The 119076-nt window shown below is 40.9% G+C and overlaps 4 protein-coding genes across 19 annotated transcripts; 1 reads left to right on the forward strand and 3 right to left on the reverse strand.

Moving 5' to 3' along the window:
* Positions 1-16699: 16699 nt before the first annotated feature.
* On the reverse strand, positions 16700-36995 carry RAB8B (RAB8B, member RAS oncogene family). Its single transcript, XM_072147758.1, has 8 exons — positions 36682-36995; positions 29411-29471; positions 24863-24923; positions 24069-24146; positions 23266-23355; positions 23078-23143; positions 22927-22977; positions 16700-20900 (listed from the first exon to the last, which is right to left on the reverse strand). Exons 1-8 carry the CDS (start codon positions 36803-36805, stop codon positions 20808-20810), a joined length of 624 nt encoding a protein of 207 aa, XP_072003859.1. The 5' UTR covers positions 36806-36995; the 3' UTR covers positions 16700-20807.
* A 17278-nt stretch (positions 36996-54273) lies between these two features.
* On the forward strand, positions 54274-62679 carry RPS27L (ribosomal protein S27 like). 2 transcript variants are annotated; one of them, XM_072147761.1, is made up of 4 exons: positions 54274-54417; positions 58470-58578; positions 61610-61720; positions 62430-62679. In XM_072147761.1, exons 1-4 carry the CDS (start codon positions 54412-54414, stop codon positions 62456-62458), a joined length of 255 nt encoding a protein of 84 aa, XP_072003862.1. In that variant the 5' UTR covers positions 54274-54411; the 3' UTR covers positions 62459-62679. The 2 variants fall into 2 exon arrangements, with proteins under 2 accessions (XP_072003862.1, XP_072003861.1); XM_072147760.1 differs by lacking the exon at positions 54274-54417 and adding an exon at positions 58156-58388.
* LACTB (lactamase beta) lies at positions 62171-81330 on the reverse strand. The gene is made up of 6 exons (XM_072147759.1): positions 81042-81330; positions 75796-75862; positions 74784-74974; positions 72348-72663; positions 70756-70921; positions 62171-63915 (listed from the first exon to the last, which is right to left on the reverse strand). Exons 1-6 carry the CDS (start codon positions 81225-81227, stop codon positions 63408-63410), a joined length of 1434 nt encoding a protein of 477 aa, XP_072003860.1. The 5' UTR covers positions 81228-81330; the 3' UTR covers positions 62171-63407.
* A 7243-nt stretch (positions 81331-88573) lies between these two features.
* On the reverse strand, positions 88574-115770 carry TPM1 (tropomyosin 1). Of its 15 annotated transcripts, none has more exons than XM_072147775.1 (10): positions 115520-115768; positions 114832-114957; positions 114529-114654; positions 102920-103053; positions 101831-101948; positions 101374-101444; positions 99925-100000; positions 99140-99202; positions 98978-99047; positions 88574-89149 (listed from the first exon to the last, which is right to left on the reverse strand). In XM_072147775.1, exons 1-10 carry the CDS (start codon positions 115631-115633, stop codon positions 89067-89069), a joined length of 981 nt encoding a protein of 326 aa, XP_072003876.1. In that variant the 5' UTR covers positions 115634-115768; the 3' UTR covers positions 88574-89066. The 15 variants fall into 15 exon arrangements, with proteins under 15 accessions (XP_072003876.1, XP_072003871.1, XP_072003868.1 ...); XM_072147769.1 differs by lacking the exons at positions 88574-89149; positions 99925-100000; positions 114529-114654 and adding exons at positions 92499-92679; positions 98426-98504; positions 100497-100572 and having other exon boundaries at positions 115520-115769; XM_072147765.1 differs by lacking the exons at positions 88574-89149; positions 99925-100000; positions 114832-114957 and adding exons at positions 92499-92679; positions 98426-98504; positions 100497-100572 and having other exon boundaries at positions 115520-115767.
* Between the last annotated feature and the right edge of the window lie 3306 nt (positions 115771-119076).

Consider the following 119076-nt stretch of genomic DNA (forward strand, 5'->3'; position numbering starts at 1 on the left):
CCATCCATACATTTAAATACATACACACATATGTATATACTTACTGTCTGGCAGATATTTTTTATCCCAGGTTGCTGACCATGTTGGGGGAAGTAAAGATGGAGGATCCCTAGTCCTGGGAACATTTTATTGATGTGGGGAGAGTACTGAAGATTTTATTGATGAGGGAAGACTACTGGACATTTTATTAGAGAGTAGCCGCTGTTTAGGCTTATACTTGAGTCAATATGTTTTCCCATTTTTTGTGGTAAATTAGGTACCTCAGATTATTCTCGGGTTAGCTTTTACTTGAGTATATACAGTAATTAGAATGTCCTACAAATAGTAAAAAAAAAAAAAAGATGCAGCGATGAAAAAAAAAGTTCTGGTAAATAAGAATATTCCTGGGCATTATAAAGTAGCACAATACACATGGAACAGCAAAGAAATAGTAAGAAGATGGTTGGACAGAAGGCTCAAATATCTTCCACCAGGACACCACAGTAGAGTGAGTTAAATAAACCCTTACTTGGAGGGAGCTTCAACCCCACACACATGGTAACATTTGTCTATGGCGCTTTTCCACCTGTTATTTGGATTAATAAGCTAGAAGGACATATTTACACCAAGGTGGACACTTTTCTTGTTCTCCATTAAATAAATATGGGAATAGTACTGGAAGCAAGTCTCCATGTTTATATTTTATATAATATTAATATATAAGAGGGGACTGTGGTCAGAAAGGTTGGTTGGCGCAAGAGACAAGACATCCACCCAGGTCCCCTAAATACAGCATGCTGTATGGCTCAGGTATCTAGTATGTGCGCCCAATGCCTGCATGGTGACTTTTTGGTCTAACTTGAGCAACAATATTGAGCCTTATTGCAGTTTCATGCAACTTATTCGGGAACAACTTGTCAGGGCAAAACAATATTGATGACCTACCTTTAGCATAGGTCATGGCAGCGCAATGAAGAAACAAGAGGAAAAGGAAATGCTGCAGGCCAGGAAACTAAAATCCAGGTCAGACAGCATATGCAAGTTAGCTTAGATAAACCAAAATCACTTGCAGAGAAATCCAGCCCCAAGGATCGTTTCAAGTAAACTATTTAAGGTTTTAACTCTCGCCTACTACTCAGATCTATGAGTAAGGCCCCTTCCACACTTGCGTTGCAGATCACGTCAGAGTTTGATCAGAGTGCGATCAGGGTTTGGTCAGTGAAAAACGCACATTTTGCATCAGAGTGCAATCAGTTTTCAGTCAGAGTTTGTTCAGTGTCTCAGTTTTTCACACGCGTTTTCAATGCAATTTCAATGCAATTTCAATGCGTTTTTCACGTGCAGAAAATGCACGTGAAATGGACTCAGGACTGAGCTCTATCTTTTCTATGGCAATTGATGCGTGAAAAACGCATTGCACTTGCAAGTGTCTCAGAGTGCAATGCGTTTTTGATGCGTCTCCATAGACTTGTATGGTGCGTTTTTCACGCGCGTGACTTGCAAAAGTAGGGCATGTCGAGATTTAAACGTGCATAAAAAAAAAGGCGTGTGTGTGCGTGAAAAAAAATGCAAGTCTGAAAAGACCCATTGGTTACAATGGGTCAGAGTGCAATGCAAGTTCTGCGCGTCAAAAGCACGCGTGAAAAACGCAAGTGTGAAAGGGGCCTTAGTGTCTGTGTTTTAACATTTTGGATTTTGATGGTAGAGTTTCTTCAATTATCCATGCTTTTATCGTTTGCTACTTTGAAATTGAATTAGTATTTTCCAAGACCAATGAACTATTGAGCTGAAGATAGTCAGGATCATAGGTTTTCCATAATCCAGCAGATGACCAGACTTCATCTCCAATGCTTATTATAGAATTCAGCCAGCTAGAATTATAAAACCACTGAGGCTTGGGAAAATCACTTAGATTACAGTCAAAGAGAGATTATTATAGCAGGTGAGACGTGACTTACCCACCCAATCTGCTTGTAGAAACATCATACAGCCACATAATTCTTAGTTTACTTTTAGATCTGTTTTAGTTCATTTTATATATAGCATGTCTTTGTCTATGCAATGTTAATGAAACTGAGTCTTTTATATGTATATTTAAATATATTATATATATATAATTACAGTTTAGAAAAAAAGAAAGCAACATTATATGCATAGAAGTTTTGTACTTGAGTGATAGAGTTCATCCAGCAAACAGTAATGAAAAAGAGTCAGAACTCCAAATTAAGAATAAAAAAGTTAAGATACTTTTATCCCTTATTGTCCACTGCAATAAGGAGAATCTCTTCATTCAAATGAATCTAAAATTATGTTTCCAGGTGCCATTGATCCAGAGATATTCAGGTTTAAAGTGAGACTATCAGGTGCCATTTTTATATATAAAAATCACTCCCGACAGCAATTTAACAGTTAATATCTCTGTTTTCCTGACACTTAGAAACACAGATTTAGGTTCATATAAAAGAGGAGAAAAGAAAAGTGATGTTCTATGTGTCACAGAGCCAGAGATATAGCCTCCTGAAGTGTACCCCCCTCCAGATTCTTAGCCATCAGTCTACAGGAAATATTCACTTTATAAGTTACTACATTTTGATAAGGGATAATATCAACTAATATTCATGTTTTAACCCTCTCCTATCCACAACTATCTAAGAACACAGTTTCTCTATTATTGCCTTTTATTCCATGAGGGTTTTTTTTTTTTTGCGAAAATTGAATGATACGATGAACATTCAATCTTCTTCGCTTCTGTGGCTACATATTAACTCCGCAACCCATTATTTACACCTACATTATGACATTCTTAGGCCCCTTTCACACTTGCGTTGCAGATCACGTCAGAGTTTGATCAGGGTGCGATCAGGGTTTGGTCAGTGAAAAACGCACATTTTGCATCAGAGTGCAATGAGTTTTCAGTCAGAGTTTGCTCAGTGTCTCAGTTTTTCACACGCGTTTTCAATGCAATTTCAATGCAATTTCAATGCGTTTTTCACGTGCAGAAAAAGTGTGAAAGGGGCCTTACTCAAATTCTTATGAAGCATAGAGCGTTCTGTTATTGTGCAGCTGACACAATGGCGCACATCTAATAGTGATTTTTGCTATCTCATTAGCTTAGTTTGGATATATAGATATTATTTGGGTTACCATTGTCTGAGTAAGCAATGTTAGATCGGTGTGAAGCTCAGTGCAATTTTCTGCAAAAATTGTTTGGTGTCCCCTGTGGATTTAACGTTCTCTTAGGAAAGTATGTTTTCTTTATATAAGTATTTTGGATTTGTACACATTTTAGAGGAAATTTAGAATTTTCATGCAATTTTTGTATTTTATTGCTGCAAAGTTGCATGAAGGTTGTAGTGTGTATGAATTTAAGTTATTCTTGTTTACATGGTGATTACTGGAAAAAATTGATTTTGACAGAATAGGAGCTTTTTATTTTGTGTGTGATATATTTTTAAACACATTTGTGGATAGCAACCAAATATGTTACAGTTTTTGTTTTAGCATTTTTGGGAGTGCATAAACCTCCACTTTGATGTGAGTTTTATGTAAAAACGTACTTTTTCAATGCACTTTTTATTGAACAATTTGTGTTTGTCACAAAGTTACATGAGGGTGGTCAAATGTTAATTGCCAAATGCATCGCCTGGTTGTCTTTCATATAGGTTTTACAGGTACCTTTACTTTTTAATCTGTTTTATTGATGTATTTTGCAAGTTGTGACTGTCTTAAAATTTCTAGCTGATATTAATTTAAAAGCAGATATTTAGTTATTTCAGTTTTCATGATATTATGATGATTTATTTATGTGAACATATCAATATGAGACATTTGTGAACTCTACACATGTCCATCTATTACATTTAGGAGATGTGAAGGTAAATATTTTCTGTTTGAAGCACATTTTTTGCCATCAAAGTAAAATTTTAAGTATTTTTATAAAATGATTCAGTTTGAATCAAAATTGCATGAAGGCGCCTATGTCTATAAACTCTTTAATGTAATTTTAAAAATGGCGCAAGTGCCTGCTTTCAGAAAATATGTGGTTTGTTGTGGTTTACTTTAATTCTTTTTGCTGTAATTTTGATTTTATTTATAAAAATTGCTCTGGCAAAATATACAGAAATGCCTGGCAGTGAAAGGGTTAATACCCCTTGGTTGTATATCCGGGTGAAGATGCTTATCATGTATCAACTATCTATATATCTATCTGTCTAATTAGGCTACATTCACACCGACGTATGAAAACGTCCGTATCTGTACCGTACCGTTTTTTTTACGGGTTACATACGGCCACATTCATTTCAATGGACAATACGTCCAACCATTTACATTGCCGTTTTTGACACTGTAGCGTACCGTATACTGGCCGTATAAAAATATAGAGCATGTCCTATTTTCTCCTGTATTTCAGTTCTGTATGCCCTAGAAGTCTATGGGGATGTATAAAATACGGGTTACATACGTGCTGCATACGGATGAAAAACGTCACGTATATACGGCCCGTAAATACGGGACTGGAGAAATCATACGGTCGTGTGAATGTAGCCTAAGTATCTATCTCCTATAATCTGACCATTTATATATTTAGCTTTTTCTCTATTTTTCAATCAATCTTCTATTTCTCTTCTACTGTATTTATCTCTCATATCCATCTACTGTATATAATCTACTTTATAGTTCTGCATCTAGAAATCTCTATTATCTTTCATATTTATCTATCATAATAATTATAATTAATAATTCCTTTGTTTATACAGCGCACACAGATTACACAGAACTGCACAGAGCTTGCCAAATCAGTCCTGTCCCCGATGGGGCTCACAATCTATTCAACCTACCAGTTAGTTTTTGGAGTGTGGGAGGAAACTGAAGGACCCGGAGGAAACCCACATAAACACAGAGAGAACATACAAACTCTCTGCAGATATTGACCAGCACTGCACGGCGGTAGTGCTAACCACTAAGCCACTGTGCTGCCCATGAATCTCCCTATCATCTATCTTCATAAAATTCTCCCATATTACAGATTGTTTTACCATACTAAAGGGAGCCTCTTACTGAAAAATAGTTTGATTTTGGGGCCCCATTTTTAGTTTTGCTCAGGGCCCCACTTTGTCTAGAACCGGCCCTGACTACACTGTTTGCTCTCAGTCTATGTTATTCGCTGCACCTGATACCAATAAACAGGTAACTCTCCAGGCACATGCACCATAGACATGTAGATGGGTAACAGATCATGGGCTCTCGTGGCTGGCTCAAGTACCATTATTATTGTATGTGTTTTATGCCTTGTAAAGAGTAGCTGGACCATCGAACAAGCACTGTCCCCCCCCAATGTCACCCCTTCATCCTTATAGATTTCTAGGTTACTTATTTCTGTTGTTTCATTTGACATTGCTGTTACATTGTAAAGCTCTGTAGAATATGATGCTGCTACAGAAATAATACAGAAATAAAACGCCACATGTGACACCACCCTTAGACTTCTTTTGCTTTCCTTAATCCACATCAATGAAAATCAATAAACATGTTTCAAAACTGGTTATAAATTGACCACTGAAAACAGAAGTGTGAAAAAAAGGCATTGTAAAGAATGGTTGAGTAAGGCAGGAGACATGCGTGGTATTTTTGTTGCGTTTTTGTATTTTGTTTTTCGCATCCTTGAAAAACACATACAATTTGCATATTGGCTTTTTCAAATGGTTTTAAGTTAAAGTGTCTTAACTTGGCATTTTCTCCCCTGCATTTTTTTTTGTCTGCGTTTTGAGATGCGTTTTCATTGCACTTTTCAAAGTGGTTGCGTTTTTGAAAACGCATGCGTTTGTGGTCTGCTTTTTGAAATGCATATGATTACTTGCACAAACAGCAGGGAGATCACTGCGTTTTTACAAATTTCAAGAGACACCGCTGCATGCAATTAACGCACATCAAGCATTGCGTTCAAACAATTGAAAAACGCATGTGCAAAAAAAAAAACGCATCCATTTCCAATGGATTTAAAATCGCAACCAAAACGCCACATGTGTCACCGGCCTAAGGTGAAAAATCACTGAAGCAAGGAAGAGAAAACCATTTGGAAATGGATTGTATATATATATATATATATATATATATATATATATATATATATATATATATGCTTTTTCCTGATTTTGTAATTTCTATACATATATTGGATTATATGCTCTATTATTGTGTTCATTCTCCATCTATATCTATTGGGGTTGTTCTCTTGGTGGTGTGAGTGTCTGTTGTGTGCACATGGGCCCATGTGTATGTGTGTATAGTATTGTATGTGGGTATGTATGATTAAGCACTGTCACTTTATTTATTTATTATTAACTTATCCATGAAATGTTTTCTATTCATATATTTTTATGTTGTGGGGGCGTTTGTCTCATTGCTCTCAAGTGTACGATACATGATAATCTCTAAAGAACATATATATCTTTTATATTTGAGTATTAATATTCTATACTATTGTCTATATGTGTGTAGCACTACTGTGATTCCTGGATCTTTCAGGATTCCATTTCTTTGGCTGTAAGAAGAGAAAATCAAGCTTTTAACTAAAAACTTCCTCACTTAAAATTATACCAAAAATTAAAACATATCTAGAAAAAGCTGTAGTGAGAAACAGAGGTAGCGTCTAATTCTCAAAAATATTATAAAGACTGGTCATCTAGTTCCATCTTGTGGGCACCATACAAATTAGCAACCTGTTGTGCAAAATGATTAAGTCCTGACATGTGAACATTCCCTAAATGAGAAAAATCAACATAAATCAACCTCAACCTTGATAATGCAACATTTTTCCCCTATACGCCATACAGCATTGTAAATCTTGAGTTGATTATGGATGATTCTTTATGGTAAATCCCACTGTTCATGGGAGAGGAGGCAGCTAGAAATGTTAAATAATTGTCCTTTTCATGGAAACATCTGCAATATGTTCTTCACATGCTATTTTGTTCGCACCATTCCACGCGTATCTCCGGACAAGTAAGCAGATGTGCCGAACATCTGCAATCTATTCTTCACTGTGTTTTTCACTTAAATGATCCTGTGTTCACCGTGTTCACTGTTTTTATTCTATTCTTCACTGTTCTTCACATCTGCTAACTTGTCGGGAGATAATATACGCGCGGAACAGTGAAGAATAGATTGCAGATGTTTGCATACATGTGCTAACTTATCAGAAGACATTCTTTTTCAATTAAATAACACATTTTATTCCCAAATCATGGTCCCTTCGAAAAATGCTCGAGTCTCCCATTGACTTAAAAAACGCGCGTGAAAAACGCACCGAAAACACAAGAAAAACGTGAACACCACATGCGTGAAAAACGCAAAAACGCTAATGACTCCAAGGAAGAATGGAACAAAAACGCAGCCAAAAACGCCAGTTTTTCACGCATTGCACCCGAACGTGAAATGCAACGCTAGTGTGGAAGGGGCCTTAACCCCTTAGCGCTCTGCGCCGTAGCTGTACTGCGCTGAGTCCCGCGAATAGCGCTCAGCGCAGTACAGCTACTGCGCAGAGACGATGCCGGTTCAGCTCTGTATAGCAGCCGAACCGGCATCGTTAGCCGCGGGATTTCAACGGTAATCTACCGCTGACATCCCCGGCTAATACCCGCGGTCGGAGTGGGCTCCGATCGCGGGTGTTTAACCCGTTAAATGGCGCGGTCAACGCGACCGCAGCATTTAACATGCCTTCTGGGGGTCTTTACCCCACGATCGGCCCCCCCGCACCGTTTTCGGGGGGGGGGCGATCGCTGTTTTGGCACCTCTGGGGTCCGATCGGGACCCCAGAGAAGCCTGGAGGGTTTACCTTTAAGATGGCGTCTGTGACGTCATCTTAAAGGCAAAGTGTCAGCCTATGCATCTGCATAGGCTGGCACTGATAATACCCTGCAATACATTAGTATTGCAGAGTATTATCAAGAACAAGCAATCAGATGATTGCTTGTTCATATCCCATGGTGGATCATGTAAAAAAAATGTAAAAAAAAATGTTTTTCAATAAAAAATTACTTTATAAATCACTAAAAATAGTGAAGAGACATATAACACTCAAAAAAGTCTAAATTATAACACAAACCCCACATATATAGTATCACCGTGTCCGTAACAATCCATAGAATAAAACTAAATATCTATTGAACCCATATGATGAACGCCGTAAAAAAAAAACGTTAAAAACCCGCCAAAAATTATGATTTTTACCTATTATATCCCACTAAAAATGCAATAAAAAGTGATCAACAAAACATATGTACTCCAGAATGATATTGTTGCAAAGAACAACATGTCCCGCAAAAAACAAGCCATCAACCAGCTCTGTAGCCAAAAACGTAACAATGTTATGCCACTTGGAAGACAGCGATGCAAAAATGATAGATTTTTCCCCACATTAGGGTTTTATTTGGCAAATTTAGTAAAACATAAGAAAAAATATTCATGTCTGGTATCCCCGTAATCGTATCAACCCATAGAATAAAGATAACAGGATTATTAGGTTATACGGTGAACACAAAAAAAAAAAAAGTAAAAAATCCAGTGCAGAATTGATGCTTTTCTACTCATGACCTCAAAAAAAGTTCCAAAATTTTCAACAATAGGTGATACTAACCCCAAAATGGTAACACTGGAAAAAGCATCTCGTCCTGCAAAAAAAATGCCGTCACATGGCCCAAATAACGGAAAAGCGAAAATGTTATAGCCTTCAAAAGGGGGCAACCAGAAAACTAAAATCCTGGCAGCTGCAGGGTGCTCCTACCCTTCTGCGCCTTGCTGTGCCCCCATAACACAAGTAATGTCCACATGTGGGGGGTCTCTGTACTCAGGAGAAATTGTAGAACAAATTTTATGGTGAGTTTTCTCTTTTTATCTTTTGGAAATGTGTAAATTTTAGGGCTAAATGAACGTATAACCGACAAAATTTGACCATTCTAAATTTCACCGCCATATTGATTCAATTACTATGAAGATCTCAAGGGGTTAACAATCTTTGTAAATGCTGTTTCTGATAGTTTGAGGGGTGCAGATTTGAAAATGGGTTGGTTATATAGGGGGTTTTGTTGCTAAATATGTAAAATTTGATTTCAAACAGTATTTATCCCCAAAATAGTCAATTCCGAAAATACAGAAAATCGCTATTCGATTTGTAGGCCGCGTGACGTCAAAATAAATTATCCAAACATTTCAAAAATTATGAAAATGTAAAGTAGACAAATGGGAAATGTTATTCTGCAAGTTATTTAGGTGGTAAATCTATCTGCCTGAAAACGCGGTGATTTTGAATTTCGAAAATGGCAAATTTTTCTAAAAATTCATAATTTTTTACTTTTTTTTGTAAATAAACGCAAAACTTATCTGCCAAAATTTACCACTAAAATGAAGTACAACATGTGGGGAAAAAACTATCTCAGAATCGCTTTGATAAGTAACAGTGTTCAAAAGTTATAACCATATAAAGAGACGCAGGTCAAATTTCAAAAAAAAGTTGCCAGCCTTAACCTGCAAACAGGCTGCGTCCTTAAGGGGTTAAAGTGTCCAGTGGTGTGATTCTTACTTAATCATGACAGATTGATCTCCAGCCCTGTCCTCATCAACACCCACGCCTGTGTTACTGGAGCAATCACTGAAACGATGTTAGCTGCTCCTTTTAAGGCAGGCCTGCAATGAAGTTGAAATGTGTTTTGGGGAAAAAGGTCATTTTCTAGGCAAATATTGACTTTGCAATTAATTGCACTCTTTCTGGAGTATAAGCAAATTGCCATTATAAAACCTGATGCAGTAGACTTTGTACAAATTAACATCTGTATCATTCTCAAAACCTTTGGCCATGACTGTGTATAGGGGCTGCTACACAGATTCAGGGCACTTCGAATTTTCTTTCTAGCCCCCCAGGATGTGGTGGAACGGGAGATTCACATCATGGATGTGCAGCCGACAAATCTGCTGCAACTGTGTGATGCCATCATGTCAATATGGACCAAAATCTCTGAGGAATGCTTCCAGCACCTTGTTGAATCTATGCCACGAAGAATTGAGGCAGTTCTGAAGGCAAAAGGGGGTCCAACCTGTTACTAGCATGGTGTACCTAATAAAGTGGCCGGTGAGTGTATGTGCAAGTTTGTGATAAATATTTATGCAGAAATCTGACATGGCTAATTAGCAAAAAAAAAAAAAAAAAAATTGCTTGTGCTGAACACGCATGTGCCTGTTTTTGATTATGTGTACATAAACTGACACGCTTTCCGTGAGCATGTAAGTGCTGGTTTGTGATCATGGATGCAGAAAGCAGACACTGCTACTTTGCAAAACAAAACAAAAAAAACAACATAGCTGCAGTGAACAAGGTGCTGCATGATGCTTTTGCAAGAGTGTGGTCATTTCTGTAGATGATGATGCAGTAGTAAGTTTCTCTCATTTTCACACTTCCCAGAAACTGGAAAGTATTTATTTCTGTCCCTCACAGCTCTCTATGTGCCCTGAAAAGGGCAATTCCGAAATTCTGGACACACTATTCTTTCCCTTTCAGTGCAGCCTTTCCCTCTGTATTAGCGATAAGCAAATATTGTGAGCGGGCTACTCTCTGATAGCCGAGCCGATGAGCAGTAGGCTTCAGATTATAATAAAGGGGGGCCCAGTTAAGCAGGAGGACATGGCATGTGATTTATAATTTGGTCTCTTCTCATCCCTCTCTCTTTTTCTTATACAATTACCCTACAATAGGCAACTCCGGGCAGGAAGCCGATAACAGATTTACCCCTGCCCCTTTATGACTGACTCCGCCCAGAATAGCCGTTTTTTTTTTAAATTGAGCCAAGCCTAAGCCAGCTCACCAAAAAGATCCGGATTGGCCATCACTACTGTCTCCTCTCTGTAATGGTGCTGGGGCACGTGACAATCACAGCGGTGCCCATATAACTTATCAGGGGCTAAATGCTGCTTGATTGGCTGCTCACTCCTCCTGTAGTCCTGGCAGCCAAGGAAGTCCTGGGATGTCTGGCACCCATGCCATAGCTTCACCACCACTGCCAACTTATTTAAACTCTCCACACCATTTCCTAGACCCGATATAAATATAAACAGTAAAAGATCATAAACATGTTCAGGTAATAACGGTTATTCCCGGCGTAACGGAAAATACCACCAAAAAGGAAAAAAAGTGATCAAAAGGCCTTAGAGTCCTCAAAATGGTAGCATTGAAAACCCAAGCATAAATAAGTTATGAGCGCTAGAAGATGGCAAAATAAAGATTTTTTTTTTGGACAGGAGGTTTTCAGGTTAATGTATGAAATATATATATATATATTTAAAAAAAAAAACCCTATCTAAATTGACCCAAAGTATAAAGACGACATGACATTTGGGGTGCACAGTGAAAGCTGTAAAATCCAAACCCAAGCCCTCACACAGCTCTTTAAATGGAAAAAGAAAAAATGGTTATAGATTTTTGAAGGTGGGGAGTGAAAAATGGAAATGAAAAAACAAAAATCTAACATCAAAATCCATCATGATATACCAGGGACACTTACTCATAGTTAAAGGCACAGTGACGGATCATCATCTTATATTTGTTATTCATGGCTTGCTTCCGTTTAAAATCAACTTTTAAAATTATGTTTAAGAGCCCAAAGATCTGGCCTCAGCTTGACAGACTGTTACACGGTCTTAGCACTGAGAATACAGAAGTTCAAATTTAGAACCGCTCTTTTTTGTTCACTGACAAAATTGGATCAATGAAAAAAATATATGAAGTATGAAAAATCCCATTGAAAAGAAGGGTTCAATAAGGCATCAGTTAGAAATCACTGAAGACAGAAAGAGAAAACCAAATGGGTCTATAAGCCAAAATGTCACAGCTTTTCCAGAACGAGGCATCTTAGGCCCCTTCCACACTGGCGTTTTTCACGCGCGAGTTCTGCGCGTGCATTTGACGCGCAGAACTTGCATTGCACTCTGTCCCATTGTATTCAATGGGTCTTTCTTCATTAGCGTTGGTTTTCACGCGTGTGCTTGCGTTCGTTTTCACGCGCGTCAAAATTGCAGCATGCTCTACTTTTGCGTGTCACGCGCGTTTTTCCCGCCCCATTCAAGTCTATGGAGATGCATCAAGAATGCATTGCACTCGCAATCATTGCAAGTGCAATGCGAGTGCAATGCGTTTTAAACATAAGGGTTGCTAGGTGACCAGAATAACAGTATTTCCCCTGCTCGCGAACGATCATTTAATTAAAAAAACACAATGAAGAACAGTGAAGAATAGAATAAAAACAGTGAACACAGTGACCACAGGATCATTTAAGAGAAAAACACAGTGCAGAACACAGTGCAGAATAGATTACAGATGTTCGGCACATCTGCTTACTTGTCGGGAGATACGCGCGGAACTGTGCGCCCAAAATAGCATGTGAAGAACAATATATATGTGTGAAGAACACATTGCAGATGTATTTAAACATCAGCAATTTGTTCTTCACACACATATATATTGTTCTTCACATGCTATTTTGGGCGCACCGTTCCGCGCGTATCTCCCGACAAGTAAGCAGATGTGCCGAACATCTGTACAGGCGGTCCCCTACTTAAGGACACCCGACTTACAGACAACCCATAGTTACAGACGGACCCCTCTGCCCACTGTGACCTCTGGTGAAACTCTCTGGATGCTTTAAAATAGTCCCAGATTGCAATAATCAGCTTAAAATTGTCTGCAATGAAGCTTTATTAATAATTCTTGGTCCTATTACAGCAAAAAAATTAGAAACTCCAATTGTCACTGGGGCAAAAAAAAAAAATTGTCGGGAACTACAATGATAAAATATACAGTTTCGACTTACATACAAATTCAACTTAAGAACAAACCTACAGTCCCTATCTTGTATGTAACCCGGGGACTGTCTGTAATCTATTCTGCACTGTGTTCTGCACTGTGTTTTTCTCTTAAATGATCCTGTGTTCACTGTTTTTATTCTATTCTTCACTGTTCTTCACATCTGCTAACTTGTCGGGAGATAATATACACGGGGAACAGTGAAGAATAGATCGCAGATGTTTGCAACTTATCAGAAGACATTATTTTTCAATTAAATAACACATTTTAATCCCAAACCATGGTCCCTTTGAAAAATGCTCGAGTCTCCCATTGACTCGCGCGTGAAAAATGCGCCGAAAATGCAAAAAAAACGCTAACAACACGCGCGTGAAAAACGCAAAAACGCTAATTACTCCAAGGAAAAATGGAACAAAAAACGCAGCCAAAAACGTCAGTTTTTCACGCATTGCACTCTGACATGAAATGCAACGCTAGTGTGGAAGGGGCCTTAGTCTATGTGGACTAAATTACAAATCTACAAGGCTGCGGTCACACGTGGCGTTAACGCATGCGTTTTCAAATGCATCATAACAGCCGAGAACAGCAGATTTGCCCAATTACATTGCTGTCATCATTGCGTTAACAAAATTTTGCCACATGTGAACACATCCGAATCCTGGAACTTGCAAATGAGTGAGATGTCGCCCCTGAACATTACACACTAGGTCCTGGCTGGTAACAACTTTGGCACAATTTGTGCCATGTTCTCAATCTTATATTAAAATTAATGGCGATTCAACGACATATGCAACAGATTTAGTAAATTATGGTAGATCAAAAGACAAGAGAAGTGGTAAAAGAGGCCCAAAAAAAAGGAAAATCCCAGAATATTTATTAAGTTTGCAGAAATAAAACATTACCTCACAAATGAAGAACATAATAGTATACATTCAGTCAGTAAATGTAATGGGAAGGGACACACCACCCAAGGCTATAAGGAGGTGATTATATCTTCTAGTCAGTCACTCATCCCATCGCTTCCGGGGCTTGTAATACACATAGTATAAAATACATAAAGCTGCTTTTACCAAATTGAACAAACATAATAAAAGCACATTCTGCCACAGCCAGTAAAATGAAAAGAAATAGAAAAGCAGTAACATCACTGCTGCACGCAGCCTCCAGTTACAATGTCATTTTTTTCAAGAGCAAAATACAAAATGAAAACTGCAACATGATTGGTTGTGGTGGGCAGCCATGACAGATTGTATACATTTGATGAACTAGTCTATGTTTCCATGCACATTTATCATATACAGTGCAAAGAGTCAATACTGTCCCCAGCGGCAATAAAAAAAGCACTTCCACCCATATAAAATACATCATAGGGCACAATGTAAACCTGTTCAGTGCATATTCATTAGATTATCTTCCACACATACAAGACTACAAGGAACAGGGACAGGGACAGGATCTAAATCCTAAGGGGAATTTGTATACACCATTTGCATGTCATCTATAAAATAACATTTTTTAATAGTACTTAAGTCTTCCAATGCCAATTAGATACAGTCAAATATGGCAGAAATAGGCAGCATATTGCTCGTCAAAAGGAAGTGCGCTTACGTGGGACACCGCAGCAAGACCATATCAAGCACCGTACTTACAGTATAGTACTACAGGCATGTAAGTCTGACTATGGAGAAGTAGTGGTTAGGCGGTCGGCAGACACCACGGGTGCCACTTTATGTCAAAAAAGAGTAAACAAACTATTGTGTTAAATAAGTTATCAGGCACCATTTATCTGATACACTCATATGGCCAACTTCAGGAACTCAGGAGAAAGTGTGACTAAGGGTGATGCCATACATGGCGTTTTGAACCCGTTTTTGGTCCATTTTTAAGGAGTCCATCAAAAAAACGCATGCGTTTTTGACCAGTTTTAATTAAGATAATTGATAAAACCTGTCAAAAGCGCATGCGTTTTTAAACGGACTGCTTAAAAACAGACAAAAAAAAAGGCTTCAAAAGGGCCATGTGTGGCATCACCGTAAGGCTACTTGCCCAGCAAAGTGGAAGGGTCCACATATTTTACTTAACATTTTAAACAAAGGGGTTGTCCTGGAATAACGTAAATACAGGCGGTCCCTGGGTTACGTACAAGATAGGTTCTGTAGGTTTATTCTTGAATTTGTATGCAAGTCGGAACTGTAATATATATATATATATATATATATATATATATATATATATATATATATATTTTATTTGTAACCCCAGCCAAAATTTTTTTTTGGTCTCTATGACTACTGGATTTTAAAAGTTTTGTGTTGTTATAAGAACCAAGATTAACAATAAAGCTTCATTGCAGACACCTTTGATAACTGTTATAGATGTTTATTGCAGCCTAGGGCTAAAGTACAGTAAATTACCAATTACCAGAGGTCCGTTTGTAACTAGGGGTGGTCTGTAAGTTTGGTGTTCTTAAGTAGGGGGACCACCTGCATATTAAATAGCTGGGGAAGCTGTAAAAATAATAAAACACTTATGCTCACCTCTCTCCATGCTCCCATCAGCAGTGGCGCTGTCCGTCAATGCCAGCCTCTGTTTGTATACAGAGGCCAGTGGTGCTGTCCTGGGCACTGCCGCACGCAAACTCCAGCTCTGGCATGCATGCGCCTGTCTTTGGGGTCTCAGTATACAAAGAGACCCAGTAGTGACGGGTAGAGAATTAAAAAAAAATATAAATAAAAATGTATATAGCTGATGGGGGGGGGGTTTAACATTTCCCACCAGCCATATAGAATAAAATAGTGGGTCTAGTTTACACATCTAGCAAGCATTAGCTCCATGATGTATTCATTTACATAACAATCACTTGTGTGTTATGGTTACTTCCAGGTTCTCAATAGCAACATTTAGACCAATCCCACGCCAGCTTACATTACATGTAAGTAGGATTGTCGCTGTGGAAGATGCTGCAATTTTGTTAATATATGTTTTAATATATACCTACCCATGCTTTAGTGGCCTTACTAACATGGTAGAAATATTTCCAATAATTAGTGAAGGCTCTAAAAGGTAACCTGTCATGTTACACAGAAAATCTAATCTGCAGGGAGCATGTTACAGAGCAAAATATTCAGTGTGAAAAGATGCAGCATTTCTTGTATGTCACTGATGTACATCAGTAGTGCTTATGAGACCAGTGAATTATCATACTCAGTGACTGATTACCAGCTAAAACCTCTCTCTCTGGACTTCAAAGCTCAAATGTTGTTACAATTTATATGGGATATAGAATTTTATAGAATTATATAACATTATAGAATTTTTTCCAGAAAACTGTGTACTCTATCTCCTGCTGTATGTTGTTTACTTGCGTTTTAAGTCCAACAATGTCACAGAAATAAATTTTACTTTTGTTAGAATCTAGAAACAAACTTTTTTACTACTGAATACTGTAGAAATCAATGTCTTAGATTAAGCCCCCCCCCCCCCGATTCCTTCCCAGCTATACTCATCATTCCCAAGGTGCCGAGAGATCATTACTTTAAAGCACTTGGGCACTTTACCTGAGGCTTTTTGTAATGTGTGTGCGTAAATTAGTGTGGGGTAGGATATTAGGTAATTTACCAATATACATGGCGCAGCGGTCCGGGGGGTGGGGGAGGCTTGTGTATGAAGCCCATGAGTCCTCTTCATACACAGGTGGGGTTTGTTGCATACTGCAGCAAACCCCCACCGCTAATAACCGTGGTTGGGGCTTGCACCGATTGCGGCTATTAACTCTTCAGATGCTGCCGGCAGCATTTAAAAGTTCAAATCACCCCCCTTTCCCTACAACTAATATAAAACGAAATAAACAGTAAAAATCACAGACACAATAGGTATCGCCAGGTCCCAAAATGCCCGATCAAAATATAAAAACGTTTATTGCCGGCAGTGACCCGCATAGTGGAAAATTGTGCCCAAATGTCCAAAACGCAACTTATGGACATTCCTGTCCATAAAATTGCCGCAGCAGGAGGGTTGTGTGATCTCTAACTGGCGATTGCTGGTGGACAGTTAGAGATCACATGACCCTCCATCTGTGGCCATTTTCTGATCAGGAATGTCTGTCTGATGAGGTTAAATACAGGAGACTTCACTTCACATATCAAGAAAGCAGAGCAGAACTATTAGTAGATGTCTATTGGTAAATTGCCTAATATCCTGTCCCCACACATTACATTACAAAAAACATGAGGTAAAGTGTTCAACCCCTTTAACCACCAAATCTGCGAAATTTCTCCCCACCGCAGTACATGTAACAGTCCTCCTTCTGCTCTGCATTTAGAAAGACAAGTCAACGTCTGATTCATACAATCATGAAACAAAAACTAAATTAATTAGAAGAGGTCCCTTATCTATTAATAGTAGTAAAAGCTTATCACAAACAACTAATGGCACTTTAATAGGATGTGCTCCGATTCACATCTTGGGAGAAATAAGACATGTATTCCATTAAAGAAAAGCAATGAACGATAAACTGTGCAGCAATTTCACAAAGTTGATAATTTAAGAAATCCATTTTAAATATTTAAAAATGCACAAAATAGAAATAGCAGAGAAAATGCAAAGTCTGCAGTCAGACTCTGGAGCACAGGCAAACTAGTAAATTAATACTTTCAAGCTAAACAATGTGCAAAATAAAATTTAAGACATAAAAATCAGCAGCTTGAGGAGTTACAACAGACACCAATATCATCCAGGGCATTGGTGCTGACAAGTACAGTCCTAGAAATGGCAGTATAGAAGCTTGTTCATGTGGTAGGTGTGGGATGTGCCAATTAGAGATGAGCAGACCCAAACTTTAGGTGCGGGATCCATTCAGTCCCCCGATAAATTGGCGTCCAATCCAGTAAATAGACGCCCCTAGCACACTAGCTATGGCTGTGATTGGTCAGGGGGATTCCTCTAGGCAATCACAGCCATGGCTAGTTGACCAGGGGAGTCAATTTGCCGGATTGGCAATTCGGCCACCAACCCAGCAATATGTTCAGGTCTGCTCATCTCTAGTGCAAATACAAATCATATCCTTCTTACATACAATACAGAAGTGACACCGATTACCAATGTGCCTTCCACAGAGCACACAATTTCTTTTAATTTCATACAATCACATTGTCACTTTCATAAGTCACTTCTGATAGAATATGATAATGGTTAGAGAGTACTGAAATACAGAATGGTTTCACCTGGCCTTGTCCCAAGTCCCTTAAGGGTGCAGTAACGCATGGGTTTAGACAAATCTCTCTTCAGCTGGTGGAATGCGTTTTTAATTAAACAACTGTTAACATTTGCTTTAACAAAACACAACCACTAGTTTGTTTTTTGTTTATGCTTGTTAACATGTGTTAATATTTGTGTTTTGTAAACACAAGTGTTAACAGCTGTTTATTTAGGCAAATCTCTTCAGCTGTTGCAAGACGTGTAACTGCATCCTAAATCAGTGCATATGTCCTAATTGGAACATGAGTCGATCGATCATGGAGACTGCTAAACACTGGGTAAATCTATGTATTGACCAAATCCCCCCCCCCCTCCTCCCACACACATACCTTCAAAACCCACTATTGGGCTTTCCAATGTGAATTTTGATTGACAAGCCCGATGTTTTAACGTGGATGCTGACTATAAATGCGAAAACAATTTTGGCAAAGATTTCCCAGATGGAAAATCTGTGACAAAATCCTTTAAGTGAACGAGCTCTAACATGAAGCTACAAACTGCATTTTATATACACATGTAAAATATAAATGAGGAATATCAAGAACTAGCTTTAGTTACTCTAACTACATACATTGGGACCTCTATACAGAGTTTTCCTCAATGTTCTTCTATATAACGAGTTATTCTCCCTTTTCTTAATAAAACAACTTTGCTTCAGTGAAAAAGGCCACATTGTCCAATGACATGTGGAAATCTAATCTTGACTCATAGCTTAGAGGGAACCGGTCATCAGAAAGGACCTAATAAACCACTACCAGTATCTTGTCAAGCAGCTATACACCCTTCAGATCAAGATTTCCAGTGGCATCATCCTGAAAATCAACCTGGAAATGAGATGTAAATTGGTTGCATAAAGTCAAGGAGGCAGAGAGTTTAACACTGAAGTCCAGCTCTCCCTTCCTCAGAAAGCTCTTTCACTGTAACGGATGGTCCTGCATCCTTAGACATCACTGATCAGATCTCCTGAAGTCAGATGCATGATGTCAGCCACAGAGGAGAAGGCGCTTAGAGCCCCTCACCCTGACTTCAGTGTTAACCTCTCCTCCTCCTCGACTTTATACAAACAATTTACATCTTACTTCGAAGATGATTTTCTGTAGGATGCCACCACACTGAGCCAGGAAAGAAACAAAAACTAGAAGGTGTTACGTTTTTCACAATATACTGGTAGTGTTTTATTAGACCAGTTACTGATGACAGGTTCCCTTTAAGATACAATGGAGCAAAGATAACAATAAAATAGATTTTAAGGATCCACAAACATTAAAAATTAATCAGGGAATTTCCGTGACTACTACAAATAGCCACATGACCCGATGATATTTGTTTAGCTATATCCCTTAAAAAGACATAATTATAACATATAGGGTCAGGATTAGGGGAGTGTTCACACAGAGGATACAATATCATGGCAGATAACCTGCTGTGTATGTGGATCTCCAGCTGGTTATATAGTGGTAACAAAAGACTTACACAGCATGTAATCTTAGTGCGGTAGAGTTAATGGACACGTGGTAGGAAGTTTTATCCTGCAGTAGATCAATTTTCATTGATATACTGCTCATCCATTATAAAGTAAAAAAGGGGACATCTGCCAGAAGTATTGCCTTACAACAAAATCGCCTGCTTTGGGTATATGTTTTTTTTTTTTCATGTAACTCTGGCAGTGTGTAATTCATGTGTGAACATACCCTTATGAAAGGGTCAAAAAGAAACACAGCCTATGCTGTAAATAGCAACCAAGCATTGCAGCTATACCGTGACCGGATGCTATGGACAGCAAAGGCAGTTTTCCATAAATCTGCTCTGAGTTTTAAAAACAATGTAAAATAAAGGAATAGAACTAAATATGGAATATCTACTGGCTCACAGGCAAAATACAGCAAGGAGAAAGCACCTGCTTAGAAGCAGACAAAAACACTTACTGCAACAGAATTCACATTAAAGCAGGACCACATAATGGACCACAAGTAAAATTCTAGCATCTGGGAAGGTAGTTTGCAAGTGTCTTCATGGAGTGGAATTATGGGATAAGTGAGGACGCAAAAATGCAGGGGTCACATCTGAAAAATTGCCATAAATGTATAAGTAACCCCTAGTAACAGAGTGTAGGATGGGGTATCCACAATCATACCAAATATACATTTCTTATCTGTGTTACTATTCATGTGCATCATATGTACGATTCAATATGGCTAAATATCAGACATGTAACAGCTCAAAGCAAATCTCACTGCTGCTGTGTGAGATTTGCCAGTCGCCCTCGATCATAGTTGTGTTTTTTTGCTCCACAAGTCACTTTCAACATTTGGTTTTGATATATTACAGTCCACAGGCAGCGAACAGTAGATGTAGGATGGTTACATAAGAAGAGCCACCATGCTTCTTCCAGTGAACATCTGTAATGTCATATCCTTAACCCAAGACTACGGGATAGGGAACAGAAGAGGGGAAAGACAATAGGGAAAGAAAAAAAAAATAGAAATGGGGGATGGTGATTTATAGAGATCAGTCTGTTTGTTCCTTCCAAACGCAAGAAAAGGCTCCTCGCTGTAATCTTCCACTCCAGAAATCCATGTCAGTAACTGTCTGGCATCGGGCGCTTTCAGCAAACAGCAGGTTTATTTTTCCCCAGAAACCTTTGCAGCACCTGCGGGTGGCGAAATGCCATTCAATCAGGTGTGCCACAGTCCATCTCTTTCTCCCTTTGGGCTGCCGCGCTTTATCAAAGTAACACACAACGAAAGAAACTGCTTTTCTTTGCCGACTTCTCTGTAATTTTTACTGGACCTCCTCCGCCTGGAGAGCTGCTTTCATTCTGAGAAAAGAATACAAGGGTTCATAAAATGGGATATATCCCGTCCTTCTGACTCTGGTTGTATCAGGTTGACATTACAAAAATGCTGAGCAAATATACAAAAGTCACTTCTAACTTTACTATAAGGGAGTCTAAAATGCTTCCTACACTAATAATGGATTTATGTAGGGGTTTTTTCATTGGAGCCTTGTGGCCAGAAACCAAAAAGTAATGCAAATATTAAATCGGTTTCTACGTATTGTAAGGCTACATCAGGGCAGCATCTGCCATGACGCGGCATGAAGTCACCACCTCAGGCAGCAGATTGCGGACCCTTTTGCGGGTGGCAGATTGCCAAAAGCTGGCAAGGTCATACTATCTGAAAAATCAATTACATTGGCGCCTTTAAAGGACACCAGTCATCAGGTCTCTGCCACTAGTCCTGTCACTACTACCTGTTGGAGCAGCTCACAAGGATCCCATCACAGCCTTTATCTAGTTATTTCATACATTAATCATTGTAAAATCATCTATTCTTTATAATGTAAATGAGGCTGGTCACATGGTCAGAGGCAGTGATGTCACCCCTGTTCCCCCTCCCCCTGCTCATGTCTGTGTGTAATGTATAGTAAAGCATGGCTAGTGTGAGTGCTGCATCTGCTGACATGCTGCATCCTCCTAATATACAGGTGGGAGACACAGACAGCAGCTACACATGAATCTGACATGTTCTGCTGTAACATGGCTGCCTGGAGCTGCTGTATCTCTCCTAAACACACACACACATGCACACACAGGCTGCAGGGGGTGTGGCCACCAGCACCAGGAAGCACATCATTATACAGGCTGTCAGTCTTGCACTGGGGGTGTGGCTGTGCCTCCCACTCATGAATAGAGTGGGCAGCTTGAATATGCTAATGCTTCATTGGACATTTCACAGGTCATTTGCATACAGCTTTAGGACCTCATTGCTTAGGTTTACAGGCATGTAGAGGGACAATAAAGGGATAGAGGCAATGCTCTCTAATGGCAGTTTATGAAAATATATTTAGTTTAGGGGGGTTATTTTGCATGACGGGTTCTCTTTAAGGGTCACTATATACAAGTCAGCTGTCGGCCGGAGGGAAACGCTGGGGCTAGGGCAAGTACAAGCTTTGTTATTTTTATGGGTGTCAACAGTCAACAGTTTATACTACTATTGGGGGGGGGTGTAATACTGGGGTGGGTGGGCTGTGTGGTTCTGGGGTTGGCATAGCTCTATATACTTTCTATGGGAGATCTGTATATAGGGGATGGATTTTAACTGGATGGTCTTATATGGAGTACTGCGTGTCATTTATTTTGGGAGTTTGTATATGGGGGCGGTTATAAATACGGTAAATTAGGGGAACTGTATATAAACCAGATATGTATATAAATTAGCTGGGTGCTGTAGTTCAGGGGCCCGGGTATGTATAATAAGTTGTGGGAGCTTTAGATACTATAAATTTACTTGCCTCCTTTGCCGGACTTTTTGCATATACAGAAAAGCTTGATTGATATGGACTAAAAGATAGGTTTCTGTTCCAATTATAGGCAATAACCTCTTTATAACTCTAGTGGGCAGTAAAATCACTGCAGTTTCTACTGCACAGATCAGGAAGCGTCTCCGGCTGTCAGAGACCACTGGAGACCCTAGGGAGAATTTACTATCACTTCTTCCCCCTCCTTTCTTTTTACAAAATGCTGAATGATGATGATGTTTAGCTAATAGAGGCAGCAACAGTATCTATGGACACAGCAGTAATGGAGTCTTTTAGATGTCCCATTTACAATGAAGAACCTATAAAATAATCCCAAATTAAACTAAAAATGAAAAGCCTTTAATAAAAGTAATTTTTAACTAACCCTATGTGTCCCAAAACAAACGCTAGACATTGTGCACCAAAAAATAAAGTTTCAGCCTTTAAACCAATATGTTTTCCTCCTGAATGGAATTATGGATTAAAAGCATAAAATGGAGCAAATTGAAATCCCATCAACGGTCCTACTACAAGTTCACACATACCATTTTTCTGTTGAGTTTTGTCATTATGTCACGACCAAGCGTAAAAAATGCCTGAAACAAATAAAAAAAAGTAAATACATTGATTAGGTCACCAGACTTTCTTTGCGCCATCCCAGCAGGTCCGGAGGAATTACAAATAATCACTTCTTACCTCCTCCACGTTGATGCTGGATTTTGCACTTGTTTCAAGAAACTTTACTCCATAATCAATGGCAAGCTGAGTTTAGAAAAAAAAAATAAAAAAAAAACACACACATCAAAATTTAGTAATATAACATACAGCCCAGGATACAGGAGAGACTAGAATGCCTTTACTGGGAAGGATGAAGAACTCCCTACCTTTTCTCCCCTCTCCCGGGATACTTGTCTCTTGTCATTCATGTCACATTTATTCCCCAGGATCATTCGCTCCACATCGGATGAGGCATGCTGGGAAGGAATTAAGATAGCCCTTATATATTGGGGTACAAATACTAAGGTGCTTGTGCAAGTTTTCACATTCTTTTAGGTACAAACTGCTTGCAGATGTTTTTAAGAAGTGTCTGGACAGAATTGTCTCGCATGCCCTTTCTAAGGTCCACCAAAAAAAAGTTGGTGCACTCAGGCGGAGCAGTGCAGAGAGTGCCAGATTCATGAAAAACTGGCGACATAATTAATGTATCTGGCGCCCCCTGCACACTACACAGGCAAACTGCACTTTAGTAAATGTGCCCCATTGTGTCTTTAATCTGCATCTGCTGTAGTCACGAGCATCGTTCACAGTATTATATGCATCCTTTTCTGTGGGACTTTAAAAGAAAAAAAAAGGACACACTGGACTTTCTCATTACTTAAACCTGGAGCGATCATCTGGTAATTCAGTAGTTTTTCTTTTACCCTATACGGTTGCAGATTGCGATGTCACTATTCCTACTCTGCATTACGGCATGGGACTCTCTAGCATCTGGATAAAGGCAGAAGCAGCACTTCCACATTCAGAAGATGTGCATAATAGGGATCAGGTTGCATCAGGGTGACAGTACACATTGACACTTTTAGTGAAAGGTTACTTTGTCGGATGATTCTCCTTATTTATCTGGTTTGCTGCTTCAAAACAAGTAGCATTTGTTAGTACATAGTGGCATAGATGAAAAATTACTCACTTCTTCAATATTTCTTATCCAGTTTTTTATATTGTCAAATGACTTTTCATTGGTGATATCGTACACCAACATAATGCCCTGGTAGAAAGACAAAGAAGCCAATGAATCATATATCATACAAGTCTGGGTATAAAAACAAGGTGAATCCTACATCTAGACCACATCCATCGCTGAGTTGTGGACATGAAAGTAGTTGGTCACTCTTTTACATAAATTGCTTATGTGCATTGACATTAATCCCTGAATGGTCACCAATCGATTCATCTTCCTTTATGCTTCATTTAGTGCTGTGTGCAGACTCTATGCAAGATGTATTGACATGAAAACAAAGATCCAAAATGAAATAGGGGATGCTTCAGCAGGAGATCCTGACTCATCCTGCTGCTCCCATCATCCCCTCTCCCAGTGTCCATCACTGAGACGAACGGAGGGAAAAAAAAAAAAAAAAAAAAAAAGTGGCACACTGAAGGCTGCCATTAGGATGAACTGAGAGCTGAGGAGTGAGAAACAGGAAGGTATGTAGAGATTGAGTGCAGCATGTGGATAACATTAAAAGACTGAAGCAAAGACATGTCTAATGGAACACTTTCACTAATATTGATCAACCCACATAAAGAAAAGAATTTACAATTTACATATTTCCAGTTTTAGGAGCCACCAAGTAATATACGTTATATAAAACAATAAGATAAACCGTTGTCAGGGGTGAATGGGCTTCTAGGATATGTCCAAAGGATGTAGATATGTGAGGTTTGTAAAGTAGAGGGAAAGATTTATAGGAAGTGTAGACTTACCATGGCTCCTCTGTAGTACGCTGTAGTAATAGTGCGGAATCTCTCTTGTCCTGCTGTGTCCCTGGAAATACAAGGCAGCATCATGGGACACAGGGATATCACTATAAACACCATTTCATTTTAGGTCCTGAATCCTAGATTAGTTCACTTCATGTTGTTGTTGGGTCAGAATTTCTGTATGTGTGTATTACACTGCTGAAAACCATCTCTGTATCAGATCTCTGCATACAAGGTGTGAACTGCAGAAAACAGACACTCACATACCTACTATTCTATTTTGTAATATCCACTAGGGTTAGTAAAGGTGTCTGATCACAGATAACAGACCGTAATACTACCAAATTGCAGTTTTTTTGCGTCCAGCATTGTCCATTAGAGAGTTTTCTATGACAGACATGGAGTGTCAGAGGCAGATTAATGCCACCCATTACCTCCTGGAAGTCATGACAATCTCATACAGTGATGTGCAATGATAACCTTGCAGGCACAGACTTAAAGGGGTATTCTGGGAATATGAATGTCTGATGCTATAAATAAATGAATGTAACAAAACTCATTGTCAGTTACAAAATGGAGCTTAAATAGTTAGATTTTATGGCCTTTCTAAAGATACAGTTATCAACAAGATGGCTGCCACTGGAAACTACAAGTCCCATGATCCTTTAGTTCTCAGTAACTCCTCATCTCTCTTATGCTCTGCTCTCAGTGATGATGTAACAGGTTGTCTTGCTCTATTACCATAGTAATTATGTGTTACTGCCATCCCTGTACAACACTGGCCATACTGGATGCACTGCAACCAACCCACTACAGCCAAACAAAGTGGTGATCACATGACCTGCCCAGGCAGGTGCAGGACATGTGATGTGGACATGTGACTGGCTTATCTTCTGTCCTGTGTCTTCTCTGCGCGGAGGAAATTAACGGACTGATTAAAGGGCCAGGAGCATTTTAATTCTCCATTACAGTGCATGTCCACAGCATTTTTCTGCTATGTGGAGCAAAATTTTAACTAATTACATATTAGCTTACATTTTAATGACCCATTTGTATATGAATTATTCTGATTCCTGGAATACCCCTTTAATATTGTTGTGCATACTACTACAGGGTTAAAACAAGTTTAAAACGGGTATACCATGGTCGGCTACGGGAAGAGCATAGTTGGATCTCGTTTATCAAAGCTGTCCAACACCAAATCCCTGAAAAAGGATAATTAATTTCACCTACATATAATTCAGAATTCATTTGACTATGATTCTCTCTCTTTTGGAAGAGATGAACAGTTAATTCAGAAAGGGGAGGGGTTTTCCTGGTCGCAAGCTTTCAGTTTGAAAATACATGTGATTGGGGCAAACCCTTCCTCCATTCTGAATGAATTGCTTTTCAAAAAGCGTGAATGCAGCTTCACTGGTTTGGCTGCAATCTTATGTCATGTCAAAAGGCTTCGGTATGACATTCATATATAGGGCGCTTCTTTACATTATGGAGGCTCCTGTATGACATTCATATATAGGGTGCTTCCTTACAGTACCAATGTAGACTTTGTTTCCCTGTCCTCCCATTCAGGAAAACTTATTTGCATCTTTCTTAAAAGTATTAAAAGTATTTCAAGCTGCTTCCATTATTCCAAGGCAGTTTAAAAAAAAAATTGAGACGCGCTCTAAGGGTGCTTTGTATAAAAAACATAAGCCTCTATGCATTTTACATTAAAATACCTACATGCTTCAGCAAGTAGCCGTCACATGTGGCTCTTGTACCACATGTGACCACGCCCTTATTCATGGAGACCACAAAGGAGTCCAAGCTGAACTTGTTACAGGGGACCCAGGCGAAAATATATCCTTTCTGCATCCACTTATATTCCAATCTAAGCTCAGCAATATGTGTTGTTATAGACAACCAAGAGGGTTTTTCAATAAGACTGTTTTTTATAAATAAGGTCCAATTGTGTTTTCCTGACCAAAACAACTATCTGCATAGCTGAGGTTTGTTCAGTCATACAAGAGGAACATACAAGAAAACCCCCTTCTGCTTTATGCCAGGAAAATAAAATTACAAAGCACTAGAATTTATAGTTGCGTCTCCTTCAGTGGTTTAATAATAACCTCTAGCATGCAGGAGATTAAAGAAAGCAAGGTTACGGCTTTGATGTGCAAGTCAATGTGCAATTATCAGTGCAGGATGTGGAGCAGTAACTCCTTATACACCACAGATCTTATCACAGCATCGACAATGGGGCCTCCAACAAACCAAACAGAAATGACACATAACAATGCTGCTTACCAGCGGTGTAATAAAACTCAAGTGCATACGACAGTCTTCAAGGAGTGTGAGTGTGGGTATATACCTTTCAAAGCTTAACAATGGAAATTTATAGAAAGAAAAATAACTCAAAAAGGCAAATATTTTATTTTCCTAACACTTGTGTCAAAGGATGGGGGGGGGGGGGTACACATTAGGTGTATAGGGGCTGAACCCATCAATTCCAGAGACAAGCCAGATGTTGTTCTCACGGAGTCAGGTCACCTACTTTCTCCATTCAGAACACAGGCCATTACCTATATTGTAATGCATGTTTTCCAAAATGTGTCGTTTTGTTTTGAGGTCAAAATGCATTCATCTGACAGCTGTATGAAATGCTTAAAGGGTCACTAACTTTTCATAAATCAGCAGGGGACACTCAAAAATTCATTACAAACAGAGTGAACTTTTTCAAGTGTTTATTTCTTTCAAGTGTTTATTTCTGTTAATGTTGAGGATTATGGCTAGAGCTTATTATTTAATAAAATATTGAATAAAAATATTGAAAATGTTGGCCAAATGAAAAGTATGTTAGCAAATGCACTCAATACTTGGCCAGGGCTCCTCTTACATGAATGACCGCATCAATGCGCATCAAGCAGCCTGGATTGTGCCTCTCCACTCTTTCTCCACGTGCTTTCCAAATGCAAAATTTACTCGCCCGGAGTCTGCAGCGACACCTTTAGACGCCAGGCTGCAGTTTTCTACTGCTCCCGCACTAATCGCAGGAGCAGGTCCGGGTCTCCGAATGTCAGAGACACCCGGAGGCCCTAGGGAGAAGGGAGATGCACTTTATTACCGCTTCTCCCTTCTTCACATGCATAGAGGAGCAAAGCCGCCGGGTCTAAAGGGGTTAACCAGAGCTGCTGGGTCTACTCAGACCCAGTACAGCTCTGATCAGCATCACCAGTCACACACAGGTGATGGTTTCCCTCTGTAACTGGGGATCTTATAGAAGCCCCAGTTAGGGTGATGTCTCACGTTAGCACTTTTATTCCGTTTTGTAATGGAATGAAAGCGCACTGGGGCGACCTGCGGCTGATGGCATATGCATTTCTATGGGTCTGGGTCTTAAGTGAAAATTTCCCCCAGGGGTCTTTTATGACCTCATGGGGGGGGAGGGGCATACAAAGACAGCAAAGACCACCTCTGTATAACAAGGGCTCCCCCTTGATCCCTCTTCATACAATGTTAGAAAAGGTTAATCATCAACATTAACTTAAAAAAAAAAAAAAACACTTGAAAAAGTTCACGGTTTGTAATCACTCTATGCATCCATTTCATCAGTTTGAATTGAATTACTCAAAAAAAAAAAAAAATTCTAATTTATTGAGAAGAACATATCGTATAATTTTTCATGTACACATGCTGGACTACCCGAAGATCGATAAAAAGTAACTACACTTAAAGGAGCCAACAGGTCTTCATAGTTTCAGACCACCAACTAATCCAGTATAGAATAATACTGCAGTCTATTCACAACTGTGACATTCATTTGCATACATTGATTATTTTAGTAACAACCACTCTTTATATGTATGACCCCCAAAGATATAATTATTAGCACCATACTGTAGGCTCATACATATGCACACTTGGCTTGTGTACTGAATAAGGAGAGAGGAGAAAGCTGGTGACCAGCAATCAGTTGAATACCATCTTTATGTAAGCTGAACCTGGCGCAGGGGTAAGGGTACATTCAGAAGAACGTGTGCTGGAGAGGAGGGGGGGAAGCGCAGGGCCGACGCTAAAACATGGTGAAATATAGGACACACCCTGAAGAGGGGGAGGGGTGTTCTATCTTTTTCCCATTGTACAGAGTGGTACTGTACTGCCGCTGGGAGCCAATTACCATCTATGGGGACATATATACATCCCCACAACAGTTGTGAATATGCACTCTTAAAGGGGTTTTCCCACAAAGGCAAGTTAGGCCTTATCCACAGGCAATAGAGATTAATGGAGCAGAACGGTCATGCGCAGCCGTCCGCTACATTACTCTGAGGAGCGGCGAGGGGGTTGGCCAGGCCCCTTGTTCTCGCGATCTGTGGGGTTGTCAGCACTGAGACCCCCACTGATCAACAATTTAGGCCCTTTCCCGTGGATAGGGCCTAACTTGCCTTCATGGGAAAACCCCTTTAATATCATGTTTTCCTATTATTGCTAACATCCATTTTTAAATTTCACTTGCATGACTTATTGTATGAAAAGCAAATGGGAAATAAACAAAATAATTTCACTTACCATATCTGAAGTTTGATCTTTTTTCCATCTAATTCTATTGTGCGAATCTTAAAATCAATGCCTGCAAGGAAAAATAAGAAAAAAAGAGGAACATAACCATTTTATCGTGTGATCACATTTTGAGGGTTTATGACAAAGCAAGCAGCATGTGAGGGGCACGTCATCTCACGTGAGTATTACCACAATATACTATGCACCATATAATGCAAGGGACATACACCCTTTGATGTGAGCTGACATTGTAAGAATTCAGTGTTTGGGATCACACAGTGCTCAGTTTCAGGCATACAGGCCTTGTGGAGAATAATATAGCCCTGCCTTGAGGGTGCGTTCACAAGATGCAGCTAAAACCGAATCTCCACTGCATTGTACTCAGTTATCAGGTGGTTTAGGTGCAGTGTATATGTATATGTTTGCAAAGAAGGTTCCATTTTATTCTAACAAACCCTTGGTGCACTTTGTGCCTATATATACACACCTCTATCTACATCTATGTATGACACATAGGTATAAGTCCTGCACACACGCCTGCTCCTTACTTGAGGCAGGAAGTGGCCTACGTGCGTCATGGTTTGTACAGAAAGTCAAGAGACCACTTCCTGCAGTTCCTGCATAGCTCGGCCGCAGTCCATTCCAACTCCCACAAGGTTAGGTTTTTATCACAAAACTGAAAGTGCATGAATGAGCAATACAAAAGCCCTTCTACTGCCAAAGCTCTGTCTTTTCCACTTGGATTGTAAAAGCAAAGATACACAAGTCCAGAATGCACAAACAATGTAAATCAGGAACCGGGGGGGGGGGGGGGGGTTTGCTCTTCATGGTCCTTACAGCTGGTAGATTCCAGATACACAATGGGGATGGTTTCACTAAAAGGAGACAATGACCATTCATATTTGAAGGGTTTTTAGGTATTGGCCCTGTAGATCTGTGCAAGATACCTTTATGGGCGTTAGTAGCAGCAGGACTGTGAAAAATCCATTGTTACTAGACTAAGATAATTGTGGGAGTGTCCTTAGACTGCTGTGCTGCAAGATCTCTGCATTGTATTGCTCCACAGCCACATTTAGCATATTTTGCTCTATAATAGAGGATTAACATGGCGTAGATATGAGCTCGGGCCTTATGTGCGGCTTGTGCTAGTGCAGACAGCAGAGCACTGGTCCTGACAAATACCCTTAGATGACTTGAGGAACTGGTGGAACACATGTACCCGTCACTTATTAACTGCAGAGTGAAAACAACCTTTTCCAGTATAATTCCTGTACTACCATTGTGGATTCCAGTGCAGTGGATTGGCCTGACATGTTCCATTATAAAAGGTGAAATCCACAAGTCAATTTCCACAAAGATTCTGTTGTGATTATTTCTGCAGCATGTCAATGGGATAAGTCACCCACTTTACTACTGTAAAATACTAAGGATTCATTAATTGGGATTCCACTGGGAACCATAGAATTTTTCAGTTTAGGGTGTAGCCAAACGTTCAGTTTTTCAGATGTAGTTTTTAATGCCAAAAGCAGCCCTAGATCATTAACGGTGAGGACTTATTAAGTGGCGCTCCTCCTCTATTTTCACTCCACACCTGGTTTAGGCATCAAAAACTGCATCTGAAAGACTGAATGTGTGGATGCACCCTCAGGAGACCAGATTCATTGGGTTTCTTTTAATTTTTGGGGGGACTGGAATACAAAATTTGGGATTATTCAGTTTAGAAAAAAGAAGACTGAGGGGAGACCTCATTACAATGTACAAATACCTGAGGATCTCTCCAGGAGATCTGTGACCAGGACAAGGGGGCATCCTCTACGCCTAGAGGAGAGGCGATTTTACCATCACCATAGACAAAGGTTCTTTACTGTAAGAGCAGTGAGACTATGGAACTCTCTGCCGCAGGAGGTTGTTATGGCCGACTCTATGTACATGTTCAAGAGAGGCCTGGATGCCTTTCTGGAAAGCAAAAATATCACGGGTTATGGATTTGGGGACAAAAAAACATTTTGTTTAATTTTTAAAGCACTTAATGGACTCATGATTTTTCCCAGGCTTTTATACTATGATACTATGGAATTGTTACAGAATTCTGCTTTAATTAGACCTTGCATATGTAGAATGTGTAAACTATTTTGTGATGGGAGAGCTAACAAGCTTTTCACTATATGACATATGTTTGAACTGACGCTGGTATTTGGCATAGTTATAAGGTTATGGACCCATATGGACCATTTACACTATTTGTAACCGGACTGAAGTGCAACATCCACATGAACTACCAAGGAATAGTAATCGGAGAGAAGTTAACTACTGCTAACAAGAACAGAAGGGCTCTATTCATGCATGGAATGGATAATAGAAAATAGTATCGCCACTGTTCACATATCTGACGGAGGTGGTATACTTTGGGAACATTTTGTTTGTAGCGGATGTCTAATGTAGGTTAAAGGGACACCCTTCAAAAGCAGAAACTATGGATAGATTTGACTTGTTTGCCAGGAGCATCACAAAGAGGTCTCTGACAATGTGCATTGTTAGAAGGTATGCAGATCCTTATTTAGGGAGGGACTGAACAGCTCAGGAATAGATTATCAGTGACTACTGGCCATTGATCATTATACAGATGATGTCAGAATGACAAATGGATATTTGCTGAAGGTCTGTATATGAATTTCAATTTTCTTTGCGATGAATGCATCACATCATAAAGTCAAAGTCCAGTAACTTTGGACTCCAACACGAGAAGGTTGATACAGATAACAGATGATGCATCTTATCGCTAGCCCTTGGAGTAACACTATGTGAGCGAGGCCAGTGCAGAATACTGTAATGTTCCTCCAGCAGGAAGTTTCATATAAATATTCACAAGAAATCCTGTAGATCTCAAGTGCTTCTAGAGGTGGAGTTGAGGGTGAGAGGAAGGTGATAGTGCCGGAGCGGAAGATAATGTGGTCATCTATGGAAATCCCCCTAAATATAATGCTGTGCTGAGAAACTCAAGTTACTACATAGAAATGAAAGCAATGTATAACACACTGTCACATCAATCAGCATAAAATACTAGGGTAAAGGCTACACATTGAGCAATGCCATCCGAGGGACATGTGACAGCTGGCACCCCTTTCATAAATCCCTCAGAATATAACATTTAGAAATCCTGCTATGTCTAGGGTTAGGATCTGAGTAGTAGATGGCTAGCTCAGGAGAGCAGCTTGGCAGCTCCTGGTGTACTGCATAGGAGTGGGTGTATATGCAGTGTTACCATGGAGGAAGAGCGAGCATCCAGCCACCGTGAGTCATCACAGCTTTCTGACATCCATGTACCAATATCAATCGCTTAACACATGCAAATCACATCAAAGCTTTAAGAAGCCATTAAACGGTTGGCAGAACACTGTAAGCTTTACAACTATGCTCAATGGAGCACATTTATTAACCAATGGCTTGCATGCAGTTTTCTAGATGCAAAATTTAGCAGTTTTACATAAACAGGTAATAGGCACAAGTGCCACCTGTTGATGCAACCATTGATGGTATAAATACTAACATAACTAACTGTCCTATAATAGAATGAGTACGAGGCAGAAGAGCACCTACATCTGACATAACAGGATCCATGGGTGCTGCATACACAATATGAAAACACCTTAAAAGGGATATTCCCACTTCGGCAAATGAATGCTATTGTTTGTATGATAAAGATTAAAAAAAAAAAAAATAAAAAAAAAAAAACAGTATTATTCTGACTATAAATAGTCCATCAATAAAAATGCCTGCTAATACATATAGGTTCATATATAAGGCGCACCGGATAAGGCGCACCTGATTATAAGGATGAATGACCAGCAGGTGGCAGACCTGTGCACAGTTCAAGGCAGGTTCATATATAAGGTGCATTGGACTATAAGGCGCACCTTTGATTTCTGAGAAAATCAAAGAATTTTTTGTGCTCCGCATAGTCCGAATAATACGGTAATACAATTTTCCTATATAATTTCTGTATCAATTCTTTGCAGTTTTCTAGATCTCGGCTTGCTGTCCAGCTATAGAAAGCTTCTATATTTACTTCCAGTGGACACAAATCTGACCATTGTCACACAGGAGATAACTGTCTGTGATACTAACAAGCCGTGCACCTGTGTGACCATTGTCAGATTTCTGTCCACTGGTAGTAAACAATGTAGCTTTCTACAGAATGACAGCAAGCAGAGATTTAGAAAATGCTGAGGAATTGATACAGAAAGCATTTTGGACATTTGTGTAACTTTTAATTATGCAAACGATATAAAATTACTTGATATAATTGTTAATAGCTAGGAGTTTTGTTTTTGTCAGATTAGGGGTTACTCCTCTTAATCTTCATATTTCAAAAATCACAGCATATTATATTTGTATTACTTCTATCTTTCTTATATGAAAAGGAATGTCCATATAAAAAGCCCAATACCTTGTTTCACAATCAACAAGATGCTTGAGAGCCCCAAAACATAGCCTCAAATGTTTTACATGCTAGGTCAGTGATGGCAAACCTTTTTATCGCAAAGTGCCAACACAGAAATTTAATTTGTGATTTATACTCCCTCCTCTGTCACAGCTTTCATTCATATCATCCTCCTGAGGACACCAACAAAGCAGAAAATAGAAGAAATTTGGATGATCATTGTAGCTTCCCTCCAGGGTTCCATAACAGGAAGAATTGTCAGGGCCAGAGCAGGAGCTACAATGATAATCCAGATCTGCCCCCCCCCCCCCTCCACTCCTCCAGTAGTCCCAGGTACAGCTGCCACGTTAAAATAGCTCTGTGTACAGCAAGTCCTGGGTTGTCTGGGACTGCAGGAAAAGTCCTCTCTGGTGATAGCTTGGGTGCCCACAGAAAGGGCTCAGAGTGCCACCTCTGGCACCCGTGCCATAGGTTCGCCACCACTGTGCTAGGTCCTCTTCCATAAAGCTGCATTGTGTGATCCCCTTGGGTTGTTGCTGCTACAAGATATTGGGCCTTCTTTTTATATAAGAAAGCTTGAGGTAATACAAATAGAATATGTAGTGTTACTAAGAAATGCTGACTACAAATATAAGCAAGACTAATGAATAAGTGTATACAGGCAGTCCTCAGGTTATGTACAGGATAAGTTCCAGAGGTTTGTTCTTAAGTTGAATTTGTACGCAAGTCATATAACATATATGATATGTCACACACATATGTTAAGGCCGGCTGCACACACCCATGGTCAGTCTGTGATAAAAGGGACCATGCAGTTGCGGGATCTCATGTACTGACCACACAGCAGAGGATAGGATACAGCCAGAAACTGATACCCTTGAGGATAGCACATACTCATAATAATCAAGAAGTTATAAAAGTAGTGGAAGGGAAAATTGGAGGAACTATCAATGACAACCAATATCAACATTTATTCTGAAAAACTCAAATGTTAGACTCTGACCTCGCTATGGCCCACAGCTTAATTTTATTGCTTCGTCTTTACTGCAAAATCTCCCTGGTGTCACTTGAAATCCACAAAGTATACAAACTTTGTCAGTCCTACAGGTTCCCTCTACATGTGGTCTTATAAGTCCCCTTTATATCAGATGCAAACATTCGGATGCGTAACAAGGCTATGCAATGGGGCTATTTAAGATGGCCGTCAGCTCTCCTGGCAAGTCTGTCTCAGAAAATATTAAACATTTCTGGATAATCTGCTTTAAAAACTCTTTGTTGCCAGTTCCTCCATTATTCTTCCTGTCCAATGCTACCCATGGCTAGTTGCGTGAGGTGTCAATTTGTCCAATGAACAATAGATTGCTTAAAAGGAACCTGTCATCAGCAATTGGCCTATTAAATGACTACCAGTATATTATCAAGCACTGTGACACATTTTAGCTTTTGCTTCTTTCATGGACTTTGGTGATGGCATCATCCAGAAAATCAACTATAAAGTGAGATGTAAACTTGTTGTATAAAGTCAGGGAGGTTGAGATTTAAACACTAAAGTCAAGGTAGACAACTCTGAACATCATGCATCGTACTTCAGAATATCTGATTAGTGAAGTCTCCGGATGCAGGTCCATATACAGTGAATGTAACTGCATTAATGAATAGTGGTGATAAGAATAGCAAACTATGTAATATACTTTATGACAGAAATCTGTTCCTGTGTCCGTCTTTTCCCCTGCCTTTCTCCCTCATTTATGCATTTTGTGTAAATCAGCTTTCTGTCCTGTATCCACTGAATCTGATAACATCCGTAATGACTTTGTTCTTTACAAACAGCCCCTGTATAGTCTAATGCCCTTACAGAGCTGAATCATTCAAGGGAAATATTATATAGCTATGTAAAGAGTTAATCTTTAGACCTCTGCCCGGAAGGCTTTCAGATACACTGCTCACAACAGGAGAAAGGAAAGAAACAAGTCACATAAAAGTTGTTTTTCTTATAGGAATTGAATTACAGTATATGACAAAAGTTTACGGTTATCGCCTGATCTAATCATTTTTTGAAATAAAACATTGAAAAGGTTTAGTTACACTTCTAACCTTACCATGTGACCGGCCTACAAGTCATGTGCTACAGAATTTGCTCTTCACACAGATACTTAATGTATAATTAATAGGTGGCCGAAGTCCTAAATAAAATTGAAATATTATCAACCTATTAGTAATTAATGGAAAGCAAAGCATCCAATGAATATTTTACAGTGTGGGTGAGGTTAGTAGTTTATGTGCTGCCAGTGGCGGCATGTGCCTGGCACCCATCTCTCCAGCCTAGTGTACAGCGCAGACATGGAAAGTGCTATATAAATACATAGTAGACAAGGCACAAGGAGGTGATGGCACTAATAGAGAAGTCTGCATAACTGGTACAGGCGGCTGGGCATAGAAATGGGCATAATAGTGTGCCCCATGACTTTCCAAGAGGGTTACCATCCTTATCCTAGAAGTCAGCATTATGGGAGGTCAGTGGGGGCTGCTGTGCCCACCTCCCCGGTTATACCAGCTGTGAGGAGCAGTGCCAGGGAAGTTTTACCCTCATTGGACCCAGAGAAGAGCAGGGAGAGCGCTCCTACAGCCTGGCCGGTACCACAGCTACAGCTGGCAGCTATGACACATGAGGGTGGCACGGGGTGTATATATAGTCACACACAGGCCTGGTGCCTGCTAGCAGGTTAGTGTGGCACAGGCGATATACAAGAGCCATGCCAGGGGCTGCCTTCTAATGGCTGAGCCGCACAGGGATGGAAGCCGGGGGAGGAAGTGAGCGGTGGGTGTGGCGAGCACTAACCGATGGTGGAGATAAACGTGGTATTAAACGCGTCCTCGCTGAATCTGAAGAGCAGACACGTCTTCCCGACCCCGCTGTCCCCGATCAGCAGCAGTTTGAACAGGTAGTCGTACGTCTTCGCCATCTTCACACTTTCCTCCCAGAGAACAGGAGCCACGGGCGGCCCGCCGGGACTGCTCGCACCAATAGAATGCGCGGAGTGGGCACCCTGCCGGTGACGTCACCTTTCCTTCCACCTAGGAGCCAATTGCAGGCAAAAGGCGGGACTCCACCAGCCTTGTCACCCCGGAGACGGGTGACGCGCCCATGCTATCCTCGCCTCTCTGCCTAATTCGTTCACAAAGCATCACGGGAAGTGTAGTGGATGGACGTACTGAGGCACAGCCACGCCCCTGGAAAAAAAATGCCCGAAGAGGATCATGGGACATGTAGTTTTAAAAGCCAAAGGCGGCTCTGACTACATTTGCTGTTTTTGTAGGTACAAACGTACAGAATCCTTTATAGAAGGTATCCTTTATACGGACGAAGGGGTGAATATTTATGGACTTTGTTCTTAGTTCAAGTTTGGGATATTCTTCATATTGAGCTTCAGAGCATCTCATAAATGTTGTATACATACCTCCCAACTTTTCACAAATAGAAAGAGGGACATTAACCACGCCCTTGGCCACACCCCCTAGCCACACCCCCTTCTCGCTGTTCAGTGATTGTTTTCTTTCAAAGCTGAATTTTAAAAAGGTGATCACATAATTTTTGAAAGCCTCAGAGTGCGGTTACATGTACCACTAGCGCTACATTTACAAATGCAACGCTAGTGTATTGGGCGCGTCTTGGCTCAATCGCATTTGCGTTTCCAATGAAAGCATGTGATCGCTAAGCAATCACATGGAAATGCAAATGAGATGGGGCCGAGGCATGCGCTCATGCGCTAGTGTTACGTGTGTAAACACTACCCTAGTGGTGCGTGTGACCGCACCTCAATGTGTATACATGCAATATGCAATAGTGTCCTTAAGAATGCCCACACGTGCCCATCTGCTTCTTGGCACCATCTGAATGGTGAGCAATAAGCTACATTCACACGATGTATGCCCGCTGTAACGTAGTATGGCGGGCATACACCGGCGCTGGGGAGAGGAGCAGGGCATGAGCACAGCTCACCCCCGCCGCTCTCCATAGGGATTTACAGCGCCCGGCGCCGTATCACATAGAAAGATAGGACATGTCCCAACTTTCTATGGGCTACGGAACAGTATGGTGCCGCACGTGTGCTGTACCGTAATGCTCCCGTACAGGGCCGTGAGCCCATAGAAGTGTATGGGGGACGTATATTGGCCGTATATATGTCCCCCATACGTTCATGTGAATGCAGCCTCAGTCTGGTGTGGAGTTAGAGACATTAGTTTAATCCTGCATCATTAATGGCCCGTTTAATTTTTGCATTTTTCAATCCTGAGCTTTTTATATTTCTCCATGTACAGAGCTGTGTGATGGGATACCAAATTTGTAGGTTTTATAATGTTTTCATACATTTACAAAAATGAATCTTCTGGCGCTAAGAACTTTTTCATACTTCAGTGCACGTGGTTGTGGTTGGGGGTCATTTTTTGCGAGATGAGATGCCATTTTCAATGCTACCATTTTTAGGACTGTAAGACCTTTTGATCACTTTTTATTACATCTTTAATATTTTGCAAAATGGCAAAAAAGTGGCATTTTTTGACTTGGACGCTATTTTCCGTTACGGAGTTAAACTCTGGGAATAACTGTTATTATATTTTGATAGATTGGACATTTTCGGACGCGGCAATACCTAATGTGTTCATGATTTTTACTGTTTATTTATATTTATATCAGTTCTAGGCAAAGAGGTGATTTGAATATTTATGGGCTTTGTTTATTTTATTTTTTTTACAATTTTTCAGATCATCAAGGGTACTTTAACCCTAGGTTGTCTGATTAATCCTACCATATACTGCTATACTACAGTATACTACATTATGGCAGTATATGGGGATTTTCCACATCATCTATTACTATGTGTAAATCGCACATTGTAATAGATCGGTTACAATCAGACAGGTGTGGAAATGCTTAGTAACCTGTGAACTTTCTGTCATGAAAGTTCACAGGTTATAGCGAGGGCGCAGGCGCCGCTGTCTGCATCTCCCTTATGCCCTCTTGGCATGGAGAAGGTGTGAGGAGCAAAATAATCGCAATGTCTGGCGATTTGCAAGGCGTTGCGATTATTTCAGGGCTTGTACGTCACAAAACTGACACACAAGCCCTGATAAATGTCTTCTATCATACAGTCACTGACCTTACTCACTGATGGGAGTAGTTGTCCTCCCTGGTCCCTGCAGTGGAGATGGTCAGTGTAGAGGTGGCAGCGATGTGGTCTCTGTCTGTGCTGCCTCCCTCCCCCTCCACAGCTGGTTTCTCCTATGGCCGGGTCACCTCTCCTGCTGTGTCCCGTGATGACTGGAGACACAGGAAAAGCTCACACCTCTTATATGGTGGCCTCCAGGAGGCGAGACAACCCACGGCAGTTTGGGGTTAGCCCGAGACATTCAGAGATCATTTTGAGATGGAAAGGGTTCCACACCTGGCACCCTGGTGGATCAAGACTACACATTACAGACCAGTGACATCAGGTAAATGCGTCACAAGGCGTGTGTACAGCTCTGTCCCATTTAAGATAATAGGAATGAGCTGCAACTGTACTATATGTGTCGCTGTGTTTGGCGAGTAGTGAAGAGACTGCAGTGTTTGTCCCAAGCAACCCTTTCAATGTGAAATGGAAAGATATGTAGTATTTCTGAGTTTTTAGCTCATGAACACTAATGCAAAACACGGACGTGTTTTAGGCCTTTTGGAGAGAACTGGAAGGATATGCAATATGGTCAGGTATCTCCTCCTCAAATCTATTACTTCAATCTGTGGAGAAAGCCTAATTATCATACTGAGTACTGAGACGGGTGGCCCGCACTAGCACCCGGGCAAGCGCCGGGGCCCCCGAGCTCCCAGAGGGCCCACCAGCCTCAACGATCAAAAAATCTCAATAACATTGGCGACAGCATCCTTGTGTCACCGATGTAATTGAGAGAAACCATCTCTCTTGCGGCACCGCAAGTGGATCCTAGGAATAGGAGAAGTTGGCCTGGACAAAGTTTCTTCGGCGTCGTATGCGTCAGAGCTCTCACTATATACAGGATGCTAGCCGGCCCGCTGCCTGGTGTGATGACTACACGGCACATGCGTCCATGCTGCGCTGAAGACTACAAGTGGAGAGCATGGCAGAGCCGCTGGACCTGCGTTCTAGAGGGAAGTTAGAGTAATTTTTTTTTTTTACTGGCCAAGGTGCCTAATGCATAGTATTTTAATATACATATTTAATCCTCCCCTCCTCATATTGCTATAGCCTCCTCCATGAATTAATATGAGGAGAGGAGGCAAGGCTGCAGGCTTTACAAAATATTAATTAATGCCTCCTCTTATAAATTTATGGAGGAGGCTGCAGCCTGGCCTCCTCTTCTCATATTAATTAATGGAGCATGTTTTTTAATGCCGCCACAGGAGTTCACTGTTAAGGGGCCCACTGAGGCTCTGTCGCCCAGGGGCCTACTGAAACCCGTAGCCAGCCCTGCCTGGAGCAAATGGCCTTGGTCCACCCATCTGATAGTAGAGGTAAAATAATATGCTGGTGAGCAAAGGGTAACAATTAGAGATGAATAGACCCTATCATTGGGTCTGTTCATCTCTAGTAACAATCAGCCGCTTTGAATCATCATTTTATCATCTTGGTCCTCTCATACATATATGTGACTTGCAACTATTTGGTATTAACTTTGTTGTGCAGACTCATGTCATAATAAATAATAATAATTACTTTATTTATACAGTCATGGCCATAAGTTTTGAGAATGATACAAATGTTAATTTTTACAAAGTCTACTGCATCATGTTTTATAATGGCAATTTGCATATACTCCAGAATGTTATAAAGAGTGATCAGCTTAACAGCAATTAATTGCAAAGTCAATATTTGCCTAGAAAATTAACTTTTTTCCCCAAAACAAATTTCAACTTCATTGCAGGCTGGCTTTAAAAGGAGCAGCTAACATCGTTTCAGTGATTGCTCCATTAACACAGGTGTGGGTGTTGATGAGGACAGGGCTGGAGATCAATCTGTCACACCACTGGACACTTTAAAAGGAGGCTGGTGCTTGGCATCATTGTTTCTCTTCTGCTAACCATGGTTATCTCTAAAGAAACACGTGCAGTCATCATTGCACTGCACAATACAGGCCTTATAGGGAAGAGTATCGCAGCTAGAAAGATTGCAACTCAGTCAACAATCCATCGCATCATCAAGGAATTCAAGGAGAGAGGTTCCATTATTGCCAAAAAGGCTCAAGGGCGGCCAAGAAGGACCAGCATGTGCCAGGACTGTCTCTTAAAAGTGTTTCAGCTTCGGGATCGGGCTATCAGCAGCACAGAGCTTGCTCAGGAATGGCAGCAGGCAGGTGTGAGTGCATCTGCACGCACTGTGAGGCGGAAACTCTTGGAGCAAGACCTGGTGTCAAGGAGGGAAGCAAATAAGCCACTTCTCTCCAGAAAAAAACATCAGGGACAGACTGATATTCTGCAAAATGTATAGGGAGTGGACTGCTGAGGACTGGGGTAAAGTCATTTTTTCAGATGAATCCCCTTTCCGATTGTTTGGAACATCTGGAAAACAGCTTGTTCGGAGAAGACAAGGTGAGCGATACCACCAGTCCTGTCTCATGCCAACTGTAAAGCATCCTGCAACCATTCATGTGTGGGGTTGCTTCTCAGCCAGGGGAATCGGCTCTCTCACAGTCTTGCCTAAAAACACATCCATGAATAAAGAATGGTACCAGAATGTCCTCCAAGAGCAACTTCTCCCACACGTCCAAGAGCAGTTTGGTGATCAGCAATGCCTTTTCCAGCATGATGGAGCACCTTTGGATCAGTCACAAAGAAGATTTCCCAGGAAAAGATATAAAGCATCATCCGGCTCTTCAATAATAATCTCTCAGCTAAGAATCATGCCAAACTGCATCGTGTGAGCACCATGACAGTTGGATTAATATGAAATTAAGTCCATTCGTTCATCCATTCATCACAAAGCCAAGAGGTTAATGTCTAAGCAAAATATTGGAGTAAAAACAAAGATACCTGCGCTGGCTATAAAGTTAGGACAACTAGGTTCGGATAAACGCTATACCACTAATGAATCTACAATGATTTAAACATCAGTGTGCACGATGCACTAACCTGTTTGTGGCACCCCTCCTGTGTGGGAAGTTCGATTCTTTCCGTTTAGTGAGGTTTTGTCCCGTAGGTCTCGTAAATCTCATGTAGAGCAATAATCTTTTCGTGAGATGTATTTCACTTCGGATAGCGTTTCCAAGCCAAGTGGTTATCCACAAAATGCAGATCAGCACGCGAGCCCCGGCCGGTGGCTTCGCTGGATCTGACTAACAAGGTACCGGTGACGTCACCCTAGGTACAGTCCGTCTGTACACAGGAGTCCGTCCACACAGGAGGGGTGCCACATACAGGTTAGTGCATCGTGCACACTGATGTTTAAATCATTGTAGATTCATTAGTGGTATAGCGTTTATCCGAACCTAGTGGTCCTAACTTTATAGCCAGCGCAGGTATCTTTGTTTTTACTTAAGTAGTGTTTGTAGCAGTGGAGAGGCACACTGTCCTTACCAGCGAAGGTTTCCTCCCTTTTCTTTTCTTGCTTTTTTAAGCATTTTTGTCTAACCCATCCACATCTTTGCGCCAGTGTAAACCATAAATACCCCCCTTTCTTAACCCCAAAATATTGGAGTCAACCTATTGGCTCATCACATTGGTCTATCAGTTCAGGCTCAACAAACAAGACAGTGGAGGTGGCAAGTATGCTTTGCGATTGTGAGATCAGAGATGTCCATGCTAGCTCCATGTAATGTGCATGTCTGGAATGGTGATCGAAAAAAAGGTGAAGACACCTCAACTTCATTATCATCATGTGAAGCGTCAGCTCAAGTTTGCAAAAAAGTACAGAAAGTGGACAATAGAAGATTGGATATATGTGATTTGAAGCAATGAGACAAAACTCGATAGACTGGTGTGACAACATAGTGTTCCAGCAGGAACATGACCCAGCATACATTGAGATTGTTGAAGAAGAAGTTCCATGGTAATGAAGTAGAGTTCCAGTATTGCCCCCTCACAATTCCAAGACCTAAACACAATCGAACAACCCAGATGAAGCACAACGAGCTGTCATTTTCCTTGTGTTTTTGTGAGGTCCTGTCATCCTTCCCTCCCCAGCATAAGTTTGTATTTTTTACAATGTTTGTGAGTATACATCAATAAATGAAGTAAGAAGCAACTGGTTGAGTGCCGTTCTACTTTTTTGCTTTTTTTGAACTATATGTATGCTCTCACATGAAACCAGAGCACTGCCTTATGCTTTTGTTGATACAATACTGATTTTGGTGGTTTCCTGTAAATGTTGGTAGGAATGATCTTAAAAGGGTATTCCCATGAAGACAAGTTTCTTATATATATCCAGGATAACAAAATAACACATTCTTTAATTCACTGTTATTAACAAAAATACAGCATTTCACAGATATAAGTCCAACCTGTCTCTATCAGTCCTGCTGTACACAATTTCGGTTGCCCCTAGACACGACCCTGTAACTTCTGACTTAGGGTCGGGGGGCGCCATCTTGGATTTCTGTGTGATGCAGGGATGCTGAGAGTCTCTCTCTGGTCTGTGCCTGTAGCCCGCCCCCCTGCAGTATGGCAGAATGGAGTTCACAGACACTGATCCACTTCCTGACAGCATATTGTGATAAAAGAGAAGCTGCAAACTACAAACTCCAGACAGATAAGTTATCAGGGGGAAGGGGGAGGCAGGCACATATCTGTGAGAACAGCTATGTAGCAGGGCTGACAGTGTAAAAGTCTGTCAGCCTCTATGTAATAGGCATATCATGCATCTCATCATCTGTCTCATCTCTCTTTCTATGTACTCTCGGAAGCCAGTACTCTCTTTCATCTGTCTCATCTCTCTTTCTACATGGTTGATCCTGCCAGTAGTATATGCTTGTTTTAAAGATTAAGCCATGCATGTCTAAGTACTGACTATTCTTTACGGTGAAACTTCTAATGGCTCATTAAATCAGTTATGGTTCAGTACTGTCAGAAGCCAGATGAAAGTGTATATACACATGTACCCTGATAATATAACCACATTGTCACCGCACAAAACTAGATGGATCATGAAGTGTCTGCTTATAGAGTCCCTAGCCATACTCTGGAATTTCGCACTGACCAGCCTAAGGAGTGAGAGGAGCTAAAACAGCAATAACACTGAGTAAAATTGTAAAGTAAGGGGTTAAAATGATCTTTATTGTGTAAACATCACTAGGGAATAGAGATTTGAGGGAAACCCCCTTTAAGCCCTAATATACAGAGTAGTGCCACACTGTCGCCTTTTTTTGTTTTCTTTAGAATCTGTAAACAAATGCATGGCACCGTTGGTGAACAGGAGCACTAGAGAAGATCAGCATAAAAGCTCATCCCCCCCTAAGCCATATATAGCTTTTTACATATTCCGGACAACCACTTTGATTCCCTGTATCTCAAATTCTGTATTTTCAATTCTCATGTCTTCTTAAAGATAAGATCCTTATTTTTAGTATATGAAACATAGTTCGAGGTACTATAGAACCAAAGATAGGGTCATCTAAAGCGACAGACAGACTCTTTAGCAGACTACAATAGATTTTTTTCCAGAATGGTCCTATATTTCGCCCCATCCATCTTCCCATCAATTTTAACTATCTTCCCTGTCCCCGCTGAAGAAATCAGGCCCAAACCATGATGCTGCCACCACCATGTGTGACAGTGGGGATGATGTGTTCAGATTGATGAGCTGTGTTACTTTTACACCAAACATAGCGTTTGGCATTGTGGCCAAAAAGTTAGATTTTGGTTTCATCTCAACAGAGCACCGTCTTTCACAATGAGACTTTTTATGGATATCTTTGAGAAATTACTTTCTTCTTGCCATTCTTCCATAAAGGCCAGATTTGTGCAGTTTTGTTGTCCTATGAAAGTTTTGAAGGACGGCCGGGTCTTGGTAGATTTGCAATGCACTGATACTCCTTCCATTTCAATACGATCACATGCACAGTTATGAACTGGATGTTTAAAGTTTGTAAAAATCTTTTTGTATCCAAATCCGGCTTTAAACTTCTCCACAACATTATCACGGAGCTGCCTGGTGTGTTCCTTGGTCTTCATGATGCAGAACCCTGAGACTATCACAGAGCAGGTGTATACACTCACCGGCCACTTTATTAGGTACACCATGCTAGTAACGGGTTGAACCCCCTTTTGCCTTCAGAACTGCCTCAATTCTTCGTGGCATAGATTCAACAAGGTGCTGGAAGCATTCCTCAGAGATTTTGGTCCATATTGACATGATGGCATCACACAGTTGCCGCAGATTTGTCGGCTGCACATCCATGATGCGAATCTCCCGTTCCACCACATCCCAAAGATGCTCTATTGGATTGAGACTGTGGAGGCCATTTGAGTCCAGTGACCTCATTGTCATGTTCAAGAAACCAGTCTGAGATGATTCCAGCTTTATGACATGGCGCATATCAGATGTTGGGTACATTGTGCTCATAAAGGGATGGACATGGTCAGCAACAATACTCAGGTAGGCTGTGGCGTTGCAACGATGCTCAATTGGTACAAAGGGGCCCAAAGAGTGCCAAGAAAATATTCCCCACACCATGACACCACCACCACCAGCCTGAACCATTGATACAAGGCAGGATGGATCCAAGCTTTCATGTTGTTGACGCCAAATTCTGACCCTACCATCCGAATGTCGCAGCAGAAATCGAGACTCATCAGACCAGGCAACGTTTTGATGAACTGAAAGTAAAGGGGCCAAATAATATTGCAAACCCCAGTTTTCACCTTATTATTTTTTACAAAAGTTTTAACTATCCAATTAATTTTGTTCCACTTCACAATTGTGCCCCACTTGTTGATTCTTCACCAAAAAAATTACAATGTTATATCTTTATGTTTGAAGGCTGAAATTTGGCAAAAAGTAGAAAAGTTCAATGGGGCCGAATGCTTTCGCAAGGCACTATATAAAGCTGAGTGTATGTATGTGTATGTAGGTCCTCTAAAGAAATCTGCACCATTGCGTTTACAATCACCAAATTTTGCACAGCCTTTCTCTGTGACTCAGGGAATGTCATAGACTAGGATTTGAGTCGTAATTTTAACCCTGCACTTTCCAAAATGCACTTATTAACCACCATATATAGAAGCCACTGTCTAATGGCTACTGAGCCATGATTGGTTGCTATTTTGCCACAGGTCATTACTATAGGAAATGAGTATAAGACAGCTTGTGAGTGAGGTAATATGGATAGAGACAGACGGACAGCAGGAGAGACAGACAGAGAGTGAGGCAAACAGAGACACAGGGAGAGATACAGAGGGAGAGAGACCGGGAGAGATACAGAGAGACAGACAGAGACAGGCAAAAAAAGAGAGAGACAGAGAGAATGAGAGAGACAGCAAGACAAACAGAGAAAGACATAGAGAGAGGCAGATAACACAGACAGACAGAGAGAAAAACTGATAGAGACAAAGACAAGAAAAAGGAAACAAAACGTCAAGGTAGTGGGTTGCCAGGTAAGTATTGAGAGGTGCTCACCTGGTGGCCATTTATAAGGTTGCAGAATGAAAATCAAATACGGGGATGTCTTACACCCTTTTTGATGACTTCTCCTTAAGGTTACCTCAGCAGCTCCCAAGTGCTCCAGTGACCGGTATCCGACGGAACCGTAAGCATGTAACCAAGAGTAAACCACCAAAACACGGTTTGGTATAAAGCTGGTTTGTATTTATTATAAACGCATAAAATTCGGGTTCATTGGTAACGCATGTCGGGATAACCCTTCCTCAGACCAAAACTACAAGACATGATAACAAAAGACATATATATATATATATATATATATATATATATATATATATACAGATTAGCAAGGTATAGAGTATATTAAAATGTTACAAGAGGAAATTGATGCAGTAAAGTTATATAGTAGTATCGCAATACAAATGGAGAAAGTGTTTAATTCAGAGTGTATAAACAAATAAATAAATAAATAAAGGTGACCATGATTATGAATAGCAAGAATTGTAATGAACATGGAAGCTAAATGGTGAAGAGATCGATGTAAAACCTAATTGGTACAAAGAGAAAGAATGAGGAGTCGGTATGGTATTAAGAAATATGAATATTTGTGGGGATAAAGGAAGGTGAGTGTAATTGGGGATACTTACATGTAGCAGCCGGAAAAGACAGAGAGAGATATTGATAAATATATATTAAGATAAAATATTTTTTGGTAACCCATTCTATTTTGTTATAGCTGAGAGAAGTTATACTACAATATATATATATATATATATATATATATATATGTGTGTGTGTGTGAAATGTAATGCTTTAACCCCTTAATGACCGCCCTATCGGGTTTTTACGGCGGTCATTAAGGGTACTTCTTCTGATGCGACGCCTTTCTACGGCGGCGCATCAGAAGAAGTTTTCGGGACACCGGGTCTCGCTGGTGCCGGTGTCGGGCTGTGATATCACAGCCCAGACCCGGCACTAACACCCGGGATCGGAAAAACTCAGATCCCGGGTGTTTAACCCCTTGCACGCCGCGGTCATGCTTGACCGGTCATGCAAGTGTGTCTCCCGTGGATCGGACCCCCCGGTGTGCTTACCGGGGGATCCGATCCCTCCTGCCGCTGCCCCGGGTTCCGACGAGTGACCCGGGGCTGTCGGCTCCTCTTCTCAGGCTGTAAGGACCCGGCTGTAAGTAACTGAGCATGCGCAGCATGCTCAGTTACTTTCACTATACACTGCAATACAAGTGTATTGCAGTGTAAAGGCTTGAATAAGCGATCGGATGATCGCTTATTCAAGCCAAGAAGTAGAAAATGTAAAAAAGTTAAAAAAAAAATTAAATCTTTTTATAATATAATTAAATAAATAAATAAAATAAAAGTCCCATAATCTCCCCAGTAACACATAAAATGCAAATAAAGTAAATAAAACACAAAAACACGTACATATTTGGTATCACCGCGTCCGTATTAATCTGTACAATAAATCTAAATCAATATTGAACCCGCTCGGTGAACTACGTAAAAAAAAACTCGAAAAACTTCCCATAATATACAATTTTTCATCAAACACCATCACAAAAAATGTTCTAAAAAGTGATCAAAAAAAGTTACGGTACCTAATATGATACGACTGAAAAGAACAACTGTTTTCGCAAAAATAAGCCCTCAACCAGATCTGACAACAGAAAAATACAGAAGTTATGGCCCTGAAAAGTTGTCAATAGTAAAAACAATGCGATTTTCTCCAATATTGGTTTTGCTCAGGAAAATTGAGCAAAAATAAGAAAAACCTATATAAATGAGGTATCACCGCAATCGTAGTGAACCAGAGAATAAAGATGAAATATTATTTTTACGTTACGGTGAGCGGGGGGAAAAAAATGCTAACAATCCAAAATAAAAATTGATGATTTTGTTTGTGTCCCCCTTGAAATAGTTAATAAAATCTCATGAATAAGCTTTAGACTCCCAAAATAAATTATTTATACATTGTATCTCATCCCGTACATAATAAGCCCTCATATGTTTGTATTACCAAAAAAAATAAAAATTTATAGGTCGTACAATAAGACAATACAAATCTGCAGTGAATGGCGCCTCCATTCATTCTATACTTGGCCGTGCGCCCATACAGAAGTTTACCACCACATATGGGGTATCAGTACACTCGGGAGGAATTGGGCATCAAACATTGCAGTGCGTTTCATCATTTAATTTATTCTGAAAATGTCAGTTTTGGCCTAAATGAATGTATTTCCAAAAAAATTCTAGTTTCTAAATCGCAGGTCCATATTTTTTAACCCATGTGAAACACTTAAAGGGTTAATAGACTTAATAGAAGTTGTTTTACATATGTTGAGGGGTGAACTTTCTATAGTGGGGTAAATTATGGGGTTTTACTATTATTTAGGCCTCTCAAAGTCACTTGAAAGCTGAGTTGTCCCTCAAAATGTGAGTTTTGGCAATTTTCATGAAAATAACATCCTAGAAAAATGACCGGAAGCATAAAATATCATCCCAACATAAAGCAGATATTCCGTAAATGTTAATTATCAAACTTTTTGGGTAGTTTTACTTCCTGTCTGGAAACCAGAACATTTCAAACTTGGAAAATGAAGAATTTTTACAAACTTTTGCCAAATTTTCACTTTTTTTCAGAACGAAACGCAAAACTTATCACTTAAATTTTATAACTAACATGAAGTACAATGTGTCACGAGAAAACATTCTCAAAATCACCAGGATATGTTAAAGCGTTCCGAAGTTATAACCAATTATCGTGAGACATGTCAGATTTGAAAAATCGAGTCTGGTCATTGAGCTGAAAACTAGTGTCGGTGATAAGGGGTTAAAGAAATTCAAGAAGCAGTGCCAGCCATGGTTGTTGACTCCGAGACTGCTAAATCTTCTGAGAGATTTGACCATTGAGTTGAGGAGATGACTTTCTTCTCCTGCCTTTGTGTTCTTCATTTTTCACCACTTCTCCTCCTCAGTAAATGACTTACTGGGGCACATTTACTTACCCAGTCCAGCAGAGTTCACAGAAAGTGCATTGTCTGACGATCATGCACTGTGCCACAATTCACTAAGATTGTGCGCTCGATATAGTGCATGTGTCGCTCCCCCTTGTCAGGTCCGACGGAGTTCACCTTCTTCTTCCCAGTGTATGTAAGTGCTTGTTAAATACCTGTCACAGCAATGCAAATCTCAAAAACGTCGGAAAAAGGGACCAAAGTGAGTCTGCAGACCCTTAGTAAATAAGCCCCACTATCTTGGTTTCTCTTCCCATCCTTTCTGTAGGGTACATGTTTGAATCCGCTTACAGGTTTATCTTTGACAACGTTCCCCATGGATTATGGGTTGTTAATATTTGAATTAAAAAATAGGCTGTCAGGATGAATTTTAACCCTTGGACAGTAGGTATTACAGTGTCCCCAGCATATTCATCACATAATACTGACTAGAGATGCAGAGATCATACTGTGCCTTAAATGATGTTTAGCATTTATATCCTACTGTTCATACATGGGTAATTTTTTTTGTATCACAGGCTGGCAGAGCCTTTGGTTTAGAGGTTAATTTTGTGACCTCTACAAAACTGTTTGTGAAATAAACCATTGTTCACAGAACATTCCTGGAAATCCAGTAGGGGACAAATTAAATTACACAGCATACATTGTCATTTATCCTCTTCATCATTGCTAGATGGTGAGCTTGAGGAAAGTAGATGAAACAATTTGCTAAGACAGACTGAGCAACATTTATAGTTGGTACAAGTTCTGTAGCTTTTAAAAAGCTGCAATTCATAAACTCTCATGAGATGTTACATGATTCGTAATGAATTTTCTTGATGTCAGATTGTTGGGAGGTGTCTGGGTGTTTCTCCAATCAATCCTTAAAACACAGGAGCACAATTACTAAGAACATTGCAGTCTGTACTATATGCAGTTTGTCTTTGTATAGTGCAGTGTGCGCCAGATTCAGGATTTGTGGCGCCTGTTCTTCATGAATCTGGTGCTCCCTGCACCTATTTGTGCACCACTTTTTTTTGGTTCACCTTTTCCACCTTTAACATGGGGTGTGCAACACAATGCTGTAGGATTTTGCATGTTAAAACTTGTGGACAGCCCGACTGAGCACCGAAATGGCTGTGTGTAATACATATGTGGCGCAGACCCTTCTTAAATACCTGTGCAAGCAGTTTTCAGTAGAAAGTATGTGTCAGACAGAAAGTGGCACACAGAGCTTAAATGTGCCCCAAAGAGTCAGAAGTGCAAAAAATGCATTTGACAAGTGGACCCTTATTTGTACTTTGGATACTCCTCCTGCTTGCTGCAGGGGACATCTCTCCTAACCCAGGCTCCAAATTGTGCTTATTTTAACATTTCACACAGAAACTCTGCTAACCTTATCAACATTTAGTGTATCCACTCTTCTCCTCCACCCATAACCTCTTTTAAATGTGCCCTATGGAATCCCTGCTCTGTGTGCAATAAACTAGAATCTGTTCATGACTGCTTTCTAAGTTTTTGACCTGCTGGCCATCCCTGAAACAGGGATCCAGCAGGAAGACTCTGCCTCCCTTGCAACTTTGTCTTATGACGGCTTACACTTTTCTCATTGCTTCAGACCTGAGAATAGGCAGGAGGAGGGGTAAACATACTACTCTCTCCACGTTGCACCTTCTGTACCCTCTCTCATTTTCCCATCTTTTGAGGTCCACACTCTCAGACTTTTCTGCCCATTCTCTCTTCGTGTGGCTGTAGTATACCGTTCCCCTGGCTCACCCTACCAGTTCCTTGACCACTTTGCCTCTTTGCTACCTCACTTTCTATCCTGAAAGATTCCAACCATCATCATGGGAGACTTTAATATCCCTATTAACACTCCCATTTCCCTTCCTGTCTCTCAGCTCTTATCACTAACTACTTTCACATCTCTCTGATTCCCCCACTTATAATGAGGGAAACATCCTGGACTTGGTCTTTTTCCAAATTTCTTCAATATCTACCTTTACCAAGTTTTCCTTTCCACTTTGAGACCATAACCTTCTTTCTACTTCTTTTAATAATCCTTCACCTTCTCAGAATCCTTCCACCCAGCATTCATACCGGAACCCACATGCCATTGATACTCACCAACTCACAGAAACCTTGCAGTCTTCACTGTCCCCCATCCCCATCTTTCACCTGTCCAAACCTGGCTACTAACGATTATAATCATACTGTCAGAAGCGCCCTAGATGAGATGGCATTACTCTTTTTACGAAATTTTCAACACAAACACTGGCAACCTTCGCACACAGTTTCCTTCGGCAGTGCTCCAGAAGAGCCAAACGTCTATGCAGAAAATCTTGCACATCTGCAGACCTTTTACACTTTCACCTTGCTAAACAGGTCAATTTTACTAATCTAATATCCTCTCTCTCTAACAACCCCAAAAGGCTCTTTGGCCACTTACTTACTAAAGATAAAATTGATACCATTCACCATGAAATAATTTCACAATCCACTCACTCCATTGATCCCCTTCCCTCTAGTACCTTACTCTGTTTGCTGTTTTCCTTTGAGCCAGTCACAAAGGAAGAAGTGTCCAGGCTCCTTTCCTCTGCTAGACCCACTACCTGTATCAGTGAATCCATCTCCTCACATCTCATACAGTCTCTCTCCACTGACCTGGATTTGGAGTCACCCACAAAATTAAGGTGTAAAAACACACTACAGGCCGATCCAACTTTGATCTAATGTCCTTAACCCCTTCCCGAAGCGTGCCGTAATAGTACAGCGCGTATCGGGTGCTGGTGCATGGAGAGGGCTCACGGGCTAAACCTATTTCCATAGCCAGTAAGTCTTTGCTGCATATTGCAGCAAACACTTACTGGTTCTTGCGGGTGTTATTCCGTCCATCGCCGCCAACAAAGCTGCCAGCCGCTTCAAAAAGATGGCAGCGCCCATCTTGGCGATTGGTTGCCATGAAAGTCCCTTTAACTAGAAGTCATATGAATGTAAATAAACAGTAAAAATCATAAACACATTAGGTATTGCCCCATCTGAAAATGCCTGATCTATCAAAATGTAATAGCAGTTTTTCACTGTGTTTAACCCCGTAACAGAAAATAGCGCCCAAAGTTGAAAATGGCCCCTTTTGCCATTTTGAAAAATATTAAAAAATTCACTAAAAAGTGATCAAAAGGTCGTACAGTGCTAAAAAATGGTAGCATTGAAAACATAAAAACATAAAAATGACACCACCACAGCTCTGTAAAACAAAGAAGGTCAGAAGATAACAAAATAAAATAAAATAAATTTTGTACAGGAGGTTTAAATTTTTGTAAGAAAACATTATAAACCTATACAAATTTGTTATCCCCGTGATTGCACCAACCCAAAGAATAAAGCAGACATGTCATTTGGGGCGCACAGTGAAAGCTGTAAAATCCAAGCCCAAAGCAGGTGGCGCAAATGCGTTTTTTCACCAATTTCACTGCATTTGGAATTTTTTTCCTGCTTCCCAGTACACGGCATGGAATACTAAATACCGTCACTAAGAAGAGCAATTTGTTTCGCAGCCATCACACAGCCCTGTACATGGAAAAATAAAAAAGTTATAGATTTTTGAAGGTGGGGAGTGAAAAACGGAAATGAAAAAACAAAAAAGGGCCAAGTCGTTAAGGTGTTAAACAAGTCAAAATGAAGCTCAGTACTATGTGTGACCTCCACATGCCTGTATGACCTCCCTCCTATGGCCGCCTCCACATCTCCCGGTGTACTGGCCTGCCTCCTGGTAGTGCCTCCAGCCTCTGGACACTACGCTATTAGGGCAAATTCACACAAAGTTGGGGGATGTATATATGGCTGCCGTATATACGTCCCCCATAGGCCGGCAATGGGTGCACGGTGTAGTACGGTGCCACTACTGTTCCGTACCCGGGAAAAGGTAGGACATCTCCTATCTTTTCCCGTATTACGGTGCCGTGCGCCATATATTTCTATGGAGAGAGGCGGGAGCGAACACATGTTCGTGTGAATTTGTCCTTAGACACAGCATACCTTCTTGCCACAGTCCACACTGATGTGTCATCCTGAACTTTCTAAGCCACTTGTGTGGGTTGTAGAGATCATCCCATGCTACCACGAGTGTGAAAGCACCACAAACAGTCAAAAGTGACCAAAACATCAGCCACAAAACATTAGTACTGAGAAGTGGGCTGTGGTCCCCACCTGCAGAACCACTCATTTATTGACTGTGTCTTGCTAATTGTCTGTGAAATAAATTGATTGATTGTTGCTTCCTAAATATTTTTTGAGTTTGTGAATATAAAACAAACAGGGGCATAGCTCCGACAGACCACGGCATGGGACGAGATGAGTACACATTTATTTTTTTTTTAAAAAGCCCTCCCCAGCCCAGCTCCTCGGACAACCCCTTTAAACCACTACAATGCTGAAATTACAGTAGTAGTATTTTGAGTAGTAAGAAAAGAAATTATTATGCATAAAACCAGCATATAATCTTTAAAAGCTTGTGATTTTGTACATTTTAAGGATAGTTACTGGCTTTAAGGATTCAGGGTGCGGTCATTGTGATCAATGGGGCAAAAGCTAATGGCAGAATATGGCCAAGCTTCAGAGACATTTTCGCCATTTTTACTCTCTTGTAAACTTGTATGTCCCCTACTACACGTTCATGGTGGTGTATAACAATAGCAGTAGATGTGGCTGCAGGAACCTGTATTAACAGAAAATTGATAATAAATGATACAGCAAGTAAACCCCCCAATTATAAGAGGAGGCAGCTCTTGTCACAACTGCTAAAAGACAGGGACATTCTCCCTTATACTTGCCCAAAACCAATATGGCCGCCGGCCCTCGTACTAAACTGCCCCCTGCTACTCCCACGCCTCCTTGCCCGGAACTAGAAGCTGGACTGCGTGGAGGGTGTTATTGATGTGCACACGGGACAGTCATGCCTGTAAGTGATTTAGGGACCGGTGCGACGGCTGCCGCTAGCACTACAGCGCATGGGGGACATAACACAAGTAGACGTCTCCAACACCGCGAGATGTGTGATGTGCGCTGCTGCCGGGGCAGCTGTTCACATGGTGCGGTTACATATACCGCCCGGTTATCTGACATGTGTTGACATGATGCTAAGCCTCTCCAATTTGACAGCGCCATGGCTATAGGACATATAGGCGGCTCTGAGACAAGCCAGCGCTTGCCATATGCTGCCATGATGTCAGCCGTCCATTACACGCCGAGCACATGGCGCGGCTCAGTGCTAGGCATAGATTGTGACGTGTATGTGTAGTGCTGCCATGGCTCTCTGTATAACAAGTTCTCTAAGGCAAAGTTCACACAAGTTCCATTACACATCGTGTTATTGATGGCACCAGTGTAGCCGTTACTTATTTTCAATTATTAATAATGGAAATTCCATTCAAGTCTATGGGGAATGAAAGGTAAAGGTAGTTTTTGAGGTTTTAAGAAAAGGGCGAGCAATTGAGCCTCCCTCCCTCCCTTTGCGCTAGCATTGCGTTGAAAAAAGCAGCAACCGCTGAATGAGAGAACGCATCCTGATTAATATGTGAGTCCTGGGCACTTGTCAGCTGTTGGCTCTGTTGTTCCTACACAGGATAATAGGGAGAATGCTGTCAATCAGCGGCTGGTGAGATGTTTCCCTGCAGCCTATGAACAGATGATACAATGATACAATTCTCTGTGTCAGAATACAGCTGGCAATCTACTTTCTTTCAGGGTGACTTTGGGAATTTTGAAGTACTACTGTAAAGTATAAAAACTCTGCACTAAACAAAACTAAGCAGTTCTCTAATTTATTATAATCCGCAGCTGATTAGCAGCTTGCAGAGGTTTTACCTTAAAACTGTATAATACAGCAAGAGACACCAGGAGGCTTGTTGAGAGGCGCTGTAGGACCTTCATCCATGTCACACGTGACTCATCACATTGTTTGTTTCTTTTAAGGTATGGCAAACAGTGGCATTAAATGCAATATTTAAAGGGGTATTCCATGAATAAGCATAATTCCTATTCAAATGGGTTATTAAAATATAAAATAATATGTAATTGGTTGTTTAAAATTTAGCTCCCCTTGGCAGAAAAATGTTGTGGCCATACACTATAATGAAGAATTAAAATGCTACTGGCCCTTTTTTGTTTTTGCCTTTTCATTTTTCACTCCCCACCTTCAAAAAATCTAACTTTTTTAAATTTTTCCTTGTAAAGAGCTGTGTTTGGGCTTATTTTCTGTGTAACAAATTGCACTTCATAACGATGGTATTTATTATTCAATGCCGTGTACTGGGAAGTGGCAAACAAATTCTGAATGCCTTGCAAATGATGGAAAAAAAGCATTTGCGCCATATTCTTGTGGGCCTGGATTTTACAAATTTCACTGAGCACCCCAAATTACATGTACAGGCAGTCCCCTGGTTACGTACAAGACAGGGTCTGGGGGTTTGTTCTTAAGTTGAATTTGTATATAAGTCGAAACTGTATATTTCATAATTGTAGATCCAGACAAAAAAAATTTTTGGCCCCAGTGACAATTGGAGTTTAAACATTTTTTTGCTGTAATGGGACCAAGGATTATCAATAAAGCTTCATTACAGACAGCTTACAGCTGATTATTGCAGCCTGGGCTATAGTAAAGCATCCAGAGAGCTTCACCAGAGGTCAGAGGGGTCTGTCTGTAACCATGGGTTGTCTGTAAGTCGGGTGTCCTTAAGTAGGGGCCCGCCTGTATTCTTTATTTTTTGGTTCCATACGATCACAAGGATACCAAATTTGTATAGGTTTTATAATGTTTTAATACATTAAATAAAAATTAAAACCTTCTGTACAAAAAAAAGATTCATTTTACCATGTTCTGGCACTAATAACTTTTTCATATTTCAATGCACTGAGCTGTGGGTGGTAATTTTTTGTGACTTTTGATGACATTTTTAATGCGGACTGGTACAGCCTTTTGATCACGTTTTATAGAATTTTTTAATATTTTTCAAAATGGCAAAAAAGTGTCACTTTCAACTTTGGGCGCTATTTTCTGTTACAGGGTTAAACGGCGGGAAAAATGGTTATTATATTTTTAAGGTCGGACATTTTGGGACGCGGTGATACCAAACATGTTTATGATTCTAACTGTTTATTTGCTTTTATATGTGATCTAGGGAAAGGTGGGTGATTTAAACTTTACTATTTTTTTCATATTATATAATATATATACCGTATATACTCGAGTATAAGCCGAGGCCCCTAACTTTTCCACAAAAACCTGGTAAAACCTATATATTTTTTTACTCGATTATAAGCCGAGTTTGGGTTTTCAGCACATTTTTTTGTGCGCTGAAAAACTAGGCTTATACGCGAGGTAAATATATATTTTTTTTACCATTATTTCAGATCCTCCAGGGTAATTTAACCATGCAGGGTCCGATTGTTAATACTATATACTGCAATACTACTGTATTGCAGTATATAGCAATGTTACAATGATTTCTAATAGCCTGCCATCTGCTGGCTATTAAAGAGCATTGCACATGGCAAGCCTACGAGTCTCAATGAGACTGTAGGCTGCCATGCCAATCGATCGCCACCCTCTGATGACGGCGCCTATGTAAAGGTAAGTTGGGTGCTGTGATCGGTGCCAGCACCGACCGCGGCAGTAACAGGCGGGCGTCAGCTGTATTATACAGCTGACACCCGCTGTGTATAGAGAGAGCTCCGCTCGTGAGCTCCACCCTTCGCAGCATGAAGACGATATAGTTTGTCCTCAGTCACGAAGGAGTTAATCAGTGCATTGATTTTTGTCTCCGTGTAGTAGACACAGGACAGAAGATGGCTGCTGGTCACATGTCCACATCACATGTCCTGCAGATGCCCTGGGTGGTCATGTGATCATCACTATATTTGGCTATAGTCATATTTTCCCAGAATCCCCTAGTGGAGCATCTGTGGCTATAAGACTCCATACACCTACACGGTAGCTTTAATTGGCTGCCTCCATATGAAGGATTCTTCTGGAACTTTTCAGACAGTAAATGACTACTGGCTGTTTTGTAAGGTAAGGCAGTAAGTGTCCTCCATATGGCGAGTTTTCCAGTTAAAGCCACCTTATAGGCTTGTAGAGACCTGTATCCATTGATACTCTACCAGAGCATTCTGGGAAATATGCAAATACGTTTTCCAAGGTGGGAAATGGAGAGCAATGACTACTTTTGCTAACTTGAAAGCCAGCCCCCTTAACACCAAGCATGACTTACAAGAAGCCTAGTAAGGGTGATGTTACACATGACGTTTTGAACCGTTTTTGGTCCGTCTTTAAGCAGTCTGTTAAAAACCGCATCCTTTTTTTTTTTTTAAACTCATCCATTTTTGACCAGTTTTAATTAAGATCATTGGTAAATCCTGTCAAACTGATGCTTTTTTAAAAAACGCGTGCATTTTTAAAAAAACGGATGCGTTAAAAAAACGGACTGCTTAAAAATAGACCAAAAACGGTTTCAAAACCCATGTGTGACATTGCCCGAACATAATGTGGCTGTTTATTTGTATACTGGACTTGCGTTGTCTTGTACAACCTGATAAACTCTGTAGTCTCGTGGGACAATCTAGAGGTTACCTGACGTCACACAAGACATTTTTTGTATGATTGTTATTATTGCTATTGGCACAAATCCCAAAATAGTAAAAATAAAATCCTTATGTAAAGTGTAGACCTTTTATGGCTGCCCTCCAGCAACATCTCTACATGACTCACTCTATTAGCAGCAATATAAAACAAAGGTTAGTTACAGTGCTGAATACATGCCCGTACATGTCTGGTCTCTATCTAGACCAGGAACAATTAGATGCACTTGTATTATAACCCGAGCAGTGAGTGGTATAGCGGGCACACGAGCTGGTAATCCAGCAGGCAGCATGGTAAGACTTTACATTCTCTATCCTATTACTTTCCACCAATGAAACATTAAATTCATTCATTGAAATGTGAATTTCTTTCAGTTGGCTAAAGATTTGCTTCATCCCTCTGCTGAGGAGGAAAGGACTTGCCATAAGAAGAAGAGGTTAGTCCAGAGCCCAAATTCCTACTTCATGGATGTGAAATGCCCAGGTAAGTTAGTGATTTCTTCTTAATAAAGGGGTATTGTCATTTACTGAATTTATTATTATTAATTTATGGAATATATGCCAGGACTCGTATCTATGAAACATCAGGGCTAGTGTGACAGGAGGGAGGGCTGTGCATGTTAACTCTGAGCTTGGGAACCCAGTTCTGAAGATAGATGTGCTATAAATAGCTGATTGGAATACACCTTTAGGGTACACTCACACATCCGTACCTGGTGGGCTTACTGCTGTGCGCTGGAAAGGAGGAGGTGACCCATCCATAGAGAAAAGCACAGACACGGCCACACACACACACACACACACGGGGAAAGATAGAGCATGCTCTATCGTTTCCCTGTGTACGGCGTTACACGTGTGGCACCATACCGCCACCGGGCCGCCATTAAATGACAAAAAACTCCACAAAGTTTGATACCCAATTTCTCCTGAGTATGAGGATGCCCCATGTGTTGTGGTAAACTGCTGTACAGGCACATGGCCGGGCATAGAACGGAAGGAGGGGTAATTAAGAGCAGATCTGCATTGTCACATTTTACAGACTATAAAATGTTCCCTTTTTTGTAATTTGGACATATGGGGATTATTATTTCATAGTTTGTACGGTTGAAAAAAGACACTTGTCCATCAAGTTCAACCAAGGAAGGGTAGGGATTGGATGAGGAAGAGAATTAGGGGAAACAATTCTATATAGCAGGGGTCAGGAACCTTTTTGGCTGAGAGAGCCATGAACGCCACATATTTTAAAATGTTATTCTGTAAGAGCCGTACCATATGCACATACCCCAAGTAGATAGGTAGTTCGAGTGTCACGGGTGCCCCTGTGATCTACGCCTCGGATCGCAGGCACACTTGAGCCGATCTCCATGGCGGCTCCCCTTTCCGAGCTCACTCAACTCGCCACTTTCCGGCTCCCATCCTGCACTCACTAGCAATTTAAAAGGGCCAGTGCGCCACTGATTGGCGCTTCCCACTTCCCGGGTTCCTCTAAAGACCAACAGCTCCCAGCATTACCTGCCGGATCTTAGTGCTTCATGCCTATGAGGAAGCTTTCCACAATGTTTCCTTCCCAAGTGTTGACCTCCCGTTTTGACCCCAGACCTGCTCCTTCGCTGCCAGCCCTGATCTCTTGTTCCATCCCCGACCTTGCGTCATTGCCGCCTGCCTTGACCGTCTGCCTGTTCTTGACCACGAGACTGCCTAGTGATCCTGTACCTCGACCTTGGCTGCCATCGTGGACAAGTTGCGCCTGTGAAACGACCTAGTGGTACCATACTGCAGCAAGACCATCCTGCTTTGCGGCGGGCTTCGGTGAAGACCGGGTGCCACTTAGATTCTGGTCCCAGGTGTTTGCTTACAACATTGTCCGCGGTGGTCCAGGGGGTTCACTACTCCACATCCTGACTCCCTCCACATGCATCCCAGTAGATATTTAGTCTCAGCATAAAAAAAAGAATATTCACTTACCAGTGCTCCCTGCAGGCAGCTCCTCATCGCTCCGATGGTCTTCTCTTTAACCCAGGCTTAGACAATGGTGGTGATGGCGCTTGGGTTGTACAAAGGACGTAGTCAGCGGTAACATCGCTGCCTGTGTCCAGTGATCAGTCTAAGAGACACACAGCAGCCATCACTATTTATTAGAGATCTGTCTGAGAGCCAGATGCAGCCAACAAAAGAGCCATATCTGGCTCCCGAGCCATAGGTTCCCTACCCCTGCTATATAGCATAACAATCAATGTTATTTAGGTGTAAAAAGGCATCTAGACCCTTCTTGAAGCTAAAGAGAATTAGGGGAAATTATTATTATTATTTTTTGTGGATGAGATCCAATTTACAGGTACATCATTACAGGGGTTCAATGGTCAATAATCAGATCTTATTAACTCTTTCTTGGTGATGGTTAAAAAAAAATCATTTAATTTTTGTTTATGGTTTTTAGCATTTTTTTTTCCCCGTATGTTCACCGTACCATAGAAATAATGTGTATTATATTTATATAGCTTTTTTATGGTTAACTTGATTTGCAGAAAATAGAACTTTGCTTGTTTTTGCATTGCAATGTAACAAGCTGTACTTTTTCTTGGTATTATGCCTGGTAAATGTTACTTTTTGATCACTTTTTATGTGCCTTTTATGAGGTCAGATGTGCGTTTAATGGCGTTTACCCTACGGGTTCAGTGACCATTTTATTTTATTATAGGCGTTGTTATGGACATTGTGGTACCGAATATGTTGTGGGGGTTTTTTGGGTGATTTTTCACTTTTTTTTAAAAAAAAAATTGATTATTTCATGGGGACTTCAGGTGACTTTTTTATTCTTTTTGTAAACTTTTTTTAAACTGTTTTATATTGTCCCAGGGAGGGACATGAACAAGTGATCATGTGATCTCTTGTTCATTGTAATATACTGCAATACTAATGTATTGCAGCATATCACATAGTCAGCCCATGCATTCTGTATAGGCTGTCATTAGCACCTTTAGGATCATGCACTCAGGCTGGTCCTGAAGGCAGCCCTGGAATCGTTATCGGACCACAGGATTGCCATGGCAACGATCAGCACCTCTGACCTGCACAGAGGGTGCCGATCGTCGCGGCAATGCACTATAGTTGCTGCGGTCACTATGACCCAGTGTCTATAGGGTTAAACAGGCGGCCATCGTGATCCCGCCTGTTACTTCGGGATCCTGCAGTGATCGCACAAGCTCAGCTTCTGCGGGAACTACCCGCAACCTATGACTTATGTCAGGGTGCGGGAAGGGGTTAATACCCTTAAAAAAATTAAACTTTCTGGAATTTATTTTCTTACTTATGGAGCTAAGGTGTTGCTGTGCAAAATCACGCTTGCCTATACAATCTTGGGAATTGTACAGCAAAAAATACTACTAGGAAACAGTGGGCTAACATGTTCATGGTTTAATTTTATTGCATTCTACAAAAAGTAGGCAGTTTTAGTCTATACACTGTATGACCAATAAAACTGTGTAGCGTATTTCATCTTTTGCTTTTCTTTCTAGGCTGCTATAAGATAACTACAGTTTTCAGCCATGCACAAACAGTCGTCCTTTGTGTAGGATGTTCTACTGTTCTGTGCCAGCCCACAGGTGGCAAAGCAAGGCTCACAGAAGGTAAAGTATGGGTTATTGGGGTGATGGTTATTAAAGGTGGCAATTTTTATTTTTTTTTCTAACAATGTTACATTTGAACATCAATACCATTCAGTCCACCACATAACTAAGCCCACAGAAGGCTATGTTGTGCTGAACTTGGAGAACCTGTCATTTAAATTAACCCACCCAAAAAACTGAGTCCAGTGATATTAATAGAGCCTTGCATATTGAATGTTACTTGCATTGCCCGGCATCCTTGTTCTTGATTGACAGGTCTCACTGCTAGGATATAGAAGCGGCCTATCTTGAATAGTCCCTATAACAGTATGTTCACTTGTGCAGAGATTTGTGAAAGTCAATTTCCTTTATTTTATGCTGGCTGTTGCCACAATAACCATACTGAAATGAATAGAACTTGCTATCAGTTGCAGAAATTTTGCAACTGCGTGCGTTCATGTGTGCAAATAGTTTTTGCTTTTTTTTTTTGTCTTGCAACAACTAATTTGCTGTGAGCGTTTGAGTGCCCATAATGTAGAGAGTTTGGGATGTGGTGCAGTGTAGTCTGTGAGGGATGAGTGTTTTCTGATGCATACCTAGGTACCATGAGGTGGCTGGCCATATCCTCCAATAGGTTTTAAAATTTCAGCTTAAGTCGCCTATTTTGTATGAAGATGATGCTGATGTTGCATTTTGTAAGATTTAACATTGCAACTCTCTTTATTCACAGGTTGTTCTTTCAGACGGAAGCAACACTGAACTCTTTCTTCATAGAAGGAAAGGATTGTGTCTCGCCTTGTAACTTAACCCACAGGATGATTTGCCTTATGTCTGGTCTTATGCACCACTTTCCTTGCTGTGGAAGAAGTTCACAATGTTCACATTGGCTTTTGTAACTCAAGGAGATTTTTTTTTTTTTTTTTTGCAGTTGGACTTGACTATGTAAACCATTTCCTAAATAAATGCAAAATTAAAAATAAGAGTATTGTTAATTTCATTGGGAGGTTGGTATTGAAATCAAAGTCCCTGTTAATAGCATGTAGCTGGCTAATAAGCACATAAAAGGGACCCATTATGGATACTGTGGTAGTGGTATGCCACACAACTCTGCTTACATCAAGGCAGACCTGCGCTTAGACCTTCATCATTTTTCCAATCACTAAAACCATAACGATGGACACATTAAAAAGGTCCAAATGCTGTTGTGAATCTGGCCTAAAGAGTAAATACTTTTACTGTGCCAGATCCATCAAAACATGTTAGAATTCTAGCACATTTTATTGAGGTATATTGCCCTATATTTGTCAAAATTAAAAAAGTATTTTGTCATGAAGCACGTAACTGCAATTTGTGGGTAGATCCAATAAAGGAACTGCGAATAATCCTGATGGGAGTTGTAGTCATTCAAAGGTTTGGTGGGCCCTGGATGTAGACCTCTGAAGTACATTATTCAGCTGCCTATGCATGGTAATGGTAAGGCATTGAAGGATGAAGGTCGTGCAGAAAACCACATACTGTCCAGACTAGAGCATTGGAGGTTAAAATCAGGGGATGTAGAAACAAAACATGAAGTCAATATACAGTATGAAACCTGAAAATGTGATTTAATGTAAAAAGTGTTCTTAAAAATAACAACTTTTTTCATCCCATGATGGATATTTATTATAAAAACCTTTCCATTTAAAATATGTCTTTGTGAAACTGCAGCTTATAACTGGGCTGACTTGGCTTTCTCAAATTCCAGTGCAATTTTTAAGGCGGTGCTGTTCAGCCCTGTACCCTGCATATTGGCTATTATAGTCACCACAACTCCATTTGGAGGGATCATAGTCTGATTCTCATCGTCTGGCAGGATCAGAAGGACACTGCTAGCCCCGACGGCCCCTCCTGTGTGTGATACATAGTGCTTCTGGTGCTTGCATTGTCCAAAATCCTGCTTTGCGTCTACAGTCCCCCATCCCATGGCATACTTTCCATCTCGATCCCAAGACATTTCCGTATTGGGGACCTGACGCCACATTGTAGAAACTGTATCAGGTTTTAGATATCCTGACAGCATTGTGGATTTTTCTTTGGCTTGGTAGCTATACAGGAGGACATTTCCGAATCTCAGAAGGTCATTCACAGTAGAGAGGAATCCTCCACCGGCCCATTTACAGGAGTTGTCAACAAATGGACTATTTATTAGTCGCTTCTTGTCATTGAAACTGTAAAACCTGTGGGTAATGGACAAAATCAGAAGTGAAAATCTCAAAGACAATACATTTCGGGCATAAAGATAATCTTTTGTGAGAATTAAAGAGATGTGGGGGAGCCCATAGACAAATTAAGTTCTATCAGGTAAAATTAAAAGACAAAAACTTTGAGCAGGGAGCCTTGGGCTACATTCCCATCACATTTTAAGGATACATGCATCATATATACCAGGAAAGCTCCAGGCCTGTCACTGGAACCTATCCATAGACATGTACTGTCCGTCTGCCCAGTATAGGTCCCTATCAGCCACAAAAAAGGATGGAAAAACAAAGCGGGCTATGTCTTTATATCCTGATGAGCGGCTCGGCATGGTGTCCCCATTGTAAAGGTATGTTGGGAATCTGTTTAAGGCTACATTCACACAATGGGTGCAGCACCGTACCGTTCTGTAGCCGGGAGAAAAATAGGACATGTCCTATCTTTTGCTGGAATACGGCGCAGTGCGCCTTATATTACGATGGAAAGGGACGGAGGGTGAGCAACGCATATGCGTTTGTATGCAAAGGCATGCAATCAGTGCCCGGTGTCTTGTGTAAATGTGAGTCACCCGTATTTTTACGATGAAGGTTAAAAGTAGATATGACTGTTTCCTCCAGACTCCCGCTACTGGCCGTACTAGTAACTAGATACTAGGGAATTGTAGGGTGCCAGTGGTAATCGACATCCCAGGGTAACACCCGCAAACTCCGATCGCTGGTGTTGGCAGCAGGGAGCTTCCCTGCTCGATCAGCACCCAACTACCCCACCACCTGGTGGTTTTGGGAGTTTGCCGATCCCAAGGTTTCCCATAGTAAATGCCTATAAGGTTCTGTTACGTACGGGACCTTACAGGCAGTGTCAGCCTATGCATCATTCGAACGATTGCTTTTTCATATCCTATATTTGGACAATTAAAAATAAAAAAAAATTGCCCCATTCCACAATACATTTACATAAATTGAAAATCACAATGTCTGTAATGACCCATACATTAAAACAAAATCATTATATCTGCACGATTAACACTGTAAAAATGTTTTTTTTTTAGAAAACCCACCAAAAATTATGATTTTTTTTTTTTAACCTAAAATTCAATAAAAAGTGACCAACAAACCGTATCAATACACAAGTGGTACTGTTGTAAAGCAGAACATGTCCTACAAAAAAGTTTTCCTCCAGCTATATAAACCAAAAATTAAGTTATGCTCCTTGGAAACTGACCGTACTGACTCATTGAATAAATCTAACATATTACTGCCGGTACATAGTGAACACAAAAGTGAAAAATCAATTACAGAATTGATGACACACATACACAATTCTGGTGGTAGATGTCCTTTAAGCTATAAACTGGCTACATCCTGAACTATGTTACATTCTGTTGATTGTTGAGGGAAAAAGTTTTTTTTTAAAAGGGGAACACTACTGCATGGGTAGAGGAAGTATTTTATAGAAGAGAAAGCATTTTATTGTGAATAAATTATAATTATTCCATTATTTTGCAAAAAAGTGCACAGAGAAGCCACCAGAGGGCAATAACTTCAAAGAGAAATTGTAAGGCTGGAAGGACAAAAACTTTGTAAAAAAAAAAAAAAAACCTGAAGCAACAAAATGTAAATCAGGAAGTTATTTCTTTAGCTAAATGGAACATATTTAGGAATTCCAGTAAATAGAACTCTATATAATCTGTGGTAAAGGGTTTGCATATTCTCCAGCGCTCTGCTGTTATACCAGCGCTGTTAGGGCATTACTAGAATTTCAGTAACTCGGCCACATCATACATACGTTTTCAGTGAATCACATGCGATTGTTAACCAGCCCCCAGTGTCCTGCATTTAAACAAAAATCGCATGCATTTTTCTGGAAACGCAGGAGCGAGCACCAACGTTGATTTATGGATGCTATCGGCATCGGTGAGTTTTCACTGATCCATGTGGAGGCTGCAGAAAACTCGGAGCAGCTCCTAATCCTGTCCATGTTTGTGACTTGAGCCTTCCCATGTACAAAATACTGATGCCCATTTTTGCAGATCTGTTGCTTCTTTACAAAATCAGGTGATCTTTCGAGGGATTGGGACAAACTAGTGACATAATCTGCCAGCCTTCCAATTTTTGGTGTATTCACAATAATTGATGACATACAGCTGACAATAGGACTGTTTTTGTGGACATATGGCTCAGGTACTCATTACAAACTGGTGACATGTGGACTGCAAGACTGACCACGGATCCAGAGAATGGCACAGATGCGTGTGCTGCTTGCTCATTAACAAGTTCAGTGCAAGAAAAAACATCTATTCGCTGGAGGGATTTCATGGACCAAACCTTGTATCTCTAGACTGAACTCCTACGTGGGCAAGTTGCCTTAAACTCAGGCTGCGTTCACACGTTGCATTTTTAGATGTGTTGCATGGAAAACCCAATGAGGTGGGGCTTTGCCAGAAGACATGCATTTCAGTGGAAACACATATAATTATAACTCTTTTTTTAAAAAAGCGCACAGATTATGCAGCGCTACACAGAGCTTGCCAAATCAGTCCCTGTTCCCATGGGCTTACAATCTAATCAACCTACCAGTATGTTTTGGAGTGTGGGAGGAAACCAGAGGAAACCCACACAAACACGGAGAGAGCATACAAACTCTTTGCAGATGCAAAGGCTGTAGTGCTAACCACTGAGCCCCCATGTTGCCCTTACATATGCATTCTGACAAAGTTCCCCCACGTCATGTTTTCCAATGTAGTCAAAACATCCTAAAAACTGCAATGTGTGAATGAGGCCTCATGTTGCTACTTTCAATTTTCAAGAATGTTGCTGCTTCTACAATGAGGACAGAGGATCACTAAGAAATGTAGTGTCAGAACAGTAACTCCAGTATGAGCAGTAAGCAGTCTTTGTTAGGAGGGTCACTTTAGGACACTCACTTATTGTGCAGACTTGCTGGAAATTGTTCATCATTGTGGTGTCTCTGTGGTTGTTTGACCACTGCTCCCAGCATTCCTCATGCTGAATACAGCTTTGCCTTGGGTTTGAGCAGAATTATTAAAAAGCTGCAGAAATAGTTTTGCCTTAGAGCAGTAAAGAAGCTTGTGATAGCCATAGAAAGTGAATAAACAATACAAATGGGAACATTCTGAATACAACAAATACAGCTATGAGGAACTACAGCAAAATCACACAGGAAACAACATTTGAGATGTTGTGATTCTCACCACTAAATTTCTGCTTGCACAGGTGCTCATACTGAGCCAGGATGGATTATCCACCTGATCAGAGGGGGGCGCTAAACAACCTGAAAACCCAAGATACAGGCCATATAAGAATATGGAAGAAGAGGTTCATCAAGCAGTGTCCCCTTCATAGAATTGAAAAGCCAACATAGCTCTGGAGCATTGCAGTGATCAAAAGATCAAATGGGAAAAATGAAAAGATAATCTAACCTTCATATTTCATGTCTGTAGGTCCTCTTCTTGCTTTGGACCTAAAGAGGCACAGGAGCATCGGAAGCAAGAAGACGACCTACAGGGAGCATTGGGCAGCGTCAGAAAGGTGAGTACAGTGTTAATTTTTTTATAGACAGAAGTATAAGCTGAGTTAGGGTTTTTCAGCACACATTTTGTGCTGAAAAACTCTGCTTACACTTGAGTATGTATGGTATATAAAAATCACATTCCCAACTCTATCCTAACAGTGGATATCTCTGGTTCTGTTCTGGTTCAATCCTAATATAATGCTAAAGGAAACTGTATATTGGAGTTTGAAGTGGTTCACAAGATTGCTTTAGGGGTGTTATTTTCATGTGTGACATGAGCGAGAAGACTACTTGACTACTACTTTTTATCCCCTTAAAGGCGTATTCCCACGAAGACAAGATTCTTAAATATACTCAGGATTTCGGTTGCCCTGGGATCCGACCGTAAATCAGAAGTCTAGGGTCGGGCATGGCAGATTCTCCTGTCTGACATTGCAATGAGCTCCTCTCTGCATTGACCCCTCCCCTTGCATTCCAACACACACACACACACAGACCTCCTGCTGGCAAGTGTGAGGAGACTTAGTCAACAAGCTGCTGGCAAGATAATGGGGCAGCCCCCCTTCTTCCCCGGATAAAGACATTGGGGCAGATTTATCAAGCTGTGATAAATCAAGAGTAAGAATGTGCTTAGTTGCCCATGGCAACCAATTACAGCTCACCTTCAAAATATTCACGAGCACTGGTAAAATAAAAGTTGAGCTGTAATTGGTTGCCATGGGCAACTAAGCAGAATCTTACTCTTAGGCAGCTTGATAAATCTGCCCCAATGTCTTTATCCGGGGCGGGGGGGAGCTGGGGCATCAGCAAGTGTCAGGATAGAGAGTGCCTGTACACACTATGGAATTTTACACAGACTTGCCTAGAGAGTGATAGTACCAAAAACAGCAATAAAACTGAGTAAAATTGTAAAGTAAGGGGTTAAAAATTATCTTTATTGTGTAGACTAGACAAGACTATTGTCTAAACACTAGAGAATTGAAATTTGAGAACTTTCTTTCATGGGCAAACCCCTTTACTGACCGCTGCATCCTCTTTTACAATCCCAATGTTAGTGGTGGGACTGGGTTGTGATAACACAGACTGACACCAGCACTTGCAGGAACTGATGTCTAACAACATTCTTCTAACACAGAGCCATAGAAAGGTGTGTTTAACCCTTTAGATACTGCGGTGTCTAAGCTTGCTCCCTCTGCAACCCATCGGCACCTAGCGGCTGTAATCACCGGGTGCCAATGGTGTCTGTGATAACGTACTGTATATACTGGAGTATCAGCCGAGGCCCCTAATTTCTCCACTAAAAACTGAAAACCTATTGACTCGAGTGTAAGCCGAGGGTGGGAAATGCATTGGTCACAGCCCCCCAGTATATAGCCAGCCCCCAGTTTGTCCAGCACATAAAAAAAAAAATCTATACATACTCACCTTCCGGCAATCCCAATGCTCCTGTCACCGCGGCTCCTCTTCTTTTGCGCACACTATGACGTCATCAGCGGCGACACTGCCGGCTGTTACAACAAAGAGAAGACAGAAGAGGAGCAGCGGGGAGCCGCCTCAAGCATCGGGGGTGCCGGAAGTTGAGTATGTAAGTTTACACGTGTATAAGCCAAGGTGAGGTTTTTCAGCACATATATATACGGTATCTATTAGGCTGGGTTGGAGGCCTGGACTAATAGATGCCTGCAAGTAAAGAAATAATGCACTGCACTATATAAGTAGTTTAGTGCATTATAGAACAGATCAAATGTTCTCTTGTTAGTGTTAAAAAAAAAAATCTAATAATAATAAACTGGGTGCATATAACATTTTTATTAGAGAAAACAATTTGTGTGTTTTTTGTTTTAATATACTGCACTAAAAAGGTATGAGGGGGTGGCCAGTTTCAGTAAATAATTGATATTATTAATGAAATGCTATCCGATTTTTCAATATACTTTCTGTATCAATTCCTTGTGGATTTCTAGTTCTCTGCTTCGGTCCTGCTATAGAAAGGTTCTATGATTACTTCCAGTGGATAGAAATCTGCCCATTTCTATCTGTGATGTCACACAGGTGCATGAAGCATTATTAATCATTAATAATAAAAGCCGTGTGATAATAACGGCTCCTGGATCTGTGTGAAATCACATGTCCATGGTCAGATTTTTTTATGGAAGAAAATATAGAAGCTTTCTATAACAGGACAGCAAGCACAGATCTAGAGAACTCTGAGGAATTGATACAGAAAATGTATTGGAGCCTTTGCCTGCATTCCTGCCATCAATTACAAAAAAAAAAAAGTATAGTGGAAAATTATATAACTTTTCCTTACTCAAACTATCAATTATATGCTGAAAGTGGACACATTTTGCTAATAAAAACTATATTTCGCCCCAATAAAATCAAGACCCCATAAGACTATAGTGACAGAAAAGTATACAAAGTTATAGCTTGTGGAAGGAATTGCTGAAAATGACCTGGGCATGAACATGGAAAACCGGTGCAGAGATAAGGGGTTAAAAAGAACATACATTGTTTATTTTTATTATCAATCCAGATACTGTCTCCATTCTGTTCTATACGAGTATGTACAGAGGTTTGCTCTTGTGTTGTGTGCATTGACACTTCCAGTAGAGAAAAATGTACAGTTCCCTGTTCTCTTTCAACATCTCCATCAGAAATAGAGATCTTACAGTTGATTTGTGTTATTGCTCTTTAAATTTCAGACCTCCTATGCATCCAACAGCTAAATCAGCAAAAGTAGGAATTTGGCAGAGGGTATTGAAGTACAGAATTAGATATGAAAATAAATAATGTGCACTGAGATTTCCATCCACACAGCTACCATACTACCATATACAGAGAGTGCTTCTAAGGGGAAATTATACTGTGTACAATGGCCATACACTACACTGCAAGCCTATGAATAACAGTCTGGTAATCATTAAAACAATCCAGACCCTTTTCCTCGGACACACCACCTAGTAATCTTCTTTTTGGCTTGGTTTCCTATTGGATGTGTCTGCATTTTGTAACAGCTGCAGACCAGCTATTTCCAAATGTCTTACCCGGCATGTGTTTAACTGCAACTTATTTCAGCCACTGTATTGTACACTACTACCTCTATATGAAATACATGACATTATTACACAAGCTTAGGATTATTTCCGGTTAAAAAGTAATGTAAAGGAAAAATAAAAAAAATTGTGCTTGGCATATATATATATATATATATATATATATATATATATATATATATATATATATATATATGTGTGTGTGTGTATTATGATTCAGTCAGTTGCACATACCTTGCTCTGTTATATATGATTGGCTCATGTTCCTCAGGAATAGTGTTTTTCATGCCCATATCCTTAAACATCTGCTGCATGTAATCCAGAAACCTTCGTCCTGAGGCACGCTCTACCACAGCACTTAGTAATGTCCATGCATGGGTGGAATATAGGAACTGCGACCCTGAGAGGAAAAGAAATGATCAGCAACCAAATAAACAACAGAGAAAACCGTTACACTGCTGAAATGATTGCATTTTGTTTTGAAAAATTGTGGTGTACTGTCAATTACAGGCAGTTCCCGGGTTACGTACAAGATAGGTTCCATAGATTTGTTATTAAGTTTAATTTGTATGTAAGTCGAAACTGTGCATTTTATAACTATAGCTCCAGACACATTTATTTTTGCCCCAGTGACAATTGGAATTTCAAATTTTTTTTTGCTGTAATAGACCAAGGGTTATCAATAAAACTTCATTAAAGACAATTTACAGCTGACCATTGCAATCTGGCACTATGTTAAAGAATCCAGGGAGCTTTTCCAGAGGTCACAGTGGGCAGAGGGGTCGTCTGTAAGTCGGGTGTCCTTAAGTAGGGGACCGCCTGTATATTGTTGAAAACTCCATCAAATGCTTGTAGCCATCTTCCCGATCATGCATGGATTGTAAGTGATTTCAAAGCTCCCAGCGTAAACACTTAACGTATTCATAGACTTATACTGGCAGACAGAGGCATCCATCTGTACAGTATATGTTGCATCCAGGGTGAAATTCGGGATGGAAAAATGCAGCATGCAAAGTACAGGCTCAGCGGAGGCCATAATTGCCAATGAGGGATGGATGCAACCATCATCCATTAACGACTTCCACAAAGGATACCCTGTGGAAGGTCCCCAGTAATCTAACTGTCCATATTCCAGCTTTTAAGGTGAAAGGAACTGGATGATGTATCCCACTGTATGAGGGATACATCGGGAATCCACCTGACATGTCCTTACAATGGAGGGCTTAAAATTACATATGAATGTAAGCAAATGCTGAATTAAAAGCATCAGTATTAGCTGATTCGCCTCTCCTGATGGCTGAGGTGAGTGATATAACCGGATGAATGCATTGGGTCATAAATTAGGAGCATTGCCCTGCCGGCAAAGGGACCATCAGGACCAGAGTCCTAAACACCAGTTTGATAAATGTCTCCCTCTCTGTAATGTAAAAAGAAAGTGCTTCAAGTCTGTCTCACATTTGGAAAAAGCTGTCACCATTCCAAAAATTATTTATAGCCCCAGTGCATTGAAAATTAAACATGACACTACTTTGCAGACAATCTCTTGCCATCTTATATCTAGCTGCTGTGTACGCACAAACCATGTGGCCGGATCACGCAGACATATAAGCTATTCTCTGCTTCTTACAAACAGATAATAGGAAGTACAACTGCAAGATCATGCTCTACAGGGTTTGTTTTACATGCAATAGGTTCTGCAGTTGATGTGGTTTACCATCCCATTTATGGTCTATATTAGAAGGAAGCACAGGAGAGCAAACCAATAAATCAATATTCAACTATATCCATGACCCTGAAAAAATAGTGCACAATGTTAAGTCACCTACCAGGTTTAAACACCAAAGGATCATTCTTAAAAAGTTCTAAGGCATCAATCACACTTCCGAATTTGTCCTTGATATAAAACTCCTCAGGCTCCAAAGACACATTTTTCTTGGATTTTGCAGTATCCAGAGATTTAACTTTGTCCTCCAATTTAAGTGATTCACTCTCCTCCAGGGGCGTCTTCTCTACAGTACTCACAACTGAAGCCGCTGGTTCTGAGGATTTCTTGCCAACTTTCTTCCTGATTTTCTGGATATCCTTCTCATAATGTCTGATTCCACTTAGATGTGACACCAGTAACCTGGTTGTTATGGTCACCTGTAATTGAAATAATCACAAATTAGAAACACTTCTACAGAGTGAGAAACAGAGATGAAAGAATAAGGCCGGCGGCACACGTGGCGTTTTAAATCAGTTTTTGACCCGTTTTAATTAAGATAATTGGTAAAACCGGTCAAAAAATGGATGTGTTTTCCAAAAACGCATGCGTTTTCCAAAAACGCATGCGGTTTTTAATGGACTGCTTAAAAACGGCCCAAAAATGCGCTCAAAATGCCACGTCGCAGCCCTTTTCCGGTTTTGTGTTTTCTTTTTTTACTCCTACTTTACAAAATATATAACATTTTTCCATTTACAGAGATATGGGAGCTTGTTTTCTGCACAACAAATTCTACTTCCTGGTGGCACTATGTAATGTACTGGGTAGCTGGAAATTCCACATACAATAGAATTTTTCTTTGGGATTGTTTTTAGAGCTTTTACTTTGCAGTAAAAATGAAACATCCCTTTTATTCTTTGGGTCAGTACAATCACAGAGAAAAAAAAAGCATTCATTCTGACTTTTTGTTCGTTTTTGGTCCGCTTAAAGCATGTGTTTTCTGTCCGTTTAAAAACGCCTGCGTTTTTATAATGAATCGTTTTTGCCCATTTTTCCCAATTATCTTAATAGATAAACAGGTTCACTGTTTTCCCCAATTATCTTAATAGATAAATAAATTTCAATAGGTATTACTGCACATCAGATAAATGGGAGGTTGCTTGAAGATTAGGTATCCAACTCCAAAATCATATATAGAAAATGTAATCCAAGCACACCAATATGCAGAAACAGGTTTTTCTTAGGACATATGGCCAAAATTCATGTGTGTACGTTTTTCCGCTGTCGTAGCAGCCTTTATCAAACACATAGGCCAGCAGGAAGAGAGGGGATTGCAATGTAATGGCGCCTAAGAATAGTACAGCAGTACTCCATGTTAATGGTGCATGATGCATAGAAGGGCTATTACTAAGCATGAGTTTGGGGGGCTATTAGTGAGTTACTTTGTGGGGTCCATTACCGAGTGTAAGTGGCATTGTTACATGTCTGGCTACATTTAGGGATCATTATTAGGTGGGTGGCACAATGTGGGGGCTTTATTAAGTGTGATGGCCACAAGAAAGGGGTGTGATGTAAAGTTTGGTGCCATAATTGTACACAAAGGTGGGTTTTATAACATGTAACATTAGGGGGCATTACTAGTATTTTTAGGAGGACTTTATGTGTAGCTATATGACGTTATTTAGTGATAACAGACAAAGATTTAGGGACACTAGAAAAGTGCAGAACATAAGATGTCTGTGTGGTAATCTCCATAGGGGCAGCGCATGGCGGGAAGAAGAGAAATGGTGATGGTGTGCTTAATGGAAAATATGAAGAACAACTACTGCAGTCATTGGATATTATAGGTAGCATTTCTACTGTGTTTTCTGAAGCTGTACAGTTGTTTTTAAGTACAGTTGTTTCAGGTGCAAGTGCTTGGGGGGTATGTACAAAAGGGGACACAACTGAGAATTTGTTACAAAAGCATTGGTTCCCGTGCTCCAGATCTTTTGTGACCCTAGCAACTCCAATAGAGGGAGATCTGTTTGCGGTCTCATACAGAAACTGGTAAATGCTGCAACAGTTCCCATTTTCTGTCATAACAATTGAAAAGAGAGCAAGGGGCTTTATAGGCAAGACCTGCTTGGAAGTGATAAATATGCTGCCTTACCACACACATTTCTACTTCATGTCCACAATGTGTACAATAAATCTGCCCACAGTTTTTTTGTAGATACTCCTGGTAGCAACTTATATCCACTAAAACAAAAACTATATAAAGTCAACAGACCTGAAACTGGAGGATCTTTTAGTTTGTGGGCAGTTTTAGTTGGAACACGGGCACAGATTTTGGGCTACTAATTGTGTTACATTGGTCGGAAGAGCAATTTTTGTTGTAGCTGAAATATGACAGCCTGTATAAACTGGTAAACACTATCTTATACAGAGAAATGGCCCTGTTGTGTCCAGGTAAACTGTGTAAATGAAGAGCAGCATTATTGTATACAGATGAACAAAAAGTTGGGACGTTATTTTTTGGTTTTAAAAGTCTTCTGGAACAATGGAGCACTTTTCACACCTTTTCACCTTCAAACTCCTTTTCTGGAAACTCCGGTACGTACTTCTGCACTGGTGCATCTAGATCTATCCGACCCTCCTCCCAGAGTTTGGCTACCGCCATCATAGTAAAAGATTTGCTGATACTGGCTACACGCATGACACTGTCTGGTGAACATGGAGTCCGGTTCTCCACATCAGCAAAGCCAAGCCCTATGGAAAAGAAGCACAGTATTCACAGCTGCTTAAGTTATTATATGGATTTTACAAATAATTTGAATGCCATCTCTGCAAATCTTACAGAGAAATAACTCCACTACAAACCCTTACTTTATTCTACTACTTTAAAGTTTAAAAAAAATTATCTATACAGGTCTATGTAAAAGGTGCTCCATTTTCTGTACCAAGACCTGTGGCATAAAGCTGTTTGCCAATTTGAGGACCTAAGTACACCCACAAATCAATAGTTTGCATCTATCTATTTGCTATCCACTGAATCAAAGGTTAGCACACAGATACATTTCTTATCTATTGGCTCATACAATTGGCCGTGGTTTACACAGCATACGTCCGTATGTATAATGCGTCTGTTTTGAAAACCAAATCCAGAAACACAATGAAGGGGGGGGGGGATTATCACAAAAATTGTTGAGTCAGTACTTTGGGCTGTGCAATATTATAAGCTTCTGATCATGTATCTGGCTTATGAGACATGCCAGCATTATTTCAGTATAACGCTTCATCTTCCAGGATACAGAAGGACATCACTGTGATTCTGACTTTTCTGGATAACATTCTGGTGACAGTTTGTAGGCGTCCCATGATTTTATGTTTTTATATGAAATCAATAATATTTGATCAGGCCTCCCACAACATACCTGTAATATACACAGGGGATTTCTGTATTCCATTCTTTAAAAATCAGTTTGCATAACAGTAATTGTGTTTTACCAAAACAAATGTCTCTGGGCCTTGTGGCTCCATGTTACTTTCCTAACACTCAGATCCTTACCACACAGGGTGATGAGATTTACCTTCAGTCCAAATAGCTTGTCCATCTACAGAAACACCCACCACTATGCCAGGAGATCCCACTTCATCCTGAAAAGTAATGGAAACTGGTCACTAAAAGCCATTTTATGTCCCATCCCCAATAAATTGCGATTATTGAAGAAGTGCGGCTTTTCCCAAATATCCATATATTCTATGTTCTATCAGTGGTAAAACTGATGTGTTCTTGAATTCTATGGGGTTTACAAGGTCATAAAATTATAAATGAGAAATTTGCTCAACTCCCGTTCAGATAAAAAAAAAATCTGAGCTGTGGGGCCAGCCACTACAGAGAGAATGGAGCTGTACAGGCAGTCCCCTACTTAAGAACACCCGGCTTACATACTTACTGGATTTGGTAATTTACTGTACTTTAGTCCTAGGCTACAATAAACAGCTATAACAGTTATCACAGGTGTCTGCAACATATCCAACATTTTTAAAATATAATAGTCATAGAGATCCAAATAGAGAGCTACAATTATAAAGTATACAGTTCCGACTTACATACAAATTCAACTTAAGAACAAACCTGCATAACCTATCTTTTACGTAATGCGGACCACCTGTACATCTCTCTATATATATAAAAAATGGAATTAGCTGATGTATGGGGATCCTGCATCCATTAATAATTTGTGGTAAAACTACAAGTCAAGGTGTTTTCAACTATGGTATGCAGCTTAAGGCTGTGGTCACACGATGTGTTTTGTTTGCATTTAACGCATGTTTTTTTCAAACAGCTGAAGAGTAGATTTGCCCAATTTCATTGTCGTCAACATTGTGTTTACAAAATGCTAGCGTTAATGCACATATTAGTGGTGACAAACACGTTTGTTAGCAAAACGTTAATGTGTATGTTAACATCGCATTAACGCAAGTGTTTGGTTAAAGCAATGTTGACAACAATGCAATTAGGCAAATATCCTCTTCAGCTGTTTGAAAACGCATTAGTTAAACGCAAACAAAACGCAGCGTGTGAACGCAGCCTAAGGGTGACGCGCATCTACACCATGCAGTCTGGTTGGTATGCTTTTTGAATATGTACATGCATTTATAGTTTTGATACTGTGTTATTTTGGAGTGACCAGCCAATGATATTTGTACTGATGTTGATGTCTTATGTGGTGATAGTAGATACTTTATGACTCTACAGTCATGGCCAAAAGTTTTGAGAATGATACAGATGTTAATTTTTACAAAGTCTACTGCATCAGGTTTTATAATGGCAATTTGCATAGACTCCAGAATGTTATAAAGAGTGAACAGCTTAACAGCAATTAATTGCAAAGTTAATATTTGCCTAGAAAATGAACTTTTTCCCCCAAAACACATTTCAACTTCATTGCAGGCCTGCCTTAAAAGGAGCAGCTAACATCGTTTCAGTGATTGCTCCAGTAACACAGGTGTGGGTGTTGAGGACAGGACTGGAGAGCAATCTGTCATGATTAAATAAGAATCACACTCCTGGACACTTTAAAAGGAGACTGGTGCTTGGCATCATTGTTTCTCTTCTGTTAACCATGGTTATCTCTAAAGAAACACATGCAATCATCATTGCACTGCACAAAACTGGCCTAACAGGGAAGAGTATTGCAGCTCAGTCAACAATCAATCGCATCATCAAGGAATTCAAGGAGAAAGGTTCCATTGTTGCCAAAAAGGCTCCAGGGTGCCCAAGAAGGACCAGCAAGCGCCAGGACCGTCTCTTAAAAGTGTTTCAGTTTCGAGATCGGGCTACCAGCAGTACAGAGCTTGCTCAGGAATGGCAGCGGGCAGGTGTGAATGCATCTGCACGCACTGTGAGGCGGTGTCAAGGAGGGCAGCAAAGAAGTCACTTCTCTCCAGAAAAACCATCAGGGACAGACTGATATTCTGCAAAAGATACAGGGAGGGGACTGCTGAGGACTGGGGTAAAGTCATTTTCTCTGATGAATCCCCTTTCCGATTGTTTGGAACATCTGGAAAACAGCTTGTTCGGAGAAGACAAGGTGAGCGATATCACCAGTCTTGTCTCATGCCAACTGTAAAGCATCCTGCAACCATTCATGTGTGGGGTTGCTTCTCAGCCAGGGGAATCGTCTCTCTCGTCTTGCCTAAAACACATCCATGAATAAAGAATGGTACCAGAATGTCCTCCAAGAGCAACTTCTCCCAACCGTCCAAGAGCAGTTTGGTGATAACAATGCCTTTTCCAGCATAACGGAGCACATTGCCATAAAGCAAAGGTGATAACTAAATGGCTCAGGGAACAAAACATAGAGATTTTGGGTCCATGGCCTGGAAACTCCCCAGATCTTAATTCCATTGAGAACTTGTGGTCAATCATCAAGAGACGGGTGGACAAACAAAAAAACAACAAATTGTGACAAAATGCAGGTATTGATTGTGCAAGAATGGACTGCTATCAGTCAGGATTTGGTCCAGAAGTTGATTGAGAGCATGCCAGGAAGAATTGCAGAGGTCCTGAAGAAGAAGGGTCAACACTGCAAATATTGACTTGCTGCATTAACTCATTCTAACTGTCAATAAAAGCTTTTGTTACTCATAATATGATTGCACTTGTATTTCTGTATGTGATAAAAACATCTGACAAACACACATAAAAACCAGAGGGCAACAGATCATGTGAAAATATAATATTTGTGTCATTCTCAAAACTTATGGCCATGACTGTATGTTGGATCATGATGTGCACCACCTTGTCTTTACCACCTCTTGTGATACTGTTTTCAATGGGTGTTTTTGAGTCTTGGTGACAATGAAATTGTTTGTTTATATAAGAAAATATACATTGAGTAATGATTCTGTGGAATTTTTTTGGTATAAAAAAGTGCATAGTCTACTTGTAAGTATTTATTAAAAGATAGGACATGTCCTATCCCTCCCCGTGTTATGGCGCCATGCGCCGTGCATCTCTATGGAGAGGAAGTGGTCACCCCTCCTACTCTCCATGGTGCCTGACGTGCGCATGTATCCCTGTATACCATCAGTCTGTACTCACTATATCCCTGTATACCATCAGCCTGTCCTCACTATATCCCTGTATACCATCAGCCTGCACTCACTATATCCCTGTATACCATCAGGCAGTCTTAACTATATCTCTGTATACCATCAGCCTGTATTCACTGTATCCCTGTATACCATCAGGCAGTCTTAACTATATTCCTGTATACCATCAGCCTGTCCTAATTACGGTATATCCCTGAATACCATCAGCCTGTACTCACTATATCCCTGTATACCATCAGCCTGTATTCACTGTATCCCTGTATACCATCAGGCAGTCTTAACTATATTCCTGTATACCATCAGCCTGTCCTCACTATATCTCTGTATACCATCAGTCTGTATTCACTGTATCCCTGTATACCATCAGGCTGTCCTAATTACGGTATATCCCTGAATACCATCAGCCTGTACTCACTATATCCCTGTATACCATCAGTCTGTACTCACTATATCCCTGTATACCATCAGTCTGTACTCACTATATCCCTGTATACCATTAGCCCGTGCTCACTATATCCCTATATATCAGTGGTGGCGAACTTATGGCACGGGTGCCAGAAGTGGCACTCAGAGCACTTTCTGTGGGCAGTCAGGCCTTCACCCCAACACTGAGTTTGCCAGGCAGGACTCAAGGCTTCCTCCGGTGGTCCAAGACAGCCCAGGACGTGCCATGCTCAGCGCTACTTTAAAGCGACGCCTTTGGCTGCCAGGATTACAGGAGTAGCCAGAAGGTGTGGATAGAGATGGATTGTCATTGGAGCTCCTGCTCTGGTTCCCTTGATTCTGCCTCTTCAGGGGACCCTGGAGGGAAGCTACAATCCAAATTTCTCCATCTTCTTTCTATTGTATTGGTGAACTCAGCACCCCAATATGATTAAAGGGGACCTACCACCACGATTCTACCTATAAAGGTAGATCGGGTGGTAGGTGGATGAATGGGACGTGAGGATAGCCCTTTTTTGGGCTAATCCTCACGTCCCAGCTATCTTAAAGAAAACTTTAATTGGGGGATATGTAAATTTTTTTAAGCGGTTACTGGGCCGTGGAGTAGCCGGACATGAGGCTACACGTCCACGCTCCAGTAGCCTCTTTTCTCCGACTACCATTGCATCTTCGGCGCACAGCTCTCCGTAGCTGCGTGCCCTCGTCCGAGTACCCGGCATCTGCGCATGCGCAGTAGCTCCGGCCTCGGAGCTGTGGACACACACCCGCAGGCCTGCGTTCTGCGCATGTGCAGAACGCCAGGTATTCGGACGAGGGCGCGCAGCTACGAGGAGTTGCCCGCCGAAGATGCAATGGTGGGCAGAGAAAAGAGGCTACTGGGGCGTGGAGTAGCCGCGACGTGTAGCCTCATGTCCGGCTACTCCACGCCCCAGTAGCCGCTTAAAAAAATGTACATATTACCTGATTAAAGTTTTCTTAAAGATAGCCGGGACATGAGGATTAGCCCAAAAAGGGGCTATCCTCACGTCCCATTCATCCACCTACCACCCGATCTACCTTTATAGGTAGAATCGTGGTGGTAGGTTCCCTTTAAACCCTGTGATACAGCAGGGATCAATAAATTACAGCTTAAATTGTCATGCTGGCATTTTGCAACATAAAAGTGGGTTTTGGTTGTAGCTTGGGTACTCTGTCTCCAAAAGGTTCGCCATCACTGCTATATACCATCAGCCTGTACTCACTATATTGCTGTATACTGTCAGCCTGTGCTCACTATATCCATATATACCATCAGTCTTTACTTACTATATCCCTATATACCATCAGGCTGTCCTCACTATATCCCTGTATACCATCAGCCTGCACACACTATATCCCTGTATACCACCAGCCTGCACTCACTATATCCCTGTATACCATCAGGCTGTATTCCCAATATCCCTGTATACCATTAGCCTGTCCTCACTATATCCCTGTATACCATCAGCCTGAACTCACTATATCCATGTATACCATCAGTCTGTACTCCCAATATCCCTGTATACCATCAGGCTGTCCTCACTATATCCATGTATACTATCAGCCTGCACTCACTATATCCCTGTATACCATACGCTAGCAGGGCTCCTGAGACAGCTGGAGAATGCTACACATGCTCCTGTGACCAATCAGCCTGTACTGCGCCTCAGACTAGGTGGGCGCTATATAAATTGTATGATTAGAATTATACACAATCGTGAATCCATGTACTCCATGAATCCTTCCAACATACCTTCACTCTCCTGAGCAGCTCCCTGCTCCTGTCTATGGCTGTAATGTAGGCCTCTCGGGGTTTTCTCTTTTTCTGGCCATCTTCCTGGCCGGGTCCTTCGGCAACGCGAGCCGCAGCGACAGCGAGCCCTAGGCCGAGCAAGACCCCGGGAAGACGGCGGGCAGGACGAGATATTCGGGAAAACATAATTTCAGACCCCAGTCCAAAACAGGAGAAATAGTGGAGGGACGGGCTTAGAACCCCCTCTGCACACACGTGGTATAGGCCTTCACTGTATTACAGTATCACATAAAGACTTTGGACTAAACCAAAGAAACGTTCCGGGGGTGTGCTTTGTTAAACATTGTATCAGAATATTAGCACCTTTCACATGGTCTAACACGTAAAAATGCGGATTTATGCAGGAGAATGCATTTATGAAAACATGCGCTTATATTTTTAAACCTGTGCCAGCAGGTTTACTTCCTTGTGATACCTCCTAACTTTCACAATGACAAAGGAACACATTTTGCAGGGTTACATATTTTCCTGCCCTAATTTCACACCTCCCAACTTTCATAGCAGGGAAAGAGGTCTAAAATATGTGATGGCTGTGCGCGCTGCATACATTTATTTTAATGTAGCTCTACCCCCACACAGTAAAATTTCCCCCATTAGTGCCCTTCATCTCCCCCTCTGATAGAGCCCCATCTAATGTTTCACCCCTCAACAGCTCCTCCCTCTTATTGTGCCCCCCACAGTAAAATAAACAGATACTCACCTTTCCTGTATTCCCCAGCAGCTCCTCTCCTCCTGCTATACATAGCAGTGAAGCCAGCGGGCAGGGGTAACTTCATCACATCATGCCATCACCTGTTGGCTCTGCTACACACAGCAGAAGCAGAGACACAGTGATAATGCATGGAGCTGCCGACTCTCTGAATTAGCATTATAATCAGCTCTGCTGGTGTCCAAAGGATGTCGGCAGAGTTGATGCCCCAGCACATACATCTGGAGTGGCGGGATAGAGGGACAATCCCTCTGAATCTGGGACAGTTGGGAGGTATGCAATGGGGCTGTGAGCTAGCTGCTTTTTTGGAGCTAACAAAAGGCCTTGTTATTTTCCATGAGCTCATGCACAGGCCATGTTTGAGGCAACTGGCGCACTGCAAGTTATAGAGCAGGTTCTATTCCTGGGCATGTTTGGATCCTGAGGGCGCGGTCACACGTTCCGCTATCGTCGCGTTCATAACGCGACGCTAGCGCACAGTGGGCGGGGCTCGGGCCGATCGCATATGCGTTTCCCGGGAAACGCATGCGATTAATAACCCGATCGCATGCGTTTCTCTGGAAACACATATGCGATCGCCCCAAACTCCGCCCCCTGTGCGCTAGCGTCACGGTATGAACGCGGCGTTAGCGGAACGTGTGAACGCGCCCTGAGGAGTCATTAAGAGTCCTGTTCCTACCTCCCAACTTTTGGGCTAGAGAAAGAGGGATGAAAAACCCTCCCTTTTTCTAAACCACACCCATTTCTCCACCACCAAACATATTATATCATCCTTAATGGCTCCCACATAAAATAATGCCCCTTCCTGTGGCCAACCCCCTAAGGACCCATTTAATTCCCCCACTTTATGCTCCCTTTACATTTGCTCCCCCACTTTAATTTATCAACCTTTTACTTATGTATAATACTTTCCCTTCCGATTGTGCACCCCTGCCCTCCATTTCTTTCATATTGTGGCCTTCTGTCCTCCACCCCCCCCCCTTATATTGTGACCTCCCTCCTCTGAATATTGTGGCCCCTGTCCTCCATCCTTGTTATATTGTGGACTCTTTCCCCTTTTGGCTATTAAACAAACAAAAAAAAAACGTACCTACCTTTCCATCGTTCCCCGCAATTCTGCTTGGAAAGGGTGGTGGCAGCAGTCGGTAACTCCTCTCATCGGATGGCCCTGCCCTCCTCGTTGTCATCTCTGAGCCCCAAGAACAGGAAAAAGCGTAACTTCGGGTAACTTCGGGTAACTTCGGGGGGGGGGGGGGGGGGAATGATGGAAAGGCAAGTAAAGTTTTTTTCATTAAACAGAGGAGGCAGCAGGAGCTGGTTCTGCCCCCTGGTCTCAACTCTGCACGTCTAGCATGTTAGGGCAGAGACGAAGAGGCAGGAAAGCAGGGATATGCTACCTACCGCCCGGGACAGTGCTCAAAATCCAGGATTGTCTTGCTGAATCTGTGACGGTTCGGAGCTATGTTTACATGCACATTTAAAGAGGAGAGGACAAGAGCCTGTCCTATTTTTTTTTTTCACATTTGCAGATAATTAACTGATGACCACGAGGAACCAGGTGTTTTGACTTCTACGGTAACTAGTGTTAAACTAGTTTTTTTGCAGACATGGAACTGGGGTACAAACAGTTGTAGATACAAAGTAGAAAAGAAAACATCAATTTTTGATGGACACAAAACAGACACATCTGTGTGAATAACAACTTAGCATGCGTCTCTTTGGCTGCAGGGTCAATAATTTACTAGGAACTATAGAATAAGGAAAGGTAGGCCAATGTCTTCATGGTTATTTATGACAATGGTTGATAAATTATTTTATTGAAAGAAAATCTTTTCCCCCAAAAGTGAACAAGTGTTATTTTGCCCGCTGGTTCTGTTCTGGTATAATATAGACTGTGTGGTTACGATTGTCCCATTAGGACATCCCTTCCCAAAATGAGACCCTGTGGAGATCCACTGGTGACCACAAATCCATTCCCTAAAGACGTGACGTAAATTAATCCCAGAAACTCCCAGAATGCACTGGTTCTGGAAGGCACAGGAAATGATTTAGAGTTGCCCACACAACCTCTGGATATGGCACAACAATAAATCACAACCCTGAATGGCTATAAGAACACTTTCACACGGAATCAGCCCCGAGCAGTCACCAGTTCTCCTTATATATAAGCCCGGTCCGTAATGGGATTATATAGGGTGAGGAACCCTTATAGGGCGATTTGTGGATCGATATAAAAGAGCAACGCAGGTTAAATTTTATATACATAATTGTCTCAAGGGCACACTAACAGTACAGACAATAGAGCTATATATACATACAGGTAGAAAGTAAAAGGTTAGGACTACAAGTGTCAGCAATCTGTATGTTAGTTAGCTTATCTATGGGACTAATGGAAACTGATGGGCCAGACTTAATGATCCTTGCTGCACTAGATGGTAAATGGTTTCCCAGAAGAAAGACAAGGGGCATTAGGGTTGCTCTGATTTGAATAGGTGCAGACACGCCCCTGAACGCCCCTCTCCTACCTGGTATTAAGTCCAGAACCTGGGGGAAGTCATAGGGTCAGGGTTCTGGTATCATTGGATCCAGGTGCATCCCTGGATCCCATTGATACCAAACCTGATCCATTTGCTATGGTCCCATCCCAAGATATTTATATCTCTGTGTCCATGCATTCTAAAATCTAGGGAATAGGAGCACTATGATCCCTTGGCTATCCTAGTTCCAAAAATGCATTTGCCCTTTGTCGGAGATTGACCAAAACTGTATAATTGTCCCTAACCAAAATATTGGTCTGAGATTTTCTAATACTTTGTCCTCTGGTTCAAAAATTGGAGGGAAGCCTCCTCAAGCCTTTCGGAGTCGTGGTGGCTGCAAAATGTGTTAGTTAATAGCTACCCCCTACAGAACCAGCCCCTCTGCAGTATTTGTAGTAGGAAGTTTCCAAGGTCTCATTAGCTAAAGAAGATAAGGCTAGGGGGAAGTAAGGGATATTAATGGCTTGATGAGCAGGTCAAAAAACATACATACATGTATGTGCAGGAATCCTGTGGAATTTTATGTTGCACATTGTATGAAGCAGAGATTGTAATATATGGTCCGTTTAGTTCACCAGATTAAACACTTCTTGCAGCAACTCATTTCTCTGCTGCCATCTATTACACACACACACACAATGTCCCAAAAGGTCAAACCCTAGAACGATAGTCATACAATGAACTGCATAACACACAATACTCTTCTCGACTACACATTTTAACATTATATGGGATAATATGTATCTCATCAAGCTTTAAAGGGAACCAGTCATCACATTTTCAAAAATACAGCTAGTGGCAGGTTTCCATCGAGCCCTATTAACACACACCCTTCTTTTAGCTAAAAAGTGTTTCTCAGATCCCCATAAATCATCCTTATAAGCTTGCATTCAGCGTAATTTAGCGGTTGTGGAGCGGACATGGCCTACTCAGGCTGAATAGTGCAACTTCTCAGCATTTAATAATAATGTCATGTGACCAGGTTGATATCTCAGGTTCTTTAACCTCCTTGCTTTAGCAAACTGTATTTAATCACATGAAGTCACAGCATGTCTACATGGACTTCTAGTCCTCAATGGAGGCATGCTGTGATTTCATGTGATCACATATTTGCATGGGGTACAGTTTGCTAATGTTAGGAGGCTAAGGGACCTGAAGTTATGTCAGTCTGGTCACATGACATTACTGCTGAAAAGTTATTGCAGGATTCAGACCAAAGGCTACGCCTACTCGCCCCCCTCTAGATTTGGCTATATGCAAGGCAAGGTTATAAAGATGATTATTGGGGATCTGAGAAGAACAGGGCTCTACCTGCCACTAGCTGTATTTTTGTGGCGACAGATTCGCTTTAAGACATTGGGAGAGCATGCCATTGTCCCCAATAGAACTTGCCAGAGACAGAAGAGAGACAACACAAAGAAGCAATTTAAAATTAAATAGATAACATAGGATTGTCTGCAATGGCGGTGGTCAACCCAACATATCTTAGGAGTCTCACAATATTTCAAAGGACAATTCTTACAAAACAAAGAAGGGGTTGTATATTTGTTAGGGCATTTCATGACTTCTCTACCAATACAAAACTACATGTGTAATTTAATTTAATCTTTAGTGAGACATTTTCAGTCCTTAAAGGGTTACCGGTAATCCTTCAGAGTCCTGTGTATGACCTCATAATGGATGACACTCAGTGGTTACAAATGCACTAATGTCATAATGCTGCTTATAACAAAGACTCCTCCAGATCAGCAAAATTATTTAAGGATAAATTGGGTGACAGACAGTAACCTAAGCCTGGTGGAAGGGCAATCCGTCAGCAATGGGTTCACTAAAGGTTTCCTCCACAGGGGGTTTCTCCTCTCCGGAGTGCTGACACGTTGAGTTGGGGTTCTGCCATAGGATTGGGATTATACATAAAGATTAGGACATTAGTTCCCAATGTAGGTAGATTGTTTTGTGCGCTTATTGTGTTTTCTTTGAAACCTGCAGGGAACATACACTCACCGGCCTCAATTCTTCGTGGCATAGATACAACAAGGTGCTGGAAGCATTCCTCAGAGATTTTGGTCCATATTGACATGATGGCATCACACAGTTGCCGCAGATTTGTCGGCTGCACATCCATGATGCAAATCTCCCGTTCCACCACATCCCAAAGATGCTCTATTGGATTGAGATCTGGTGACTGTGGAGGCCATTTGAGTACAGTGAACTCATTGTCATGTTCAAGAAACCAGTCTGAGATGATTCCAGCTTTATGACATGGCACATTATCCTGCTGAAAGTAGCCATCAGATGTTGGGTACATTGTGGTCATAAAGGGATGGACATGGTCAGCAACAATACTCAGGTAGGCTGTGGCATTGCAACGATGCTCAATTGGTACCAAGGGGCCCAAAGAGTGCCAAGAAAATATTCCCCACACCATGACACCACCACCACCAGCCTGAACCGTTGATACAAGGCAGGATGGATCCATGCTTTCATGTTGTTGGCGCCAAATTCTGACCCTACCATCCGAATGTCACAGCAGAAATCGAGACTCCGCAGACCAGGCAACGTTTTTCCAATCTTCTACTGTCCAATTTCGATGAGCTTGTGCAAATTGTAGCCTCAGTTTCCAGTTCTTAGCTGAAAAGGAGTGGCACCCGGTGTGGTCTTCTGCTGCTGTAGCCCATCTGCCTCAAAGTTCGACGTACTGTGCGTTCAGAGATGCTCTTCTGCCTACCTTGGTTGTAACGGGTGGCGATTTGAGTCACTGTTGCCTTTCTATCAGCTCGAACCAGTCTGCTCATTCTCCTCAACAAGGCATTTCCGCCCTCAGAACTGCCGCTCACTGGATGTTTTTTCTTTTTCAGACCATTCTCTGTAAACCCTAGAGATGGTTGTGTGTGAAAGTCCCAGTAGATCAGCAGTTTCTGAAATACTCAGACCAGCCCTTCTGGCACCAACAACCATGCCACGTTCAAAGGCACTCAAATCACCTTTCTTCCCCATACTGATGCTCGGTTTGAACTGCAGGAGATAGTGCATGTAGACATGGTCAAGACAGAGTTGCCGCCATGTGATTGGCTGATTAGAAATTAAGTGTTAACGAGCAATTGGACAGGTGTACCTAATAAAGTGGCCGGTGAGTGTAGTCCAAGAATGGCCCTTATGGATGCTTTCTGCCCAGGGTCAGACTGGGCAGACTGGTGTGCACCAGTGTGCCCCGACACCTACTCATTTGCCCCCCAATCGACTGCAAAATCCATCTGCATCCTCCAGACACAGAGTTTGAAACATTGATGTAAACACTGCAAAGAAGAGAAGGGGCCACAAGTGAGGGGGACCACAATATAAATTCAACCATATTAAGGTGGGAGATGAGTGGAACCACAAGGGGGCTTACATTATAAGGACAGAGTCGGGGGGGGGGGGGGGGGAGGAGACAATATGAAGGGGGGAGGCACATTTTAACCCTGCCCCATTTTTTAACGCCAGATATAACAAACTATGGCCAAGAATTGCAACTTTATCTTCTACACAGGTACAAGCCTTGATAAATACCCCCAATGTTTGTAAACCCCTAAACTCCTCCTTTAAATGTGTCTTTTCCCAACTTACATAGATAGCAGGTATTTTTTAACCAATAACTAAATTTATTATAAATGTGTGAATGGAAGGACTGAAAAGAGGCAGCAAAGCTTTTGAAGACACAAAGATATAGAAAATTTCAAGTGTGCTTTTTATTTCATATTACAAGGTTTTACACTTTTGGTTCAAATCTAAAACTTGTGTAAAAATAAAACAAAATAGAAGTGAGGCGATGCAAAGATAATGTCCGCATTGATAGTTAATCTCTCCCAATTTTAAGTTCTAGTGGAATATTTAGAACATCTGCATTCAATTAAAAAAAAAACATACAGGGGAGGAGGAATGCTGTTAGACCATATAAAACTGAACAGAACCAATGTACGATTTTGTTCATGCTGTTATTTAATGGAAGACAATAAGACTACACTGACCAGCTTCTTAAGTTTCAGATTTTAAATTAGATACAATTTAAATAATCTAAAGTCTATAAACAACCACAGTAAATTATAACAGTTTGTAAATCTGTCAAACTCTTGGTATTGTAAATATTGGGCATCCTCCATACTGCATGTTTTGGGAATATGTCCATATAATCATGGTGTTCCAGCGTTGACATGAAATAACTGCTAGTGAATTACACCAGCACCCCCTTTAGTGTAAACATAAGCCTATGCCCCATGTAGGAATTTTTTTTTTTTTTTTTTTTACTCCATGACTTTTCTTGCATGACTATACATTCCATATTGAGAGGTACATTAATGTGGGCCAGACAGGTGAAAGAGTAGAACAGTATGTCTAACTGCATTTTTATAAAAATTAGCAGGCAGGTAGATGCCCAAAATAAACCGTTAAAAATAACAGACACTTTGGAAAAATTTTGGCCATCATCAGGCCACCCATACTTGGCACGATGGCTAACTGCATTCTAATCTATCCCTTCCCATTTTAATCTATTGACATAAAGAGCCCCATTCAGTCTTTAGCCATTTATAAAAGGGAAGGAGGGGGGGGGGGGGGAAATAAAATAAAAAAAAAATTCCATTCCAATCCCAGCCCTGCTATTTTTCTTTCAGAGACTGCATTTATCGGGATTTTTGTCAAGCAGTGTCTTCAGATGTCACAGGTGAATTCCAACAGACCATTTTACATGTTGTTTAACTCATGAAGTGTTTGGTCCAACATTTGATGCATATTTAAGTTTTCTTCCTTTGCATGTGCCACTTTTTCTAAAGTAAAAAAACAAAAAACGTATGAAGATACAATATTTTATAGTCCTGAAAAACATGTTAGGAAATAGACCAGATAAGTATAAATACAAGTCTATGCACTCTTACATGCTTTATTAAAACAACCCCATTCATTTGCATGGATATAACAATTAGTATTAAAAAAAAAAAAAAAAAAACCTCATAGCATGGGTGGTAAGACGGCGAGCTCAGCTTTTAGCAAAGTACAAGTTGTCTTTTTGACAATTGATTTATCAAGGCATTCAAATATACTTTGAATAATTAGGGGTGTATTATATTACATAATAAGGTTAAGAACCCTTTATACCAATAGTTGTATAAGGGTAGATAAAACTGCACATACCACGGGTACACCAAGACATATGCTAACTTGCCTTTCAATACAATGGAATGGGGTACAAACCGTTACACAAAAAACAAAACATTTAATAGACATAAATCTACCTGCAAACATAAGTAATGTTATATGGGTTAGTAATTTCAGGTCACTTTAGATCAAATCATATCTTCACCACTGCAGTATTACAGCTTGTATCTTTTTTGTGCTTAAAAAGTTCAGCAACTACAGATACTTTGCCTTATTAATCTTCTATAGATCTACAACAAGAGCTACATTCAGAATTCTGAAGGTTGTTATGGGAATCATTTAAAATTTTCTCCATAACAAATATTTTATACACTTACTGCCCACATACCAAGCAGAATGTGGACTGCATCTATAGAACTCTTTATGCAGACTGTAAAAATATGTTCTGAAAAGGTAAGTATATGTTTTAGAGCAAACCAGCAAGGGGATTTCTGATGCCCTACTAAAAAGGCAACTGGTCATGAGGAATAAGGTCCACAATCCATCACCAACCTGTTTTGTAGGATGTGACATTCACAATGATTTCCAATCAATTCAGCATGACACAGAAAAAGAACTTTGAACACTGTATGCAAATGACCAAATGAGTCACAGGGGCAGATAAGAGTAGGCAAGCCAGAAGAAATCAGGCCAGTGTTAATGAGGATGTACCAGTCCCATGGGACATTAGGCTAAATTTATATTTGGCTTTAGGGCTGTAAAAATAAAGAACTTATACTTGGCTTCTCTCCTCTCTCCAAAATTAGCACCGCCGATCTCCCTTTTTATAAAGAGGACGGCAGTGATGTCAAACACAGTCGTACACTTTCCACAGTCAGAAACTACTGCTGTAGCAGCCTTATCACTGCCAGCATCTGTAAGGAAACAAGGGGGCGAAGTGATGGCAGGGTAGCAGCTGAACAGAGAGTGTGGAGCATATAAACTTTTTTTTTATTCCTTGACATCCCTTTTGATGCAATTTATTCCAGGAGATTCAGTATTATTGTCCAGGATAACGGTCTGGTGGTGGTTTATGGGCTTAAATCCTCATGGCAAGTTCCCTTTAACATGGAAAAAGAGAAGCAGAGTTGTGTCCAGTTAGGAATATTTCTTAATAAAAATGGACCAAAATAACGATGACCTATCCTTGTGGGTCACAAGTGTTTTTGTCCCGATTATCCTGTCATATAGATTTAGAAACTTTATACGTTCATTATCGTTAAATGAATTTCCACCTGATAACTGTGGAAAAATACATGCAGAACAAGTCATTTTCACACCATACTATTAATGTTATAGTTTATATGCAAGTATTGGATTATGCATGGTTAAAACACAAGCAAACCATAGATTTCATACAATACCTTGTCTAGATAGAACGTACATGCTTACCACATAGTCAAGTGTGTGACACGTCATCACAAGGTGGAGCTCCATTAAACCTCCCTCCATACGTAGATAACAGTATACACCAATCACATATGCAGTAGACACATAACGGACCCTTTTGAATATTAAATCAATTCTTCTACACCATTTATGGTATCAAAAAGTACCTATGTTTGTGCACAAACTTGACAAAAAAAAAAACCCTCTGATCTCAGTACTATGGCTTAAGATAAGTGGAGCACACTCATGCAAAAGAATTCTGACATTAGGTGAATTTTCTATTCATCCAGAGAAAAGTTGAATGGTTTTCCCAGAACTTTTTTTTTTTTTTTTTTTTTTTTTTTTTACACACAAGTACTTTGGCACATATCATATAGGACACATTTTATGTAATTTCAGCAATTAACATCAGCACAGTTTCTACGGGCTGCACACTTATCATCTCTGTGCCTGGCAGTTTACATGAATAGCTATACACAACAGAGCCTCTTCACAAAAAGAATTGGGCTGAATCTTATTCAAAGATACAGCTGTTAAGAAGCCAAGTCCCACCTTCCTTCCATCTCTCAGCTGGCAACTCAGTGTGATATAGGACAATTACACCCACTCCCATCTCACAGCAGACAGTGCAGTGAGATACAGCTCAATCACACATCCTTCAATCTCAGAGCAGACAGCTCAGTATGGTACAGTTCAGTTTACCAAAATATATACACATATACCCATGTCCCCTTTAAAATAGAATTTCTTTCTGGGCTTAATGGCACACGATATACCTTAAAGGAAATCTACCACCAGGATGAAGGATTGTTAACCAAGCATGCTGGTGTGTGCCCTTCTTTTAGCTTCTAAAGCCCTTGTTAAAAAAAAAAAAAAAAAAGTTTTAAAAGTTCTTCAAATGAGCCTGAGGGGCTCCAGGCTCCATAGATGTCAATGGAGCCTAGAGCCCCTCGGGCTCATATGCATAATTTATAAAACTTTTTTTTTTTTTTATAAGAACAAGGGCTTAAGAAGCTAAAAGAATGGATGCTGGCAGTGGGGGCACACACCAGCATGTAAGTGTGCTTGGTTTACAATCCTTCATCCTGGTGGTAGTGGTTTAATAATAGACAAAGAAAGAAAACCATTAAGATTTTGTGAACCTATGCGACAGAGCTGTAGAAGAGAGGCACTTTATATGAAGTCCCATTAAGACAGCAGAGAGAAGTGACACCATTTGTTTCTGTACATTCTCTTCTGCAACTGAGCAAAAAAGTAGCACTACACGAGCACAACTTCTTTGTACCATGTGTGATCCAGAAACTACAGATCACTATACAGTTAACGTTTGCCAAAATCTAGAACAAACCTCGACATCAGTGGAAAGGATTGAGGAAATGGATATGATGATTTTAACATGTTTGGGTGCATGCATGACTGTATGTGTACATTTCTATATTCACCTACGCAAAATGATCACATTCATTAGATGGTTGCGTAAGCCTTGTATAAAACACATATAGAGAGACGTCCTAGAAGTGTCAAAAGTAGAGATTTGCAGTTTTATTAAAGGTTCATTCAAGGCATTCAATAAATAATGCAGAAAAGCAAAGAGAAAATACACAGTGGGTCTTTTATTTTACAGAGTGTCTGTACAGCAGAAAAGTGACTGGAGGAATACTACAGAAAGATGGATTTAACAGTTCCCAGAAGAGACTAGAATAATAGGATAGCAGAGAAAGGTGTATCCAGCCCAGGTAGGATAGAGGTGACCATAGGAAGCAGAACACTTTATCTGTATGGAAAGGGAAAAGAAAAGACAGATTGAAAAAATAATAAGCCTTTATACACCTTGGTTCACATTCAGCAATTCTAACATAATCTAGCCAAAAGTGGAGGATCCACATCTCGCTGAACTGCGCTGTGTGAACCAGGCTTGAAAAGCATTTGCAGAGCAGAGACAAGCAAGATCGAGCTTTTAGTGAAAAGAAAACCAGGTTAATAGGTTAATTTGGCCATTTGCAAGTTGCTTTAGGACCATGTCTGCAGATTATCTTTGTGCCTTAGCCATCAACATAACATTCACTTTTTTTTTTTTAATATTCTCTGAAAATTCTCTGGATTGTCTAAATTGTCCATTTCCATACTCCTGTGTACAGGTCACCTCTGAGGCCTGCGATTGGCTGCAGTGGTGAGCAATCTCTCTAAGGAAGCCCTATATGTAAGGGAATGGTTTCATAGCTTTCCTGTTTTAAACCAGATTTACCAGTAACAAGTCTCATCCACCAGCAATCTGGGTCACAAAAAAGGCACAACAGACATGGAACAAAATTCTTATGTCTATGGCCGCTCTGCTAATACCAGAAAGAAGTTCTTGGAGAAAGTTTTAATCACTGTAGTTAATCACTTTTAGTTCCTGATAATCTCATTGCCTAACCCATCATCCATAGTTCACTGTACTTTGCCCTTTTTAAGATGGAGCCTGATCAAGTCCAGAGTAGCAAACTAGCCGTAGACATTACATGCGCGTTCATTGGTCAGTAATAGAGAGATTAACTATGGTAAATGCTTATCAAGATTGTGGCTTTCTGAAGGGCATTGACAGCCATAGTGTCAAATAGTAACCTACAAACGCCATACTGGCCACAAGTCAAATGGCTGGGGAACGTTTTTAGGAAGTAAAATTGGAACTGCTGCAACCCCCACCAAACCCAAGTATGAAAGGACCCCCAGCCCTAGCTGCTGTGACACAGCAAAGCCCTGGGCCAGGTGCACTAGTGGTCATAAACACTGAATCAATGGAATGGAGCAAGTTGGAAACGCTGTTAGAGAATTACTGATGGAATGGGGAGTGGCGTTGTCCTGGGGGAGATTTATCAGAAGATATAAAACTGTTGTAGTTGCCCATGGAAAGATGAGTTCTGATTGGTTGCAATGGGCAACCAGAACAGTTCAGCTCTCTGACTCTTTAGCTCCCCAAGTATTCCCATGTTATAGGCTTCCTTTAAGGGGCTTAGGTCATTCCTTGGTGATTATGGGTAACACAACACCCAGTATTCCACCACAGAAGTAGGAAGCAGAAAGGTTTGTCTATAGACTACCTGTACCTGACATCTATGAATGTGGCACCAGCAGAACTGCAGAGTGACCATGTTTTGCGGCCTTGCGTTGGGAAAGATTTGTAAAATGTGTAAGATAATTATCATCAAGGCAAATCACATGTCACTGTTCAGAAATGCATGCATTTTGGTCTGATGCGTTTTCAGTGCATTTCAAAATCCAAGCCAATCACACGGGCAAAAATATAAAAAAATAAAAAGCAAGATAATCTTATGCTGCGTCAGATTTCTAAGGCTGCATTCACACACTCAGTTTTTCATATGCAGTTTTTGAAGCCAAAAGCAAGTTGGATGATAATGGGTTAGAACATTATCATTGAGGCAAGCTGTTCCTATTCATTTTTCACTCCATTCCTGGTTTGGACATCAAAAACTGCATCTGAAAAACTGAACGTGCGAATGCAGCCATAGGCATCTAAAGCTGGATAATAAGGATGCCGTCACACGGTGCGTTCTTGGTGTCTTTTTAAATGCACTGAAAATGAATGAGTTATTGCATGTTTACCATTTGTTTGGCTGGTTTGAATCCATTTTTCTATTGTGAACATGTAAGCAGCTGTGAAGATGTTAATACAGGATTCAAACCAGCCTAACATGGTAAACATGCGTTTTTAGTGCTTTTAAAACTAACCAAGAACGTGTGACAGCACCCTAAAGCAGTTAAAGACTGTCTATTCTAACTAATCTCCAATTAGGTGGTTTAATTTACCTCAGTAAATTGGGCCAAAATTCTGGCACACACCTCTTTATTGTAGGGCAGAATTCTGTAGTAAACAGATTGATGAATCTGCACTAACCTTAGGCCTCATACAAACGTGTGTGTGCGGCCATGTTTGCAGACCTTTTCAGCTGTTGGACATCCGTGAGGAGATGATGGGTGATCGCTCTCTCCGGTGTCAATTAAAAATGCCTGGAATAGGACCTGTTCTATATTTTGTGCCGTGGCCTTCCAGCGCGTTCCTGGTGCCTCACTTCGTGACAATGTACAATAGAAGGCTATGAAGTTAGTGCCTATGGCTCAAAGCCGTGTGCATGAGTTCTTATGATTTTAATGGACCGATGCTCATCATGTGTGTTCAAATCATTGTACATTCAGAGCATAGATATCAATCAGGTATACATCAGCTTTGATCAGGTCTACAGCCAGTGTGGTCTACTGCAAAGTAAGATTGGGAGGTGGAGGGGTTGGATGAGAAGCAACTACTTATTATGGATGCTTTAGTGAAATATCAAAGTTAGGTGGGCCTTCTGCACATGTGAAAACTATTTTCATTTAACTTGTGTGTAATGACCCAGAGGGCCACCACCAATTCATGTTCGTGTCAGCGGATGTAGGTAGGTGTAGTCACAGATTTCCAAAAGCACACTTGTCATTGTGCACTGTACTCAACTGGAGGATGGAGAAGATCTCTCAGCAGCTCATCTTCAACAGATTATAAGGATCAGGCAGTTGAAATCCAACTTCCCAATCCTTAGTTCCCTTAACCACGTGTGCGAACCAAGTGCTCGAACAATCTTTTGTCATGGACCTCAAACGCCAATGGCACACAGGCCACAGATCCATGTTCATGTGCAGGTAGGGTTATTGACTATGGCTAGCTTTAGAAAGGGTACGTTTGCATTTATATAACTGAAAAATACAAAAAAAACTCCCAACACTGTCAATGCAGAAGACTATATAGAAAGTCTCCACAAGAGAAGAAGGTAAAGCTACCTCCTGTTCACAAGTTACGTGACAGGTGCCTGGTAAAGGTTCCAGAAATGAGATGACAATTGATCAGGTAAAGCGGCTAGTGACATGAGTAGTGCCGACACTCCACTAACCTCTAGGAGACTGCTGAAAATGGTGGTACATCCTTAAAACTATCATAGATAAATTAAAAAGCAGCACCCCTGTTTAAACTGATTCATAAGAGGGACATGGCATAACTAGTCTTGATCGAATGAATGGAGTGCAGTGGTCGGTTGCTCATCATTTACATATGCCATTGATAGGCCATAGGTTAAATGCCTGTTTTTAAAGAGACCTGCTGTACAATATTACCTTATTCAAAAAGCCTAAGGCTAAGGCCTAAAAGCCTAAGGCTAAGGCCTAAAATGCAATACTAGTAGAAGTCTCTCCACCTTTTCGTGTAGATTGCCTTCAGCTAGTTAAGCTTAGCACATCAGGAATCCAACCAATGGGCATTTCTAGGCTCATTTGGGTGTAACATTGCTGCCTAGCAATAGCACATCTGAAAGCCATACACTAGGCCTGTATATGTTTAGATCAAATTGGGGATCTACATGCTCTGTCTGAAAATGAACTTAAGTGAGTAGAGTATCATTAAGACCAACTAACAAAAGCCAAGCCAAATATCCTTTACCACTAATACAAAATAGTATACTGGCATTAGTGGAAGGGTATAGTAGACACGTTCTTGGTTTAGGAGCCGCAGAAACATTCTCAAAATGAACACAAAGTAATTTTTTTTCTGCGTTTTAACTGTTTCCTTGCACATTGTGGCTTTTTAATGGAGTTTTCAAAAAAGATGTAATATTACACACATGCATTTTCTATAGTGTTTTCCCCTCTGTCAAAATCCTCAAGTTTCCTTAATAGATAACAATTCCTAACGCGAGAATAACACCTTAGAAAATGCCAAAAAAAAAAAAAAAAAAAAGCCACTAAAACACCACAAAAAGCCACAAATGAAAAGCACATTGTATGAATTGCATTTTAAAACAAAAAGAAAATGTGTCATTTTTTCCAATAAAGGATTGAGTGTTAAACCAGCCTAAAGGAAATTTCAATGGCATGTATATTAGAGAAATTAGTTTTTATGTCTGGAAGAGAAAGAAAATAAGCGGCATACAATGGCTCCACCCAACTTCGATAGTATGTTAGAGCTAAAGAGGCACAAGCTACTGTAGAGTTAAGCATGAAGAAAAATTCTATTTAGCAGAGTGTAGTCAAGATGAGCAAGTGCAGCCAAGCTCCTATTTACTTGTCAAGGAGCAGAGATGCAGTACTCCTGCACAGCCACTATACTCAGAATGGAGCCTTCTGCTTCCAGCAACATCCAGCTGCTGGAACAGTGGTTCAGTTTAGGTAAAACATGTAGATGATCATATACTGATCATCTACCTGTAAACACATTCTCAATAAAAATTAAAGGGAATGTTCAGAAATTCCCTTTAACTTTCTAAAGCATTTACAAATACTCATATGATATATAAATGTGCAGATAGATCACAATAAATAGTAATCAAATTTGGACATTTATGTATGCATGTATACACCTGATCTATGACTAAGTGGATGTATTCCAATATGTGGACTGCAAATAATGAGCCGGAAACTGTTATTGAGACATCCAAATATTGTCAAAATTTATGTGCTTAAAGGGTTTGGTTACTTTACATAATTTTTTTTGGTGGGTCAGGATATTAGATAATTTACCAACATATAATTCATCAAAAGTCCTGAACAGCTTTCTTGATATGTAAAGTGAAACCTCCTCTATTACCTCATCAGTCCAACAATCCTGAACATAAAATGGCTGCAGATGGAGGTTCATGTAATCTTATCTGTTCATGAACAAATGCCCTGCAAGGACCTTAATCTTACATTCATGCTGTCAAAAGGTCCTGGTAGGGCGATTCTACATGGACAGTTAGAGATTGCATGACCCTCCATTTACAGCCATTGTATGGACAGGAATGTCTGACAGAAGAGGAAAAAGATGGGAGGGTTCACTTTACATATGAAAGTGGTGCAGAACTTTTAATAGATATAGATCAGTAAATTGCCTAATATCCTGCCCATCACACATTACAAAAACATGAGGTAAAGTGGCCAACTGCTTTAAATAGAATATAGTTTTGTAAATCCTAAGGTATAGGTTGTGCCAAAATAAGATTATGTTGTGTACATGTACATACACAGTGCTAGTTTTTCACAGTGCCTTTAACAATTTTATTTTGCATTAAGAGGAGCCATTGATGCTGGTTTTAAAATTATTTATGCAAATTTGCCATGTTCTATATTAGTGTGCAGTGATGAGGCTTTTATATAAAGAAGCAAAACAAATAATGGTAAAAAGCAAAGTTTACCTCTGTTTAACACTGGCATTCAACAAACTGAAGAATGTATGTGGTCTCAAAAGAAAAATTCTTATTTTCCATTATGGATTATGCAAACTTAAATCATGTGGATTTCATCACTTTTTTAACCACAGTCCCTCAGATTAAGTTACACCATAAGTTTTCATCTAATAAGATGCCAGTAGTTTAAACAGAGGTAAAAAAGTAAGCAAGAGAAAGACAGAAATGAGCAAAATTAAATAAAAAAAAATAAGTGTGAGGGTAGGACGTGAGTTTTATTAAGCGAGCAGAGGGAGTAAGAACATATGCGAAGAAAACATAGAAAGGGAAATTTACATTGAAGTCATGTCATTGAGAGCGTGATCCAGTTCTTCACTGATGGCTTTGTACTTCAGTTTCTGGGCATACAGTTCATCTGCTCAGAGTGAAGGTTTGAGAGAGATTGAAGGGAAAAGACAAGGGGGTAGGGAAAAAACAAAACACACACAACAAGAAATTGCAGAGGAAGGAGATTGGAAAGGGAAAAAAAAAGCCCAAGGCAGGAAAGATGAATGCAGGTGTGGTGAGAAGGGACCATAGAGATGAGGTAAAGCGAGGAAGGAGTCCAGTGTTCGGAATCACAATCCAGGGACAGGATGAAGAAGCAGACAGCGTGGAGAAGAACCCGGCATGGAAAAACAAATTATAAACAAAGAAAAAAAAAAAAAGAAGAGACAGATTAGCAGAAGAAAAGGGCAATGCTACCAAGGATACTTTGATTGGCCAAGGAAAACTGTGTTTACATATTTATGTTCCCATCTATACATATTGCTACAGAAATGTAGATTTCCAAAATCACGCTCCCTTCCAAAGAAATGTCTTTTTCTTTTAAAGAAAGAAAACTCATACCTTCTAAGTCATCAATGGACTTTTCCAACTTGGCTACTGTCCTCTCTGCAAACTCAGCACGTGTCTCAGCCTGAAGGACAACAGAAAAGGTAAGTCTCCAACTAGTTTAACCAACCTCCTAGCTGCGGAATGAATTGTGAAAAACAAAGCAGCAGAACTTACCTCCTTCAGTTTGTCTGTAAGAACCTTGATTTCCTCCTCATATTTGTCCTCTTTCTGGGAGTACTGTAAGCAGAAACCAAGCACAGTTTAAAACACCAACAAAGATTTTATCCGTAGTGTCACCCTAAGAAAGGGGAAAAGGTTCTAAGGTCAGAACAGTAACTATGGAGAACTAAGAGCCATGTAGTACACTGTTTAATGCTAAATACCGCTTAGTGCAGACAAGGAAATAAAATAGCAAAAGGCCAAAACTGAATTATACTTGAAATAAAATGGTCAGTAGTCAATGTTACGAATGGAGGGTTCTTGTTCGGTGTTCATGGTGCAGCTTTTTAGATCACACAGAAGCAAAACCAGAAAACGGATGTTCTCTTTATTCTGCATTTGTGAGGAGCCTACATACACTTTGCTTAATCATTTGCATCTCTGGCTTCTCCAAACAAAATGTTTTTACAGGGTTGGGATACATTAAGAACTTAGAAGGAGGGAGGGGTTAAATCCTTGCCAATGACATGGTTTGCCATTTAACACAGCAGTTACGTCAGTGATAGGATAGCAAAGTTGCTTTATTTGGGAGTCTATTTGGCTGACAGCCTTAAGGCTACATGCAGATGTAAAAGGGTCATATATGCAACAGCCTTGAGAAAGAAATAGGGTCTTGTGTCAGCCACAAGAAAACCCATTACACGGTCTTCTACTGCAAATTTTCTGCACCCAATCCTCAACAAGTGCATGTACCGTTGAAGTTCACAGCAGCACTCTGTCAGAACATGTTGCCATCCTACCTTTTCTGCCTGGGCCTCCAGAGATTTCAGGTTGTTGGTGACAGTTTTCAATTCCTCCTCAAGTTCGGCACATTTGCTATTTGCATGAGTAAGGTGAAAGATAGCGGGGGGGAAAAAGAAAAAAAAAAAAAAAAAAAGGAAGGAGGAGATTGAAAGGAGAGAATAGAATGAAAAACCAAACCGCATCAGGAGAATTACAGAGCTAATGAAAACGAAAAAAAGCTGTGCCACAATGTAAAAGATGTACATAATAAGTCAACTGCTTCAAAAAAAAAACAAAAAAAACTTAAAACATAAATGGCTACTATGACACAATGAATGGCCATAATTTTATTCAGTCTTATTTTTTTGGTCACCTCTACATACAAAATAACATCTTTTACATGTGGACAATAGAACTTTTTCTCATCTTGAGAGCCACAAACCATAAAACAAACAAATAAATGGGTTACAGGCAGGGGGGACACTGCAGTGAGAGAAAAGTCTGGAAAATGCTGCTTTAGGCAAGCAAGGAGGAGTTCTGAAGGCCAGCAGCTTAAGATAAAGGAGAGGGCCCAGACTGGCAGCAGTACCTTCTCCTCTGCAGCTAGTAACGTTTTCAACGTTTGGTCCATTATTCTCAGCTGTTCATCAAGCTGTCGGCAGCGACTATTAGTGAGTGCATGAAATAAGGAAGGGGCGCACAAGCCATTCACAATATGTGGAGCATGCAAAGAAAAACACATTGTTACAAGTGATAGAGGGCTAATGAATACAAAGAACATCTGCTAAAGCTAGTTCTTGTGTGTGCTCAGCAGTCCTGAAGTATGCTTGACGTTATCTGTAATGAGTCATGTACCTACTAATCCAAAGTTACAACCCCAGAGCTGCACTTCATACAGCAGGCTTTAGAATAGCTTGATCTGTCTATACAGATCTGTATTAAAGGAAATTGCTACTGTTGACAGGTTTCTAATGCAAGAAAAACCACATATCCTCTCTAAATTAATGGTATAAGTTCAAAGGAGGTCCAAAAGTAAAACTGGGCTTAGAGGAGTGCCTGGAAAAAGACCTTAAAACTTTTCAAAACTACAGGCAGAGTTTGGAAAAAGAAAATTAAATATAGGTTGTTTTAAAAAAAACAGTTCTTGTGGCATTCATCTGATCTCCCTGGACCCACTCCACACACACACTAAAATGTGCTGGAAAAGCCACAGACAGAAGTTAGTCTGCCAGCACAGGAAAAACCAAGAGTAGCCCTATAAAAGGCAAAATCATCGTACAAATGATAGGGAATAAAAGACTTCATTTCTAGTTTTTCAAGACAGATAACGCCAACTTTGAGGGTATTCAGGCTGCCCAAAAACATGCACAATGCATTCACAGGGCAAATGATTATGGGATGCATTTCAAGGTTTATATTAAGTGCAAGGCGATGTAAACATGCATATTGTGGGCAAAGGCACTTACCTCTCTGAGAGCTCAGCACGTTCCTCTGCACGTTCCAGGTCACCCTCAATGATCACCAATTTACGGGCAACCTATGATGCAAAGGGACCAAATAGAGAACAGTTTTCAATAGGAATTTGTTGCAAAAGCCAAAATCTTTTAGAATAAAACATTGAATAGTCATTGATGGATTTCAGTCACCATCATAATTGAACATTTAATGGAACACTAAATAGGCTAGACAGTGGCTAGTAGTAGTAAGGCCACTTGCAAATTGTTCTATTATGTGCATTAAATATATTTACCAAACATGGGCACTCATGTATCTTGTGATAGGCGTCCTAAAAGTCCATTATTAATCCACCCATCATCCAGTATTAGCAGAGCCCCATATGTTACCGTTTGAAGGTCTCCTAGGCAGGACTGATCCTCTACCTTTTAAAATTTACATGTTTAACCAAAGTTTTTGTGCCCTCACCTCTTCATATTTGCGGTCAGCCTCCTCAGCAATGTGCTTGGCTTCCTTCAGCTGGATCTCTTGCAACTCCATCTTCTCTTCATCCTTCAGGGCTCTGTTTTCAATGACCTTCATACCTCTGAGATACAAATGGACACCCATGAGTGAACAAAAATTGCACAGCAGAGTAAACAACAATAGTCTATTATATTGTGGCATGTCACTTTTTACCAAGGCCAAATGCTGAAAACAATGCAGTGTCCCAGCCAGGAACAGAATTTGTTGTTTACCAAGTTAACAATATTTAAACAGCCAATTCTTTCTCCTATGTAGAGTGCTGAATTGTTTTCAGGTTTTATTGGCCTTTTGAACCAAAAGTATTGGTTATGTTAAAATTTTGCCCCTTAAAGAGGACCTGTCACCCATAACACAGGCACTAGCGCTACCCCATTTTTAGCAGTGAGAAACTGCTAGCATTATCAAAACCCTCCAATAAAGCTAGCAGGCACTGCGGCGAAGTACAATAGGAATGCCGGAGCGTGCTCAAAGTGGTCCGGCGTATTCATGAGGGGGCAGGATTAGGAGGTCATGACTGCCGCATCAAGCCCGGCAGTGAATGCCGGCCTATGGAGTGCGTGGGGCGGTCCGGGGAAGAGGCAGCGCCTTGGACCATCCCCTCATGAATATGCTTTAAGCGCAGTCCAGAGTTCCTTCGCTGCAGTGTCTGCTAGCTTTATCTAAGGGTTCCGATAAAGCTAGCAGTTTATCACTGCTAAAAATGGGCTAGAGCTAGGAGCTGCTTAAGTCAGTAAGCAGCTCCTAGTACCTGTTTTATGGGTGACAGGTCCTCTTTATTTTGTGGAGATTTAGCAGGTCCTCTACTCAGATGGTTGGCCAGTCCCACCAACAGGCTGATTAAGCATGGTCATAGACAATAGGTATAAGGTGCCTAAAATGGTTAAAGAATATGCAATCAAGTTTTCCAGGGTGGAAAAAAGGGAAACTATACCTCCTGTGCAAAAGTCTCGAAAATGATAACTAGGTTGACAATAGTCAGAATACAACAAAAAGACCAAAAAAAAAAATCAGTAGATATTTCCCCAAACTCACCTCTCACTCTCATCTGCAGCCTTCTCAGCTTCCTCCAGTTTCTGAAGGGCTGTGGCCAAACGCTCCTGAGCACGATCCAACTCTTCCTCTACTAGCTGGATGCGTCTGTTCAATGAGGCTACATCTCCTTCAGCCTAGGTGATCAGAAGAAAAAGAATACAGTCAGGATACAATAAGTGCCACCCACACAGAGAGGGACAAAGTGCTTTAACATGGATGTTGGTTCGTTGTTTTTACATCACCCCCCTTCCCCGATTAAAATCTCCTAAACATAAGTACATACAAAGATCAACTTCTACATATGCAGAGCTAAAAAGTCATTAAATGGCACTCAATATTGAAGATGAAGAAGAGCATTTACTTCTACAACACTGTAAAATTAAATTTGAAAACAAACCAAACAAACTTAAAAAATACTTCGATCTGTGACCCTGACCTTCATCAGTTTACGCAGCATCCTATCTCAACACTGTGCCGCCATACAACACTCTTAGTCTCACTACTACTTATAACTTCCTCCATTTACAAGGGTAAGCCGTAAACTGATAAAGGCCTGCGACACAGACCAAAACATTTTTTTTACTTGGTTTGGATTGCTTAGGAATTTTATTTTACAGTGATCTGTCGTAACAAGAATAGCTCTTTTTAACTTGCGCACCCTTATTTTGCAAGAAAAGAAGTCGGAGGTACGTGTATTTCACCAATCTATAGAACTAAAGCCCCCCCCCCCCCATTTTTAAAAAAATACATACACTCAATATCTCAACAGGTTTTTAACAGGATGAAGACTTCTAGCCCATTTAGCAAGCTATACCAAAATCTGGATAGCTTTTCTCTAATGTTGAGCTCAAGCATCAAACTTTCTTTCTATAATAATCTATTAAGAGCAGTCAAGAGCTACAATATCATTCATATAATATGGACCTGTGGTAATATTTTAAATATTTGATATTTAGAAATAAAATGTGAAGACTTCTGACCTATAGGTTGAGCATTTTTCATCTAGGTGGTGCTCAAAGGTGCCATCAGTTAGTCTTTATCTGAATATCTCCGTGCACATGATATACAAGGGTGTATGCTGAAAAGTAAATGTAGGATGTGGTTACACACCTCTAAACTTAGATCCAAACACTTTGTAACTTCCTCTTTTGAGCAGATCTGTGGCTTGTAACTGTTCATACAGTAGACTGGGGCAGCAGCATGTCAGAATAACCCTGTAATAGCTATTAAGTCTATGCACATAGCAATAACCCATAACCAGCTGTCAATCATGAGGGTTGTGGCATTCCTGCCATACATACAGAATAAAGCCACCATACCTCACCATTGAGGTTGATGAAGTGTTTGCTAAGCAAAGGGGAACTCGCCCTACAAAACTATGTGTACGCAATTAACCCCTTCTATACAAAACCAGGTTTCTCGCCATTACACATGGATTTGTCAATGCGTTGGGTAATGACTTCCTTAAGGGACAAGTAGCACTAAAGAGAATGTACTATATAAAGTTACCACAGTTCAATGTGCAAGTTCTGCTAAAACTGACACAAAATAAGACATTATTATAAAAGAGTTTATGTAAAAATGATATACATTAGTGGTTACTCCAATCCATAGATCTTGCAAAAATCATCCACCCAAAAAATTGTAGCGTTAACAGAGCCCATGATGATTTTGCCCTATATATTACACACAACAGAACTTCCAGCCCTAGGCCACATTGCCGGAATTAGGAAATTAGCAGGCATTTGTCTACTTGCCAGGCAGACCTAACAGGATTTCTAGTAATAGCAGGGCGCTGTCACATCAAGCTCCAGTGTATTACAGCCCATCCTCAACCAGTCTGCTCTACAGGTTTTATAGTAACGTGCTGCAAAAGCGCAACCAGGGAGTATGACATTATAACTGCACTCATAAGGAGATGAGGAAAAGACCCGATGTAGGACAAACTGTCAAGATGTGTGCTAAAACTACGCCCTTTAGCTATGGGAAATTATTTCATGCTCATAGGTGTTTAAGGGTTAAAAAAGGAAGTCACTAAATAGCAGAGGTAACACAGTGGCTAAATATTTGCATGTCACTGATTATAAGTCACAGTGTAAAGTGTTAACTATTTCCTGACAAGGTCATAGGAATTGCGCTGTATTATCAGACTTATTTTATAAGTAGGAGCTGCACCCTTATAAGGAATGAGGAGCGAAGGCCCAGTGCACTTCACCCTGACATGCAGGATAGTTGTAAGGGCAACTACGTATCAATATTGAACAATGTAACTTCCTTCAAAGTAATTCAAAAGTGAAGAATGTGCTTGAGAGAAATGAACTGCAAAGTGGAGTTTCCTGTTGTGTCACTGGAGTATGTGCGGCCTCAGTAGGGAAGGACACATCAATATAGTCAGTGACAGGGCAAGGCTGGCCGTATAGCCTTATAAGGAAAGGAAAATTCTAAGAAACTCCCCGCAGAACAGATCTTGCATAGCTACTCGACGTATGATATAGGCCCTTATAGTAGACATGCAAGGCTCAGTAGTGTCAGAATATCTTCCACTTACAATCACACAGAATGAAATACAGGCCAGAAAACATGCCACCATCAATGGACAAAGGGTAACGGCAACTATGTCCTATGGTCAATACAGAGAGAAGAGCAGCAGCTGCAGGGTATAGACCTGACTACAGAGCTAGTGGTGTCCTAGAAGAACTGGCCACATACCACCACAGTGTGGACCCTCCTGACCTCCAGTCCAATATTCAAAGATACAGCAGAACCTGGTGAAAAAGTATTGTAGAGGACATATTCACCACGGAGGGGTGCTGCCCAATCTTTGGCTATCGCTATGTATCAAGAGGATGGAGAAGTGACTTTTCAAAGAATCACACGGGTGACAGCAGCAGATTTATCTATATAAAGAATATCTATCTAGAGCAGAGGTAGACCCTCCCAGCACCACACCCCAGGTAGATGTGGCAGGTAAGGGGTTAAGGGCAGCCCAGATGAGCCCTGCTGCATGCCTGACATTCTCCAGTCACCCACCATCCCCTCCCCAGCTGCCTGGAAACCAGCTGCCCTGGAGGCTCACTACCAACACACAACACAGACTGCAAGCTCTTGGGACCAGCTGCATTCAGTTAACCGTTTAGGTTCTAATGACGGATACATTAGTAGGGGGGGGCGGGTGTCTACCCCATTCCCCCTATAAAAGTGATGAGGGCCCCCTAATATCTCACTCTTCCCGCTCTGGAGAGGGTGACTATAAGTGTCATGTCGGAGATCTTACGGCTTCCCGGAGCTTCTTCTCCACGTCCCGCTCCCTCTGCAGCCGCTCTGCCCGCTCCTCTGCCGCATCCGCTTGGTCCTGCAGGCTCTTGATTTTCCTCCTCACGGCCTCCAGAGAAGTCATGCCGGCCATTGGTCCTGCTCTCACGTCTCCCTCTCCTCAGCTGAGACAACTTACTTCCGGCTACTTGCCAATCTCTCCTGCTTACACCCTGTGAGGAGCCGGCTTCGCCCCCTGTAATTCTCGCCCCGCGCTCTCTGTGACTTGCTCAGTGAGCACACAGGAAGTCTCCTCCTTACATAGGCTCCAACCCTCCAATTAACCCTATCATTAGCGGAGGACAGCGGCGGGGTGCGCTGCAGGTCACTAGCTCTCTATGGGCACCGGGGGCACCCACCTGTGACACCACGTATGTAATATAGGGGTCTAATACTAATAAGCCCCTAACCAGGAAATAACAGCTCAAGCATTCCGAGTACAGCAGAGGACATGCCGCCACCTAGTGGTAGTCTGGACACATGGCGCGCTGCTCCACAGGTAACACAATTCAAATGGAAACAAACTCCACCACCCAAAAATGGGATATTAAAAATTCGTCTTCTTAGGATGTGGTCCTCACAGAGAAAAGAGCCAGTATAGAAATTAAATGGTGAAACTGAAAAAGTGTCACAAAAACCAATTACAGACTTCCTACATAAATATAATGTACATGGCTTAATATATAAAGTAAGTGAGACTATCCATGACTGAAAATCTATTCATACACGTGAATAGAACTGTCCCTGTGATGATGTAAGGTTTTCTGCAAACACCATTTAGACAGGATAATCACACAATCACGGGATCAAAGTACTGCATGGCATCACAGATTCTAGGTTGGTTATAATGGGAATGTGTGTCAAAATTTGGTGAAAATCTTACATGATTTTACTTTAAAGAGAACCTGTCACCAGGTTTTACCCCATTAAACTGCTAGCACCCCCAGCTAGGGTATGACATCTCCTTTCCAGAAATCCCTCTGTTATGTGAAATCTGAACCCTATAAAAAAAACTCCCCAAAGTTAGGCAAATAAAACTCTTCTCACCTCATTTTCAAATGAGATGAGTTAAGTTTAGTGGTTGCAGGAGTCGCTTTACCAACCCAGATCTGTTCTATAGCACCTTGCAATAGGCTTTTTGTGTCATAGTAAAGATGAGGATCACCTTTCCGATCAGGCTCATGACTTTGTCAGATTTAGAACCAGAGATATAGACAGCTAAAGACCTAGCTGGAAATGCAAGCTACAGATAGAGATCCAGTTCCCTAACTGTCTGTTTCCAGTTCCGTAGCTCAGAACAATAGGATTCTCATCTTTAAGATGATACAAAAAGCGTGTTTCTAGGTATTATAGAACCAAAGATAGGGGCTTCTGAAGTGACACTACCCCTGCAACCACTAAACTTAGGTCATAGGTAAATTGATGACATTTTACATAAAAGAGGGAATTCTGGGGTGGACATTTCATACTGTACTAAGGGACTAGTAGTATCGGTGGTAAAAACTTGTGATAGGTTCCATTTACAACTATTTGTACATGAGCGAATTTGGTCTGACAAAGAAATTCTACATGGCTGTGGAATTTACCAGATGGAATGTAGAATTGCTGAACACAGTTCAGTTTAGCAGTGTACGTTTTGCTGGCAAATCCCACAGAAACTACTTTTTCAGACCTAAATCATTCATGTACAAACAGCCTAAGAGTGAAGACACACGTGGCGTTTTTAGGCTGTTTTTGGGACGTTTTTAGTTTAAAAAATCGCATGCGTTTTTTGAAACCGCATGTGTTTTTGATTAGTGTGAATTAAGATAATTGGTCAAACCTGTCAAAAACGCATGCGTTTTTTAACACATGCGTTTTTTACTATCTGAAACGAAACGAAAAACGGCCCCAAAACGGCCTAAAAACGCCACGTGTGTCTTCACCCTGAGGGCGTGTTCACACGTTCCACTATCGTCACGTTCATAACGCGACGCTAGCGCACAGTGAGCGGGGCTCGGGCCGATCGCATATGCGTTTCCCGGGAAACGCATGCGATTAATAACCCGATCGCATGCGTTTCTCTGGAAACGCATATGCGATCGCACCAAACTCCCCCCCTGTGCGCTAGCGTTGCGTTATGAACGCGGCGCTAGCGTAACGTGTGAACGCGCCCTCAGGCTGGTGCCGCACGCACCGATTTGTCTGCGTTTGAAAACGCAAACAAAGCCGCACCCACCGGGGTGGGCTGCTGCCCGATCACATCGGCGTTTCTATGGAAACGCCTGCGATCGGGAATGAGCCGCCGGTGTTTTGCGTTAATTTAATGCAAAACACCAGCGGCTCGTTCCCGATTGCAGGCGTTTCCATAGAAACGCCGATGTGATCGGGCAGCAGCCCACCCCGGTGGGTGTGGCTGTGTCTGCGTTTGTGTTTTCAAACGCAACAGCGGTGACACATATGGCGTTTACAGGCTGTTTTTGGGCCGTTTTTAGTTAGTGCGTTTTCAGTTCGTAAAAAATGCATGCGTTCAAAAAACTCATGCGTTTTTGACCAGATTGAATTAAGATAATTGGTCAAACTTGTCAAAAACGCATGCGTTTTTTAACCCATGCATTTTTTACGATCTAAAAACGGCCCAAAAACAGCCTAAAACCGCCATGTGTGTCACCACCCTAAGGGTGAAGACACACATGGCGTTTTTGGGCCGTTTTTACTAAGTGCGTTTTCAGATCGTTAAAAACGCATGCGTTAAAAAACGCATGCGTTTTTTGAAAACGCATGCGTTTTTGTCCGTTTTTCATTGCGCAATTTCGGAAAAACGGACAAAAACGCATGCGTTTTAAAAAAACGCACGCGTTTTTAAAAAACGGATGCGTTTTTTAACGCATGCGTTTTTAACGATCTGAAAACGCACTTAGTAAAAACGGCCCAAAAACGCCATGTGTGTCTTCACCCTAAGGATGATGCCACACATGGTGTTTTTAAGCATTTTTTAAGCATTTTCAGTCCCATAAACTCATGCATTTTTGACAACGCATCCATTTTTGATTGTTTTTGTCCTTTTTTTTTCCAATTATCTTAATAGACAAACAGGTTGTAAGCAGCCAAATGCATGGTAAATGGCCAAAAATGGATGCGTTTTTAAACAGACTGAAAACGCATGCTTAAAAAAGGACCAAAAACGCCATGTGTGGCATCACCCTTTAGGACCGCTTCCTGAAAACCAAACCATTTTTCCCAAACTACTGTCATTAGAAGTTTAGAGAGCAGGTAGAAAGGATGCACCTGTAAGTGGGCCACAGGAACATGCTGGGGTAAATTTCTCAAGGCTTGTTCTGTGGTCTCAACCCCCCAGCATTCTTCATACTAAGTTACTGGGGCAGGTTATCACAATTCTATGCCAGGTAGGGCCTTGCATAAAATTATCTGGCTGCAAGGTCGAGCTCTGGATACACCAGGAGGCCGGAGCCTCTTGTTATATCTGGCATGACTGGATAAATTCTACCCAAAGTATACTAGTTGATGGGAACAAGGCATGTTTATAGCATTAGGGTATGGTCACACATACCACTAGTGCAGAGTTAACAAACGCAGAGCTAGAGTATGACGTAGGTTTCAGCCAGATTAGGTATGTGTTTCCATGGAAACGCATGCGATTGATAACCAGAACCTGGTGTCTTGCATTAAGACAACATAAGACACCGGGTTCTGGTGACCGATTGCGTTTCCATATAAACGAATACGCGATCGGGCTGAAGCACGCCCCCGCACCCTAGCGGAATGTGTGACCGTACCCTTAGTGTTATCAGCAAACTAGCCCTGTGTAGGACTGGGTGGTTTTATACTCTAATATTATTTCCTGATATAGACACTGGAAAGAAAGAAATACTGGAAAGGCAGCATTTGGACTGGACAAAATAAGCTCTATGACACAAGCTCTACTTTTATACACACAGAGACAGACGGAAGGAGCTAAAGAGAAGTATATGTTAGGCTACATGCACACTGCCGTTGCCCGCTGCACCGTAGCACGGCGGGCACACGGCAGGGCGCGGGGAGAGGAGGAGGGGAAGAGCGCTGCTCACCCCCGCCCTCTCCATAGGGATAAATGGCACACGGCGCCGTATTACGGGAAAAGATAGGACATGTCCTATCTTTTCCCCAAGTACGGAGCGGTACGGTGCCACACGTGTAGGGCGCCGTGAGCCCATATAAGTGTATGGGGGACGTATATCGGCCGTATATATACGTCCCCATACATTTTAGAACCAAACCTTTAGGGAGTATTCACATGTGGCATTTGCAATGCCCTTTTACCATGTGTTAGGAAAGTGTTTTTCTTAACTGCTGGAAGTGTAAACAGCTCTGAAAATATTAACACAGTTGGCTTGTTTTAATTCGTTTCACAGCTGCCTGCACTTCTAGAAATGAAGATTAACAGATTCAAACCAGCCAAACGCATGGTAAACATTCACAAATGCATGTATTTTCAGTTTAAAAATGGTCCAAGAACGCCGTGTGACAGCACCCTAAGCATCAGAAAAAAAACTATGAACTATCCCCCTAACCTGCCAACTCCACCCCCCTTGCATCTGCTATGTGTGTGCTTTCTTGTTTCTTTTATTCCACTTGTGATCTATCTTAAACTATAAGTAACAATTAGCCTGGCTCTGTACAAAACAATTTCCTACAATAGAGTTGTATCGTATAGTACTAATCTGTATCCATTGCACAGCAATTCAGAAGATGAAGAAAGTCCTAGAAGGATTAAAGTAAAGTATGTTTTTAATCTTCTACCTTCTTCATCTTCTGCTTCTGTTATGATCCTACACGTTAGGACTCAGTTATACGTTTGTCAAATAATATACTGAAGACTTTTAACTGCAAGGGCACCCCACACATTGAATAGGCCGCTGTACAATTGTCATATACGACAAAATACAATATGACTTTGTTGATCCCCAGGGAGGAAATTAATTTGTACCAATGGTCCTGGCTAGTTGCAGCACTGTGGGTAGGATCTAAACAGGTTTCTCTTTTTTGTTGCAACAAATTGATGAATTATTACCAATTTTGCTAAACAGCCCAACCGCAATAGAAACCTGATGGAAAAAATCCAATGAAAAATCCTATGCCATAAAGCAAAATTTAAAGCTCTATGCAATATTGTATATTTCCAGTAGAGGGTGCTAGTTACTATCTTATTACAATGTCCTACCACACATGTAGACAGACATAAGAAACTGTTGAAGTAAACATATGTTTTCTATTGACTGTCATCTGTCATTGACGGGTAGTACACACTCGTATACACGATGGGAACTGCTGCCAGAGACAGAGGATAATCTGGAGTACTAGATTGTCTGTCTGCCAGTTTCTACTTAATCTAAGTAGAATACACTGCCATATTAGGCTGTGAGACCTACAACATCAAAAGAGGGAAATTTAATAAAACCGATCTTGGTTGCCCATAGCAAAAACTTCTTTTAGTTTTTAGAGTACTATGAATAATGAAAGCTGTGCTGTGAGCCAAACCCAGAAGTGAAGATTACAGAAAGATAAAGAAAAGATCTGTACACTCCTGGTTTTGGCTCACAATAACTAATGCCAAATATTGATAAAATAACTAAGGTGTGAACTGACCCTTGATATATTCCTGCTTTCACTTTGAAGTATCAGGATCAGTTTTCATCTCAGTTATTAAATCAGTTTTAAGCCTCAGTCATTGTGAGCCAAAAAACAGATGTGGAGACGACATAGAGACCAGGTATAATGGTAAGCTTTGTGTCTTTTCGGTGTCATTGAACACTCCTGGATCTGAACAGTATAATAGACTCATCTCTGCTTATCCATGGTACTTTCCTCCAAAACACAGAAAAGTAGAAAATGTCATTTGGTCTGGAGCTACAATGATAAAATATACAAATATACAGTCCCGACTTACATACAAATTAGACTTAAAAGCAAACCTAAAGAACATATTTTGTATGTAACACGGGGACTGCCTGTATATATGTTCATAGTAATGTATAGCTCAATATATAAAAGATATTTAAACTCGTAGTACAGGCCTCTTGCATAGATATTAAAAAATAGTTGAAAATATAAAATAAAGTCCTTTACTGTAGAATTATATGCACATGGATTGTTTGGGTGCCAGCTCTCCATCCTTACCTTTCAGGTAACAGCCTGGCAGAGAGTACAGTATGTCTGTAATGGAATATTCATCTAGCTTTAGGCTTTCCTGTTATTAACCAATTCATTAAGACAAGTCGCTACAAGTGTTTTTATTGTGTCATATAAACACCGATAACTATTCCTACTATAAACTTCCAAATGAAATCTGCTCCCACTGCCTGGATTGTTCCTAGAGAGGATTTCTAAATAGTCGACATACTTTTCCTTATAAGGAATATCTGTCTGGAATCCATATGCAGTCTAGTGCTCGCCACAATACAGAATGTTCCATTGTATCACTGACTTATACACCGCTCACATTACACCTCAGCAGCTGGGTAGATACTGGCATCTTGCTTTTATAGTTAGTTTGAAAGCCTTACGCTAACTTCTTTTAAAATGAATGTTTTTCATTCACACCCCTGCTCCTGTTTTATATATCTATAGAAGGGTACATGAATAGATCAAGTGCATTGTCATTATGTTTTACTTATAGAGAACATGGAATATACCCGCTAATATTATGCCATTGTGAGCTATGCTAAATGACAACTGTTTACTAAAATACATATATATATATGTGTGTGTGTGTGTGAACAACGCTATAGAGATACATAGATGCATAAATAGACATACATAAATACATCAATATAGATGGAAAATTATTTAAAAATATATATTCTTTAGGTATGTTTTTATGTGTTTGTAAATCTATATATCAAAGTTATATATGTGTCAATATATGTATATTATATATGTGGTTTTTTGTTAATTATATAGTATATCTATGTGTCAATTATTTAGAGTACGTGTAATATTATATACATATATATAAATATATACCCACACAAAGTTAAGATCAGTGAGAACCTAGTTACAGTGGAGGGGCCTTGTGCATGCAGGGATTGTATAGTGTAAGACCCACCCCTGCACAGTTATTTCACATTTGACAGGGAGCAGACAGCTGAGGCACAGAGTCTTGAGTGTATACCATATAAAGCTTGGAGTTATATATAAACCAAGTGTATTCCTATCTCTGCACTCTGCAGGGACAGCAAGTATCATCTTCCTCCTTCCTTTACAGTAAGGACTAGATTTCTCCTTGGCAGATGTATCACAGTGTGAAAGAAAGAGGTCACTGCAAAATTTATATGACTGTTCTCATCTCTGTGACTTCATCAGCCAACAATAGGTGGACATCACCAAGCTGTAAATGTCCAGGTGCATAAGCCACCAATATATATTTTATGTGACACATGCCACACCACCCACACTTCAGACTGTACAGATAGGAACAGCTGAGGCCATAGAAAGCTGAAGATAGCTCTCCCAGATTGCTATTGCACACATTTAGCAGTTTATGGCTTCTTTATGGGACACTTAAGAAGTAGGCTGGTTACCTGAAACTCCTAGTACTAGGAATCATGGAACCTGGAATAGTTGGGTTTCCAAAAGAAAAGTGATCTGATATATTTTAGAACTGAATCAAGTTTAGATAATTAATATTTACAGGATGTCATTATGGCAACTCTTAATCCTCCATTATATACAGAATAGGTTATCTTTTTGTGCCTATATTATGTAACTTTGTATACATTGTATTACTGCTACTAAATGCTTACCACACGGTAGTTAATTAATTAATAACTTGTTTACTAATAGTAACAAATATTTATACAGTAAAACCTCTCCTTAGTAAGAAGACCACTTATTTTCAAGGCCAAGTCCTATACAATGGCAAAGAAAAATGTAAATTATCATCTCAAAGAGGTTTGACTGTATGCATATTTAATTAATCATACACACACATTTCACACATAATCATATAGTGGCTTATTTTTAAAATTAATACTATTCTTAAGTGAATAGGGCTGAGCTGCAATTCCACTCACAGCCTACAGAAAAGAGTGGCGCTGTTTCTGGAAATAAAAACGTAGTAATCTATCTAATTCAAGACAAGCCATGTACATCTCTCTGTATATTCAGAGTGTACTATGAAAATTCTATATAAACTCTAACATCCAGTGCTCTTTTGTGATACATGCAAATTATTAAGAGCAAGATTATCTGAATGGAGCAAGTGCAAAGCTAGTGTCATGGCAGAAATGGGTTTGGGGCATTGTTCAACCTCAACTTACGTCAGTGGCCTTCTTCTCAGCAAGTTCCAACTTCTCTTGGGCATCCTTCAGGGCTTCAGAATATTTGTCCAACTCATCTTCAGTACCTTTTAGTTTCTTCTGCAGTGCTACAAGTTCATCCTCCAGCTGAGATAGCGTTGTACAGGTACCATAGGGGTGGTAGAGGCAGTGACAAGGGGCAATAGGGTGTGGTAGCAGGCAACAGAGGTGCAGAGGGATAGGACAGGACAGGTACCATAGGGAGAGAGAGAGAAAGAGAGAGAGAATATAGTTAGACAGGTTGACCTTGACGCAGCCTTATACCTTAGTAGCCTTCTCCTCTGCAGTTAGGAGGCTCTCTTCAGCCAGATGAAGGTCATCCAAAATCTTATCCCTCAAATCCTCAGTCTCCCGCAGCTGCTTTTCCAGTTGGGTAATCTCATCTTCTAACTAAGTGATTTCATGAAAATAGAAGATATATGTCTATAGCATACACATTTATGCTATGCCAAACTATATAGCATAACTTTATATATAACATATAATCTGATCAAATGTGATGATGAAATGCTTATTCACTGAGGTGGATGACAGATTACCATGTATAGTAATGACAGTACAAACATCTTCGTATCATCTCACCTCTGTGGATAAGCCTTTCCTTATGGTATAACTAGCAGTATATTCACACTTTTCTCATGACAGGAAGAATGAAACCACTATTTGGGACTGATGGGCATCTAACAGTTAACTACATTCAGCTATACTGGGAAATTGCCAGTTTCAGCATCCCAGGAAGGGGAAACATTCCTTCCATTACTTTTATACTAACAATGTACAATCTAAGAGTTTGGGCCATATAGATGTGATTTCTTCCCCAGTCCTATGAATGAACTATGTATTAATTATGCCTAAACAGAAGCTCTTGAGGGCTACAGGCAGGACAAGGGTGGCATGAGATGTCCTCAATTGGCACTGCCATGGGAAGTAGAGTAAGGGTTTCCAAGCAGACCTGTTTGCTCTTGTCCTCTGCTCCCTTCTTGTCGGCTTCAGCCTGTTCTGCTCTGTCCAAGGCATTCTCCTTGTCGAGCTTGAGCATCTGCATCTTCTTCTTGATGGCGTCCATGGCTGGTGTTTGGTTTGGGGGTAGTCACACAGAGAACGGGACAGAGAACAGAACCTGGGAGGATGCAGAGAGAGGTTCAGCTCCTTCTTAGTCTGAGCCCTGGGCTGGAGTGCAAACTCTCAGCTGTTCCAGCCTCAGAAATATGTACCAGGGAAGGCAGAGGGGGGGCAGGCACATTCCTCAGGACACCCAATACTTTTTTGGGAGCCTTGCCTTTCTGTCCCAGTGCCGGCTTTTTTTAAGGATAGCTCCTTCTATTCGCTGCAGCCGACCATTTGACTGCATTTGACTATATAAGGGGTGTGATGGGCAGAGGCATACATTGGGTGGATAGGAGGGGGCTGGGGGGAGCAGAGTGTTCCTATTTCTAAACCTCTAGGCATGAAGCTGGAAGGGGAGGTCTCTGTACATGGGACGTCTCAGGATAACTTCTTCAAGGAACAATATTCTTCCTGCTGGCAGTCCCAGGATTAAAGATGAGAGACGTGTAGAGCGGCGGTGCTTTCTAATCACACTGATACTGATTAGTGACTGCAAGTGACACTGAAACTTCATGTCACTAGCAGACCCCTCTCTACTGATGCTTTATAAAAGCCACCGAATATACTATAGACCCCTCTCAATAATATTGTTTTGTGGACCAAATTTTCTAGAAATGAAATTAGAATAATGCTTTATGAATTTCTACAAATGACTTGTTATAATGCTTTTTTATATCAGGTTGTAAAATGTATCAGTTTTTATAAACTATACTGAAAACATATGATTGAAGATGCTTTACAGTATTATTATATGCATGCTTCAGATTTATGCTCTGAAAGCATTGCTAGACATGGTAAAAAGCAAGATATGCTTCTTCACTGTCACTCCCTCTTTAAAAAAACAAAACTAAAACTTCTTAAGGCACCCGCACACCCCCTTTTAAAGTTTAGATGCTAAAAAGCAAAAGTATAATGGATAGATTTGTTAATCTGTAGGGTACATTTCTGATTTGAGTTTCAAATACTGACGCAAAATACTGATCTCTGTGCCATGTGAAAATTGCCCAAGGCAGTTTTCAGAGGCTATGACATGTGCCAGCCAAGGCTCAGGTAATTTTTGTCCACTTTTGCAAGAATAAAGTGTCTTTGGAGTGTGCACATGTATTTATTGGGGCTTGTTTACCAAGGTCCCGTGGCCGCATTTCCCTCTGGTTTTCCGACGTTTTCGGTGACTGCGCCGGGGATTGCGTTGCATGAGATCAGAATGTGTTGCAATCACGCTGGCTTTCACGCCACACAAATCGGGGGGCGGGCTGTGGGAAGATCCGAAGGATTTGGACTACGCACGGGATTTAACAATTCAAATTGTGTCGCTAGACATGCACTTACATACACCAGGAAGAAGAAGGTGAACTCCGGCGGACCTGAGCGCGGAAGCGACAGACGCAGGATCTCGGGCACACGATCTTGATGAATAGCAACAGACTTCATCCTCGTCGGACAATGCACCTCGGGGATCGCGAGCAGGGCCCGGGTAAGTAAATGTGCCCCATTATGTTTGTGCACCACAAACATCAGACACTTTTTAAAACTGTGGACCTAAAGGGGACGTGGTAGTGAGTTTACAGTATTCCATACATTTATTACTGTGCTGCACAACAATTCTGTCGCAACAGCATAAAGCAAAGGGCACCAAAAAAAATAGGTGCAACTATTTGCACATCCTGAACGTTGACCTGATCATCTAAGAGTGTGCAATACTCTGGACACTGTCACACTGGGACAACCTGCACTAATTTATCCACGTTTTAGACCCTTTTCTGAACTGTTCTGACTTGTCTGACTAAAGGGCGTAGCCTTGAGTGAAAAGGGTGTAGTCAAAGGGGAAAGGCATTTGTGCCAAAAATTATGGCACATAGTTTAGACCAACTAAAACTAGGTCTAACGTAGGAACTGGCAGTCTCATACTGCACCAGAATCAGGGTTGGCGCCAGGTTTCAATAGGCCCCTGGGCGACAGAGACTTAGTAGGCCGCTTTGCTGTGAACTCATGTGGCGGCATTAAAAATTCTAAAACTAAAACAGTTTCCTGTTTGCTAAAATATTCCATATTTTTTCAACTCATACCCTATGAGTCCCAACTCATACCCTATGGATTCACTGGGGCACATTTACTTACACGGTCCTGTCGCGACCCTGCGGTGCGTTGTCCGACGAGGATTCGGGTCTGCCGGGATTCACTAAGATTGTGTGCCCGATATCCAGCAGGTGTCGCTGCTGCGCCGAGGTCTGCCGGAGTTCACCTTCTTCTTCTCGGTGCATGTAAGTGCTAGATCTTGCGACACAAATTGTTTTTTAAATTCTGCGTTTCTTCCGAATCCGTCAGGTTGTCCGACGGCCACACCCCCTGATTTGTGGCATGTGAAAGCTGGCGTTGATGCGCCACAATCCGATCGCGTGCGCCAAAATCCTGGGGCAATTCGGCGCAAACAGAAATATTCGGGAAACCCGACGAAAGTGCGGCGTTCAGACCCTTAGTAAATGAGCGCCATTATGTACAGCCCAGCAAATGACTAGTGTTTTCTAGCCAGAGACTGGTGGAACTTGAGACACATTGTTAAATTCCACCTGACAGTTTTCGGGCTTCTTTGACTTACCGGTAAACCATCAGAGACTATAGCAAAAACTCTGTCAGTTTAAATCTGGTCTACAGGTCCGACCTGGTGGAGATTGTGCCCTTATTTACTAAGTGGGGAAAATTTAAGACTGGCATTGAAAACGCCAGTCTTAATGGTATTTCCCCTATGAAAAGTCATCTATATTAGCAGGAGTTTGCGTTGCCCCGCTGAGACTGCTGTCCCATTCTAAAACATGCTAACATGTAACCAGGGAATTGTAGCATTAGAGATGACTATGATGCATGGATGCTTGTGTGCTGGCGTATGATAAAAGCCACGTGCCGTTACGTAAATGCTATGTGAATGTAAACTTAATTTGGGTGTAGACACTTTGGGGCAGATTTATCAAGCAGTCTGAAAGTCAGAATATTTCCAATTGCCCATGGCAACCAATCACAGCTCCCCTTTAAAATATTCATGAGCACTGGTGAAATGAAAGCTGAGCTGTGATTGGTTGCCATGGGCAACTGGAAATATTCTGACTTTCAGACTGCTTGATAAATCTGCCCCTTTGTATTTTCCTTGTGTATACATTGTTAACTTTATTAAAGTAAGCCGAGTTTATGTAAATGAAATTTGAACATGTTTACACCACATTTACCTAAACCCAATGTGAGCGCTATGTTTGAACTGTGTTAACATCAACTCAATTGCAGCTTTTACGTAAACGCAATGTGAACTGATGTTAGGCTGCATTTACACGCTGCATTTACAAAGCGTAAGCATAACGTTGATTTAAAACGTGTTTATAAAAACACAATGGGGACATTATTATAGACTTTCAA

The sequence above is a fragment of the Engystomops pustulosus genome, chromosome 4 (assembly GCF_040894005.1).
Source record: "Engystomops pustulosus chromosome 4, aEngPut4.maternal, whole genome shotgun sequence".
Taxonomy (NCBI): Eukaryota; Metazoa; Chordata; class Amphibia; order Anura; family Leptodactylidae; genus Engystomops; species Engystomops pustulosus.

What these genes read in the sequence shown, in the direction of transcription:
- RAB8B (XM_072147758.1), bottom strand. Translation starts at nt 36,805, where the DNA reads ATGGCGAAGACGTACGACTACCTGTTCAAACTGCTGCTGATCGGGGAC. An exon ending in CGTACTACAGAGGAGCCATG is followed by an intron (nt 24,147 to 24,862) that starts GTAAGTCTACAC and finishes TCTTTCTACCAG; the next exon opens with GGCATTATGTTGGTGTACGA. An exon ending in CAAAACTCAACAGAAAAATG is followed by an intron (nt 20,901 to 22,926) that starts GTATGTGTGAAC and finishes TTCTTTTCTCAG; the next exon opens with AATGAAAGCAGCTCTCCAGG.
- RPS27L (XM_072147760.1), top strand. Translation starts at nt 58,272, where the DNA reads ATGCCCGTACATGTCTGGTCTCTATCTAGACCAGGAACAATTAGATGC. An exon ending in GTAATCCAGCAGGCAGCATG is followed by an intron (nt 58,389 to 58,469) that starts GTAAGACTTTAC and finishes AATTTCTTTCAG; the next exon opens with TTGGCTAAAGATTTGCTTCA. An exon ending in CATGGATGTGAAATGCCCAG is followed by an intron (nt 58,579 to 61,609) that starts GTAAGTTAGTGA and finishes TTTTCTTTCTAG; the next exon opens with GCTGCTATAAGATAACTACA.
- LACTB (XM_072147759.1), bottom strand. Translation starts at nt 81,227, where the DNA reads ATGTTTTCCCGAATATCTCGTCCTGCCCGCCGTCTTCCCGGGGTCTTG. An exon ending in AGCTGCTCAGGAGAGTGAAG is followed by an intron (nt 75,863 to 81,041) that starts GTATGTTGGAAG and finishes ATTACTTTTCAG; the next exon opens with GATGAAGTGGGATCTCCTGG. An exon ending in TCCTTTGGTGTTTAAACCTG is followed by an intron (nt 70,922 to 72,347) that starts GTAGGTGACTTA and finishes TTTTCCTCTCAG; the next exon opens with GGTCGCAGTTCCTATATTCC.
- TPM1 (XM_072147775.1), bottom strand. Translation starts at nt 115,633, where the DNA reads ATGGACGCCATCAAGAAGAAGATGCAGATGCTCAAGCTCGACAAGGAG. An exon ending in CTGAGAAGAAGGCCACTGAC is followed by an intron (nt 103,054 to 114,528) that starts GTAAGTTGAGGT and finishes CTGATCACCTAG; the next exon opens with GCTGAAGGAGATGTAGCCTC. An exon ending in GCTGCAGATGAGAGTGAGAG is followed by an intron (nt 101,949 to 102,919) that starts GTGAGTTTGGGG and finishes TTTGTATCTCAG; the next exon opens with AGGTATGAAGGTCATTGAAA.